At 40.1% G+C, this 119,880-nt stretch overlaps 4 protein-coding genes and 2 pseudogenes across 6 annotated transcripts; 3 read left to right on the forward strand and 3 right to left on the reverse strand.

Moving 5' to 3' along the window:
• Positions 1-9,832: 9,832 nt before the first annotated feature.
• LOC148121616 (vomeronasal type-2 receptor 116-like) lies at positions 9,833-32,646 on the reverse strand. 3 transcript variants are annotated; one of them, XM_087906901.1, is made up of 6 exons: positions 32,453-32,646; positions 29,241-29,532; positions 28,161-28,958; positions 26,641-26,868; positions 15,483-15,606; positions 9,833-10,737 (listed from the first exon to the last, which is right to left on the reverse strand). In XM_087906901.1, the coding sequence occupies exons 1-6, from the start codon at positions 32,644-32,646 to the stop codon at positions 9,833-9,835; spliced, it is 2,541 nt and encodes an 846-aa protein (XP_087763027.1). The 3 variants fall into 3 exon arrangements, with proteins under 3 accessions (XP_087763027.1, XP_087763029.1, XP_087763028.1); XM_087906903.1 differs by lacking the exons at positions 29,241-29,532; positions 32,453-32,646 and having other exon boundaries at positions 26,641-26,898; positions 28,185-28,949; XM_087906902.1 differs by lacking the exons at positions 29,241-29,532; positions 32,453-32,646 and having other exon boundaries at positions 26,641-26,907; positions 28,161-28,949.
• A 9,709-nt stretch (positions 32,647-42,355) lies between these two features.
• Positions 42,356-44,788, forward strand: LOC148121617 (PRAME family member 12-like; annotated as a pseudogene).
• Positions 44,789-47,776: 2,988 nt separating this feature from the next.
• On the forward strand, positions 47,777-49,280 carry LOC148121618 (zinc finger and BTB domain-containing protein 14-like). The gene is given in 4 exon segments (XM_087906671.1): positions 47,777-48,378; positions 48,567-49,172; positions 49,174-49,240; positions 49,242-49,280. Coding segments are annotated over 4 exon segments (1,302 nt in total). The 5' UTR covers positions 47,777-47,788.
• Positions 49,281-55,767: 6,487 nt separating this feature from the next.
• Positions 55,768-69,171, reverse strand: LOC148121619 (oogenesin-3-like). Its single transcript, XM_087906672.1, has 4 exons — positions 69,084-69,171; positions 58,069-58,376; positions 57,123-57,674; positions 55,768-56,436 (listed from the first exon to the last, which is right to left on the reverse strand). The coding sequence occupies exons 2-4, from the start codon at positions 58,347-58,349 to the stop codon at positions 55,914-55,916; spliced, it is 1,356 nt and encodes a 451-aa protein (XP_087762798.1). The 5' UTR covers positions 58,350-58,376; positions 69,084-69,171; the 3' UTR covers positions 55,768-55,913.
• A 7,353-nt stretch (positions 69,172-76,524) lies between these two features.
• LOC148121620 (vomeronasal type-2 receptor 116-like) lies at positions 76,525-108,019 on the forward strand. Its single transcript, XM_087906751.1, has 6 exons — positions 76,525-76,721; positions 78,447-78,684; positions 79,021-79,818; positions 81,108-81,335; positions 90,372-90,495; positions 107,115-108,019. The coding sequence occupies exons 1-6, from the start codon at positions 76,525-76,527 to the stop codon at positions 108,017-108,019; spliced, it is 2,490 nt and encodes an 829-aa protein (XP_087762877.1).
• A 1,934-nt stretch (positions 108,020-109,953) lies between these two features.
• Positions 109,954-111,787, reverse strand: LOC148121621 (PDZ domain-containing protein 4 pseudogene; annotated as a pseudogene).
• Between the last annotated feature and the right edge of the window lie 8,093 nt (positions 111,788-119,880).

The raw sequence follows: 119,880 nt of genomic DNA on the forward strand, positions 1-119,880 counted from the left end.
ATACAGCAAATATAAAATTACAAACAACAGTATTAAGCAAGAAACATATAAAAAAAGTTTTACTAAGGAGTCTAAATAATGTAGAGGGTAACTACGACTATCTAATCTTCAACTCCATCAAAGATCTTAGAAGGGAAATAATTTTACTTAAGCAGCCAGGAAGTACAAATGAGAAACTTCCAAATCATGAAACAAATGACTGAGACAACTAGCTACCTGGGAAATCACCCAAAATCTCATTTGCAATGTTGAGGCAACCAACTTTGGCTAAGGCCTAACATAACTGACATGCCATTTTCAAAGGCAAGAAACTTTTTAGAACTATCTTACAGAGAGACATTTCATTGTGTAGGCTGCTAAAATGATCCAACATACATATTCTAAAGATATCTTGACTTCAAGATTTGGGTCTGAGAATATGATGCTTTGGAAAGGAGGTCCTTCTTTTGTTTTCACAGAGGATGAGACCCTGTGTATTGCTTTTATCCCAATATGGTGTGATAGACCACGTCCTCCTGAATGGTTGCTGTGAACACCCTCAAAAAATTACTTCACTCAACTGCTGACTGAGATGAATCTCGCACACTGGTTATACCATGAAAGACTTGAAAAACAGCGCCCTCAGACAGCAGGAAGAACTTTGGAGAGAAATAACTACGTTCATATTCCCAAATATTGTTTATAAATGTTCTTTTACATTTAAAGGGGGATATGATATAGATATGAATAACTTGCATTGGTATGGACTTTAAAGTCAATTTTGTTATATGTATAAGCATTTCTGATCTTGATTAAGGTATTGTGATTATGTAGTTATTTAAAAATGTAATGTATAATTAGGAAATATAGGTTGTTAATGTATAATCATCAATAATAGTCAAGCTTGTAGTCATGTTAGTTAGATTTTCTAGATATATAGAGATGTATTTCAGTTAGATAGGCATTCTTTATATCTTTCAAAGACTACAGAATATGGCATTTAATGTTAACTTAGGGTTTTTCATGACAATAAGACACGTCTGCTCCTGGCAGCACCATCTACTTCAAGAGGATGGGCATCAAAGAGGTTCCTTATGGAGTTTGATAGCCATTTGGGCAAGAAACTGCTCTTGCCTGGACTGTTGTATATACTGGACACAAAGAACCTGCAGAGAGAGGACAGCTGAACTTGCCTAAAGGTAAAATTGCCTTTCAGGATTCCTGATTCATGAAAGAATCTGTGAGACATTCTGCAGGACACAGCAGATAGTGACTGAACTGCCTTTGAAATTTCCTGCTTCATGGAAATGTCTGCTGGATACTATGGGCCTGTATACTGAAGATGGATGCCCCAATGGTACAAAAGAACTTTGGGTGACTGTCCAGGCAGCGAGATGTCTCTGTCATTTTTAGAGTTTGGAAGTTGCTTATTTCTTGTTCACTTAGGTAATAGTATATCCTTCTGAAGTCTTTGATGGAGTGGAAGAATGGTTAGTTATAGTTATAGCTTTCCTTAGTTATGATAAAAGATAAAGTAGATATAAATATTGTAACTATAATTCTTGCTTTATAACTATTTTGCTATATGTAATTTTACTATGTTAAAATGAAAGCCTTTCTTTTTTGTTTAAACAGAAAAAGGGAAAATACTGTAGGTGGGTCTTCTGTATTTTTGTTGCTTTCATTGATTACTTAATAAAAAAAACTGCTTGTCTCCGGTGAGCAGACTGCATGCAGCTGTGATAGAAATCAGATGTGGGGACCCACTGTGTTTAATCAGCAGGGAACCCTCTGTAGAGGTCTCCAAAGGGCCTCGCGACTTTGGGTTGGGCGCCAATTGAAGGGGTGAGGTCGATTGGTAGTTAAAAATTGACCAGACTAGCTTAGTATAAAAGATACAGCTTTAATAAACAGAATGAAGGAAAACTTCCACCACAGTCCCAACAGTCCAAATGCAGGGGCAAAGAGAGGAAGTGGCAAGCACACTTTGATCTTTTATTTGTTTTGTGTGGCCCCAGGGGGACACACCCTAAGCAGAATGTGATTGGCTGACGTTCCCATCACAGCAGTTACAGAGCCTGCATGTATCCAACCAAGGCTCTTTGCATGTGTGTGACAATCGTGTAGCTTGGACGTGTCCAAGCACAGTGAGATCAAGCCTATTCATGGTGCTTAGCTGGCTTTTGGTAACCTGTCCCACACACTGGATTACTTCACCCTCCCTGGACATAAGGGCAGGAGTTTGAACATGCCTGAACTTCATATGCCATGTTTTGTGCAAGCCCATGAGAGGCCAGCCCCCTTCTGCATGGAGATAGAGGAGAAGCAGATGGGGAGTGGGGTCAGGAGAAAGAGACAGGAGGAGAGGAAAAAAGACAAAGTTTTGGTGTGTAAAATAAATGAAAAAATGCTATTTAAATAAAATAAAAATAAATTTCTGACGAATGCAAATGGAGACTTCTCTTTTGTTCTTGGCTGCCCAGCCTGAATAATCACACAGAAAGTATATCAATTACATTACTGTTTGACTGATATCTCAGGTGCATTTCCATTTTTTACTCTTTTTTTGTTTTTTGAGACAGGGTTTTTGTGGCTTTGGAGCCTGACCTAGAACTAACTGTTGTAGATCAGGCTTGCCTTGAGCTGACAAAGATCCATAGTTCTTATATATTAAATTAAGACATTTCTATCAATCTATATAACACCACAAGGCTGTGGACTAATGGTAGGTGTCTTTCTCCTTTAGCAGCTACGTGGTTTCTTCTTGACTCTGCCTGCTCTCTCTCTATATCTCTTTCAGCCTGTCTTTATTTTGCCCTTCCATAGGTCAAAGCAGCTTTATTCATTAACCAATAAAGGCAACAGATATACAGAAAGACATCCCACATCATCACCCTTTTTCTGCCTAATTAAAAAGAATGGTTTTAACTTTAACATAGTAAAATTATATATACAAAACAGTTATGAAACAAGAATTATAGTTACAATATTTAGTTCATTTACATTTGGCAAATTAAGGAAAACACTCTATCATCTATTCTATTTTGTGAGTCTAAAGTTTTATAACTAATTTATCTTTTATCATAACTAAGGAAAACTATAACTATCTGTCTTCAAGTCTTCAAAGACTTTAGAAAGGCATTATATTACCTCAGTGAACAGGAGTTGCTTCATCAACAACTTCTAAAACTCTAGAATTAACAGAGGCATCTCACTGTCTGGACAGTCACCAAAGTTCTTCTGCAACGTTGGGGCATTCATCTTTGGCATACAGGTCCATAATATCTGGCAGACTTTTCAGTGAAGTAGGAAATTTGAAGCTCTGTTCTGCCTAGTGTTGTTAAAGTACATCAGCTGTCTTTTTCTGTGTCCTGAACAAAGCCTGATCGTTTCTTATGTGAATCAGGAACCCTAAAGGACCATCTTTCCTCTGGAAAGTTCAGTAGTCACTTACCTGTATGCTCTGCATGTCCAATTCAAAGCATACAATCAATCAGTTCATGCAAGAACAGATTTTTGCCCAAATAGTTAGCTTTGTCACACTAAAGTCAAATTCCATAATGAGTTTCTTCAAATTCCATCAACCTCTCTGAAGTAATTAGTGTTGCCAGAGACAGGCCTGTCTCACTGTCAAGAAAAGTCTAAGTTCTTAAAACATTTTTAATGTCATTTCTGTAGGTCTTTGAAGTGTGGAAGATTATCTACCTAACAGAAATATATCTCTATATATCTAGAAAACTTAAGTAACATGACTACAAGCTTGACTATTATAAATTACTCTCTATTAATCTGCTTTTCTTAATTATACATTACATTTTTAAATGATCTGTACAAACACATATACCTTAAACACGACAGAAATACATATACACAGTGTACCAAAATTGACCTTAAATCTGTATCAATAGACAAAGATCCATACCAATACAAAGTATTCATGTCTGTATCATATGCTCCTGTATCTTTCATTTCTTTTGGAAAATGACTGTGACCATTTTAGCATTTATGCTCAATCCTTTTAAATGAAAACAAACATTTATAAAAATAGCCTTTTTAGGAATTTGAGCATTGCTTTCTCCAAACTGCTTCCTGTTGTCTGTTGGTTGAAGATGAATGTTAAAAAGAAATACCACACAAGCTCAGAAATGAGCATAATAAAGGATTATTTATTTAGGGTTAGACTCACAGATCACAGTCCTCTGCACAAAATGGGGAAACAGGAACCAAATTCAGCAGCTGGAAGAGAGAGAGCAGTGCAAGCTTTACATTAGCATTTAGAGTATAAAAGGCCACACCCAAGTAGGCTGGTAACTTAAAGGCTAATGGCTGAATAATTTCCTACTGCACCTCCCCTTTTTGTTTAAATAAGAGAGTTCTAAGCCTAATACAAAATTATATAAGTAATGTTGGAGGCAGGTGCTGAAATTTTCCTGGTAGGCCAAAACCTCATGGTGATACACAGATTAATAGAAATGGTTGAATTAAGATGTAAGAGTTCACCAATAAGACGGTAGAGCTAATGGTGGACCAAGCAGTGATTTAATGAATACAGTTTCTGTGTGATCATTCTGGTTCTGTCTGACTGGGACGAATAAGTTACTCCCTGCAAATATTGTCACCCCATGTGGCCAACAAAAATCCATGTAAAAACCTGAGAAATTTTAAAAATTAATTCTCCACACAAAAGAACAGAGTTAAGTATGGTTTGCTAGCAGCGTTTTCTTGGATGGGCTCTGTTTGCTAGAAGCAAGCAGAGGTATGGCTCCTTTAAGAGATGATTTTCTGATTCAGCCATAGCAGGAAAAAAGCTATGTGGTTTTAAAATGTGGCTTCTTTGACTGTGCTGCCAGCGCGAGCTCTGGCTATGAAGCATTTCAATGGCAATTATGGGACTGGGTGTTTGTGTGCCACTTGGGGTTGGAAGGAAAGTAGCTGAAACCATGCCCATGGCTTTGGGTTCCCTGCCTGGACAGGTGGTGTGATTGGGTCTACTACACATGAACATACAGGAGGGCAGGGCAGATTCCTGCCACCATACACAGATATATTTCCAGGCCACACAGTGTGCTGCATGGCAGACTTAGCTACTACTCAGATAAAAAAGGTTTATGTACTGCACGCTCCTTCTTGGAGTTGGAGTGTTGGGCACGGCTCCTGCCTGGTGGCCCCAGAGCTAACTGTGGCCATGCTCCCACCATTTTAAAATTGGAGAAGGGTGGAGCCAGTATTCAGAGCAGCTGCAACCACGCTGCTTACCATTTTAAAAGCTCTTCAACACAAGAGAGAATTACAGATAATGCAATAAGGACAAATTCAGACATAAAAGTACTCTAAATGGGTCACAGTGTTGGATAAATGTATATAATCTTGGAAGAGAGGAAAAAAAACATAGAGAGTTGAAAAAGAAGTAAAAAGAAGTCTTTATAGAGGCAGAGTACGGACAGTCATAGATCACAAGGAGTAAGGAAAAATAAGCCACATAAAGATGGAAAATTCACAAAGAGTCTGGATTATGTATATTATTGTGTTATCTTTGAATTTTTTTTGACTGTGTATGAACCAAGTACAGAGAGACATTTCATTGTATGGACTGCTAAGTTAAATCAACATAAAGGTGTCCTGATTCCAAAATTTGAGTCTGAGGTGTGTCACCTCAGCCCACTGGCACCCTTTTATCCAAGGAGTCTGGGATGTTTGGTTGGAAGGCCCCCTCACCTAGGAGTTGCTCCAGTTCAGACTCCACCTCCAAGACAGTCTGCCAAAAGGTGACACCTCCCCAGAGAGGGTCAAGACCACTCCCACAAGATATTGAAACTGCCCCCTCCCAGAGAATGAACATGTGGTCTTTCCAGTTCTCCTTCCCCCGTCTCCATGTGTTTCCTGAGGGCCATCAGGGAGCACTGGGATCCATTAAATCTGGACTTTTTAAAAAAAATTTGGTTTGATTTGGGTTATTGTATTAGTGGAGAGGCTTATTGAACTGGAAAACATAGAGATTAAAGGTGTGTTCCATCAACAAACTTTCTGATTTTCTGATTCTTCCAATATTTTTACCCCTCTTTTCTGCAGAGCTCCCTGAGTTGTCTCTTGGGAGTAGTTTTGTTGTTGTTATTGTTGATGTTGTTAAGATTTATTTACTCATTATGTTTACAATGTTCTGTTTGCATGTATGTCTGCACACCAGAAGAGGACACCAGATCTCCTTATGGATGGTTGTAAGCCACCGTGTGGTTCCTGGGAATTGAACTCAGGACCTCAGGAAGAGCAGTCAGTGCTCTTTTTATTTTTATTTATTTATTTTTATTGATTTATTGAGCTCTACATTTTTCTCTACTCCCCTTCCTGCATCTTCCCTCCCATTTAACCCTCTCTCAAGGTCCCCTTGCTCCCAATTAACTCAGGAGATCTTGTCTTCTTCTACTTCCCAAGTTGACTAGCTCCATGTATGTCTCTCTTAGGGTCCTCATTGTTATCTAGGTTCTCTAGGATTGCAATTTGTAGGCTGGTTTTCTTTGCTTTATATTTAAAAACCACTTATGAGTGATAATTGTTTTCCTGGGTCTGGGTTACCTCATTCAAAATGATGTTTTCTAGCTACATCCATTTTCCTGCAAAATTCAAGATGCTGTTATTTTTTCTGCTGTGTAGTACTTCATTGTGTAAATATACTACATTTCCCTTATCGATTCTTCCGTCAAAGGGAATTTAGGTTGTTTCCAGATTCTGGGTGTGACAAATAATGCTGCTATGAACATAGTTGAGCACAAGTCGTTGTGGCATCATTGAGAATCTTTTGGATATATACCCCAAAGTGGTATAACTGGGTTTTTAGGAAGGTTGTTTCCTAATTTTCTGAATAATTGCTTCACTGATATCTAAAAGGGATGTACCAGCTTGCACTCCCACCATTAGTGCAAGAGTGTTCCCTTTTCCCCACAACCTCTCTAGCATAAGTTGTCATCACTGTTTTTGATCTTGGCCATTCTTACAGTTGTAAGGTGGAATCTCAGAGTTGTTTTGATTTGTATTTCTCTGATGACTAAGGATGTTGAGTATTTCCTTAAGTGTCTTTCAGACATTTTAGATTTCTCTGTTGAGAGTTCTTTGTTTAGCTCTGTATTCCACTATTTTACTGGATAATTTGTTCCCAATTTCTTGAGTTTTTTCTATATTTTGGAGATCAGTCTACTGTCTGATGAGAGGTTGGTGAAAATCTCTTCCCATTCTGTAGGCTGTCATTTTTGTCTTGTTGACCATGTCCTTTGCTTTACAGAAGCTTTTCAGTTTTAGGAGGTCCCATTCATTAATTGCTTCTCTCAGTGTCTGTGGTACTGGAGTTATATTTAGGAAGTGGTCTCCTGTGCCAATGTGTTCAAGTGTACTTCCCACTTTCTCTTCTATGAGGTTCTGTGTGGCAGCCAGTGTTCGTAACCTCTGAATCATCTCTCCAATCCTGAATGGACTGTTTTGTAGAAGCATTAACTGGGACAGAGTGCCATGACTCTGCATTTTGATTTGTGTATTTTTGTTGTGGTCTTTGTATATTACAAAGTAGTTTCCTTGATGAAGTGTAAGAATACACTTATAAAGACAAATAGATAAAAGACCAATGTTTATAGGGTATTGTTAGAAATTGTACTCAGCAAATTAGTGGCTGTTGATTCTCCTAAACAGTCAGTCGTGACAGTATCAACACAGGTAACATTATATTGATTAAACAGGTTTTATTTAGGAATATATGTGCAAATGCATATATGCATGCATTAACAATTAGTGAGAGAAAAGGACATGAACTTGATGGGAGGGCTTGATGGGATGAAAGGAAAGGGTCAAGTGATATAATTAAATTATAATCTTACAAAAACAGAAGAAAATTACTGACCTAGACAAGCATATTTGACCATTAACAATAGAGTAGGCTAGAGGGTGAATGCTTCCATACCCTCATCAGTGTCAGATGCAGGGAGACAAGCAGTTTTTTCATAAAAGCCCAGGTTATATCCTGGGTTCTAAATTATACAGTATTCATAGCACTATTCCTATTTCCCCTCTTCCTACAAAATTGAAATCTCTTAAAGAAATTTCTTAAAGAAATCTCTTAAAGAAATCTTAAATCTTTATCTTAAATCTTAAAGAAATCTCTTAAAGAAAGCCAAGAAAACCATGAAAAAACTATCAAATAACCAGATAAACAATTTAAATAGACCTAAAACCCCTAAAGAAATGTGTAAATGTTTAGGTTTGTGATTCCTTTAAGACTGCTTATCAGATTACCTTTGAAGGTAAGTAATAAAGTGATTGGTTCTTTCTTGTAACCACAATACACAGCCTGCCAGTGAGGAATAATTTACTTAGATGCTGTTACTCTCTAACCCCATAACTGTGGGTCCAGCATCCTGGAACTTCCGTGAGCTCAGGTCAACTGTCCCTGTGGGTTCCCCATCATGACTCCCCTGGCTCATAGAGTCTTTCCTCCTTCCTTCTACAAAACTCTCCAGCTCAGCACAGGGCTTGTCTATGAATCTCTGCATCTGCTTCCCTGTTACTGGATAGTGTGACTCTGATAGCAACTAGGGTAGTCACCAGTCAGATCAGAGTAGATAGCCAGTTCAGGCACACTCTCTACTATTGCTAGGAGTTCTGCTTGGGGCCATTTTTGTAGGTTCCTGAGAATTACCCTGACCTCAGGGTTCTTCCCCACCTCAGGGTTCTTCTCAACCCCATAATGGCCCCTGCTATCAATATGTCACTTTTCTTACTCTTACCCCCTATACTGCCCCTAACCTACCTAACACAACCAGCCTACCCATCCACTCTCTCCACTTCTAATCCCTCTCCCCACCCCAAAGGCCTCAGTTTACCCAAGAGATCTTGTCTACTTCCTCTTCCCAGTAACATTTATGAGTCTCTCTTTCGACCTACCTTGTTATCTACATTTTCTGGGTCTGTGGATTGTAGTTTGGTTGTCCCATACCTTACTCCTAATAACCACCAATGAGTGAGAACATACTATATTTCTCTTTCTGAGTATGGGTTATCTCACTCAGGATGATTTTTTTTTTTAGTTTTATCCATTTGCCTGAAAATTTAATAATTTCCTTGCCCCTCTGCTGGTTGGAGTGCAAACTTGTGCAGCCATTTTGTAAATCAGTATGACAGTTTCTTAGAAAACTGATAAACAGTCTACCACAAGACACAGTAATACCAGTTTTGGGCATATTCCCAAAGGCTGCAAAATCATACCACAAAGACATTTGCTTACCTATGTTCATAGTAATATTATGCACAATAGCTAGAATCTAGAAACAATCTAGATGCCTCCCAATAGAAGAATGGATGAGGAAAATGTGGTCCATCTATACAAAATGGTACTACTCAGTGGTTAAAAAAAAAATTATGGAGGTTCTTAAAGATGAAGCTTATATATCCTTTAAAGAAATCCAGGAAAAGGATTATCAGAAACAAGAAGCTGAATTACTCAGTTTACTAGGGTAGAAAAAAGCACAAATGATTAAAACAGAAGCAAAAATCAGTGAAATTATTCCTAATTCTTTTGCTATACTCATAGTTCAGTGCCTAGTCCAATCAATACCACAGAGAGTTCCTCTTGTTGCTGATAGAAGCAGACACAGAGATGCACAGTTAAATGTTAAGTGGAGTACTGGGAACCATGGGGGGAAAAGGAAGGATTGAAAGATGCAACAGAATTAAGGCAGCAGAAAAACATGACTCCCAAGTTCATGCAAGTAGGGCTCTTGGGGGCTCACTAGCTAATGTATACATCTTATGTTGTATTCTAATAGGTGGTTTTGTCCCAAAACTGAGAGCTGTCACTTTCAATTTATGAAATAGTTCAGGAGGATATTTTCTCCTTTAACTTTTGAAGTGAATTTCTCTCTGGTCTCAACAAAATTATGTAGCACTTGGGGATAAAGATACACCCCAGCAAGCCTGCACCAGAGGCCAAGATGGAGAAGACCTCCACAGCCACCATGACCTTGCCCTTGGTGCTATGGTAGACAGGAAGAAAGGTGACCCAGACACTGCAGAACACCAGCATGCTGAATGTCAGTAACTTGGCTTCATTGAATGTTTCAGGGAGATTCCTGGCCAAGAAAGCCACAATGAAGCTTCCTAATGCAAGGGAGCCATGGTATCCCAAGACACAGTAGAATGCAATAATTGAGCCCTTGTTACATACAATGATGATGTGGCCATGCTCATTCTTGGCATCAATGTCAATAGATGGAGGAGAAACTCCAAGCCAAACTACACAGATAATAATTTGGATGAGGATACAAATGACAATGATGAAGTTGGGGGCCCCTGAAATCAAGTAGTACCTCATCCTTTTTCCGGGAGTTGTGACTTTGAAAGCCAGAAGCACAGTAGCTGTTTTGGCCAACACAGTGGAAATGGCCACAGTGAATACCACTCCAAAAGTGATTTGCTGCAGGATGCACATAGCTGTGTTGGGATAACCAATAAAGAGCAAGGGACATAGGAAACAAAAGATGAGTGAGATGAGCAAGGTGTAGCTGAGATTCCGGTTATTGGCCTTCACTAGTGGAGTGTCATGGTGCTTTACGAAGACCCCAAGAACCACAGATGTGAGTGCAGAGAAGCACAAAGCCATTAAGGTTATAGCCATCCCCAAGGGGTCTTTATAGCTCAAAAAGCTCACAGCTTTGTCAATGCAATGGACGTGTTCTGTACTGGCATACTGGTCCTCTGGACACTTTACACACTGATCCACATCTGATGGAGAAAGGAATGTATGATTAGTGCAGCTTGAGCACTTTTATTCACAGGACATTTCATTTATGTGTGTTGATAAAGCATTGCAATATCTGCACTCATGCTGAGGATGTAGTTGGAAGATATTGCTGCAAAGCAATGCTTCCATTTCATAATACTCATTCACTATCTTTTAGTGAAATGAAAAGCAAACAATCATTACACTGTCTACTAAATGCATGCTAATGATGCCATTTGTCATGGTATAAAGAAAGTACTGATATTTGTAGTAGAAAGACATGAGATAGAGGATGAGGGATAAGGAAAAGAAACAAAGGCGAGGAGGAAGGGGTATTTGGGTCAGGAGGGCAAAGAACTTCCTATGGATAGAGTAGAAACGGGCGTACCCTGTAGGAAAATTGCTTTTTATAAATGTAAAAAGGTTACCACATTCTAGGAAGAAGTGCTTAATTTGGTTATCAGGTTAATTAGGGCACCAGTCATGAGAGATTTTCCCTAGCTTGACTTCACACTTTGATAGCTGGACTTGATAGTCAGCCTCAGGAGGAGGAAGTGGCTAAGAAGGCAATAGACCTTGGTGGCTAACTTTAGGAATGTAATTGTCTTAGTTTTATGTTTGTTTGTTTGTTTTTGTTTTTGAATTGGATTCATGTTTTAGTTTTTTTATTGGGCTACACATTTGTCTCTGCTCTCCTCCCTTTCTCTTTCCTCTCCTTCTACCCTTTTCCATGGTTCCCATGTTCCCAATTTACTGAGAAGAAATGATGACCATGACAACTCTTTAAAGAAAAACATTTAATTGGTGTCTTATAGTTCAGAAGTTCAATCCATTATTATCATGGTAGGATATGGTGATTTGCAGATCGACCTGCTGCTAAAGAAGCAGATTTAAATTCTACATGTTTGATCCATAGGCAACAGGAAGCAAACAGACTCACTGCATGTGACTTGAGCATATAAGAGACTTCAAACTCTGCCTTTAATGTGACACATTTTATTCAACAAAGCCACATATTCTCTAACAAGGTCAAACCTCCTAATAGGACCACTCCCCATGGTCTTATGGGGGCAAATTATATTCAAACTAACAATGTAATCTAACTATTTATAGCAAGGCAAAGAGAATGCAGGAGAAGGGCAGAGATTGCTAGAGACATGTCTGCAATGCTTGGAAGGAGTAAAGCACCTTCAGAATCATTAAGTTTTATATGTGTATATGTAAAGCAAATAATGAGTTCATGAACATGAGGTTGATCATGTTTATATGGGGTAAGTTGGAGGGAAAATGAGAAAGGAAGATTATATAAAAATATAATTTTGATCTTTGAAAATGCAAAGTAATTAAATAAATATGCCCTTAGTTGTATCCTCATCTGATAATAAAAATGCTGCACTCATGAGTATTGTTCATAAGAAGCAACAACCAGGCAATTCTCAAGAGCTGGCAAGCAGGTCAGAGACCTGCCTCCAGGCTTCACCACTACCCCTGCCTCCCACTGAACTCTGTCCCTCTAAGACATCCTCCACCTCCAAATCCCATGCACCTGAACACCCTCCCTATGGCCAGCCCTTCCTCATAATGCCAGCTGTCTACATAGGCACAGGTGCAAACCACTGCAGTTGGGAAAACTAGTGAGTGATCAGCATTCGAGCTGGACAATCCCAATGTTCAGACCCTAATTAAACCTTAAGGCAAATCCCATGACCCTCCCAATCTCATTCCAGCACGAGCAAGGCAGTTGGGCCCTGCCCACCTGTTGTATTACAACCAGGCAATTCTCAAGAGCTGGCAAGTAGGTCAGAGAACTTCCTTCAGGCTGCACTACTACCCCTGTGACCCTCTGGACTCTGTCCCTCCAAAACATACTCCACCAACAAACCACACATATCTGAACATCCTCCCCATGGCCAGTCCCACCCAGTAGATTACATAGGCACAGTCACAAGTCACATCGGTTGGAAAAAGCAGCACCAGAAAGGCAGCTGGATCCTGTCCTCAATTCTGATGGAACTTCCCTGCTGTGGTGTAGTCCTATAAGACAGAAAACAGGCACCTGAACATCCTCTCCATGGCCAGCAGTCCCCTTAACCATAGAAGATTACATAGGTACAAGTGCAAACCACACCATTTGGAAAACAGGCACAGACAGAAGCTATACCAGTTGGAAGAACAGACTATTAAGGCACAGGCATGACCCACACCTGTTGGAAGAACAGATGAACAAATGCCAGAATAAGAATATATTCAACAACTGAAAGAGTAATATGGAATCACCAGCGATCCTACAACAGTAAGACCTGAATATTCCAATATAGCAGAAACACAAGAAAACAGCCTTAATAATAACATTATAAAAATGATGAAGCTTCTTAAAGAGGAAATAAAAAATTCTCTTAAGAAATCAAGGAAAAGACAAACAAAAATTAGAAGAAACCAATAAATCCCTTAGAGAAACAAAGAAAGCCAAGCCAAAACAGTCAAACAGGGGAAGGAAATGGGTCAAGACTTGAAAATTGAAATAGAAACAATAAAGGAAACACAAACAGGGGAAATTCAGGAATTGAAAAATCTAGGTAAGTAAACAGGAACTACTTACTGATTCAAGCAACACAGACAGAATACAAAAAATAGAAGCAAGAATTACAAGCTTTGAAGATACAATGGAGGAAATAGATTCTTAAGTCAAAGAAAATATTAAGTCCAATAAATTCCTAACATAAAACTTTCAGAAAATCTGGGACACCATGAAAAGACCAACCCTCAGAAAAATAGGAATAGAAGAAGGAGAAGAAGCCCAACTCAAAAATATAGAAAATATTTTCAACAAAATCATAGAAGAAAACTTTCTCAACCTAAAGAAGAACATGCCTACAAAACTACAAGAAGCTTACTGACCACCAAATGGGCTAGACCTGAAAAATGTCCCCTTATCACGTAATAACCAAGCACTAAGCATACAAAATAAATAAAGTATTTAAGAGGTGCAAATGAAAAAGGCCAAGTAACATATAAAAGCAGATATATCAAAATAACACCTGACTTCTCAATGGAGACCCTAAAAGCCAGAAGGTCCTGCACAGAGTCTTTACAAACATTAAGGAACCAATGTTTTTAAGATGCTTTCCCAGACTGCTATACTCAGAAAAACTTTCAATCACCATAGACTAAGAAAACAGGGTATTTCATGACAGAATCAGAGCTATGCAATACCTATCCACAAATGCAGCACTACAGAAAGTGCTAGAATAAAAACTACAACTCACAGAATGTAGCTACATCCATGAAAACACAGGCAAATGGTATCTCACAACAGCCAAACCCAAAGTAGGAAATCACACACTCTACCACCACCACCACTAGAGCCAAAATGTAACAGGAATTAATAATCACTGGTCATTAACATCTTTTAATGTTAATGGACTTTATTAGACAATGAAAATAGACATGTGAACAGAATGGATATGAAAACAGAATCCATCCTTTTGTTACATACAAGAAACATATCTCAACTTCAAAGACTGCCATTACTTCAGAGTAATGGATTGGGAAAAGGTTTTCCAACTAAATGGATCTAAGAAGCAAACTGATATAACTATCCTAATATCTAACAAAATAGACTTCAAACTAAGTTTAATCAATAGAGATTAAAAAGAACACTTCATATTCATCACAGGAAAAATCCATCAAGATGAAGTATCAATTTTGAAATACTATCCACTAAATACAAGGGCACCAACATTTGTAAAAGAAACATTACTAAAGCATAAATCACACATGTGACCTCACACATTAATAGTGGAAGATTTCAACACCCTACTCACACAAATGAACAGGTCTGTCAGATAGAGACTTAATGGAGAAACAATGGAACTAACAGATTTATAACACAAATGGACATAATAGACTACTACGGAACCTCTCACCAAATCATAAAAGAATATACCTTCTTCTCAGTATCTTATGCAACCTTCTAAAAAATTGAAATGTACTTGAACATAAAAAACATTCTGAATAGATACAAAGAAATTGAAATAACCCCTTGTATTATACCACTATGGGTTAAACTTAGAGTTCAACAGCAACACAAAGCAAAAAATCTTAAAAACTTATGGAAATTGAACTACTCTCAACTAAACTACCACTGGATCAACAGAGAAATAAAGAATGGAATTAAAGATGCCCTAGAATTCAATGAAAATGAATCCACAACATATCCAAACTTATGAAATACTCTGAACGCAGTGCTAAGAGTCCCCATAAAGAATTTGGAAAAATCTCGCATACCAACTTAACAGCACACCTGAAAGCTCCCAAGCAAAAAGAAGCAAACTCAAACAGAAGGAGTAGTTGACAGGAAATAATCAAAGTTTCCCTATTCTGGTTCTCACTGATTATTACATATCCATGATGTCTACAAATGTCTGTAGAGACACATACACACATGGAAATAGATTAAACAATCACTAGGAAAGACTTTGTTTAGAATTTCCTTGCACTACAGTTTGATTATCAAAACTGTTTCTTTGAGAAACTGACACATACTATGAGTTTTCTGAGTCAAAGATGTGTGTGATACTATATGGTGTAATTTGAGGGACATTGATGTTGATTACATTCCAATAAATCAAATGTAGGAAAGTGATAGATTTGATTTTACAGTGGACTTTTAGACCCTTTGGTCAGCCCTGTGTATGTTAGAGAGGATGATCCACGTGAAGGGTTTATTTCAACAGCAAATACTCACTTGTCTCATTAGAAACTTCATTTTCTGGGCAGGGAGTGCAATCAAAACAGCAGGCTGCCATTCCCTGCTGCCTGAACTTTCTGAATCCAGGACCACAGTCAGCACTGCACACAGAGGGCGACATCTGAGGAAAATTAGAAAACATGCTGCTATTAGGAGTTTTGCCTACTCCTTCCATAACTATTTTAAATTACTGTGTTAAAATATCAATAAGTTTTCCACTTATCATATTATAGAATGCCAAATTATATGAATGCGTAGAATCAATTTAGTATAAAGTTCAGTGCTTCACAATGCTGGAAATTTAAGAAGAAGAATGACGTGTTTCCTCTGGATAAACACTACAGAGCATGCAAACTGGTTTTTCTATTTAATTTTTCGCAACTTGACACAAAGTACATTTGAAAGTTAGAGGGAACTTTAAAAAGTTCTTTCCATTGGAGTAGCCTGTCACAATATCTGTAAAACATTTTATTGATTGGTATTTACTGTAGGAGTGCCCAGTGGGCAGTGCTGTCCCTAGACAGAGTTGTACGAGAAATCAGGTAGAAGAAGCCAGTAAGCAGTGTTCCTTTAGGATCTGTACTTTAGTTGCAGTCTTCAGATTCCTGCCTTGTCTTCCCTCTACTATAACCCATGAGTCAAACCAACCCACCCTTCTCACTTTGCTTATGGTCTGTTTAATCACAGCAATAGCATAGCAAGCTAGGACTAATGGAGAAATCTAAAACAGGGAAATACTCCTCAAATCTGAGATAGCACACATGAACTCCACTAAAATCACCCTGCAAAGCATGACAGAGTGTAAAGAAACAGAAGACTAGGTAAAGCCTGGTGTATTTCTAGTGAAGTGCTGAGTTGATGTGCACTGAGCTGGAAGGTTGAGTATTTCCTGAGAATAAAGTGATTTACAGAGTCTGCAGATACTGCAGAACCTGGATAAAAGTTAAATAACTTAAAGTTAATTGAAAGATTTCTTAAAAATTATAATAAAAATATCTCCATATCATCAAAAACCTGGTGACAGGGATCTATATGTTGCTTTGGAAATCTGTTAATATCACATTTTCACTTTCCATCCATTGCACAGTGCCGAGTTCTGTATTGAAACTGCAGTGTCTCCTATACATAGATTTTTTTCATATTCTTCACAACCTAGTTATGCACAAATCTTCCCCCTTTTTTCTTTCTCCTTGAAACAGGGTTTCACTGTGTAATGGTGGTAGATCTCAACTACTGGTATAGATTAGGCTAACTTAGAGTTCACAGGGATCTCCCTCTGCTGCATCCTGAATGCAGTGGTTAAACATGTGTGTTACCACTGGACACATTTATTCCCTTCTTTTCTGTTTTTCATGGTTGCAGCTTACTTTTTTTCAAAGTTTATTAAATTATAAAAGTTTCTAATTTGGCCCCTCCTCCCAAAACCCTCCCACTCCCCCCACTCCCTCTCCTCCTCCCTTTCCATTCCTAAGAGCAGTCAGGGTTTCCTGCCTTGTGGGAAGTTCAAGTTCCTCCCCCCTCCCTCCAGGTCAAGGAAGGTGAGCATCCAGACTGGATCCCAAAAATCCAGTATATGCAGAGGAAACAAATCCCAGTGTCATTGTCAATGGCTTTTCAGAAAGACTCCGGGCCAGCTACATTCAGAGAATCCGGCCACATTCAGAGAATCTGGTTGGATCACGTGCTCGTTCAGTCCCAGTCCAACTGGCCTTTGTGAACTCTCATTAGTTCAGTCCCCTTGTATCAGTGGGTGATCGCACCCCTCGCGGTACTGATTTCCTTTTTCATGTTCTTCTTTCTACTGCTCCTCATTTGGACCTTGGGGGGCTCAGTCCGGTGCTCCAATGTGGGTCTCCATCTGTATTGCCATCCATCATCGGATGAAGGTTCCCTCTGGTCTTGCCTTTTTTTGCTCACGTTCTCTTTCCATCTGATTTCATTTGGACCTAGGGAGTTAAGTCCAGTGTTGCAATGTGGGTCTCTGTCGCTATCTCCATTCCTTGGCCAGATGAAGATTCTATGGTGATAAGCAAAATATTCATCAGTATGGTTATGGGCCAAGGCCGGTTCAGGTACCCTCTCCTCTGTCCAGAGAACAATCTGAGGATCTCTCCTTGAACCTGGGATCCCATTTATAATCTAGTCTCTTGTAAACCCTAAAATGACTCCCTTAGTTGAAATTTATTCTTCCCTGATCCCATATCCATTCTTCCTCCCTCCCCCCATCCCAGTGCCCCAAGCTTCCCCTTTCCTCCCCTACTCCCTTCTCTCTAACCTTCTCCCCTTCCAACAACCCTCCCACCACCCCCATGCACCCGAGGTTATCTGGCACTCTTGTCTATTTCCAATCTCCAGGAGGATAACTACATGATTTTCTTCAGGTTCACCTTCTTATTTAGCTTCTCTAGGATTACGAATAATAGGCTCAAAGACCTTTAATTATTCCTAAAATCCACTTATGAGTGAATACATACCATATTCTTCTTTTTGGGTCTGGCTTACCTCACTCAGTAAAGCGCGTTCTATTTCCATCCATTTGCATGCAAAATTCAAGATGTCATTTTTTTTTTACCGCTGAGTAAAACTCTAATGTGTATATGTTCCATACCTTCTTTAATCATTCTTCTATTGAGGGGCACCAAGGTTGTTTCCAGGTTCTGGCTATTACAAAAGTGCAGCTATGAACATAGTTGAACAAATGTTTTGTGGTATGATAGGGCATCTCTTGGGTATATTCCCAAGAGTGGAATTGCTGGGTCTTGAGGGAGGTTGATTCCCAGATTACTGAGAAACCGCCACACTGATTTCCACAGTAGCTGCACAAGTTTGCATTCCCACCAACACTGGATGAGTGTTCCCCTCATTCCACATCCTCTCCAGCATAGGCTATCATTGGTGTTTTTGAGTTTAGCTATTCTGACAGGAGTAAGATGATATCTCAAAGTTGATTTGATTTGCATTTCCCTGATCACTAAGGAGGTTGAGCATGACCTTAAGTGCCTTTTGGCCATTCGAAGTTCATCTGTTGTGAATTCTCTGTTCAGGTCATTACCCCATTTTTTAATTGGGTTAATTAGAGTTTTAGTGTCTAGTTTCTTGAGTTCTTTGTATATTTTGGAGATCAGGCCTTTATCTGATGAGGGGTTGGTGAAGATCTTCTCCCAGTCAGAAGGTAGCCTTTTTGTCTTACTGATGGTGTCCTTTGCTTTACAGAAGCTTCTCAGTTTCAGGAGTTCCCATTTATCCATTGATTCTCTTATTGTCTGTGCTACTGGGGTTCTACCTAGGAAGTGGTCTCCTGTGCCTATGTCTTGTAGACTACTTCCCACTTTCTCTTCTATCAGGTTCAAAGTGGTCAGATTAATGTTGAGGTCTTTAATCCATTTGGACTTGATTTTTGTGCATGGTGATAGATATGGATCTACTTTCATTCTTCTACAGGTTGACATCCAGTTATGCCAGCACCATTTGTTAAAGATGCTTTCCTTCTTCCATTGCATACCTTTAGCCCCTTGTTGAAAATCAAGTGTTCATAGATTTGTGGGTTAATATCTGGGTCTTCTATTTGATTCCATAGGTCGACTTCTCTGTTCTTACGCCAGTACCAAGCTGTTTTCAATACTGTAGCTGTGTAATAGAGTTTGAAGTCAGGGATGGTTATACCTCCAGAAGTTCCTTTATTATATAAGATTGTTTTGGCTATCCTGGGTTTTTTGTTTTTCCATATAAAATTGATTTTTATTCTCTCAAGGTCTGTGAAGAAGTTTGATGGGATTTTGATGGGGATTGCATTGAATCTATAGATTGCTCTTGGTAGAATTGCCATTTTTACTATGTTGATCCTCCCAATCCAAGAGCAAGGGAGATCTTTCCATTTTCTGGTATTCTCCTCAATTTCTTTCTTCAATGACTTAAAGTTCTTTCACTTCCTTGGTCAGAGTTATCCCAAGATATTTTATGCTATTTGTGGCTATCATGAAAGGTGAAGTTTCTCTCATTTCCCTCTCTGCTTCTTTATCCTTTGTGTATAGGAGGACAACTGATATTTTGGAGTTGATCTTGTATCCTGCCACATTACTAAAGTTGTTTATCAGCTGTAGGAGTTCTTTGGTAGAGTTTTTGCGGTCGTTCATGTATACTATCATATCGTCTGCAAATAGCGAGAGTTTAACTTCTTTCTTTCCAATTTGAATCCCCTTGATCCCCTTATGTTGTCGTATTGCTATTGCTAGAACGTCAAGCACTATATTGAAGAGGTATGGGGAGAGTGGACAGCCTTGTCTTGTTCCTGATTTCAATGGAATGGCTTTGAGTTTCTCTCCGTTCAGTTTGATGTTAGCTGTCGGCTTGCTGTAAATAACTTTTATTATATTTAGGTATGATCCTTGTATCCCCAATCTCTTCAACACCTTTATCATAAAGGGATGTTGGATTTTGTCAAATGCTTTTTCAGCATCTAACGAGATGATGATATGGTTTTTTTTCTTTCAGTTTATTTATATGATGAATTACATTGATAGATTTGCGTATGTTGAACCAGCCCGGCATCTCTGGAATGAAGCCTACTTGATCATAATGGATAATTTTTCTAATGTGTTCTTGGATTCGGTTTGCCAGGATTTTGTTGAGTATTTTTGCGTCAATGTTCATGAGTGAGGTTGGCCTGTAATTCACTTTCTTGGTTGTGTCTTTGTGTGGTTTTGGTATCAAGGTAACTGTAGCTTCATAAAAAGAGTTTGGCAATGACTCTTCTGTTTCTATATTGTGAAATACCTTAAGGAGTATAGGTATCAGCTCTTCTTGGAAGTTCTGGTAGAATTCTGCATTGAAACCATCTGGCCCTGGGCTTTTTTTGATCGGAAGGTTTTTGATAACAGCTTCTAATTCTTCGCGACTAACAGGTCTATTTAAATTGTTCACCTGGTCTTGATTTAACTTTGGCAAATGGTATTTATCTAAAAACCAATCCATTTCTTGTATATTTTCCAACTTTGTGGCATATAAACTTTTGTAGTAAGATCTAATGATTCTCTGAATTTCCTCTGTGTCTGTTGTTATGTCTCCCTTTTCATTTCTGATCTTATTAATTTGAGTGTTTTCTCTGCTGTTTGATTAGTTTGGCTAGGGGTTTGTCAATCTTGTTGATTTTCTCTAAGAACCAACTTTTTGTTTCGTTGAATTTTTGGATTGTTTTTTGTGTTTCTATTTTGTTGATTTCAGCCCTCAGTTTGATTATTTCCAGTCTTCTCCTCCTCCTGGGAGAGTCTGCTTCTTTTTTTTCCAGAGCTTTCAGGTGTGCTGTTAAGTCTCCAATATATGCTTTCTCGGTTTTCTTTAATTGGGCACTTAGTGCTATGAACTTTCCTCTTAGCACTGCTTTCATTGTGTCCCATATGTTTGAGTATGTTGTGTCTTTATTTTCATTAAATTCAAGGAAGACTTTAATTTCTTTCTGTATTTCTTCCTTGACCCAGGAATGATTCAGTAGTTGACTGTTCAACTTCCAATCATTTGTAGGATTTCTGGTGTTCGAATTGTTATTGAATTCTAACTTTATTCCATGGTGATTCGACAAGACACAGGTGGTTAATAATATTTTTTTTGTATCTGTGAAAGTTTGCTTTGTTACCGAATATGTGGTCAATTTTCGAGAAGGTTCCATGAGCTGCAGAGAAGAAGGTATATTCTTTCCTATTTGGGTGGAATGTTCTATAGATATCTGTTAAGTCCATTTGATTCATTACCTCTAGTAATTCTCTTATTTCTCTGTTGAGTTTCTGTTTGATTGACCAATCCATTGGTGAGAGAGGTGTGTTGAAGTCTCCTACTATTAGTGTGTGTGGTTTGATGACTGCCTTGAGTTCTAGAAGTTTTTCTTTTACATAAGTGGGTGCTTTTATATTAGGGGCATAGATATTCAGGATTGAGACTTCCTCCTGATGCATTGTTCCTGTTATGAGTATGAAATGTCCATTTGCATCTCTTCTGATTGATTTTAGTTTGAAGTCAATTTTGTTAGATATTAGAATGGCCACACCCGCTTGTTTCTTAGGTCTGTTTGCTTTGAAAACCTTTTCCCAACCCTTTACTCTGAGTAGATGTCTATCTTTGTGGTTGAGGTGTGTTTCTTGTAAACAGCAGAATGTTGGATCCTGTTTTCGTATCCAATTTCTTGGTCTGTGCCTTTTTATCGGTGAGTTGAGTCCATTAATATTAAGTGATATTAATGACCAGTGGTTGTTGATTCCGGTTATTATTTGTGTGTGTGTGTGTGTGTGTGTGTGTGTGTGTGTAGTAGAGTTTGTGTGTTTCTCTTCTTTGAGTTGTGGTTGTGAAGGGTCGCTAGATGTCTGGGTTATTGTAGGCAGTGATGGCAATGTTGGATTCCTTGGGTTGCGATTTTCCTTCTATTACTTTCTATAAGGCTGGATTTGTGGCTACAAATAGTTTATTTTTTTTATCCTGGAATATTTTGTTTTTTCCATTGATAGTGAACGATAGCTTGGCTGGGTATAGCAGTCTGGGTTTGCATCCATGGTCTCTTTGTTTCTGCAGTACCTCTATCCAGGATCTTCTGTCTTTCATGGTTTCCATAGAGAAGTCCGGTGTAAGTCTGATAGGTTTACCTTTATAAGTTACTTGACCTTTTTCCTTTGCAGTTCTTAATATTCTTTCTTTAATCTGTATGTTTTGTGTTTTGATTATTATATGGCGAGGGGATGTTTTTTTTTTGATCCAGTCTATTCGGTGTTCTGTATGCTTCTTGAACCTTCATAGGAATATCATTCTTTAGATTGGGAAAGTTTTCTTCTATAATTTTGTTGAATATATTTTCTGGGCCTTTGATCTGCAGTTCTTCTCCTTCTCCCATCCCTATTATTCTTAGATTTGGTTTTTTTATTGTATCCCAGATTTCTTGAATGTTTTGTGAAGAGAATTTGTTGGATTTGCCGTTTTCTTTGACCAGAGCATTTATTTTCTCTGTGGTATCTTCAAAATCTGAGATTCATTCTCAGATTCTATCTCTTGTATTCTATTGGTTATGCTTGATTCTGTAGTCTCCGTTCATTTACCTAGGTTTTCCATATCCAGCCGGTTCTCGGTTTGTGTTTTCTTCATTGCCTCCATTTCAGTTTTCAATTCTTGAACTGTTTCTTTTACCTGTTTGATTGTTTTTTCTTGGTTTCTCAGGGTATCATTCACGGATTTACTTATTTCTTCAAACTTTTTGTTATACTTCTCATCCATTTCTATACTCATTTCTTCAAAATTTTTGTTATACTTCTCATCCAATTCTTTAAGGGAGTTATTCATATCCTGTTTCAGGGACTCTAATGTTTTCATAATGGCACTTTTTTCCACTTCTTCTGCTTTAAGGTGTTCAAGTCCTTCTATTGTAGGGTCGTTGGGATATGGTGTTTTCATGTTGATTTTGAGATTGTTGGACAAGGTCTTGCCTTGGTGTCTGCCCATCTCTTCCTTCAAATGCTCTCTATTGGATCTTCTGGTACCAGTCAGGTTACCTTGTTGGGCATGAACTTCACTGACAGAATGCCCACCTTTCCTCAGGCAGGTTATTGAAGCACAGGCACTCCTCCTTCCAGGATGCGCCTACAACCCAGGCCCATCGTGAAGGCACCTGAGCTGGGGAAATTTTATGGCTACAGGGGGAAGGGAGAAATATAGGAATTTGTACCTGGATGGAAGCTGGGATGGCAGGCGGGAGAGCTTAGCAAGGTGGAGCCAGCACTGCAAGGTGACCTGGGAGTCTATGGGGTCGGGGAAAGTCCGAGCTCCTCCTCACCAGGCCCCTGCAGGAGGCCAGAAGCAAACTCACCTTTCCGATGGCCCTCTGCTAGAAGTCTGGGCCCCTTGCCGGTCAGGAATGTCACTGAGCTGACTCTGGCCCCACCTGTTCTCAGGCAGGCTTTTAAGACACAAGAACTGCCGCCTGCCGGGAAGCGCCTACAGCCCAGGCCCAGCGCGAAGGCACCTGAGCCCTCCGATGGCCCTCTGCTAGAAGTCAGGGCCCCTTGCTGATCAGGAATGTTGCTGAGCTGACTCAGCACAGCTTACTTTTATACTTGCTAAGATATTAAGGACTATTTTGAAGAAGAGTGGAGAAAATGTTAAAACCTTGTCCAATTTTGTCCATGATTTTCAGGTGGGGTCTCTACTATATGCAACCATAGGTGACCTAGACTTGCTATGTAATCCAGACTTGCCATAAAGAGACAGGAAATTCTCTTTCTCTGACTTCCAAGAATTTGGATTAAGATGTGCACCACCACATACACCTGACCTCACTTAGGATTTTAGTGACAATTCTTTGAGTTTCTCTTCATATAGTAGATTGTCATAGAAAACATTTTTCTTTTAGAGGAAATGAATTCATTCTTACTGCAGAAGGATGGCAGCCTTAGAGCCAAATAGCATGCAGGTGCAGAAGGGAGATAAAGATGGGGTTTTAAGCTAGAAATCAGAAAAGTGTGTGTTACAGCTACCTGTGAAATCCATAGCTGGGCAGGAAAACTGTTTTATTTCCTCAGTTGTTTCTTACTTTCCTACTATATAGTAATAAAAAAATAGTTTATCCCTTTCCCATAGCAGAAAGTTGGTTTTGCAGAAGCAAAGGCAGCTATCAGTACCTCCCAGCCATTTTCCTATTCTTACCTCACCTGCAGGCCACTAGGATCTCCCTTACATTCCAGAGTAGAAGGTGAACAGCCCTTAAGGGATGCCTAGCTCCATATTAAGTTTCTTATTTATTGATTTTTATTTTATTTCATATGATTAGGCTGGGAAAATATTAATTAATATAAAGAAAACCTTACTAAGTCAAGATGTGCTCCTTCTTTTGTGTCAGGTTTTATTTTTTTAATTTTAACTCTGAATGAATGCTGAAATTGTTTCTTACGAGCACTTTCTGCACATACTCGGATGCTCCTCTAGTTCTATTCATGAGTCTATTTCTGTGCCACATTTATATAACTGATATGCATTTGTTGAACCAAGCTTGTATCCCTGGAATTCAGTCATTTTTGTCACAGGAGCAGATCTTTCTGTCGTGTTGTTGAGTTTTATTACTCAGGTTTAGTTGAGAATTTTACGTCCATGTCTATCAAAATGAATGGTCTCTAATTTTCTTTATTATGCTACATTTCCTCAAAATTATTTCCCCCATATTTACAAAAGGGGTCTCTCTTCATGTTTGTAACTAAGGTGTGTTTTTGGAAACAAAATGACTGCTGCCTTTACAGACAACCTTGATATTTGTGTATTTTGATTAGAGAATATAAAGTTTAGCAATAAATTGTCATTGAGAATTATTTACTAATTATATTGTTCATTGTCGTTATCACAATATTGATACTTTTCTAACGGTTTTCTGTCTGGTGTTCTAGTGCTGTCTTTACATACCTTTACCACTTGTATTTTTCTTTCTTTTCAGTTTGTAGGAGTTCTTCAAGTGTCTTCTATAGCAGTGTTAGAGTGGTTCTTAATTCCTGTAATTTATGTTCATCATTGAACTTTGTTCTGTCTCTGTATTAGTTTATATAGGCAGAAACTTCTTGTTTGTCTCCCTGTTGCCCAAACCCGAAAAGTTACACAGAAACTATATTAATTACAACACTGTTTGAGTAGTAGCTTAGGCATCATTTAGCTAACTCTTACATGTTAAATTAATTCATTTCTATTAATCTGTGTATCACCATGAGGTTGTGGTCTACTGGTAAGATTCAGCATCTTCCTCCTTTGGCAGTTACATGGCATCTCTTTGACTCCACCTACTCTCTCTATCTCTGTACAGATTTCCTGCCTAGCCCTGCTTTGCTAATCTATTGGCCAAAACAGCTTTATTCGTCAGCCAATTAAACCATTGAATTTGTTCTCATGTAAATATATGACTCTGACATGAATAATTGTCTTGCTTGCATGCTTCATATTTTATTCATTTGTTTCTGCATTGAAATATGCACATTTGGAAGTATAGAAATGGTTGCAACTTTCTTAATATTCTATATTCCTCCAGTGGATGTTTTTGTAATGCTCAACTGAGGCTTGCTTAGAGCACATGTGAAATTTCATTGGTGGTCTTTAAATGGATAGTAGTTAAGCCTTCAGATCAAATTCAGTAGTGAAACCCTCAAATCAAAAGTCACTTTGTAGTTGGGAAGTTTGAATTGGATACCTAAATTCCACCCACATGAGAATTATTATCTATATCATGCCTAAAACCCATAATGGAACATATCATTTTTAAACTTTCAGAAGCCAAATTACTTTACTACCAATACCTCCCACCCACAGAGATAAGGAAACTAGACACACACTTGTTCACTTGTTTGTTTGAGTGAACTACGAAAGAAGTAATGAAATCGAGCAATGTTCCTCTAGTGAACAATTTCATTTACAGGATAAACATCAGGGCTAGAAAAATGGCTCAAATGTCAATTACAATTGCTCCTCATACACAGTTTCAAGTTTGACTTCTAGTTCCCCTTGTGTGGCATCACACTGTCTCCAGTTTCCCAGAAATCCAAATCATTGTTCTGACATGAATATATACCACACATTCTAGCACTGCACAGAAATACATGCAGACAAATCAATCACATCCACAACAACGTTATAATCTACAGGGTTTCTAAATGGGTTAGGAAACTGTTATATTAACACATGGTTAGGACCTGTTGGTAAAAAGGCTTAAAGCAAATTTTATAATAAAATGAATAATTTGCATGTGCTTACTTTACTCCTCCCTTACAATTAGTCACATTCTTTCAGCATCTGTCTGAGGTGCAGCAGAAAAGAAAAAAAATCACTGTGTAGTAATCAGAATGGTACCAAGAGAACATTTCTCAATTATAGGAAATAAGATTAAACAGTGGTTAAAAAAACAGTTTTATATTTATATTAGAAACCAGAAACATGTTCTGGTATGATAAAAATCACAGTATGCATGTATGAAATCCTGAAACAATTCATTCAATATCACATCAAAAAAGTGAAAAGAAGAAACATTTTGTAGGAGGCTAGAAAATGGCTCCTAAAGTGACAATCTACTTTTACTAAGTTACATGGAAGCACAGGTGGACCCACGTGACAGTGTTACTGCTGTGTAATGTAAATCAGTTCATCAGGTCAGACCTACCTGTCTACTTCCTGTGGCCCACTCTAGAATGTCTTCATATAAATGGAGCTGTTGACCGTGTGGAAAATATGGGCTAAACATTCCTATCTTCACCTTAATTCCAAGACCACTTGGGAAATTCCAAATCTGGAAAATGTCATACTCTGGCTGCAGTTTTTCTTTCTGGTTCATATTCACTCTGTCCCCAACTGGATTAGTGAAGTGGGTCTTCCTAAGTATGGAGTTTAGCTGAAAGACAGGCAGCATTCCTTAGTGAATCTGCCCCTCCTTGAAGTCAGAAAATATATTATGACTTCATCTTAAATACAACTTTATAGAAGATGTCCAGTGAGAAGTCTCAGTGAAAGCAAGTAAATAAATAAAATTATCATAATGTTCCTAGAATTTTATTTTGTATCAGAGGAATTACCAATCATAAGCACAGGCATACATGCAGACACTAATTATAATTATAAGTATTAAATGTGCACAAACACATACACACAGACTCATATGCATACATAATACAGGCACATAGTATTCACACACATATACACATGTAGCCAAGACAGGATATGAACACACAGGCACACACAAACAGACTTATGCACTCAGACACAAAGAAACGGAAACCCACAAAACATACACGGGCCAATGAAAATTTTCACCAATTTATAGATAAACATGCACAAGGAGACACAGCAGACACAAACTCCCACAAAGGAGACATTGACACAGGCAAATTTATCCTCAAATACAAAGACGGACACACATACACAGGAACAGAAACACAGCTATATACATGTACAAACACAATCACTAAAACACACACATGTACACAGAAACACAGATATACATATGTACAAGCACATCCACAAAAACACACAAATTACACACACACATAGGCATATGCAGACATATGCACTGACAAATACACATAGGGAGAGATACAAAGAAACACACTCATAGAGAAAGATATTGATAAAAGACAAATTTATTATCACTTATTACAGACAGGAAGATATTCAGATAGATAGAAGCACACACATAACTTCAACACAGATAAACCCGCAGATACATAGAAACACACAAATATCCACTCATAAACAATAAGAATTATCCCTTCAAACACATGTGAGCTTTCCAGAGCCTAGAGTTAGCACAGAATCAGTTTAAAACACTTGTGACAACCATCCCCTACACTGACTACCACATATTTGACAATTAAGGAACAAAAGCTCTATTTTATGATAGAGAGGATTGATGAGGAAGACTCCTATGTTTCCAGTATTAGAGCAGGGGTCATGGTATTCAGTGCTCTGTAACAAAATCACGGATTTTGATTGATAAATTGTGTCTCCCACTCCACAGTCTTTGCATTTGAGACTTTTACAAACCACTAGATTTTCTTCCTCATGAGAAAAATGTTCAGAAATCTTTGTATTTGGGGAAATATATCCTAACCTACTAAAATGGGGCATCTGAGACTCTATTAAAGGCTGATATAGATGACAATGAATATCATCAAATAGAAATATCACCTTCAAGCAGTCAGTATGGGGTACTTCCTCATTGCCCACTGGCTGAAGAAGAGTCTTATGTAAGGCATGGGCCATAGTATAAACAGCATTGTATATATCATAGCTGTCATCACTAAAAGCCATGTCAAATGTCTGTGCAATCACCCATTCCAGTGAGCTGTTGGATGAGCCGTTCCTCAGTGTCTTACACATAGAATCCGAGATTTCACAGTTAAAGTTCATCCACTCCAGCCTTGCCAGGTATTCATCTGAGTATTTAAGAGGGTTCACTGTTTGAATAAAATTTTTAAAACCAGAAATCTCAGCATGGTGGTGTGCAAATGCCAGAGTACCAAGGAACAATTCAGACAAGAAGTCACTCTTACTTGTAGTGACATCGAACTGTGAGGTGGTGACCCAGATTCTCTGTATACCTCGAGATGTCCACGTTCTAAAGCTGACACCTAGAGTACTGTCTGGGTCACCATAAATGATAACAACATTTGAGGATGACGACAAGATTTGGTTATAATACACTTCAGCTCTTGACATGTACAAATGTAGGTTGAGGGGAATCATATTCACAAAGGCAAAGCAGAGTATATTTTTTTCCATCTCTGTTCTTAAATACGAGAGAAACTGGGTACCCTGATCATTGTCTGAGATGGCAAGCCCAATCCAGTTCCAGCTGAAGTAAAGTATGAGGGAGACCATGGCCATGGGTAGAGATGTGTCCTCAGGGGCCATTTGATACAGAAAAGGAAATTGTTCATGGTCACTCAGGGTAGGATGGAAGGGTCCATAGGTGAGCTGAAGGATCTAGGAAACAAGGAACAGCGTGAAGTAGCGTGCACTGCTAAGGACTTGTTAAACACACTTTTCTGCAAAGAATTCTAAAACACCCCCTTCCTGTTACTTCTTCCCTCATCTCTATTTCAATAACGTAAATATAGAAGGTCCATGAAGTCTCTGAATTGTTTCCATGGACTATGCAGTTTGAAATAAGTATAAGGCCAGTCTGCTCCTCATACTAATCTTAGCATCTGAGGATGGCACCAATGGAGAAAGGATTTCTTGCAAAACCATCACAAAAATCCTCACCTGCTGAGAATAGTAGAAGTCCAAGGTTTTCCCAACTATTGAAGATTCTACCCAGTTTGGTCCTGAGAGCACAACTACACACGTGTTCCATATTATACAGATATAATTAGGAAGATTATCATGAAAATTGAGAGAAGATTGAATGCAATTGCGTAATTGTGACACAGTCTTACAACCACTTGCTAGAAAGTCAAATACTAAAGACATATTTGGTAAAAGAAGAGGATCCCTGTTGACTTCATCCAAGGAAAATGTTAAGGCCAATACAAACTGATAGTTTTCCGTTGGTGTTCTGTAAAATGATACACTTTTTTAATAAGGACAGAGATCTACAGAAAATCATGTGCAATCAGTACAAGAACTATCTGTACTTCATGGTATTCCCAACCCCCCCCCCAATGATTGAAATGAATATTCTATGTTGTGATACTCAGAACACATAAAACGCTGGAAGCCTGAAAAGAAATTAAAATTTCATGATAGTGCTAATCCAATAAAGAAGATGAACCAATGTCATCTTCCACAGAGAGGTTTGTTCATCTCTGGTGTTTGAGCTTTGAGCGCTTGCTCAGAAGGTAAAGATAAGGCCACAGGCTTTAACCAAACATTAAACCCAGTCATGATTTCAATTTTAAATTATTGTGCATTATAAATTCATGGAATGTGTGAGCCATTGACTTTTCTGTATTTTCTTTTGAAATTAACTGTATTGTCTGATGAGTGCACAATAGTCTGGGCAATATTTGGCTCTTGTACTTACAATTCTTTATAGTCAGTGGGCGATATACTTAACATATCCAATCCTATCAATCTTCATCTTGTTCTTTTTTAGTTTCTGGTTTATCTATTTCAGGCATAAAATCCTTTTAAAGATATATTTTTTAAAAAAATATTCAAATACCAGAGATGCATGATGTTAAGATGTATGTCTGTATACATCTGTGCATATGGACAGTATTAGTGCACATTTAGGCAATTTACAGTGAATTAATACTATGTTTTTTTAATTTTTCTTTTCTTAAGACAGGGTTTCTCTGTAGCTTTGGAGCCTGTCTTGGAGCTAGCTCTTATAGACCAGGCTGGTCTTGATCTCATAGAGATTCACCTGCCTCTGCCTCCCAAGTGCTGTGATTAAAGACATGTGCCACCCCTGTCCAGCTGAATTCCAGGGTTTTGAATGGCCTTTGCTGTAGACTAGATGTGATTCAAATGCACAGGGTATAACTGCTCTAGGCCCTGAGTACAGAGATTAAGGGCCTGCACTACCTCCTCAATATTGTTTACCTAGTTTATGCTTACACCAGCATGTCATATATTTACACTGGGTGAATCTGATCAACACAATTTTTCTTCTGGAAAATATCTTTTAACTACTTTCCAGTTACACTAACACATGTTGATATCCTCCTGAGATTTGTATGTGCCAGTATTACATTTTTGAAAAATAGAAGATGCTTTTGTAAAAGGTATAAAAAATATTTATGGAGTTTTATGTAATAAAAATGTGTAACTGCTGTGGGACTATGGACTCTACCCTGTTAATTGTATTTTAATAAAAAAACCAGTCAACAGTTAAGAAGTCAGTTGGAAGAGAATAATTCCAACTTGTGTTTATGTTTATGGAATGAATAGTAACTGCTGTTTCCTTCTAACTCATAGCATATCATCTGATCACTAAACATTAAACATACATATTTAATTTGAATAATTCATTCAGAGTTAAATACAATCTGTTTACCACTTAGAAATTGTACCATTGCAAAGTTTTATATATGAACATAATTATTTATCTATACATTTTCCAAATAAAAATAATTTATGATATTCTTTATTACCACACAGGAAAAGTCTCACTGAAAATTTCAGCAACATTAGTTGGGCGGTGGTGGTGCACATCTTTAATCCCAGAACTCCAGAGGCAGAGGCAGGCAGATCTCTGTGAGTTCAAGGCCAGCTTGGTCTACAAGAGCTTGTTCCAGAACTGGCTCCAAAGCTACAGAGAAAGCTTGTCTCAAAACAACAAAAACAAAAAAGAAAAGAAAGAAAATTTCAGTAACATATAACAGGAATTTCACAAGATTAGAACTTGTAAAAATCAAAGTCTAACTACTGTACATTAAATATTAAGAGACATCTATGACTTGAGCTTTTAGAGTAGCTTGGTTGATTAAAGTTTTGTGATTGAAACCAGCTATCAGCAATTCACAAAATCAAAATATATATAAGGCCTAAATTAATAAAATAGACAGATATAATTAATAAAATGACTTACAGAAAAAATGTAAGAGTTAAAGGTGATATAAGTATCAGAGAATAAACAACTTAGATATAGAGAAGATACATGCCTCTTAAATAATGGCAAAGGTGAGCTAGTAGGTAACCCCTCTATCCCTATTATCAGGTGTTGCCAACAATCAAATGCCACAGCTGCTACTAAGGCAAGTGAAAAGGGAAGTGAGCAGTCACCACTATTCGTGACAAGTTCACTTTTCAAAGAATGCAAACTTGCTATTTATATTCCATACATTCCTTCTTCACTCTAAACAATAAGTAAAGAAATAGACTTTGAAATTAAAGGCCAGTGGTTCTACATGTATATATGTGAAGTATGGAGAAACAAGAACTCATAGAAACTCAGAGTGGGCCGGTCTTCTACTTCCACTCTTGATACATCTTTAGCAGGCTTAGTGTGACCACATGCAGAGCATCTGAGAGAGTAACTGAAACTCTATGTGAGAACTCCCCACAGCTAGCTGTGCCACAAATGTTAGTTGCTCTAGCAATGCATATAGGACCGACGCGCTGACAGAATGTCCATCAGCTGACTCTACTTATGGCCGTTTACTCATACCCACTTAAGATGGCATTCATGGAAATTAAATGGGTTCTTTTGATGAGGTAGAACCTACTACTGTGCTATGGAAACTATGAAGGACCAGACTATATGTGATAGAACAAGGTATAGAGTCCTTCTTCACATAGCTTCCTGTCTGGTAATTTGGAGGGTAACTGGGAGAAAAACAGAATACTAAAAGGAAAATTTTCAAAGCAGAAAAATAGCATTTAGTTTTAAAATAATTTGGTGTTGCTTATTGGTGTGGAAGTTGGGAGAAGAGGGCAGAAGATTCAAGACGTTGTTCTCATCCTCGTCCTCTTGACACATCATGAGATAGTTATGATGACACTTACATAGAAAATACAAAGGCACTTACTGTTTATACAAGTAGTTTCTCAAATACTCTGCCGTGCCTGGATTATATGCTGGGTCAAGAAAGAAGGTGTAATGTGCCGAGTCTCCATCCTTCTCTTTACTCTGCTTCAGTCTCCAGAAGCACCTGGGATGAACGAAACTGGGCTCCTGAGATAAAATGTTCTGGAGCAAGGAGAGAACAATCAAAGTGAGCATGTTTTTCTGCTTTAAGCCTGGGCAATTGGATTGTGACATGCCATGCTGATCACCACATCTAATGGGAACCCAGGTATCACCAACTGCTTTTATTTCTGTGGAAAATGAGAGGCTCCTTAAATTTTCATTATTCCTTTCTTTGTGTGTGTGTGCAGTTGTTTCCTCACCCACTGAGAAAATTTTGTACTTTCTTCCCTGGGGCTCTGCATCTGATGTCCACAGCCCATGTGATGAAATTTAATTGATAGATACAAGTATAGCTGCACTAGTTTCACAACACCATAAATTTTTGTGGAAATTAAGCTTCCGGGAAGGTGCCAATTTAGGAAGATTTGGTCCCATGACTGCCTTAACAATCTGTTTATGTTAAGACCTTTAGAAATGATGTCAGTGGATTTCATTAAATTATCCAGAGCGAGACATGCATTTGTGAGTTCACGAATTCTGGTTTTGTGAGTTCAGGAGGACTCATAAAGTCAGAATTCATGGCTCCACACTGGAAATTGTAACACAAAGTCCATGTCAGGGAAAAGCAGATTTGTGCTTAGAGTAACTGAATTCCACACAGCACACACAGTGGGGCCTATTCTACAACAGTGACAGGTACAAATATCTAACAAAAGCCTGTGCTTCCATTGACTTGAAAATCAATAATCAGTCCAAATTCAAAAATTTTCTGAATTCTGCTGCTCCAAAACCATCTAGCACATCACAGAACCAAAGTGCGCTTACATGCTAAATGTTTATTTTCTAATATTCAGAAAGATCCAGAGAGAAAAGCAGACCTGTGTGCTTCATTTTTAATACTACAAAAGACTTATCACTCTTCCTCCCAGCCAATTATTATTAATGAGAAATGAGCATTAGATTTCTAAACGTGATCTCCTTCCCTGATCCTCAGTTCTCACAGATCAAATCTTGTGTTGACCCATTTCTTCTGGTTTATCTCTAATTTCCTACATTGTTTTGCTCATTTTGTAATTCAGTAGTGCCTTCAAAGAAGTACTGCTGAGTATCTTTGAAGTAAAGAGAAACTGGGAAGTGATGCTGTGTTTATCTGTAAATTTTTCTTATACATTTTTCCTAGTCATCTACTTTGTTTGCATTCTAGAACCTGCACTGCCAGTGTGAAAGTGTTCCGCCGAGTGCAGGCTGGAGTGTTTCTTTTTAGTGGAAATGGACTACAGAGAAACTAGGGCAAAACTTGGGACACGTCTTTTGCTGGGGGTGGTGACATATCTTATTTAGTATTTGAGATGAGAGAAACAGGACTACTGTTCTCAAATCTTATTGTACATTTAAAAATAAACATTTTAAAAAGCTATTATCTGGGCTGTTGTTTACAGAAGTTTCTGTTCTGCCTGGTCCCACAGCCATTCAGTTGCAAAGAAACACACAGATGTCTACATTAACTAAAAACTGGTTGGCCTAGTAGCCCAGGATTTCTTATTAACAAACTCTTACACCTTATATTAACCTATAATTCTTATCTGTGTTAGCCACATAGCTTGGTATCTTTTATCAGTGAGGCATTCTAATCTTGCATCCTGTGCATCTGGTTGTCAACTGTAGACTGAGCCTTTCCTCTTCCCAGAATTCACCTGTTCTGGTCACCCTGCCTATAATTCCTGCCTGGCTACTGGCCAATGAGCATTTTATTAAACCAATACAAGTGACAAATCTTCAGGGTACAAGACCCTTGTTCTACAGTTCTCCCCATTTTTTATTCCCAAAACAAGAACTCTGAATCTAATCTCCTTTGTTTAGCTTTTTGATAGACCATTATTCATAACAACTTGTATGAATACAAGAAGTCAACCCTCTAAACAATAATAAGCATTCATAATTCATTTTTGGGAATGGGGACATAGTTTTCTAGGCCACTTCTTGATGACTGGGGAAACTTATAATCTTATAGGGACTTAAAGAAAATTTAGGATTATGATCCAGTCCTGACTGGAATATTCTATGAGGTTTGATCATCTCAGTCAGCAATCTTGAGGCTGTTCTGAATATAAAACTCAGAAGAAGCTCCAACAGAGTTTCTTTGAAAAGTTGGATCATCTGAGCCATCCACTCCTATCAGAGATTTCTCAGGATTTCTTCCTTGATCAAATCTGGGAGAGACTGTGGAGGGAAAAGGAGGGGAATGGGAGGGAAGGAGGGAATGGGAATTTGGATTGGCATTTTTTTATTAAAAATTTCCACCTCATCCCATTTGTCTCCCCCCCTTCCCCTCCCTCTCCAGACCAAAAAGCAGTCAGGGTTCCCTGCCCTGTGGGAAGTTCAAGGTCCTCCTTCCTCCATCCAGGTCTAAAAATTTTGCACGCAAATGGATGGAAATAGAAAACACTATCCTGAGTGAGGTAACCCAGACCCAAAAAGATGAATATGATATGTACTGATGAATATCTTGGATTGGTATTTTTTTAAGTTAAAAAAGTAGCCAGTCTTAAATAGATAGATAGATAGATAGATAGACAGAGATGATATAGATGATTAGATATAGATGTAGATATAGATATAGATATATCCAGTGTAGAAGGTGTTAAAGATGCTACGGAGATGGCAGAAGCAAAGATACAAGCTGTCCACTGGAACCTTGCCAGTAGGCCTTGAGCCTCATGGTACAATATAAAAGAAATTGGTTAATATAAAAGAAATGGGTTAACCAAAGAGCTAGCTAGCAATATGTTTAAGTGTTTGGCCAAGCAGGGATTTAAATAATATTGTTTGTGTGTGGTTATTTTGGGGCTGGGCAGCCAGAAACAAACAAGCAGCCTCCAACTACAGTGCAGATCTAAACAAAGAATTTTCAGCAGAAGAATCTCAAATGGCTGAATGCCATTTAAGGAATTGGTCAACTTCCTTAATCACCATGGAAATGTAAATAAAAATAACTCAGAGATACTGTCTTACACCTTTCAAAATGGCTAAGATCAAAAGTACTGAGGAGAGCTTTTGTTGGAGAGGATGAGGAATCAGGGGAGCACTCCTCTACCGCTGGCAGGAGTGCCAATATTTAATGTCACTGTCTGTGTGGCTACCCTTTTATGTTCCCTCTTGCCTGTACACTCAGGTAACAGTAAAGTCTTAGGCATCTTACTGTTGCTCTTTCTGAAATTTCACCCCTAGAATATATATAAATTTATGCTTCTTTGTTGCAGAGATGACTCGGTGGTTAATAACAGTGGCTGCTCTTCCACAGGTCGTGAGTTAAATTACCAGCATCCTCACGGTTCTTATAACCACCTATTGTGAGATCTGGTGCCCTCTTCTGCCTGGTAGGGATACAGGCATACAGAATACTCTATACATAATAAAGAAATACATTCTTAAAAAACATTTGTGTTTCTTATTTCTTATTCAAATTTTTTTATGTTCATTTTCTAGAAACTGTTGGAATTGGATGGGACAGTGATGATCCTTCCCAGAAGAATCCTGGCAATAGGCTTCCCAAGCTACAGTGACCAGAATGGAGGCTTTGAGAACAACAACTCAAGATTAATGCACTCACACAATCCTCCTGCTTTATATTTCAGGTTTACCAAAAGATACTGTCATGTACAACTTTGTACTGACTCACTCCCAGATCTATGTTCACATAAGAAGAAAACACAATCAAATTTGCCAGCTCACACTCAAGTATATGGCCAGCTGACACAGAAAGATTACTGACAGAACCAGTTATAGGAAAAAAATGCATCCCAGTTAACCTTAGCTACACTGTGAAAACCCACTCTAATATATTAGCATACTAATTACATAGACTCAGAACTGATAGCTTGGTGGTTGGATTAATTAATGTATCAATAATTATTACCCTATTCTGAGTTCTTTTACAGGGTGGACATCTGATGCAAATTACACAGATACCATCCAAATCCCCAAAGGAGGAAGAGGGTGGAGATTCAGTTAGTGAATCAGACTGCAGATTTTGGCTGGGATGTGTGTGGCTACAAAGGAGAAGGATCAGTGGAAGGTGAAGAAAGAGTCAGAGCAGCCAGAGAAACACTCAAAGTTTTGGGGCCTGGAGTCACTGCATGTCCCATCTGGGATTTGGAGACCTTTCACCAATGTCCAGATCACATAAGTCCCTCAGCTCTACCAGGACATTTCATCTCATGCAGCCTCATTTCTCCTTGTCTTCATCTCGGTGTTGTTAAATATTTCTTTTTTTTTCTTTTTTCTTTATTTATTTGTTTATAAAAATTTCCACTTCCTTCCCTCCTCCCCATACCCTCCCATTCTCCCCACTCCCTCTCCTCCCCCCCCACTCCCTCTCCTCCTCCCTCTCCAGTCCTATGAGCAGTCAGGGTTTCATGCCCTGTGGGAAGTTCAAGTTCCTCCCCTCTCCCTCCAGGTCTAGGAAGGTGAGCATCCAAACAGACAAGGATCCCAAGCAGACAGTACATGCAGTCGAAACAAGACCCAGTGCCATTGTAAATGGCTTCTCAGTCGACCCCCATGCCAGACACATTCAGAGACTCCGGTTTGTTTCTTTACCATGCTGATTTTTTTTTTTTAGAGCAGAGGTCACTCTTCATTTCATATCCCTTTCTTGCTTGAAAGTTCCAAATATACTCTGTTAATTCCACCAATATAGAACAAAATATGCCATCATTTAAAGTCAAATCTGAAGCAAGCTATTATTAAATACTGGTCAGGTAGAAGGGCTTTGGCATGGTTCAGATCCATGCTCTTGGGAAATGGCCCAGAATGACAACATTGTTATTGTTTATAAAAGACTCATGTTTAGTTCCCAGCACCCACACCAGTTCCAGGAGATCTTATGTTCCTTTCTGTTCTCAGAAAGTGTCCAAAACCACCACACAAATAAGTACATGAATTTTTAAAACATGCCATTTGGTCAGAGGACCATTTGCTGAACCAGGAACTACCCCTGCCTATGAGCTCTGTAACTATGGGTCATTGACCATCAGTACAGTACCCAGCAAAAATTTCCTCTGACTCAGCCTCAGATCCAGTCACAAAGGGGAAGACTCCCCATAATGACCATGTCACTATTGCATCAGTGTGTACATCTTCCCAGGCAGAACTGCAGAAGTCAGGATGTACAGATGGGTAACAAAATTGTTGTCTTTTAGCAGCCTGCATATTATTGTCTTCTGGAGCTGTGGAAGCTATGCAACAGGAAGTTCCCCAGACCCAGACTGATTGCTTTCTGTCCTGTAACCAATATTGTGTTGTATTCTGCAATAAATGTCAGATGATCTCAGGATATGTAGTTTTGATGGGGACTTGACTTCCTGTAGCTCTTTTACTCTGGTGCCGTGGAGATCAGTCTGGGCTCTATTCTGTTACTTAATGTCTAGTTATGATGGACACCCAGGGGCACTGGGTCGCCTTCCTTAACAATACATTGGGAAGCTATCCAATGTCTGGCACTGAGATTTTTCAGTCATTTGTGTCTTCTGCTGCTGGCATCATTCACCCAAACAAGACACATTCACTTTTTGGTTTTTGTTTGTTTACTCTAGAAATGATGTGATGGCTTTTCTTGGATGTTAACTTGACAACATATACCTGGAATTAATGAAATCCCATATGGTTTGGCCCAAGTATGAGGGATAATTTTTCTTTCTTCCATTTTTTTCAACATAGGGTTTATTTAGATAATACTATCTGTCCTGGAACTAATTCTGTAGACCAGGCTGGCCTTGAACTCATAGAGACTCACCAACTCCGCCTCTGTCTCCTGAGTGGTGGAAGTAAAGCCTTGTGCTACCACTGCCAGACTGAGGGTTTTTTTCTTACATCATTTGAAATAGAAAGAACAACATGTTTCTTCTTCTTTTTTGTTTATTCTTCTCTCATACAATGTATCCAGACCACAACCTCTCCTCCCTCCATCCCTCCTAGTTCCCCTAAAATACATTGCTCCTCCATTTCCCTTCAGACAAGAGCAGGCCTCTCAGTGATATCACTGAACATGGCATAACAGATGTAATAAGACTAGGCATGAATTCCCATATCAAGACGTGATGTGGGATGACCCTCTGTATACTGCGAATACCATCGGTTAATACAGAAGCTGTCTTGGGCCTGTGATAAGGTAGAGCAGAACTAGACAGGGAAAGCTAGACTGAATGCTGGGAGAAAGAGGGCAGAGTTTGAGAGAAGACATGGAGCCTCCACTAGAGCAGACATGCTGCATCTTTGCCTGTAAAACACAGCCACATAGTGATATACAGATTAATGAAGATGGGTTAGTTTAGGATATAAAGTGAGCCAGAAATGCTCATAAACTTTTGGCCAAACAATATTGAAAATAATATAGTTTCTGTGTGGTTATTTAGGAAGTCTGGGCGGTCAGGAAATGAATTAGCAGCCTCATATAACAAAGACTGGATGAGGCAAGCTAGTACTAGGAAAAGGGTCCTGAGTAAAGGCAAAAAAGTCAGAGAAACCCCCATTCACACTGTTAGGAGGAATGAGGCAGGGATTGATGAGAATGGAATGAAGGGAAGTGAAACTGGGCTATAGATGCCTCACTGGCAAAGACCCATTTTCACTGAGTCTGAGACCCTGGACTTGATCCTAGGCAAAGGGAGAAAGCAAAGACTTGGAAGGGAAAGCAGATATGAGATGTGGATAAGAAGCAGACTCTAAGATGTATTTTGTCTTAGCTCCTGGGATTTCGACCTGTTTTACCAAGTGGAAGTTGAAATTCACAGTGTTTGATTTGATGAGTGTGCACCATGGTTTCTGGAACTTTAGGGCTAGAACTCACAAAGTGACTGCTCACCACATATCATGCAAAAGCAGTCAGTGGAGATCTGTCCTAATCCGGGGTGAAGAAGCCTTTTGTGGAAGTAACTGATCTTGAAGTCATGGAGGCAGATTTTTGTGAAAGGGACATATACTTGTTGCAGTGGGCCCAGCAGCAAAACAATTCCTTTCATTTATGTTGTAGAAAGCTGAAGAGTTGGGATTCACCTGTCTTCACTGCTGAACAGTTCTTCAAAATGGTAGGTGTAGACTACATCCTGGAGCTCAATCTGAGTCAGTGGTGGCTTAAATTCACAGCACAACTTTTTCTTTACCTGGGGTTGATGAGAAATAATCACATTTGTGCTAAAGGGAATTTGGAAGCCCTTCAGGTTTGCTGCTTATTCAAGGCAAGAAGGAATAAGCATGTTGTTTTCTCAGTTCCCCAAACTCCCCTGTCTCCAGAATCTCTCCATAAGTGATAGCTTCTTCTTAGAAGTCCGCCTTGAGGAGTAGCTGAGGTTAGGAAGGATGGGAAGGTTCCTGGAGAACATAGAAAACAAAGCCTTTCCTTTACAAGTTAGTGGGTCCTTGATGGTCTGACCAGGGGTAACCTAACAATGACAGAGACACAGCAGATGAGCTCTATGCTCAGACGTGTGTGAACAGGCACCAGAACACCCACCTGCAATTACTCAGTGTGAAAGGTTGTTTGGAGCCCAAAACGTTATTTAGTAGGTGGGAAATATGTGACACTGGGTTTGAAGTTGGGGGAACTGGACATGACTGGTGGGGAAGAAACATGTCAGGGGACCCATAGGGACACTACTGGGAGGAGCTGAACCTGTCATATGGACAGACTACATCTGGGGAAAGCATCATCTGCCTTGCTTTCAATCCCACCAATCCTCTTTAATACCATTTGGCAAAACTAATTCCTTGATCTCTCCCTAGGAGCCTGAACATCTGTGAGCTCAAACATCAGAATCTGAGTAGTGTAGTGCTGTCTGCTTTATGCCCTAAGCCCCTTGGGGTTCTCTTTTAAAGAATCACAAGTATCCTGCAAAGCCTGGAGTTGGAGGGGTTTTACTTGAGAGACTTCTGTTTCCATGTGATTGTGCCTGCCCTGAGCCAATGCTCCCAGCTTACCAAGGCCAATTTCTATCAGAATAATATCTCTCTTCTCATCCTAAAGAACCTTCTATGTCACACAGCCAAGCTGAGCAAAGTTGCCATGAGCTGTATCCCACCCCTATGGAATGCTATGACTCCAGGACAACAATTAGAGATAGATTTATGCAAGTTTGTTTTGAGTTGCTGAATATACCATGTCTCAGAAAATGCCCCCCCAAAAAAAGAAAGAAAAGAATTGGTACTTTAGAGATGTTTCAGACATCAGAGAGGGGAAAATTTGAATTTGAAACCAAAAGACTGTGGTTAAAAATGTGTGACATGTGACATAAGACTGGAGAGATGGCTCAGAGCCTAAGAGGCTAAAAATACTGATTGCTCTTCCAGAGGTCCCAAGTTCAATCCCCAGCAACCACATGATGGCCCAAACTTCCTTGTGCTAGAGGGGATCTGGAAGCCTAGTTCTATCACTGCTTCTTCAGAGCTGGAGCAGGAGTAGATAAGTACTTTGCATTCTCAGCTCCCCAAAATAATTGCCTTCAGCATCTCTATGTAAATGATGTCTACTATCTAGAAGACTGCTTGACAGAGTAGCTCAAGTAAAAAAAAAAAACTGGAGAAAGTCCAACAGACCATAGAGAAGCCCTCTTTTTACATTGCAAGAAATGAGGAGCAAGTCACCTTGTAGCAGTCCTCTCTGGCTTCAGCCTAAGGTTCTCTCCCTGCTTGAGTTCCAGCCCTCACTACTTTTGATGATGAAGTGTTACATGGAATTTTGAGTAAAATAAAACCTTTCCTCCCCAAGTTTCTTTGGTCATAATGATTCATAAGAGCAGTAGAAACTCTAGCTCAGACAGATGCTTAAGAAAATATACTATTTGTTACTGAACAACCAATTGATGTGGTCTGCCCTGGGAAAAACCAACTCTCATGTTCTCAGCTGTTCCACATGTACATTTCTTTGTATACAATTGAGATCTCTTGTGGTTTTGTCCTTCCAGTGTGATAAATTAATTGATGTCATCCTTGTTCAGGTCAACTTTGATCCATCATTTTAGTGAGACTTAAGAATGTTGCTTCTGATATTAGTATGAAATACAGTCTCACAACAAACTTTCTGATCCTCTGACCCTTCCAGTCTTTCTACAACCCCTTTTCTGTCCAATGCTCCCTGAGTCTTCAATTGGGAGTAGACTTTTTTGTTCCTAAGATTTATTTATTCATTATGTATACAATCTTCTGTCTGCATGTATGCCTGCAGGCCAGAAGAGGACACCAGAGTTCATTATAGATAGCTGTGATCCTCCATGTGTTTGCTGGAAATTGAACTCAGGACCTCAGGAAGAGCAGCCAGTGCTCTTAACCTCTGAATCATGTCTCCAATCCTGATGTGGGAGTGTTTTGTACCTCATGGCGGAGGTACCAACTGTAGCCATGTTTATTGCCACAACTCTATGGCATTTCAAAATCCCTGCCAGCAAGCAAGCTGCAACAGTCTGTTCACAAACCACACTCAAATGCTCCATAGTTGGACCACCTGCCTAAAAGAGTCAGAGTTTGCCCTGGCAGGATGGCCCAGCAAGCCAGCATTTTACAGCAGCATGGCTTTTTTTCCTGCTATGGCTGAAAACCAAAAAGCATGCGGTCAGCTTTTCAGCAAATTCATTTAAGTGTTTCATGGCAAGACCTCGTAAAGAGCTACAGGGATTTGCAGTTAAAGCTGAGTCAGGAAGTCTCTCTTAAATGAGAGCACTTGCCTCTAGCAAGCAGAGCATTTTATGTGGATGCAGTTGTCCTCATATTGGCGCCATTCTGTAACATGAGGGCTTGTTTGTCTCTATCCTCCATGTTACAGATCTTGACCATCTCTGCTCTGAAGGACCTGCCCATGGCATTCTTCCCACCAGTATTCAAAGACGCCTTCACTGGCAAACAGACAAATATTCTGAGGGCAATGGTGGTAGCTTGGCCCTTCCCATGTCATCCTATCAATGCCTTGATGAAAACTCCCAACCTGAAGGCCTTGAAGGCTGTGCTGGGGGGCCTGGATTTGCTGATTAACCAGAAGTATCAACTTAGGTAAGTGAGATCAAGGTAGCATGGAGGGGAAGACTGTGGATGGAGAGAAGTGACCACAGACTTCAGAATGTGGTCCAAGTGGAATCAGAGTTTAGAGAAGTGAATAAGTACAAAAGGGCAGTGGTGTGCGGAACACACTGAGAAGAGATGTGGTCAATATAAAATGACGCTCCCCCTCCCTGTTCTGTCAGCCAATAGAAATGAAAACACTCTGAGTTCAAGGAATGGATTTCAGGGAAATGAAGGTGTGAGATCAAAGCAAAGTATAAACTGATACTCAAATTGTCATTTGAATCTCCTTCTTGTTTGACTAACAGCAGTTGGATACTACAAGAGCTAGATTTGCAGGGTGCCCATCATAACTTCTGGAACTTTTGGACTGGAACAGAGGATGGTGTCTGCTCTCCAGATGTCAATACTGAGACCCAATCAGTAGCACATGATCCCATACAAGGTGAAAAATAGGTTGTGAGTGTGTGGATCAACCTTTCCCTTGAGACCAGGCATCTCTATAAATACATAAAATGCTTCTATTGGTGGATCAAGCAGAGAAAAGATGTGATGCTGGTGATGTGTCCAAAGCTGGAGTTTGGAGCCACCCCTCTCTACAAGCCTGTAATGCTGCTGGAGGTATTTGAGCCAAGCTCTATGAAGGAATTCACAGTGAATGCACGCTGGAACCTGAGAACCCTTGTGACCCTTCAGAAAATCCTTCTCAATGGAATCTTCGTACCTTTGGAGTGGTTTGGAAACCGCAAGATGGTCAAAAAGTGTATTACAGAGATTATTTACTGGGTACCAGATCTCAAAAAGATCCAGCATCTCAAACTGAATGATGTCTGTTTCCTGAATGAACAACTGTACCAAGTACTCAGGTGAGGAAGAATAGAGTTCTTGCTCCACAGGCCAGGGAAAGTCTTGCAGAGTTCCATGAAACAACAGTGCTCACCTGTGGCATCCCAACCACTCCTGAATATAGAAGTGCTATTACCTTAGGATAACTGACCTCGTAGCCTTTCTGCTGCTCTAGCAATCATGATCTAGGAACCGTCTTTGCTAGGGAACCAGATGAAGGAAAAACAGATCCACAAAGTGGATGAGGTCTTAAGCCACATGCTACCCCATGTCACCTCTCTCCTCAGGACTGTTAACAGTTTAAATCCCTCTCTCTCTCTCTCTTTCTCTCTCTCTCTCTCTCTCTTCCCCTCTCTCTCTCATTTCCAAAGTGTCAAGTGTTCTTTGAGCATGAGTAGGGCCTTGTAAATGAATGAGGGTGAATAAGACAACAGGCAACAGGGAAACCCTGTGAGCAGGACAGAGGCTGTGCTAGGAAGGTGGGGCTCATTCGGATCATTATTGGCAGAGCCAGGGTTGGTTCTAAGTGTCCCCTTTGTTGGCCCTTCTTGATCTCCTGCTGAAACCAACTGTCAGCTTGGGTGACTTTGTGCTTGACTGTGCAGAGGGAACAGATTTGGGAACAGAAAATGTCACAGTCTCAGTGATTTTGCATGTGTTGTTAACTCTGCATCAGGGAATACCCTGATCTTGATCTTCATGATGCTCTCAAAATGAACTTAGGCCTAACTGGCCTCTGCTACATTGAAGTATCATCCTTTCTTTACCATTATTAGACTTTACTGAGATAAACTCCTCTGTCTCTCTGTAGGTGCATGGAGAGTCCCTTGGAGACCCTTGCAATCACTCGATGCTCACTATCAAATGCAGACATGAGTTATCTGTCCCAGTGTCCACATGTCCACAAGCTCAAACATCTGTACATGAGTGGTGTCACCTTTCTAAATTTAAGTCATCCACTTCTAGGAAACCTGATAGAGACACTGACAGCTACTCTGCAGACATTACAATTGAAGGGTTGTATGATCATGGATTTCCAAATTAGTGTTCTCCTGCCAGCCCTGAGCCAGTGCACCCAGCTCATTGAGGTCAATTTTCTGAAGAGTTTCCTGTCTGTGGCCAGTCTGAAGAAGCTGATGCATCACACTGCAAAACTGACTCAGCTGACCCGGGAGCTGTATCCAGCCCCTGACAAGGTCTATGATGACACTTCAGTGAGCTCATGGAAACACTCAGTGTTATAAGACAGCCGAAAGAGGTCTACTTTGTGAGTAAGAAATGTCTAGATTTTCGGGAATTCTGTGTCTATAATGTGGGGACTGCACTATGTTCATGTTGGCAATAAATGAGGAGGTGTAACATGAGGGGGCCGGCTTGTTGGGGTTTCCGTCCTGCCCGGTACCCCACAACTGGCAACTCCCAATGAAAATCACACACATGACTCCATAAGATTATAAACTGATTGGCCCATTAGGTCAGGCTACTTATTAGTTCTTATGACACATATTACCCCACTATCCTTATCTAGGTTAGCCATATAGCTTGGTACCTTTTTCAGCTGGGCAAGTTACATGCTGCCTCTTCGGTGGTCTGCGCAGGAGTGGCTGAGGAAGCTCTCTGCTTCCCAGAATTCTCCTGTTCTCATTGCATCACCTCTACTTCCTGTCTGGTTTTCCCGCCTATACTGCCTGCCTGGCCAATCAGCGTTTTATTAAAATATAATTGACAGAATACAGATAATTCTCCCGCATCATTTCCCTCTTTTTTTTTTTTAAACAAAGAAAAATACCCATAGTCCATTTGTTGGGAATGTGGGCGTAGTATTTCAGGCTACTTCCTGCTGGTTGGGGGCGCTGATGATCTTATGGGGACCTAAAGAAAATTTCGAGTTATAATCAAGTCCTGACTGGAGTATCCTGTGAGTCTTGATCATCTCAGGCAGCAGTCTTGAATATGTTCTGGATGTAGAATTCAGACATCCAGGCCATCTGTTCCTGTTGGAGATTTTTCAGGTGGCCTCCCTTGGTCAAAGGTGATTTTTCTTAACTCTGAATAAATCCAGAGCCTCTCGTTTTCTGTGGAAACAAAAGCAAAATCTCTTCTCCAAAGTAACATACCTTTTGATTTCAATTTTGAAGCCAAGGTATTTTCAAAATACCTATCTTGGATTAATTCTGCAGCATTTATAAGCAAATGTATTTTGGTGAGTGTTGCTCCTTCCTCAGCATTCAAACAATTAAAAGAGAGCATAATAGCATACAGTATCAAGATTCTCTGTATATTTTCCATCTTTATGCAGCTTTATTTTAACTTTTATTTCTTTTATTTTTATTTTTACTTTGTGAGACAGGTTCTCTGTATATCTTTGTCCTGGAATAACTCTGTAGACCAGGCTGTCCTTGAACTCACAGAGATCCTCCTGTCTCTACCTCCCCAGTGCTAGGATTAAAGGTGTATGCTACCACACCTTGAACTCACAGAGATCTGTCTCTGTCTCCCAAGCATTGGGATTAAAGGCGTGTACTACCACACCTTGAGGTCACAGAGATCAATCTACCTCTGCCCCTTGAAGTCAGAGGTCAATATGCCTCTGCCTCCCAGGCATTGGGATTAAAGGTGTGTACCACCACACCCTATTCCTCCTTTTTATTCTTTTTTCTTTTTAATGACTTTAACCTTTAGCCTGCATATATTTTTAACACACTGTAAACCATTTAGAGGTTTTCTTTCTCTTTGAATCTCTCTTTACTGTATATCTCTCTTTTTCTGACCACATGAGTCTAAAACTGTGGCTTTGACGGCTAGATCCAGTCCATTCCTTAGCTTTTCAGACTCATGGTAGAGGTACCACTGAAGCCTTTTACTGCCACAACTCTATGGCGTTTCAAGGTCCTTGCTAGCAAGCAAGCTGCAGCATTCTTCTCACAGACCACACTCAGTTGGACTGCCTGCCTGAAAGAGTCAGAGATTGCCCTGGCAGGATGGCCCAGAAAGCCGACATTTTAAAACAGCACAGCTTTTTTCCTGCTACAGCTTAAAACCGAAAATCATGCGTTCAGCTTTTCATCAACACCGTTTAAGTGTTTCGTGGCAGGACCTCTTAATGAGCTGCAAGGTTTTGCAGCTAAAGCTGAGTCAGGAAGCCTCTCTTAGATGAAACTACTTGCTTGCCTCTAGCAAGCAGAGCAGACCCGAGAAATTGCTGCTACCAAGAAAATATGCTTTACTCTATTCTTTCCCAAGCTTTCTCAAGCTTTCTGTGGATTCAGTTATCCACGTGGGCGCCATATGTAACATGAGGGGCCGGCTTGTTGGGGTTTCCGTCCCGCCCGGTACCCCAGAGCCGGCATACCCCAAGGAAAATCAACCACACAGAAATCTATATAAGTTATAAAGCTGATTGGCCCATTAGGTCAGGCTTCTTGTTAACTCTTATAAGTTATGTTACCCCATTATCCTTATCTATGTTAGCACATGGCTCCGTAACTTTCTCAATGTGACAGCTTACATGTTGCCTCTTCAGTGGTCTGCGCAGGAATGGCGGAGGGACCTCCCTGCTTCCCAGAATTCTCCTGTTCTCATTGCATCACCTCTACTTCCTGTCTGGTTTTCCCGCCTACACTGCCTGCCTGGCCAATCAGCATTTTATTAAAATATGATTGACAGAATACAGACAATTCTCCCGCATCAAGGAGGGATCACTGCTGGTCTCTGAGAAATGAGAGCCAAGACTCAAAGGACTCATTAGAGGCACAAAACTTTGATTCAAGTCTCATTGACACCATACTCTTCAATAGTTCAATGATTAAGAACTCTTGGCATGCTCCATGTGTGCTCTGAGCCCTCTGCCAGAGGCCCCATGGAGCCAAGGAAAGCTTTTACCCCCTAAGGTTCCAGATTAACCCTTTCCCTGCTTGCTCACTTAAGAGGCCCAATAGGGTTCCTTGCCTTTTGCAAGCAGAGGCACTCTTTCTTCCTCCTCCCCCAAAGCTTACACCATGTATGCACATGGAGGGGGCAGTGGGTGTGTTCACAGCAGGCTAGATGTTCTGTGTTCCTGCAGGAAGAGGGCTGCTACCACCAGGGACTTGCATGATTCCCCCCACACACACTGCTCCCTCCCCAAACTACAAAAAAAAACTCCAAACCACTACCACCCACCATGCCCTGCATCCATCCTGTCCTGGCCTGCATGCTGACAAATGCAGGAGCCCATGGCGAGCTTCTCCAGCTGTGCCAGGCTGCAGATCCAGCTTGCCCCCATCAGACTTACTCTGATCTGAAGATTTGGGAGTTTAAAGCATTAAGAAAATAGCCTGAATTGTTCATAGAGTTTTTCATCAGTATGTCTGAAACCATAAAATATAATGACAATGATCTTAAAATGCTGTCTCTTAAAATGCTGAATGAACAGCGCCTGGAAGGAAAATTTTGTGATATCACTATCTTGGTTGAAGATGTCAAGGTCAGAGCCCATTGCTGTGTTCTCGCTGCCTGCAGCACCTACTTTAAGATGCTTTTCAAAAAACTAAAAGTGGATAGTTGTTCAGTGAGAGAGATAGATTTCCTCCATTCTGATATATTTGAAGAGGTCCTGAACTACATGTATACAGCAAAGATTTCCATGGAAAAGGAGAATGTTAACATGACGATGTCATCAGGTCAGATTCTTGGTATCCGGTTTTTGGATAAACTCTGCTCTCAGAAGCATGATATATCTAGTCCTGATGGCCAGTCCAATGGCCAGTCAAGGAGTAAGTACTGCCTCAAGTTAAATGGCCCCAAGGGAGATGTTGCTGACACTCAGGATGATGATGTTGAAGAAATCGGGGATCAGGATGACAGTCCCTCCAATGACACAGTGGAAGGCACTCTCCCAAGGCAAGTGGATTACAAGTCTCCTTTTACAACTCTCTGGGTTCAGGAAGTGAATTTGTTTAATTTATCTTTTATGTACAAGTGCAGTGCATGTACACCTGCAGGCCAGAAGAGGGCACCAGATCTCATTACAGATGGTTATGCGCCACCATGTGGGTGCTTGGGAATCGAACTCAGATCCTTTGGAAGAGCAGTCAGAGCTCTTAACTGCTAAGTCACCTCTCCAGCCCCCTCCCCCCAGGAAGTGATTTTTTAAAAAAACTAGGAAGTAAGGAAGTTCAAAAACTGAACTGCTATAACCAGGAACAAGAATCCATGGAGACTCCTGAGTCCAAAGATTTGGGGACAGGTGAAGTAAAAGATGAACAGACTCCAGGCTGGACAACAGCTACCAGTGACACGAGGTTTGAGTATTTGCTCTATGGTCACCATCGGGAGCAGATTGGCTGCCAAGCGTGTGGTAAGACGTTTTCTGATGAAGGCAGATTGAGGAAGCATGATAAGTTCCACACAGCAGACAGGTTATTTGTTTGTGAAATGTGTACAAAAGGTTTCACGACCCAGGCCCACCTGAAAGAACATCTGAAACTTTACACAGGGTACAAGTCCTACAGCTGTGAGGTGTTTGGGAAGTCATTTATCTGTGCTCCAGACCTTGGGAAGCATGAGACAGTTCACAGCAATGAAAGACCATTTGCATGTCCTATATGTGACACACCCTTCAAACACAAGTCTCACCTCAAAGACCACGAAAGGAGAAACCGAGGGGAGAAGCCTTTCCAATGTGGCTCCTGCACCAAGGCATTTGCCAAGGCCTCAGATCTGAAGAGGCATGAGAACAATATGCACAGTGAAACAGGTCAACCCCAGTGCCATCCAGAGTGAGACAGAACAGTTGCAGGCAGCAACAATGGTTGCCCCAGGCAGAGCAGCAGATGGAGACCACTGCCTGCAGCTAGAGGTGATGGGCCAGGAACATGTGGCCTGGGAAGTCAATACCCAGGTTGCATTGATCACAGTCAGTGAACACCTTTGACTGCTTTTGTGGCAACATAAAGTGTTGTACTGACTGGACCTAAGACAGTGCTCATTCCAGTTAGGTAATTCTCAGATTCCTCAAGGCAGTTATGTTTCTACCTTCTGACCAGTTTTTTATTTTGCTTTTTGTGCTGTCTAGTGTTCATGTTCCCAGTAAGCTCCCCTGCCCCTGTTTATGGTTTTAATTTGAAAACTCCTTTGTCTGGTTTAAAGTGAGCAACTTCTGTTCCGTTCTTAATTCCTTTACGCTTGCCAAGCTGGTGAGTGCAATTGAATAAATTGATCTCCTAACCATTTCAATATATGTAACTTACGGTCAAAACAGCAGTTTTACTACCTGGACACAAGAACTTCATATTGGTGCAGAAAACATTGGCACATGCTGACCCAGGACACTGTATAAATACAAAACCAAGTTTGGAAATACTGAATGGCATTAGTTTTATATTTGGTTTGTTGATTTTTAAATCTCTCTACATATCATTGCTTTTACTGTTTCTGTGGACAGTAAAATGGTTGCTGTGCTGAGGTATTTCTTCATCCATTGTGACGGCCCCTGTCCCCACCCCAAATGCTGCAGGGAATGTGGTACCTCAGGGTGAGTGAGTCTACCAGGGTAACTGAGTCCACCATGATGCTGGTGGTGCTGGAGCTGAGTTCCTCTTCTGTCCAGTGTGGCCACTCTACCTGTGGGTGTCCAGGGTGGATGCTCTACCTGTGGGTGTCCAGGGTGGATGTTCTACCTGTGGGTGTTCATGGTGGCCTCTTTAACTGTGGGTGTCCAGTGTGCTCACTCTACCTGTGGGTGTCCAGTGTGGCCACTCTACCTGTGGGTGTCCAATGTAGCCACTATACCTGTGGGTGTCCAGGGTGGCCACTCTACTTGTGGGTGTCCAGGGTGGCCACTCTACCTGTGGGTGTCAAGGGTGGCCACTCTACCTGTGGGTGTCCAGGGTGGCCGCTCTACCTGTGGGTGTCCAGGGTGGCCACTCTACCTGTGGGTGTCCAGGGTGGCCGCTCTACCTGTGGGTGTCCAGGGTGGCCACTCTACCTGTGGGTGTCCAGGGTGGTCGCTCTACCTGTGGGTGGCCAGGGTGGCCACTCTACCTGTGGGTGTCCAGGGTGGCCACTCTACCTGTGGGTGTCCAGGGTCGCCTCTTTACCTGTGGGTGTCCAGGGTGGCCACTCTACCTGTGGGTGTCCAGTATGGCTGCTCTACCTGTGGTTGTCCAGTGTGGACAAAAGGAATAGGCAGGAACCTGGAACCTCTGTGGGTCTGAGCATGAACCTGGGACCTCTGAGGGAGTAAGCAGGTTCTCTACAGGTCCAGGCGCATGTGAGCCTGGGACCTCCTAGGCATTAGACCAGAGCCAGAGACCTTTCCAGGTCCAACTCCAACCCAAGGACTTCTGCAGGAGGGAATCCAGAACAGGATTTACAGATACAGGTCAAAGCTAGTAACCTAGGCCACATTTGCTTCAAGGCAAGGAACTACACCTTGGGCAACAAATTCTACAGGAGTGGCTCTGAATGAGCTACCTAGGACAGAGAGGGCCTGAGGAAACAAGCTCCACCAGGAGCAGAAGCCAGGAGAAAATCCAGTCCCGGAAGCCAACCCAGTCTAGGGACACTGTGGACCAAGATTGAGCCAGCTATCTTGCTCAGAGTCAGCGATCTCCACCAGAACCAGAGTGGGACAGAACCAGCTACCTAGGACAGAGAGTGAACAAGCTGCACTGGGAGCAGAAGCAAGGAGCAAATTCAGTTCCTCAAGCCAACACAGTCCCTGGAAATTGGCTGATCAGGATTGAGGCAGTGACCAAATCCAGAGTCAGTGATCTCCACCAGAACAGGTTCAACTCCAAGCCAGGGACTTCTGCAGGAGGGGATCCAGACCAGGGTTTACAGAAACAGGGCAAAGCCGGCAACCTAGAACAAAGTAGACCTGAGACAGTAAACTGCAAGGGAGCAGAGCAAGGCACAGGAGTGCTGAGCTATCTGTGGTAACACCAAATGACCAGCGGGGTAATTAGAACTGTGACACTGACTGTACCACGAGGAACAACCATCTGAGCTTTGGATTCACTGGCACCTAGAAGATTATTCAACAGAATCTCAGACAGCCCCAACCACATCTATTGGAGGCAAAGATGAATAGAAAAGGTAAGGTCACACACTATACCACAAAGGGCAACACAAAACCAGTAAAACTTAAAGACTCTACAACAGCAAGACCTGAAAAAGCAAATATAGGTGAAGCAGAAGAAAATGACCTACAAAACAACTTCAAGAGAATGTTTGAAATTCCTAAAGATGAAATGAGAAATTCCCTTAAAGAAACTGAGGAAAACACAAACAAAAAATTGGAAGAGATCAGCAAATCATTTAAAGAGAACTAAGAAAAAGAAATCAAACATATAAAAGAAACCATTCAGGACTTGAAAACTGAAATAGAAACAATAAAGAAAACACAAGCCGAAGGAATTATAGAAACAGAAATAATGAGAAAAAGATCAGAAACCACAAACGCAAGCATGAACAACAGAATACAAGAAGTGGAAGAGAGAATCTCAAGCGCTGAAGAAAGAATAGAGGAAATAGACTCAGCAGTTAAAGAAAACATTAAATCTAACAAAAGCTTAACCCAAAATATCCAAGAAATATGGGACACCATTAAAAGGCCAAATCTTAGACTAATACATATAGAAGAAGGAGAAGTTCAATTCAAAGGCACAGAAAATTTATTTAACAAAATCATAGAAGAAAACTTTCCCTACCTAAAGAAAGATATGCCTATAAAGATACAAGAAGCTTACAGAACACCAAATAGACTGGATCCAAAAAAAAGTCCTCTCATCGCATAATAATCAAAACACTAAATATACAGAGTAAGGAAAGAATATTAAGAGCTGCAAAGAAAAAAGGCCAGTGACATATAAAGGTAGACCTATCAGAATTACACCTGACTTGTCAGTGGAGATAATGAAATCCAGAAGGTCATGGTCAAGCATTATGCAGACATTAAGAGACCATGGATGCCAGCCCAGATTACTATACCCAGCAAAACAGTTGATCATCATAGACAAAACAAGAAATGCCATGACAAATCTAGATTTCACCAATACCTAGCCACAAACCCAGCCCTACACAAAATACTAGAAGGAAAACTCCAACACAAGGAAGATGGTTATACCAACTAAAACACAGACAATTGATGATCTCATTACAGCAAATCGCGAAGAAGAAAAATATGCAAAAACTAACATCACCAACAATGAATACTAAATTAACAGGAAATAGCAACAACTGATCATTAATATTCCTTAATGTAAATGGACTCAGCTCACCTATAAAAAGGTACAGGCTAACAGAATGGATTAAAAAAAACAGAATCCATCCCTGTTCTGCATGCAAGAAAACTCATACATCTCAACCTCAAAGACAGACATTGTCTCAGAGTAAAAGATTGGAAAAAACTATACCAATCAAATGGACCTAAGAAACAAATGGGTGTAGCTATCCTAACATCTAACAAAATAGACTTCAAGCTAAAGTCAGTCAAAAGAGACAAAGAAGGTCATTTCATATTAGTCACAGGAAAAATCCATCAAGAGGAAATTTCAATACTGAACATCTATGCCCCAAATACAAGGGCACTTTCATATGTCAAAGAAACACTTTGAAAACTTAAAACTTACATTAAATCACACACTAATAGTTGGAGTCTTCAACACTCTCCTCTCACCACTGGACAGGTCAATCAGAAAGAAAATGAACAGAGAAACAAGAGAACTAACAGCTAAGCATATTTAGCTACCAACTGCCAGAGAATTAGCAGTTGTGTGAAAAGCTGAAGTGGTTGAAGTCCAGTCCACTGATGGAAGCAGAATTGAAGCATCCTTCTGAGTGTCTGAGCACCAGTCAACTCAAGCACCTGTTTCACATCCACATCCTCAGGGAGGGATTCAGTCCCAACCTTCCCAGAGCTCTCCCAGATAATGTGCTGGGCAGTCTACAGACCCTGGTCATAGAGAGCTGTAGCACCATTAAGTCCCAGTTCTAAGCCATTCTACCTGCCCTGGACATCTGCTTCCAGCTTATAGTTCACAGTTAGAATAGAAACTAGTTAGCTTTGTGCTTTATGGAGTAGCTGCTGTACCACCACACTGCCAGACTAAGAAATCTCGGATAAGGATGGTACCACAAGCCACAGTAGAGAATTAATGATGGTTGCCACTATTTACTAGACCCTGAGTGATTTCTCCAGGTGTGTTCTAAGTTGAGACAGGAATTGAGGGACCTAAAGTCATGAGGTTGATTTCTCAAGTAATTTCACTGAGACTGTATTCTTGGAGTAGTTCACTCTGGGGCACGGTGGCCTTTGTAAAGGAGCTCTGTAGGTAATGTTGGCTGGGGCATTCACATAAACATTTGCAGGGTAGGTAAAAGAAATGTTTTGAATTCTTGTTTTAAACAAGTTTTATGACATTTGATAAAGGAGTCATGTAATATGTCTTGCATAGTGAAAACTGTCCTTTACTGTGACTCCCTCGTTATTAGGTCATTAAGATGATTATGCGAGTAAAGTCACTTACTCTGCATACATGGAGACTTTGGTTCAAGTCCCAGGAATCATGTTAAGTTACAAGCTGAGAACCAAATCCACAAATTTGTACACCGCAATGAGTGCCTATCCCCATCACACACACTAATAAATAAAATTTTTAAAATAAAGAATTTTCTGGGTCATACGGGGACTAATTTTCCCAGTCTCATCTGCTGAACGGAGTCAGATGGGACATCCTGAAGGAGACGAGTGATTTACCAGATCTGGGCCAGATGGCAACCTGCAACCTAGCTTCCATGGAGCAGAACATCTCATCTGAGTGCACATGTGATCTGTTGGAAGCCTCTGACCTGGGTTTGTAGGGAGCTATGAGGTCAGACACTAGTTAAATCTGCTTTGAAAACCACATTTACTCAGCTTGTGGTAAATTGTCACGTAAGCGTACTTTAATTAACACACTATTTTGACTATTTAGATTAGTAGTAATTTATCAGATACAAAAGAAGTCTGTTAACCTCAGAAAATGAACAAAGTAATGATTCTTCCATGTATACCTCGTTGAATCACTGTGTATATTGGGCATCTTTATAGACAGACCATCATGTAGAATTCCCTACTGTGACAAAGACAGGGTCCTCCATAGATCCATCACCCACATTCTCTAACACCTTCTGAGCGCAGGTATACCTGGGGGAGAATTACATACAGCAAGAAGAAGGTACGAGCTGCATCTTAACTGAGTGTCTAATGACGACCCTCTGCCTTTGATTTTGGAAGTAATCCACTGTCCATAGCAACACAGGGAGACACTGTCTTAAAAAGACAAATAAAACAACAGAATGGGATCCCAAAGTTGTGTGAACATCCAGGACAAACTTGCTTCTTGAGCTCCTGCCAACAATAGAATGATTCATTCTCATACACATCTTTGGTTTGAGCACTAAATACACCAAAAATAATTGAAAATGGTGTTGGCCTCTATTTGAAATGTAAATAGAAAAACAGATTTGAAGAGCTTCCCCATGAGTAGTGGATTTAAAATTATAATTACTCTAAAAGCATGTCCTCAGTGTTGTAAGGAAAAACCACTTAAAGCTTATTTTGATCCCAGCACATCTGCATCCACAGATAGCAAAAACTCACCAGGTCCTTAAGAAACTTCACTCTGAGTTTTCTAGATGGAATGTAGGCATTGATTTTTATCTCCAATGAGGAGACACCTCTGCATGATTAAGATTCTTGGCATTCCTTTGGTTTTTGAGACAGGGTTTCTCAGTGTAACTGTCCCAACAGTCCTGGAACTCTGTAGACCAGGCTGGCCCTGAACTCAGAGACCTTCCTGCTTCTGCCAAGGCCTGGGCCACAACTGACCGTCTAAATTCCTGACATTACTAATGCTCTGTGAACACAAAACATCTTTTCTGCATCCCCAACACTCAATTATGAAACAAACCAGACAGTATTCCTCCAGGATCCCACTGCACTTTAGGAGTCACCAGAGCAACATTTAGAATTGTATAATTGTCTCTCTGATGTCAAATCATTTAGAAATGCACAGTTGTCTCTTATTCTACCAGTCTCCTGTTCCCTCATCCAATTGTTCTCCATGTCAGCCACAGTCCCTTCATCTGAACCATGAACCATTTGCACACCATTGCCAGTCCAATATATTGACCATTATGAGCAACATGCTTGAGATCCTCTAGATGAGATACCTGTGCAGAAGGTTCCATGACATGTACTGTTTTAACACTGACCTTATTAGGGTGATGGGGAAAGAAATGGGTATTGAAATACTGGGGAAAAGCGGGCTATGTGCTGATGGAAACACACTAGCAACCCCACAAACTCAGCACATTTATTCTATGCAATCAAGGATGTACACAGTAAACATACCCTCCCTACACTAGGGCTTCCATTCCCATTACCAGAAGCCACTTTATCCTGCTCATAGAAAAAAGTAATGTCTGGCCTCCAGGTCATAGGATCAGGGTTGAAAACAGACACAGTGGGTTCTTGTAGCAAAGAAAACATTTGTTGGTGGCCTTTTGGCCCTGAGTATATCTAGCACCTCAGGACAAAGTTGCTTGAATCTATCTCTAAGGTTTGTCACGAAGCCACGGCATTCCAGGGGGGCAGGATACATCTCATGGGTCAGCTTGCTCAACTTGGCTGTGTGATGTAGAAGGTTCTTCAAGGCCAGCAGAGAGATATAATTGTGATAAAAATTGACCCTGGTGAGCTGGGAGCATTGGCTTAGGGCAGGCCCAATGGCATCGAAATGGCGGTCCCTCATGCCACACTCCTCCAATTCCAGGATTTGCAGGGTACTTGTGGTTCTCTCAAAGAGAACCGCAAGGGGCTTAAGGCATAAATGAGACAGCTCTACACCACTCAATTTCAGATGTCTGAGCTCACAGATGTACAGGCTCTGGCTCAGGTAACCCAAGTCTGACTGTGAGAACCAGCAGCCAGTGATGGACAGGGTCTCCAAGGGGGTCTTCAGTCTCCTAGGGAAAGATCAAGGCATTAGTTATGCCAAATAGTATTGAAGAGGATTGATAGGACTGAAAGCAAGGTAGATGAGGCTTTCCCCAATGATAGGGGAGTTCAGACAATCACATTCTGTTTTGGGGGTGTGCCGCCCTCAGGCTAAAGCCTGCCATAAACCTAGCAAGCATGCTCCACTAGCTCTCTTTTTTCCACCTGGCTCCTGCTTCCCGACAGATTGTTTGGATTCTGGTGTAAGCTGTTGTAAGTCTTACTTCTGTTTATTAAAGCTGTATATTTTGTATCAAGATAGTCTGGGGATTTTCATTACCAGTTGCCCTGCGGCTACACCCCAAATTTAGTCTGTCTATGACAGATTAAGCTTCAGACCAGCAGTGTCCCTAAGGGTCCCCTGACATGTTATCTTTCCCACCACAGCCAGGTCCCATTCCTCTAACTTCAAACCTAGTATCATATATTTAGCATGTAGTCAATCATTTTGGACTTAACAACCTTTCACACATGAGCAATTGTAGGTGTGCTGGGGCCTGTTCACAGCTGTCTGAGCAGAGAGCTCATTTGTTGGGTTATTCTACATCTCTCCCACTGCTATATTCACAGTGGTCAGGCCATCAAGAACATACTAACCTGTAAAGAAAAGGATTTGTTTCCTATTCTTTAGAGAACCCTCTCCATCCTTCCTTACCTGGGCCACTCTTCAAGGCAGCCTTCTAAGAAGTAGCAATAACTTATGGAGAGATTCTGGAGACAGGGGAGTTTGGTGAACTGAGAAAGCAACAGGTTTATCAATTTCTGCTCTGCAGAAGCAGCCAACCTGAAGGGCTTCTGAATTCTTTCCAACACAAGTGTGTGGAGATTTCTCATCTGCCGCAGGTAAGGAAAAAGGTGTGCCATGAATTCAAGCTGCCACGAATTCAGTTGCAGCTCCTGGATACAGTCTGCATCTACCATTTTGAAGATCCGTTCGGCAGTGAAGACAGGTGAATTCAAACTCTTCAGCTTTTGGCAGCATAGATGAATGGAATCGCTTTGCTGCTGGGCCCACTGCAACAAGTATGTATGCCATTCACTGAAACTGGCCTTCTCGACCTCAAGATCAGTTACTACCACAAATCGCTTCTTCACCCCAGATTGAGGGCAGATCTTCACTGACCGCATTACAGCTCTAAAGCTCTGGAAGTCTTGGCACACATTCGTCAAATCTAGCACTCTGAGTTTCCGTGTCCTCTTTGTAAAACTGGAAAAAAAAAATCCCAGAAGATAAGACAAGATACATGGTATAGTCTACTTCTGATCCACATCTCATTTTTGCCTTTCCTTCCAAATCTTTGCTTTTTCCCTTTGCCTAGGATCAAGCCCAGGGTCTCAGACTCAGGGAAAATGGGTCTTTGCCAGTGAGGCATCTATAGCCCAGTTTCACTTCCCTCCATTCCATTCCCATCAACCCCTGTCTCATTCCACTTGTGTCTATGGGCCTGACAGGGAGAGGCCTATACCTCAGTGGCAATGTCTACTCTTGGGTCCTCCACATTTGCCATTGTATAACTAGATGGAGTACTCCCTGTAGCCAGTTGTTCCTTCTCTGCACCTGCAGAGCCTTCCTCATCCAATCTGAGTCCTGCTTTGCTTACCTGGGATGAACATTCTCTGTAATCAATGCATCTAGTCCATTAAGCAGAACTTTCAAAGTCTCCAGGTCCCTTATCAGGGCTCCGGCAGGAAGGCATGGGAAAGGCCAGACAGGCATCAAGGCTTTCATGATGTTTGTACGTTTGTCAGTTACAGCATCCTCAAACATTGTTGGAAGCAGCCCCACAGGAATGTCCTCCAGATTAGAAATGAGCAAGGCCTCCTCCATCCACAGCTTCTGTGCTGCCAGCTGTAGGAGTGTGGGTGGGGCCTGGTCACCCATCCCGACTGGTTTTCAGGGATAGTGATCCTGAGGAAGCATGAAAGCAAAGACACCATTTAGAAAACTTAGGAAGTCTTTCTTCTTTCCATGAGAGGAACTCTCTGGGCAAGATCACTGCTATGGTGATTACTGAAAACATTCAAGGGTCTGCCTTGAAGATTTTCAGTCAGGATTCAAAAGGAGAAACCACAATAGCATAGGAAGTAAAGTCTGATGCCTGTAGAAAAAGAATCTTCTCTCACAAGGTCTTTTCATTCATGTGATCTTTATCTTTTTTTTTCCTAAACATTTACAATTTCTTTCCTCTAATTCTGTCTCATTTCTAATTCCAGTTCTCTATTACAATACTCAGTTCCAATTCATTCTTGTTCTAATTACTGTACATTCTTTCTTCTTCTACATCTTATCATCTCAATCTATGTCTTCTGCCGTTAGAAATTCCCAAGCATGCATATATATATATATATATATATATATATATATATATATGAATATATATAGTGAATGGACATATATATCCATTCACTAGCAACTTGTTAGTAATAAAAAAATACTACAAGGAAAATTCTCAGGGACACAGACATTCTTTGAAGATATGTAGCAAAACTTATCACCTCATTTGTAGTTAACCATAGCTGTTAACTGTGATGAGGTTCTGGCTGTCTTTTAAAGGGAGAAAACTAAACCATTGAGAGATCTAAGAAAAAAGGCAAAGGTTATGTGCGTTATTTTACAGTTCTTAAGTGTGATTAATAATATCTGGACATGTTTAGTCATTTGGGTGCTACTGGCCTCTTTAAAGACTACAAGAGAACAAGGACAGACACTTGCAATACTCTCTAACTCATCATAAATCCTCTGAAGGAAGCCAGGTGATGGTAGCACACACCTTTAATCCCAGAACTCAAGAGCTACAGGCAGGCAGATCTCTGTGAGTTTAAGGCCAACCTGGTCTACAAGAGCTAGTTAATGACAGGCTCCTATAGTCAGAGAAACCCTGTCTTGAAAAACCAAAAAGAAAGGAAGGAAGGAAGGAAGGAAGGAAGGAAGGAAGGAAGGAAGGAAAGAAGGAACGAAGGAAGGGAGGGAGGAAGAAAGGAGGAAAGGAAGAAAGCAAGGAAAAAAATAAATCCTTTGAAGGTCTGAGATCCTACAAAGCCATAGACCTGCAATTTCATAAGTAAAACCTGTGAACTTCCTTTGAGATCTTTCCAGAAGGATGCATGTCTGACCAACTTGTTCTGTAAGGCTAATGATAGAAAACAGACTTCCAAGATTTTCACCATAATGTAGAGGATATAGTATGCAGATGTAAGTCACAAAACAATCTCACGCCAGTTTGGAATTATGATTAATAAAAGGGTTATTTATTTAAGGGGAAAACTTACAGATCACTGTCTTAGATAACAGTTCTCTGCATGGCCAGGAACAGAGTCTAGTAACCGGAAGCAAGAGAGATATAGTGCAGGACTACCTGCTTTTTAAAATAAAAGAGACCATGCCCAAGTGGGCTGGTATCTTAAAGGCTATCGGCTGAAGGAGTGGAAGGAGATCCTGCAGCATCTTCCCCTTTTGTTTAAGTAAAAGAGTTCCATACCCAATACAAAACAATATACACTAGGAACAGATATCAAGTATAAGATTAGAATTAAAATCAGCATAAACAGTATTAAGCAAGGAACATATGCTAAATGTTTTAATAAACATTCTATTCTAAGGAGTCTAAGTCTTGTATTGGAAATGGCTTGGCTAGATCATAAGAAGGCAGTAACTATGACTATCTAATCTTCAATCCCATCAAAGACCTGAGAAGGAAGATAATATTACTTGAGCAGGTAGGAAGTACATTCAAGTAGCTTCCAAAGTGAGCAATATATGACAGAGACAATTAGCTACCTGAGCAATCATCCAACAAACTTTAGCTATGGCCTAGCGTAATTGACAGACCATTTTCAGAGGCAGGAAATTTTTTCAAAACTGTCTTATCCTGAGAAGGAAGATGTGACCTGCCCCACCGAAAAAGGTACCGAGCCATGTGGCTAACATAGATAAGAATAATGGGTTAATATAATTCATAAGAGTTAATAAGAAGCCTGAGCTAATGGGCCAATAAGTTTATAACTAATGTAGACTTTCTGTGTGATTTTTTTTGTGACTTAATGACTGTGGGAACCAGGCAGAACAAGGACTGGGCAGGACAGAAAACCTCAGTCAACAATAGCAGATAGAAGTCATACTTTTGATCATCTAGAAATGTATGTGTAGCCATAATTTTGAGATATAATCATGAGATTACATGTACAAATTACATGAAAATGCATCCTAATGGGGAGATATCAGAGCTGTTATTACAAAGTGATATTACAGATGAAAGCAATTCAGAGTTTTAGAGTCAGTGGTGCTGCCAGCTTTGCCAGGCAGGATTCCACCATCTGAGAGTCATTTCTCAGGTGGGTTGACATCCAAATCATCAACTGCCATAAGCTGTAATTTCATCATGGCCACAATAGCTCATGATGGATGTTCCTGACAGGTGATGGTGGAGGCCTCAGTCTTTACATTTTGATCACTGTCTGTTGGTTTTAAAGCCATTCTTCTGTCTGAGGTGTGAAACCTGTCAAAGGCATGTTCTTTCCCAAATACCCTATCCAATTCCAACCATAGTACAGGTGAATCCGTTCACACTGAGAAGCAGTCTACAGGAAGCAAGGAATCAGCCCAGGTGGTTGGTTCTCCATGACCTCAAATAAAGCAAAGGAAACTCCCAATTTCTCATCTTCCAAGTCTCCACTCACCTAGCTGACCCTTCCTGAAACAATTGAGAGCATCTGTGAAAAGGATGTCATTAGTTATTGACTTTGATTGCCAGTTTCAGAGAAGGAGGCAGGAGGGCTGCAGCTTGTACTCTGTGTAATGGTCTGTCCTGTCTTTTTAAGAGACAGCCACTCCGACTCCCTCCCCATCCACTGAGTTCCTTTCCCTTTTCCATCTCTGTCTCTCCATCTTCTCTGTTCTTCTCCTTCTCCCCCTTCTTCCTTTCCATAAATAAATATCTAAGGTCACTCTTTATGGCATTCCAATCCATGTCTCTTGTCTCTCACATGCAGTGTGGCTCCCTGCCTGGGACCATTTGCCTTTGGAGACCTGCAGCATGGTCTCGTGGCATGCCCATCTGTATGTCTCTCCTTGTGGGCTGCTGCAGTCACTCGGGGAACTGCACCATACCTGCCTGGGACTGACTGCTCTTGGGGACACCTTCCACCACATGGCCCACTGCCACCGCTCAGGGACTTGCAGCATTTGTGCTGCTGTAGCCACTCAGGGATTCACAGCATTTTCCTTTTACCATTATACTCTGTGCTCCAGAGATGAACAGGATAGGAAAGAAACACTCAATAGAAGCAATAAAGTTTCAATATCCTTGGTGTGGTCTGCAAGTGTAAAGCATTGGGAAAAACAGGGCTATGGGATGGAGATGATAATTCTCATGCTACAGTCAAGAAACTCACTAGTTCAATGAAATGGTTGGTTACTTCTAGAGTTTTAGAACATCCTACCTGACATCTCCAGAAACTAATGGAAGACAACAACAACAAAAAATGCATAAAATCTCAAAGAGTAAAATCATGGTTCAAAATTCTTATTTGAACACTGAGACGTGGGGAGCAGGATGCTTCCTGCAATATTGAGGACACCCTAGTCTCCATAATGGGACCATGAATCAACCAGCAGAGAAAAAGAACTTGTTATCATTGTTTTATTACAGGATGTCAGCCTTGACAGTCCTGGAACTCACTCTGTAGACCAGATTGACTGTGAATTCACAGAGATTGCTTCTGCCTTCCAAGTGCTGGGATTAAAAAATGTACAGAACCAACCATGCCTGGTTTAAATTGACTTAAGATCAGCACAAGCTGGGTGTAGTAATTCCAGCGCTCAAAGAGAATTCCTGTGCGATCAAGACTGCCTAGTCTACAGAGACAGTTCCAGTACAGCCAGGGCTACAGAGAAACCTGTCTTGTGTTGAAAAAAAAAGGAGGAGGAGGAAGAAAAAGAGGCAGAGAATAGCACAGTCAAAGTCAAAGCATTTGAATGACTCACACCTACAATTTCCAGCCCCCAAATCTTCCCTGAGTTCAAAGTCACTATGAACAGAATATACAAAGAGACTCAAATAATGACTTTGATATAAACAAAAGAGACTCAAATAATGACTTTGATATAAACAAAACTCCTTGGCCATTTGTTATCCAGCAGAATCTCTTCCAGGTAAGGCAGGGTTAAGTAGGAAATTCTAATCTCAAAAAATCAGCAAACTAAAAGAAAAATAAATGATACCTGAAGGTGAACCCAACTCTAGACTCTTCTGGGTAAGATAGGGTCTCTTGATGGAGCTAAGGGACTTCCCTGATCGAAACACTGATAACAGATCTCCAGTTCCAAAGGGGTAGGCAGTGACTCCAAAGAACTCCAGCCTCCAAGCCTCAGGCCTTCTCTGCCAGCTCTGTCCCTCATACTCCTTCCACAGAACCCTCCCCTTTGTAGCCACACCTTCCCAGCCAAAATCTGCAGTCTGAACAACTGAGGCTCTGCCCACTTCTTTTGGGATTTAGATGATGTCTAGATGGATTGGATCAGATTGACCAATGAAAAGAACTAAAACTACTGCCATAGTTACCTGCTCATCTAATTTGGTTTTTTGTTATGTTTTGAGAAGGATGTCATTATGTAGCTCTGGCTGTCCTGGAGCTCACTATGTGCTGAAGAGTCCAAGAATAAGAAAATAAAAACATAGATCCAAAAATAAGACTATTAAAATAAAGAAATAGAAAGTTATAAGTCTAGGAGAATGAGAACAAACCATCAGTAGCTTCCTCAGCAACTTGAGGATTAACTATTAACAGCGGGTTATTTGGCTTTACAACCCATAACTATTTACAAGGCCAAATAATCTCTCTGCAAACTGAGAGCTAGGCTATGGATATGAACTGAGTCAACTTTTAGGTTATATGTTAGGTTATAGGTTAGGATATATGACCTCTGGGTTATACATTATCCCTGCTATGTGAAACTGACAGCATCAAAGGGGAGACCACGGGGCTTCAGTAAACACTGCTCATAAGTATCAAGAAAGACAATAGGTTACTATTGTAACCTATTGAAAAATGTTAACCTATAAAAAACTATTAATGGAGATTGTACAGAAACACAATCTGTATCTGAATTTTTCCTTGAGAATGTAAAAATTCTTTTGTTCAGACCTAATGATTGGTGCCCCTACGATAAGAAGATGGGTTCAGCCTCTGCCACAGCCATAAAATTCATCTTTGGCTGTGGTCTCAGCTAGTTGATAAGCTTTTTGTGCTCCATGGAGATTTTTATTTATTTTTTTCTGGATTTCAGTTTCTGGAATAAAATTTGTTTCTGGTTAATTAGACTTTGGTGTTCTGTCCTCATCTTTGCGTGACTGCCCTAGACCCAACATGTATGTACCAGGCAGACTTGAACTCTGTGAGACCCTCCAGTCTCTAGCTTTGGAGTACTGTAATTAAAGGTGTTTATCACCATGTCTGAACAATTGTAAGGCTTTAAAAGCATAAAACTAGCTGGGAATTGGTGGTTCATGCCATTAATCCCCCCAAACTCTTAAGTTCAAGGCCAGACTGGTCTACAGAATGAGTTCCAGAATGGTGAGAAAGTGTGTCTCAAAAACCCTAAACGTGTGTGTGTGTGTGTGTGTGTGTGTGTGTGTACGCACACGCATGTGTGTTGTATAATCAAAAGTGAAATCTGAAACATATCAAAGGTATTGTGTGCAGACAGGGAGGGGCTTGTGGTGGAAGGGCAGGAAGGGAAGGGGTTGTGGGGGATGGGTGAGCACAGAGCTACAGTCTTGGCTCCTCAATCAGTGGAAGGTGATTCAGATGGGATCAGCTCAGCACAGAGCCTGGAGGATGTAAAATAACTAATGGAGTCTGACAGTGGTGGGGCAGTCCTTTAATCCTAGCATTCTAGAGGTAGAGACAGGTGGAGCTCTGTGAGTTTGAGACCAGCCTGTCCTAAAAGAGCTAGTTCCAGGATAGACTCCAAAGCTGTAGAGAAACCCTGTATCAAAAAACCAAAAATAAAAGTAATAAAAAGTAAATCAATAAATAAAATGAATAATGGGAGCCAGGAAAAGGTGTTAGGGACCCATGGAGTACCAGAAGTTACCATGGAGTACCCATGGAGGCCAGAAGAAGGCATTGGATACTCTGGACTAGTGATAGAGAAGGTTGATGACTGGGAACTGAATCTGGATCCTCTGGAAAAAGTTCTCATAGCCACTGAGCCATATCTTCAGCTCCTAAATCCAGATTTTTAAAAAGTAAATATAAATTGGGTTTTGTTTATTACTCTTGTCTGTACTTACATTTAAAAATCTCGTGGCACTCCATAAGCATCAGGAGACAACTTGAGGTGAGGTCACGACAAAGATACACACATTGACTTCACCTGCGAAGCCATCTCAAAGATGATTCCAATGTTTTGTGTCTTTTGATGGTAAAATTCAGGTGTGGGGTGTCTAAGTGTGGTCCCAGGTAACTGGGAAGATGAGGGCAAGACTATGGTGGCAGCAGAGCCCACTAGGTACTGACCAGTCTGGCCAGCATCATGAGAACATACCTCAAGACAGGAAGCAAAGGCTGGCATGAGGCTGGGCTGGTACCATGGGTGTACAACATGTACCTGGCCTGAAAACTGATCCTAAACTCTCCTAAAAAGTCGATCACCTCTGTCTCCCGAATCCCTCACATATTTTTCTAGGCTGCTTCCTTCTGATTGGAGGTAATGTTAATCTTATTGGAACTCAAGGAAAATTTAGGATTATGTCAAGTCCTTACTGGAGTATTCTATGAGGCTGGATCTTCTCAACAGCACTCTTGAAACTCTTCTGGATATAGAACTAAAACTTTGGATCATCTGGGCCATCTGTCCCTATGAGATATTTCAGGGGGTCTCTCTTGAACAATTCTTATTTTTTTAACCCTCTTACTTCATGTGGAAACAAAAGCAAAACTTTTCCAAAGTAACATATCCTTTGAATTAAAAACTTTGAAGTCAAGGCTTTTTAAATGTACATATATATATATGTACATAATATATATATATATTGATCCAGCAGGCATCTACTCAAACATCTTTTAGCAGCTGTTCCCCCATTCTCAGCAGTGAAACAATTCAAAGACAAAACAGTAACAAACATTATCTAGATTCTCCGTATATTTTCCATCTCTACATGGTTTTTACTTTCTTTTATTTTTATTTTAAATTTTTGGATTGTTAAGATAGATTTTCTGTGTTTCTGTGGCTATCGTGGATCTCACTCTAGACTCGGCTGGCCTTGTACTTAGATCTGCCTGCCTCTGCCTCCCAAGTGCTGGGATTAAAGGTGTGTGCCATTATGCCCAACTACTCTCTTTTCATTTAAAGGACTTTATCCTTTTTCTTACATTTTAGAAAACATTGTAAACCATTTAAAGCCTTTCCCCCTGTCTCAATCTGCCTTCACTCTATTTCTGTCTTATTCTGACCGCATGAGCCTACAATCTGCTGAACAGCATGGCTAGGATTAAAGTTGCCACTTTGGCAGCTGGTTCTGCCCCATTCCGTGGCTTCCTAATAATACTTTAGCTTTTTGTGAATGCTCTAGTGATAGCCATGTTTTTGTTATAACTCTGTGGAGTTTCAAAGTCCATTCTACCACAAAGAATCATGATACCTATGGCTCATTAATGCCATTTAAGTGTTAGGTGACAGAGACTCTTAAAAGAGCTGGGAAGAAGCCAGTCTTGGTGGCATATGCCTTTAATCCCAGTACCTGTTATCTGCTTTTTGTAAATTTTAATTTCTATTTCTATTTTAAACTTATCTCAATAGGCTTCCACTTGGGAGCAGACACATCTAAGCATCAGTTTCTGACAACAACCTGCTCTGAATGGTGGCGAGTCCTGGACTTGCTGATGCAGACCAGTGCAGCTGATATAAACACTCCCTGTCTCTTCTTCAGAGTCTGGTGAGTGCCCCATTGTTTAAATCTCCCCCCACCTTTGGCTCGCCTTTCAACCTACTTGGGTCTGGTTAACAACACTGCAATGTCAGCCCATAATAGGTTAAAAGGGTAAGACAAGGGAGAACTCCCTGGCATGGGAGACAAGACCTCTAGTGCCTGTTGATATACTAAAAATAATTGGTCCAGAGTTGTCAATTAATGGATTTATTAATTTAAATAGTTCCACACCTCCTTAAAACCAGGGGCAAGCAGGACCCCAAATTGGGTCCTGTCATCGGTGCTTGTGAAAGGAGAAATGTAGGAGCCAGCCATGATATGCTAAAAATGAACAGATCTCCCAAAGGATGTTCTTTACTTCCAATCATTATCACCTGGAAGAGTAGGGCTGAGTCATCCATAAATTTAATAGAGTTCTGAGTCTCAGTATTTAACCCTGAAGCAGTACCTGGTTGCAGAAAGAACCACAAGCTGAGATTACCTGAGCACCACCCAAAAACAGACCATCCAAAGGAAATGCCTGACATTCCAATTGCTGTAGCTAGGACCACCTGCCAGCACACACTCACCAGAACAACCCTAGATAAACATCAGTCAATTAGAGGTCCTGAACCTCAGAAACCCCTCACCCACAACTTTACTACTATAAAACCCTGTTCTAACGGAGCTGGGGGCTTTCTGTTTATTCCAAATCATCGGTCATGTGGAGAGACCGATTTGAAAACTTGTATAAAATAAAGGCTCTTTTGCTTTTACGTATGGGACTTGGTCTTGTTGGCTTTTGGGGGACTTTGTGGATTTGGGCATAACAGTGGCATGTCTTTAATCAGCACACAGGAGGCAGAGTCAGGTAAATTTCTGTGAGTTCAAAGCAAGCCTGGTCTACAGAGTGAGTTTTAGGACAGCCAAAGACACAGAAAAACCCTGTCAAAAAAAAAAAAAAAAAAGGAGCTGGAGTTTTTTGCTGCTAGGAAGTGTCTCTAAAAAGCAGCAAACCCAGCCTACCTGAAAAAAAGACAGTTATCAAACATACCAAACAGCTGCACTTGACTCTGTTCTTCACTACAGAACAAGGTGGTCAAAGCTTCTAGCTTCTGCTGCTTCCTGGGGCTAGAAGATGCCCCCCTCACTCAATTATATCTTCTAGTTTACCAGCTTTTTGTTAATGGTGGTTTTCTCATGTGGATGCAGGACAGCGGCAGCAAGGATAGGCACAGCTGGAGAAGAAACTAAGCCAGGGAAGATGGGAGCTGGGAGCTCTCTGAACCCAGGTGGTGGCTAGGTTTGGGTTTCAATTCCTAGAGCTGGAATTCCAGTCCCAACTTTGGCAAGGGTTGGTGGCTAAAAAGCCACAGGCAAATGGCTTTTTTGTAAATTCATGTACCAAAAAATTGGGTGCCAAATGATACATGATTAGTAAAACCTCAGAGAAATTGGGGTTCAACCTGAAGATCCAAATAGAAAAGCAGTCAGCCACTGGTTCTTACCTGGACCTCAATCTGAAAACAATGATCCTGCCTCCAGGAATCTCAGAATGAGATTGGGAGAGCTGTCTCACTCCATTTTATAATCCTCTCTAGGGCTGGGATTAAATACCAGTACCACTGGTGTTAAAGGCATGCACCTCCTGCCTTTTATGGCAACTAGTGATGCTACTGTAATTAAAGGGCTGTGTTACCACGACTTGGCTGTAAGACTGACTGACCAATGTGGCTATTTAACTTTCACGATCCCCGGGCAAACTTTATTAAATAAAATTGAAATTCCACTACAGAGAAGACTAGAGATGAAAATGATTGTTCACATGCTGGAGGAAGGAAACTCACGAGAACAATGCCACAGCTGTTTACACATTTAGAGCACCAGAACAGCTTTCTGAGTTCTTCTGAAGCTAGTAAGACTGCAGGGGGGCAGAGTTTTTAATTAAATGTCAACTGGACACTGAGTAAATGAAAGCAGGCTGCTTTCCTCAAGTCTGAAGACAGTATAGGCTCCAGGGAAGGAGCCCCTGCAGCAATCAGCAGATGCAACTAACTTTGTTTCATTTTCTATTTAGATACAAGGTAGTAACCCTGGCATTGTGGAACTCACTGTGAATCCTGGCTTTCACAGAGATCCCTCTGGAGACCAGGTTAACCTCCAGGTCCACCTGGCTCTGGCGGCTACATGCTGGGCTCAAATAGCATGCCAACACCTCCTGGAAGGGAACTCACTGAGTCAACTCAAACTAAGAGATCAGCCTTCCTCTACCTTCCTCGTGATGGGATTTAAGGCATGTCTGGCTTAAATTGACAAAAAGGAACACAAGCAAGGCATGAGTGCCTTCCCTTTATCTTTCAGACTGAACAACCTTGAATTCAAGGTCACCCTGACAATCTTAGTAGTCTCTTTTTAAATTATTTTATTTTATTTTACCTTTTAGTAGTCTCTGAATCAACAGAGAAATCAAATCACCCAGTTAAATTATCATATATAAATAAGAACACACTGACATATTCAGGTTATCCAGTCCAAAGATCTCTGAGGTAAGAGAATCTATGTAAGAACTGACCTTAAAAACAGAACAAAAAACCCCAAAAGTAAAAGCATCAAAATTCCCTGCAAACTACAAGAACACACACAGTATTTGAAGCGCAGACAAGGCTAGATGAGGCTGCATGAGATTATAGAGTTGATGAATTTACCGGAGCTGGACACTGGTGAGAGGCCTCCATTTCAAGGCAGGGAAACATTGTAGCTCCAGGACCTGAGACTCTGTGGGCTACTCTGGAGGCTTTGACTCTTTAAACCCTTTCCACTGAACCCGCCCCTTTGTAGCCACGCCCTCCCAGACTAAGCCTGCAGTCTGATTCTACAACTGAGTCTAATCTTTTTACTCCATTAAGGATTTAGTTGCTGTACAATCAGATCTAAAACCAGGAAAAACTTAGATAATAACTGTGATTAATTTATTCATTGAAGCCAGTCAGAAGTCGTACAGGGCTTTAATCCCAACCCTTAGGTGGCAGAAGCAGGCAAATCTCTAAATTCAAGGCCAGCCTGGCTCACAGAGTGAGTTCTGGCATAGTCAGGGCTACAAAGAAATCCTTCCTTCCTTCCTTCCTTCTTTCCTTCCTTCCTTCCTTCCTTCCTTCCTTCCTTCCCTCCTTTCTTCTTTTCTGGAACAGTGTTTCTATGCAGCTTTGGAGCCTGTCCAGGAACGAGCTCTTGTAGACCATGCTGGCTTCAAACTCACAAAGATTTGCCTGCCTCTGCCTCCCAAATGCTGGGATTAAAGGTATGTGGGACCACCGCCCAGCTGAGAATTTGTTCACTGAACAACATTAACAAAGAAATAAATAAATAATTCATCCATTGATCTAGTACAGAAATACTGAATTGTTAACTTTGCATCTATAGATCTAGCATTTGAATTTGTTGAGATGGGATTTTACCATGAACCAAAGGTTAGTTGGCACTCATCATTTTGCCCAATGTGCCTTTCAACTCTCAACAATAGTCCTGCCTCATCCTCCCTTGTGTGAAGGTGTGAGAATGGCCACACCTGTCTGAGGTTTCTTTTTACTTGAACTGGTTCTGAGTTCTGAGGCAAGGCCAGCCTTGAACTGAGAGACACACCTGCCTCTACCTCCCCAGTGCAGAAACGAAATTCTTGTGCCACCTTGCCTGGCTGTAGGTCTTTATTTCTTTCTTTTATTCCCAATATTTTAATATTTTATCGAACATCTATTCTTCTCTTTTTAGGTTATTTTTTGTAAATATTTTTTTTCATTTTACATTTTTATCACAGGTCTCATTTCCACCACTGTTCTCATCCCCTCTCCCTTCCCCTCCTGCCCCTTTACCATCCACTTCCTATGGGTGAGGGCTTCCATGAGAATTCAATAAAGTTCAGCACAGCAAGTTGAGGCAGGACCAAGACCCTCCCAGCTGCATCAAGGTTAAGAGTGGCATCCCAACATACGGAAAGGGCTCCAGCAAGCTAGCTCAGGCTCCAGGGCTCAATCCTGGCCTCACTGTCAGGGGACCCTCAGATAGTTCAAGCTTCACTACTGTATCCCACAAAGGGAAGGCCTAGTTCAGTCCCATGGAGGCTCCACACCTGTTGGCCTAGAGTTCACGAGTTTCCACAAGTTTGGTTCAGCTGTCTCTGTAGATTACTGTGTTGAGTTTGTTTTGTTTTGTGTTTTGAACAGGGTTTATCTGTCTAGCCTATCCGGGAACTCACTCTATAGGCCAGGATAACCTTGAACTCACAGTGATCTTCCTGTCTCTGCCTCCTAAGTGCTGGAATTAAATGCAGAAGCCACCACTGACTGGCATCTCCATCATTATCTTGACTATACTTGCCCATATATTCCCTTCTCCATCTCTGATTGAATTTTGGAGCTTGGCCTGGTGCTTGGTTATAGATCTCTGCATCTGGTTCCATCAGTTACTGGATGAAGGCTCTATGATGCTAATTAGGGTGTTTACCAACCTCAATACTAGGGAAGACGAGTTCAGACACCCTGTCCACTGTTGCTAGGAGTCTAAGCAGAGTTCATGTTTATAAGCAGCCATCATCAAGCTTCTTAGTGGTAGCATGGACCCAGAAACTCCACAGGGTTGTGGTAATAAATATGGCTTCTGTCTGTACTTCTGCCATGAAGTCAGACTCCCAGGAAACTAAGGAATGGGGTGGAGCCAGCTGCTATAGCTTCAGCTTTAACCCCAGCCATACCTTTTAGCAGATTAAAAACTAACGTGGTCAGAAAAAGATGGATATGTATAGTAAAGGCAGATTTGGACAAAAAAAAACCCCTCCTAAATGGTGTACAGTCTGTTGTAAAATATATTTATGCTTGGGAGAGTAAAAAAGGATAAAGTCCTTTTTATTTAATTTTTCATTAAAAATTTCCACCTCTTCCCTGCCTCCCTTTTCCCTCCCCCTTCCCATGACCCCCTCCCCACCTCCCCCTCCCTCTCTAGTCTTAAGAGCAATCAGGGTTCCCTACCCCATGGGAAGTCCAGGTCCTCCCCCATCGATACAGGACTTTAAAGGTGAACATCCAAACAAACCAGGCTCCCACAAAGTTAGTCCATGCAGCAGAATTAAATCTCAATGCCATTGTTCTTGGCTTCTCAGTCATCCTTCATTGCCAGCCACGTTCAGAGTGTCCATTTTGATCACATGCTCCATCACTCCCAGTCCAGCTGGCCTTGGTGAGCTCCTATTAGATCAGTCCCACCGTCTCAGTGGGTGGACACACACCTTGTGATCCTGACTTCCTTGCTCACATTCTCCCTCCTTCTGCTCCTCATTTGGACCTAGGGAGCTAAGTCCAGTGCTCCAATGAGGGACTCTGTCTCTATCTCCATTCATCACCAGATGAAGGTTCTATGGTGATATATTCATCAGTATGGTTATGGGACCAGGCCAGTTCATGCACCCTCTCCTCTGCTGCCCAGGGAACAATCTGGGGATCTCTCCTTGGACCTGGGACCCCCTCTAGAATCAAGTCTCTTACAAACCCTAAAATGGCTCCCTTAGTTGAGATATTTATTTCCCTATTCCTACAAGACATGGGCACAAGAGACCACTTCCTAGGTAGAACCCCAGTAACACAGACAATAAGAGAAACAGTGAATAAATCGGACCTCCTGAAACTGAGAAGCTTCTGTAAAGCAAAGGACACTGTCACTAAGACAAAAAGGCTACCTTCTGACTGGGAGAGGATGTTCACCAACCCCTCAACAGACAAAGGTCTGATCTCCAAAATATACAAAGAACTCAAGAAACAAGACACTAAAACTCTAATTAACCCAACTAAAAAATGGGGTACTGAACTGAACAGAGAATTCACAACAGAAGAACTTCGAATGGCCAAAAGACACTTAAGGTCATGCTCAACCTCCTTAGCAATCAGGGAAATGCAAATCAAATAGATTTTTCACTTCCTTGGATAGAGTTACCCCAAGATTCTTTTATGCTGTTTGTGACCATTGTGAAAGGTGATGTTTCTCAGATTTCCCTCTCTGCTTCTTTGTTCTTTGTGTATAGGAGGGTTATGTTTATTTTTAACTTTTACTTTTATTTATTTATTTGTTTTTGGTGTTTCAAGGCAAGATTTCTCTATAGCTTGGGGACTGTCATAGAACTAGCTCTTGTAGACCAGGCTGGCCTCAAACCTACAGAGATCCACTGGCCTCTACCTCCCAAGAACTGAGATTAAAAGTGTGTACCACCACTCCTGGCCCATGTTTATTTTTAAATATACAAAAAGATCTGAGGAGAACACTAGTCCTGTTTGCCTCCTCTCAAATACTAAATAAGTCATATCACCACCCACAGCAAAACACTTGTCGTAAGTTTGTCCTCTTTCTCTGTAGTCCATTTCCACTAAAAGAGGCTCTCCAGCCCACACTCAGCAGAACACTCTCACATTGTTAAAATGAAAATTAAGTAGAATACTAGGAAAATGGTACAAGAAGAATTTACACATAAAGATAGCATCACTTCCCAGTTTCTCTTTGCTTCAAATACACTAAACAAGACTTCTTTATAGGCACTACTGGATTACATAATGAGTAAAATAATGCAGGAAATCAGAGAAAAATCAGAAGAAGTGGGTCAAAACACAGTATTGGTCTGCTTGAACTGGGGATCATGAAGGGAGATCATGTTTAGAAATCTAATACTCAGCTTCTTATTAATAATGATTGGCTAGGAAGAAGAGTGATAGGTCTTGTGTAGTATTAGTAAAGAGGCATACAGGTCTGGTTTTCTCTCTGATCTTTTGAATACACAAAACTCAACATTCAGTATGGAAATGAACTGTGGTTCTATGATGAGGTGGGTGTTTTGGAGCAGTAGAATTCAGAAAATTTCTGAGATTGGCTTTAATATTCGTTTTCAAGACAATGGAAGTACAAGCTTTGGCTAGATATTTTGGACCTGTCACTTGTGTAGAACAGGCCAAACTGTGAAGCTGCAGGGCAATTGGTAAAGAAAAGTCCCCAGACTATCTTGATACAAAATATACAGCTTTAATAAACAGAAGTAAGACTTACAACAGCTTACACCAGAATCCAACCAATCCGTCCGGACGCAGGAGCCAGGCAAAAAGAGAGCTAGCGGAGCGCTTTTGCTAGGTTTATAGGCAGGTTTTTGCCTGAGGGCTGCACACCCCAAAAACAGAGTATGATTAGCTGAACTCCCCTATCAAAACTGTGTGTGCTCTATGTTGCTCAATTTCTCTAAACATGAAACTGCTTTTCCCTGACATGGACTTTATGATACAGTGCCCAGTGTGGAACCATGAATTCTGACTTTCTGAATCCTCCTGAATCAATGATGCATGTTTCACTGTGAATCATCTAACGAATTAAACCAACATCATTTATTTGTTTATTTGTTTATTTGTTTTTATTGAGCTCTATATATTTTTCTGCTCCCCTCCCTGCCTCTTCCCTCTCCCCTTCAGTCCTCCCCCAAGGTTCCCATGCTCCCAATTTACTCAGGAGATATTGTCTTTTTCTACATTCCATGTATATTAGATCTATGTAAGTCTCTCTTGGTGTCCTTATTGTTGTCTGAGTTCTCTGGGATTGTGGTTTGTAGGCTGCTTTTCTTTGCTTTATGTTTAAAAACCACCTATGAGTGTATACATGTGATAATTGTCTTTCTGTGTCTGGGTTGTCTCACTCAAATAACGTTTTCTAGCTCAATCCACTTGCCAGCAAAATTCAAGATGTCGTTATTTTTATCTACTGTGTAGTACTACATCTACTGTGTAAATGTACCACATTTTCCTTATTGATTCTTCAGTCAAGGGGCATTTAGGTTGTTTCCAGATTCTAGCTATGACAAACAAAGCTGCTATGAACATAGTGGAGCACATGCCCTTGTGTTATGATTGAGCATCTTTTGGATAAATACCCAAAAGTGGTATTATTCAGTCTTGAGGAAGGTTGTTTTCTAATTTTCTGAGAAATTGCCACACTGACATCCAAAGGGTTTATAACAGCTTGCATTCCCACCAGCAATGCAGAAGTTTTCCCCTTTCCCCACAACCTCTCCAGCATAAGTTGTCATCAGTGTTTTTGATCTTGGCCATTTTTATAAGTGCAAGATGAAATCTCAGAGTTGTTTTGATTTGCATTTTTCTGATGACTAAGGATTTTAAGCATTTCCTTAAGTGACTTTCAGCCGTTTTAGATTCTTCAGTTGTGAGTTCTCTGTTTAGGTCTGTACTCCATTTTTTATTGGATTATGTGGTATTTTTTGGTGACCAATTTCTTGAGTTCTTTGTATATTTTGGAGATTAGACCTCTGTCTGTTGTGGGGTTAGTGAAGATCTTTTCCCATTCTGTAGGCTGTTGTTTTGTCTTGTTGACAGTGCCCTTTGCTATCCAGAAGCTTTTCAGTTTCATGAGGTCCCAGTTATTAATTGTTTTTCTCAGTGTCTAGGCTACTGGTTTGATATTTAGAAAGTGGTTTCCTGTGCCAATGTGTTCAAGTGTACTTCTCACTTTCTCTTTTATTAGGTTCAGTGTGGCTGGCTTTATGTTGAGGTCTTTGATCCATTTGGACATGAGTTTTGTGCATGGTGATAGATATGGGTCTATTTTCATTCTTCTACATGTTGAAATCCAGTTATGGCAGCACCACTGGTTAAATATGCTTTCTTTTTTCCTTTTGATATTTTTGTTTCATAGTAAAAAATCAGGTGTTCAAAGATGTGTGGATTCCTAATTGGGTCTTCTATTCAGTTCCATTGGTCCTCCTCTCTGCTCTTATGCCAGTACCAGGCTGTTTTCAGTACCGTAGTTCTGTTGTAGAATTTGAAGTCAGGGATTGTGGTGCTACAGAAGTTCTTCTATTGTACAGTATTGTTTTGGCTTACCTGTTTTTTTTTCCATATGAAATTGAGTAATGTTCTTTCAAGATCTGTTGAAGGAGAGAGGGCTCTTTGTTCTGTCCTATCAAGCTGGCTTAACCCTGAAATACCCACACAGAAATTGTATTAATTAAATCACTGCCTGGCCAGTTTCTCAAGCCTCTTATTGGTTAACTCTCACATATTAGTTTACCCATTCTTCATTAATGTGTATCACCACTTGACTGTGACTTACTGGCATGAGTCTAGCCAGCATTCGTCTCTGGCAGGAGAAACATGGCATCTGCCACTCTGCCCTTCTTCCCAGAATTCTGTTCTATCTCCCACACTACCTGAGTTCCATACCATCAACTAGGCCAAGGCAGTTTTTTTAATAACCAAAGAAAGCAACACAAATACAGAAGGACTTCCTACACCAGAGGACTGTGAAGAATTTTGCTAGATTTTGATGGGTATTGCATTGCATCTGCAGATTGTTATTGGTAAGATTGGAATTTTTCCTATGTTAATTCTGCCTACCGAAGAGCATGGGAGAACTTTCCACTTTCTGGTGTCTTCTAAAATTTCTTCTTCAAATATTAAAATTTCTTGTCATACAAGTCTTCCACTTGTTTGGTTAGTTACTCTGAGATATTTTATGTTATTTGCAGCTATTGTGAAGGGTGTTGATTTTCTGATTCATTCTCCAGCCTTTTTATCACATATTTACAAGAGGTCTACTGATTTTTTTAAGTAATCTTCTATTCTGCTACATTAATGAAAGTTTTTATAAGTTGTAGAAGTTCCTTAGTAAAATTTATGGGACTGCTTATGAAAACTATCATATCATCAGCAAGCAGTGAGCATTTGACTTCTTTTTTTTCCAATCACTGACATCATTTCTAAAGGTGTTGACTTAAACACATTGGTAAGGCAATCATGGGACCTAATTTTCAAACCTGGCACAAAAATGAGTGATGTCATAAATACTAGCTTAATTGTCCTTGTATATATTTAGAAACAAAATTTCATCCATGTTTTTTGGAAATCAGATGCAGAGCCCCAGGGAAGAAAGAGTCAATGTTTTCTCAATGGATAAGAAAATATCTGCCCACGTTTTAAAAAAAAAGGATTCGTGAATGCTTTAGTAGCTTCTCATTTGGCCACAGAAATAAAAGCAGGTGGCCATACCCAGGTGCTGATTTGATGTGCTGATCCACATGGCCTGTCATAACTCAACTTCCCAGGCTTAGAGCAGAAAAACATGCTGACTTTGGTTTTCTTCTTCTTTCTCCAGAACATTTTATCTCAGGAGGCCAGTTTCATCCATCCCAGGTGCTTTTGGAGAATGAAGCAGAAAGAAGAGTATGATAGAGAATCACGACCACATTATACCTTTTTAATTTTCCCAACCAATTCAACAGATACTTCTGAGTATTGCCGAGAGACTTTGCATAAAATGTAAGTGCCTTTGTATTTTCTATGTAAATGTCATCATGGATATTCCATGAGGGGTCAAGAGGGTGAACATCTGAACAATGCCTTGAATCATCTGCCCTGTTCTCCCAACCTACACACCAATAAACAACACTACAATCTTTTAGAGACTACATGATATTTTTCCAATTTTCATTTGAAAATGTTCTATTTTTCTCCCAGTTACCCTCCAAATTACCAGACTGGGTGCTGTGTGAAGAAGTACTCTATACCTATTCCATCACATATAACCTGTCTCTTTGCTGTTTCCACAGCACAGTAGCAGGTGATGCCTAATCTAAAGATAGTTAGTGTTTGAGATTCACAGGTTCTAATCTCAGATTCTTGTTGCATGTTACTGAAATTTTCAATGATATAATTTCTGTGTGGTAATAAAGAATATTCTAAAATATTTATTTTGAAAATATATAGATAAATGTCTATTTTCATACATAAAAACACCACAGTGGTACAGTTTCTAAGTGGTAAAGTGATAATATTTAATTTTGAATGAATTATTCAAAATAAAAACGTATGTTTGATGTTTAGTAGTCAGATGATAGGCAAAGAGTTAGGAGGAAACAGCCATTTTTATTCTTCCCATACACAGAAACACAAATTGGTATCATTCTCTTCCAAATGACTCGTTACCCCATTTTATCCCATAAAGCTCCAAAAATATTTTCCATACAGTTTACAACTAAGGTCTTCTATTTGACAAACATCTAATACTGGCACATACAAATCCCAGTAGGATACCAATGTTGTGTTAGGTTAACTGGAAAGATATCTGGAAGGATATTTTCCAGAAGATAATTTATGCTGGTGGGATACACTCAGTGTGAATATATGGTATACCGGTATAAACATAAAATAGGTAAGCAATATTAGGGAGGAATTACATGCCCTGAATTTCTTCACTCAGGACCTGGAGCAGGTATAGCCCCATGCCTTTGAGGTGAGTCTAGTCTACAACAAAAAAAATCATTCAAAACCATGGAATCCATTTATTATTTATGGCCTAAATGTGCATTAATACTCTCTATGTACACAGATGCATACAGACATACATATTTACAAAATACATCTCTGGTATTTGAATACATTTAAATATATATCTTAAAAATGATTCAATGCCTGAAAAAAGATAATCAAGAAACAAAAAATAAAAAGATGAAGATGTATAGGATGTGATATGTTAAGTATAATGCCCAATGATTATAAATAATTATAAGTAGAAGAGCCAAATATTGCCCATACTATTTTACACACATCAGACATTTTGACTGCCTTTGCCAATACAGTTAATTTCACAGAAAATTCAGGAAATTCAATGGTTCACACATCACATGCATTTTTTATTGTTCAATAATTTAAGAATGAAATCATGACCAGGTTTACTCTTTGGTCAAAGCCTGTGGCCTTATCTTTACCTTCTGAGCAAGCACTCAAAAACCAGAGATGCATAAGAGTCTTTGTAAAAGATGACTATGGCACAAGTTCTTTTTTGGAGATGCACTATCATAAAATTTTACAGTTTTTTCAAGCTTCCATCTTCTCTTGTCATCTGAACATCACAACGCAGAAGATACCTTTCAAACATTGGGGTGGCAGTGGTTGGGAATACCATTCAGTACAGATAGTCCTGTATTGATTGTACATGATTTTCTGTAGATCTCTGTCCTATTAAAAACTTTATCATTTTTGCAGACAACCAATGGGAAATTATCAGTTTGTATTGGCCTTATGTTTTTCCTTGGATGAAGTCAACAGGGACCTTAATCTTTTAACAAATAATTCATTAATATTCTTCACTGAGACAAATCATTGTATGTCACAATCAGAAAATTGCCTTCCAATTATTAGCGACACTCATGATATTTATCCTAATTATAACTGTGAAGAATTGAAGGGATGTGTATATGTGATTTCAGGACCAAGCTGGGTAGTATCGTCTAAACATTCAAAACAACTGGACTTCTTCGCTTATCAGCAGGTGAGGTTTTGTGTGGTTGTGGGTTTGCAAGAAATCCTGTCTCCATTCGTGCCATTCTCAGTGCTAAGAAAAGTGTGAGGATGAGACTGGACTTACACTTATGTCAAACTGTGTTGTCCAGGGGTATTATTCAGATACTTTAGGGGCCTTCTGTATTTATTTTTTTTTTGAAATAGAGATGAGGAAAGGAGTAACAGGAAGAGGGTGTTTCAGAACTCTTTGCAGAAAGAGGGTGTTTAAAAAGTCCTGAGGAGTGCATGCTACCTCACACTGCTCCCTGTTTCCTAGTTACTTCATTTTACATTTGGACCCTTCAATCCTACCCTGAGTGATCATGAACAATTTCCTTTTCTGTATCAAATGGCCCCTGAGGACACATCTCTACCCCTGGCCATGGTCTCCCTCATACTTCACTTCAGCTGGAACTGGATTGGGCTGACCATCTCAGACAATGATCAGGGTATCCAATTTCTCTCATATTTGAGAACAGAGATGGAAAAAAACGTATTCTGCTTTGCCTTTGTGAACATGATTCCGCTCAACATGCATTTGTATACGTCAAGAGCTGAACTGTATTATAATCAAATCTTGACATCATCCTCAAATGTTGTTATCATTTATGGTGATACAGATAGTACTCTATCTATCAGCTATAGAATGTGGGAATCTCGAGGCATACAGAGAATGTGGGTCACAACCTCACAGTGGGATGTCATTATAAGTAAGAGCGATGTCTCACCTGAATTGTTCCATGGGACTCTGGCATTTGCACACCACCATGCTGATATTTCTGGTTTTAAAAATCTTGTCCAGAGTGTGAACCCTCTCAAATACTCGGATGAACACCTGGCAGGGCTGGAATGGATGAACTTTAACTGTGGAGTCTTGGCTTCTATGTGTAAGTCACTGAGGAACTGCTCATTCAACCACTCATTGGAATGGCTAATTGCACAGACATTGGACATGGCTTTTAGTGATGACCTTTATGACTTATACAATGCTGTGTATATTACAGCCCATGTCTTCCATGAGACATTTTTTAAGCCATTGGGCAATCAGGAAGTACCCCATTCTAACTGCTTAAAGGTGATATTTTTATTTGATGATATTCATTGTTTCTATATCAGTCTTTACTAGAGTCTAAGTTGTCCCATTGTTGTGGGTTAAGATTCATTTCTCCAAATAGGAAGATTTTTGATCATTTTTCCTTTGAGGAAATAAATTTAGAAATTTGTAAAGATCTCATATGCAAAGGTTGTGGAGTGGGAGACACAACTTATCAATGAAAATCTGTGATTCTGTTACAGAGACCTGAATATCATCACCTCTGCTCTAATGCTGGAAATGTAAGTGTCTTCTTCATTAATCCTTTGCGTGATAAAAAGATGAACTTTTGTTCCTTAATTGTCAAATATGTGGTAATCAGTGTAAGGGATGGTTTGCACAGGTGTTATAAACTGATTCTGTTCCAACTCTTGGTTCCAGAAAACTTATATATGTTTGAATGAATGGTTCTTATTGTGTAAGGGTAAATATTTGTGTGTTTCTCTATATTTCTGGGTATATCTGTTTTGCTGCTAAATATGTGTTTCTATCTATCTGCATATCTTCCTGTCTGTATTAGTGAGAATAAATTGGTCTTGTGTCAATATCTTTCTCTATGGGTGTGCTTCTGTGCGTCTCTCCCTATGTGTATTTGTCAGTGCATATGTCTATGTTCCCACGTGTTTGATTTGTCTGTTTTGTGGTTGTGCTTGCTCTTATGCATATCTGTGCTCTGTGTATGTGAGTGTTTTAGTAAATGTGTTGTACATATGTATATATGTGTTTCTGTTCCTCTGTATGTGTATCTGTCTTTGCATTTGAGGATAAATTAGTCTGTGTCAATGTCTCCCTGCATGGCTGTTCATATCTGTATATGTCTCCTTGTGCATATTCATTCATGAGTTTGTTAGCATGTGCGTGTGCTTGTATACATTTCTGTGGGTTTCTCTTTCTCTGTGTCTGAGTACGTAAGCCTGTCTCTGTGAGTCTGTATGTTCATATTCCTTCTTGGCTTCAGGTGTATGCATGTGTAAATAGTATGTGCCTGTTTTATGTATGTATCTATGTATGCATATGAGTCTGTGTGTATGTGTTTGTGAATATTTAATAGTTACAATTGGTGTTTTCATGTATGTCTGTGCTTATGTTTGATAGTTCCTCTGATAGAAGTAAAATTCTAGGACCGTTATTATATTTTCATTTTTCTATTTGCTTTCATTGAGATTTCTCATCTGAGCACCTTCAAAGAAGTTGCATTTAAGATGAAATCAGATATATTTTCTGACTTCAAGGAAAGGCACATTCACTAAAGAATGCTGCCTGTCTTTCAGGTGAAGTCCTTACTTAGGAAGACCCACTTCACTAATCTAGTTGGGGACAGAGTGACTATGAACCAGAAAGAAAAACTGCAGCCAGAGTATGACATTTTCCAGATTTGGAATTTCCCAAATGGTCTTGGGCTTAAGGTGAAGATAGGAATGTTTAGCCCATATTTTCCACTTGGTCAACAGCTCCATTTATATGAAGACGTTCTAGAGTGGGCCACAGGAAGTAGACAGGTAGGTCTGACCTGATGAACTGATTTACATTACATAGCAGTAACCCTGTCACGTGGGTCCACCTGTGCTTCCATGTAATTTAGTAAAAGTAGATTGTCACTTTAGGAGCCATTTTCTAGACTCCTATAATGTTTCTTCTTTTCATTTTTTTGAAGTGACATTTATTAATTGTTTCAGGATTTTAGACATGAATACTGTGATTTTTATCATGATAGAACGTGTTTGTAGCTTTTAAAATAAATATACAACTGGTGGTTATCACTATTTAATCTTCTTTCCTGCAATTCAGAAATTTTCTGTTGGTCCATTTCTAATTACTACACAGAGGTTTTCCTCTTTTCTGCTGATCCATTGATACAGATGCTGAAAGACTGAGACTAATTGTAAGGCAGGAGTAAAGTAAACATATACAAATCATTCATTTTTACTATTTAATTTGCTTTAAGCATTTTTGCCAATGGGTTCTAAATTGCCAATGCATTGACATAACATTTTTGACCCATTTAAAAACCTTATGAACTGTAACCTTGTTTTTTCTTTCTTTCATTTTTCTTTTCTGTGGGTATGAGTGTTTGTCCTCATGTATTTCCATGTAGTACTGGAATGTGTGATGCATATGCATGTCAGAACAATGATTTGGAATACTGGACACAGCATAGTGCCACACAGGAGAACTAGAAGTCATGCTTGAGCCTATTCACGAAGAGAAATTTTTATGGACGACTGTGTCATTTCTTCTAGCCCTGATGTTTACCTTGTGTAAGAAATTGCTCACTAGAGGAACATTGCTTGGTCCCATTAATTGTTTCACAGTTCATTCATGCAAACAAGTGTGTATCTGGTTTCCTTATCTGTGTGGGTAGGGTGTCAGAGACCAGCTGCAACAATGATACCACTTCCAGGGTAGGGGTTTGAGGATCAAAAGAGTTAGCAAAAAATATGAAGACTTGAGTAAAAGTAATAGAGCAGAAAAAAGAGGATAGTATTGAAAGGGAGTTCTAGTGAGTACTGAAATTCTCCTGCATTTAATTTTCTATACAATTTTATACCTGAGTACAATAAAGGGAAGAAGCGGAAAGACTGCTTTAACATGATACAAAGGACAGGACAGGTAGGACAGTTACTGGCTTCAATATTTTGAACCATCAACCAATTGATCCATGAGAAAAATATTCTGCTGTTTAAGCAGTGAATCCATCCTAGATTCACCCAAATATACTGATGGCAGTCACTCCCAAGGTCCAAACCTCCTATTTCAAAAGAGGGAGAAGAAGTATGCTTGAATATCCTGATCACTGGTCAGAGTGGAATGGATCCAACTCTATCAGCCATTTTAATGACAAAGTACCAAGGAACCACAACCTAGGTCAGGCTGTGTTGCTCTGGTTGTTGTCAACCATTTTGACCTTCAAACTCTCTGACATTGACATTCAGACAAGGTGGAAATAAGCTCACATGTCTGGGCCTCTACAATTTCTCCCAATTTAATAATTTTAATAAAGCCAAAGCTTCTGGTATTGGACAAATGACTGTGTCTACCTTAGGTGAATGCTTTCCCTTTTTCCAAACTTACCCATCTTCGGTACATGGTTATAATCATGCATTCCCATGTCTTAGATGCCTGATGTAGGCAGAGGATCAGACCCATCTCTGTCTGATGTGGGGTTAGTGAAGAAGATCGTTTCCCATTCTGTAGGCTTTTATTTTGTCTTGTTTTGGTGTGGGAGAATTATCTGTATTCTGTCAATCATGTATTTTAATAAAACTCTGATTGGCCAGGCAGGAAGTATAGGTGGGAAAACCAGACAGGAAGTAGAGATGATGCAATGAGAACAGGAAAATTCTGGGAAGCAGGAAGCTCCCTCCACCATTCCTGCCCAGACCACTGGAGAAAGAACATGTGAGCTGCCATGCTGAGAAAGGTACTGAGCTGTGTGGCTAACATAGATAATAATAATGGGTTAATATAAGTTACAAGGGTTAACAAGAAGCCTGATCTAATGGGCCAATCAGTTTATAACCTAATGTAGACTCTGTGTTATTTTCTTTGGAAAATAATGGGCCAATCATTTTATAACCTTATGGAGTCCTATGTGTGATTTTCCTTGGGAGTTGCCGGCTGTGGGTACCGGGCAGGACAGAAACCCCCGAAAAGTCGACCCTACATGTTACATTGTTTGCCATATCCTTTGCATTACAAAAGCTTTTCAGTTTCAGGAGGTCCCATTTATTAATTGTTTCTCTCAGTGTCTGCACAAGCACATACCTTAATTTGCTAAATTATGCAATGTGAATAACATTCATTTGCCATAAATGATTAGGAAGTAGTACTCAGAGATTTACATCCTGGTGAGGGATACAGGGAAATTCTGCGAACATATATCACATTACTTAACAATTTGGCAAGCAGCTTTACTTGTTAATCTAAATTGTTTTCCTTAGCTTCAATTATTTTGAAAATGCAGAGCATATGATTGCTCAGCAAGATCAACCTGAGATAAATTGATTTTGTTTTTGGAAATTTATCATCTAAAGAATTACCTTCAAGGAGTGAACCAGGAAGATATAAATGCACTCTAATATACCTTATAAAACATGGCCATTTTCTTTGCTGTACGGAATTTTGAATTTGCTGGATTAATATTTTAACTTGCTTGTTGCTAGTACCAATGCATAGTATGGTTTCTAGGACTTGAAGACCATTAATATATATTGACTGTCAGTCTATAGACTAAATGCCTTATCTCCAAATAGCTAAAACACTATAAAAACAACTCCCAGCTCAAGTGTTTGAGTAAAGGTCAGTTCTTCTCATACTACATGTTCTTCTCCATAAGCAACATATGCTACTTTGCCATTGGAAGAACCATCTGTACAAATTAACATAGCATCCTTTAAGGGATCTTTTGCTACAATATTAGGGAAAAGAAAGGAATATAGTTGTGTGAATTGCAGCAATGGATCAGCTGGGAAAATATGATTAATCTGGCATTCAAATTGACCTTACAAAATTGTTCAAGCATCACTACTTTGGAATAACCAATCAATCTGTTTCTCAGTATAAGGAACTTGATCACAGCAGGTTCTCTGCTAAGATATCTCTTAGATCTTATCCTGCTCTTCTATGCTAACCAAGCAACTGCTTCAAAAAAAAGTGGCGGTTAATACCTTAACTGGTGAAATGAGAATGTTTATTCATAAAAGCAGATTGTCTTGCCATAATTCTTCTGTTGGGTAAGTTTGTAGGTAAAAAACAGTCTTGCCAAGGATTAGCATAATTAACACAACATACTTGCTGTTTCTGTATAGCACACTCTATCTGCTTGTGGACCTCTCTGGCAGGTTCTGTAAGCTATTTAGTAGAATTTGGATCACTGTTCCCTTTCATAATTTCACTAAGTGATTCAAGGTCTTCCATAGGATATTTTAACTAAGGTCTCAGACATCAGAAGTTTTCCTAAAATTTTGTAAACTGTCTTTCTTTTATTATGGAGGCACTTTACTTTTTATTGATATTATTGAGCGGTACACTTTTTCTCTGCTCCCCTCCCTGCTTCTCTACTCTCCTTCAACCCCCACCCAGGGTCCCCATGCTCCCTATTTACTAAGGAGATCTTGTCCTTTTCTACTTCCCTTGTAGATTATATCTATGCAATGTCTCTCTTAGAGTCCTCATTATTGTCTAGGTTCTCTGGGATTGTGATTTGTGAGCTGGTTTCCTTTGCTTTATGTTTTACAATGACTTATGAGTGAGTGCATGTGATAACTGCCTTTCTGGGTCTGGGTTACCTCACTCAATATGATGTTTTCTAGCTCCAGCCATTTTCCTGCAAATTTCAAAAATGTCATTCATTGTCTCTACTGTGTAGTACTCCATTGTGTAAATGTACCACATTTTCCTTATCCATTCTTTGGTCGAGGGGTAGTAAACTTTCTTTCTACTCCAAATTCCAAGTCTGCCTATCTGACAGGCTTAACTTTCCCATTTACATTTTCACAGACACTTGACTGACCTGAAGCTGCAGCTCCCAGAAGCTACTTTTGATGTAGCTATGCTATCAGGGTGGGCACCAGATTCTGAGTTCTGATGAAGCTGGGCTGCGTGGCAGAGTACAAGGCATGCTCTCCACTGCTTGGCTGTGTCCCACGTTGGACTTGTGACCAGCAGGTTCTGGGTTATGATTGTAACATGACAGCCGGCTTGTTGGGGTTTCTGTCCTGCCCAGTACCCCACAACTGGCAAGCCCAAAAAATCACGCACAAGACTCCATAAGAGTATGAACTGATTGGCCCATCAGGTCAGGCTCCTTATTAGTCCTTGTAACTTACATTAATCCATTATCATTATCTATGTTAGCACATGGCTCCGTACCTTTCTCAGCTGGGCAAGTTACATGTTGTCTCTTCAGTGATCTGTGCAGGAATGGCAGAGGAACCTTTCTCCTCCCTAGCCTTATCCTATTCTCATTACTCCGCCTCTACTTCCTGTCTGGTTGACCTGCCTATACTTCCTGCCTGGCCAATCAGCGTTTTATTAAAATACATGATTGACAGAATACAGATAATTCTCCCGCACCATTTCCCTCTTTTTTTTTTTTTTAAACAAAGGAAAATACCCATAGTCCATTTGTTGGAAATGTGGGCGTAGTATTTCAGGCTACTTCCTGCTGGTTGGGGGCGCTGATAATCTTATGGGGACCTAAAGAAAATTTAGAGTTATAATCAAGTCCTGACTGAAGTATCCTGTGAGTCTTGATCATCTCAGGCAGCGCCTTGAATCCGTTTTGGATGTAGAACTCAGACATCTGGGCCATCTATTCCTGTCGGAGATTTTTCAGGTGGCCTCCCTTGGTCAAAGGTGATTTTTCTTAACTCTGAATAAATCCAGAGCCTCTCATTTTCTGTGGAAATAAAAACAAAATCTCTTCTCCAAAGTAGCATACCTTTTGACTTCAATTTTGAAGCAAAGGTATTTTCAAAATATCTATCTTGAATTAATTCAGCAGCATTTATAAACAAAAGTATTTTAGCAACTGTTGCTCTTTCCTCAGCATTCAAACAATTCAAAGAGAGCATAATAACACATAGTATCAAGATTCTCTGTGTATTTTCCATCTTTATGTGGCTTTATTTTAACCTCTATTTCTTTTATTTTTACTTTTACTTTTTGAGACTGGTTCTCTGTATATCTTTGTCCTGGAATAACACTGTAGACCAGGCTGTCCTTGAACTCACAGAGATCCCATTGTCTCTGCCTCCGCAGAACTGGGCTCAAAGGTGTTTGCTACCACACCTTGAACTCACAGAGATCCACGTGTCTCTGCTTCCCCAGTGCTAGGATTAAAGGTGTTTACCACCACACCCTATTTCTCCCTTTCTTTCTTTTTTATTTTTAATGACTTTAACCTTTAGCCTGCATATATTTTTAATACGCTGTAAACTCTTTACAGGTTTTCTTCATCTTTGAACCTCTTTTTACTGTATCTGGTGTATAGGGGCGCAGTTAATCAGGTCTTTCATGGTATAACCTGTCTGCCAGGTTCATCTCAGTCGGCAGTTGAGTGAAGAAATTTTTTGAGGGTGTTCACAGAAACCTTTCAGGAGGGCGTGGTCTATCATACCATATTGGGATAGACGCAATCCACAGGGTCTCATCCTCTGTGAAAACAAAAGAAGAACCTCCTTTCTAAAGTATCATATTCTTAGATACAAATTCTGAAGTCAAGGTATATTTCAGATAGGCATTCTTCATATCTTTCAAAGACTATAGAACATGGCATTTAATGTTTTAATAACTTAGGACTTTTCATGACAATGAGACATGTCTGCTCCTGGCAGCACCAATCTACTTCAAGAGGCAGATGGGCATTGAAGAGGCTCCTTATGGAGTTTGATAGCCATTTTGGGCAAGAAACTGCTCTTGCCTGGACTGTTGTATAAACTGGACACAGAGAACCTGCAGAGAGAGGACTGCTGAACTTGCCTAAAGGTGAGATGATCTTTTGGGGTTCCTGATTCATGAAAGAGTCTGCGAGACATTCTGCAGGACACAGCAGATAGTGACTGAACTGCCTTTGAAATTTCCTGCTTCATAGAAATGTCTGCTGGATATTATGGGCCTAAAGGCCGAAAATGGATGCCCCAATGATACAGAGGAACTTTGGGTGACTGTCCAGGCAGCGAGATGTCTCTGTCATTTCTAAAGTTTTGGAAGTTGCTTACTTCTTGTTTACTTAGGTAATATATCCTTCTGGAATCTTTGATGGAGCTGAAGAATGGATAGTCATAGTTATAGTTCTCCATTATTATGATAAAGATATAGTTATAAATATTGTGACTGTAATTCTTGCTTGATAACTGTTTTGTTATGTGTAATTTTACTATGTTAAAATGAAAGCCTTACTTTTTTGCTTAAACAGAAAAAGGGGAAATGATGGAGGAGGGTTATCTGTCTATTGTGTTATTTTCATTGGTCAATAAAGAGACTGCCTTGGCCCTTTGATAGGACAGAAAATTAGGTAGGCGGAGTCAACAGAATAGATATGATAAGCTTTCGTGTCTGGGTGGGGCACAGTCCATGCTCAGTGGTCTTGCCACCGAATGTGGCCAGCTGGCAAATTTAGCTCTGGTTCTCCGATGCCTGCCATTGTAGCAGCTCTGAGACTGCCAAGGAAGATAACATTTTTAGGCTGATATATCCATGCAGATTTCTTAATTACCTCGGCCTTTTTATTTTAAAATTACGAGAATAGTCCTGAATCTTTTCCTCTTTTAAAAGACACAGATTTATGCATTTAGGCACCTTGGCTCATGGATCAATTATCCTTAGTCATTTCTGTTGACTGACCAGGTTCTGGCATTGACTGTGGGAGGTATATCCCCTCGAATTTTCTGTCTCATGCATATCCTGGCTCCATCACACAGAAGAGCGTGGGTCAGACTGAGCTGGTTATAGTGTGTTTGTGAATGGATTGCCCGAATCTCAGGGGTAACCCAGGTCTTTGTTGGGACACGCCATGTATTCCCTTCATGTTTTCCAACTGCTCAGCAGCTGCAGAGGTTGTGCCTCAATAAGCACAGTTTTGCAGCACTGCCTTGGTGGCAAAGGCATGCCTTGTGCCCTACACGCTTTGGATTCTTTCATCACAACAATACTGGGTGCTGGTGCTCCTGACCACAGCATTGTCATTTTCTGAGGGTAAGTGAGAGCCAACACTTTGGCCTCTTCATGTCCAAGAGCAAATCAGAGGTGGAGGAAGATATCCACCAGCTTAGTAGAGGAAGTGCATTGTTTAAACTATCTACAAACTCTGAACATCTCTGCATTTGTTTATGCATTAGCCCAGCTTTCCTGGCTTTCAAAATATAACCAAGTAAGTACAGATAGTTGAATACAATTTTCTTGTTCCATATATACAATTATTACTTACAAATTTTACTCCCAATATTTTCCCTACCTTCCCTTCCTTTATTATCTATTATTACTTATTTCTGAGTGCTCATCACTCACCTTTCCCCTTGTAGTGCAATTTTCTTCATGCAGTGTCCTTCATGTACTCCCATGTATGCTGGCCACATTTCTGTGCATTTCAGGGTTCACATGTTGCCCCAAATCTTGGCAAAATTTGTCAGAGACCAGCTTTGTCAAAAAATAAAACTTGAAAAGATAGGAACTTGGGGATCAGAAAAGTAAGTAATGAATATGAACACATGAGTAAAAATAATAAAACAGAAAACAGAGAGAAGTGTCAAGAGGGAGTCCCAGTGAATAGTGAAATCCCCCTGCATATAATTTTACTTACAGTTTTATACCCCAACACAACAAAGGAAAGAAAAAAAGGCTTCTTTAACATGATACAAATGACAATTAGAATAGTTGCTTGCTTTAATACTTTTAACCATTACACAATTAATCCATGAGAAATACATTCTATTGTTTAGGCAGTGGACCCACCCTAGTACAAGTATCCTGAAGGCAGCCAGCCACTCCTAAGATCAAACTTTCTATTTCAAAAGAAGGAGCAGAAGTATGCTTCAATATCCTTACCATAGGTCACACTGGAGTGAATCTGACTGTATGAGTTTTATTAAAGTCAAAAAACCCAAGTATCCATACCCTTGGTATGTTGTGTAGTCAAAACCAGCATCTGTAGCCCTGGTTGTTGCCAGCAATATTGACCAACCTCAAGCTTTCTGACCTTTAGACAATGGAAATAAACTCACATTTTTGGGCCTCCACAGGGGAGCTATTGTTAGTAAATAAAATGAGTTTTGATAATTTATGAATGATATGTTCTATTATGGGTTTTAGGAATGTAATAGATAAGAATTCTCCTGTGGGTGGTTTAAGGTGTCTAATTCAAACTTCCTAACTTCAAAGTGGCTTGAATTTTAAAGGAGTTAAGTGCAATGGAGACTTCAAGCTTGATCTGAAGTTACATTTCAGGTAGCCAAAGGAGTATGAAATTTACATTTAATATTCTTTCTCAGAGTGATGCAGAGAGTCATTCTCAGGAAAAGGGACATTTGTTCTGTAGGTTTAACTACTGAGATACATAGCCATTCAGAGAGAAGCAGTGAAATTTCACATGTGCTCGAAGCAAGCCTCACTTGAGCATCAAGAAAACATCCACTGGAGGAACATAGAAGGTTATGAACTATGCAACTAGTGCCATACTCCCAAATGTGCTAATTTCAATGCAGAAACAAATGAGAAAAAAAAATATGAAGACATCAAAGCAGCACAACTCCTAATGTTTAAACAAGAGTGTGTTCAATGACAAAAATTAAATAGAAAAACCAGCTTGCATGCTCTGTAGTTTTTGTCCAGAGTAAACAACTCATTCTTCCTCCTAAATTTTCAGCCTTGTGAAGTTACTCAACTTTATATTAAATTGTTTCTACACATTTATATATTTTGTCATTCTATTAAATGCCAAGTGAAAAGCTTATTGATATTTTTACATGGTAATTTTAAATAGTTATGGAAAAAATAGGTAACACTCCTGATATCAGCATGTTTCTAATTTTCCTCAGATGCCGCCCTCTGTGTGCAGTGCTGATTGTGGTCCTGGATTTAAAAAGTTCAGGCATCAGGGAATGGCAGAATGCTGTTTTGATTGCACTCCCTGCCCAGAAAATGAAGTTTCTAATGAGACAAGTGAGTATTTGCTGCCAAGATAAATCCTTCACCTTTATCATCCACTCTAACATACATGGAGATGATCTAAAAGTCTAAAAGTCTGCTGCTCAATCAAATATATCACTTTTGTAAGTTAGATTTATTAGAATGTGATCAATATCAATGTCCCTTTAAGTCACACCATATGCTATTACATATATCTTTGATTCATGGAAAACTCATGGCATACATCAGTTTTTCAAAGAAACAGTTCTGGTAATCAAACTGAACAGTGAGGAAATTCTAAACAAGGTCTTTTCTAATGATTGTTTAACCTATTTCCATGTATGTGTGTGACCCTACAGACATTTATAGGTATCATGCTCATGTAAGAATCAGGAAGGATCAGAGTAAGTCATCAGATTCACTGAACTCTGTTGTGGGTGTGCTAGGAACTAATTGCAAGTTTTCTGCAAAATTAATGAAAACAAGAATAATTGCTTACACAATGATCAGAAATAGTTGAATATAAGAAAGAAGACTTCAAGCAATATCCAGAGACCCCTTTATCAAAGTAGCAATGTGATTTGTAATCTAGGGAAATATTGATAAGTACTGACACATGATATAGAACATATGAGGAGTCCCACAACAATATTTTTATATAAAGCACCCATTTAATAATGTTATAATTATAGGCAGTTCAGACATCCTCTCCAGTATTTCTAGAAGTTTTAGTTGGCATCAATTTTTTGGGTTCCTGGGAGATTCACTCACACCAGGTTTCTCTCTAACCCCATAGTTGCCCCCTCTAACAAGATATCTCTTTCATGACAGCCTCTCTCCATTGTGTCCCTAAATATGAGTATCTTGATCCCCATATTCCTATCCCATCATCCTCTCCCTGCTACCCACTTCCCCAGTTTGCCCAGATTATCCCATTTACTTCTTCTTCCCATGGAGATCCCTGTGTTCCTACTAGTGTACTCCTTGTTGCCTAGCTTTTATGGGGCTGTGAATTGTTGTTTGATTATTGTTTGTTTTATTTTTACTATCCACTGATGAGTGAGAACATTCTGTACTTACATTTCTGCACCTAGGTTAACTTACTCAGGATGATTTTTTTTTCTAGTTCCCTCCATTTGCCTGCAAATTTCATGATGTCATTTCTTTTGACCACCAAATAATGTTCCACTGTGTAAATGTACCATATTTTCTTTACTTATTTCAGATATGAGGACCTTCTAGGTTGTTTTCAGGCTCTGGCTATTATTAATAATGCTACTATGAAAATAGTTCATCAAGTATCCTTATGGCATGATTCCTTGGAGAATATGCCCAAGGATGGTATCATTGTGCCAGGAAGTAGATTGATTCTCAATTTTCTGAGAAAGTAACAGACTAATATCCAAAGTGACTGTACATATTTGTACACACACAAGCAGTGGTGGAGTGTTCCCCTTACTCCACATTCTCTCCATCATAGATTGTCATTAGCATTTTTATCTTATTCATTCTGACAGATATAAGATGGCATCACATAGCTGTTTTGATTTTCATTTCCCTGATCCCTAAGTGTAGAGGGAGGGTGCTCATTGGTTTCTCAGCATCCAAGGTCCAAAATAATGACACAAACACTATATTAATTGCAACACTGTTTGAGCAATAACTTAAGCTTATTTCTAGCTAATCCTTACATCTTAAATTAATCCATTTCCATTACTTTATATTTTACCACAAGGCTAATGATTTTTCTGGTCAGGTACCAGGGTATATATCTCCTTTGGCAGCTACATGGCATTATTTTTACCTTGCCTTCTTTTCTCCACTATCTCTGCTCGGAATTGACATATTGTTCTATTCTGCCCTGTCATAGGCTAAAGAAGCCTCTTTATTAACCAATGGTAATAAAACATTTACAGTATACAGAGCAGAATTCTACATCACCTCCTCTTTTCTGTATAGTTAAAAAGAAAGGTTTTAACTTTAACATAGTAAAATTGCATATAACAAAACAGGTATCAAGTAAGAATTACAGTTGCCATAGTTATATCTACCTTATCTTTTATGATAACTAAGGAAAACTATAATTATAATTATCTATTGTACAACTTCATCCATCACCCCAAAAGGAAGTAATATTACCTAAATTAATAGGAAGTGCATTGTAAGCAACTTTCAAAACTGTAAAATTGACAGAGATAATTGACTGCCTGGACAGTCACCCAAGTTCTTCAGTAATTGTGCAAAATCGATTTTCAGCCTACAGGCTCATAGTATCTGGCAGACTTCCATGAAGCAGAAAATTTAAATGTCTCTTATGCCTTGTATTGATAAAGTTCATCAGTTTCTTTTTTCTGTTTCCTGTAAAATGTCTGGCAGTCTTTTCTATGAAGCAGGAACACTAAAGGACTGTCTCACCTTTTGTTGGTTCATCAGTCATTTTCCTGTGAGTTTGCAATGCCAGTTCATACAGCATATCATCAAGTATTCCAGGCAAGAGTAGTTTCTTGCCCAAGTGACAAACGAACTCCATTAGTAATCTCTTCAATGCACATAATCTTCTTGAAGTAGACTGGTGTGTCCAGAATCAGATGTGTCTCATGGTTGAAAGAAGTCCTAAGTTTGTTAAAACATTTAAATGCTATATTCTATAGGTCTTTGAAAATTGAGAAGAATACCTATTCACATGAAATATATCTTGATACATGTAGAAAACCTAACTAAGATGACTACAACTTGACTATTATAGATACTATCTATTAAGGTATATATTTTTTTAAAGTAATTTTATTAAATTATAAAAGTTTCCATTTCCGCCACTCTTCCCAACACCCTCCCACTCTCCCCACTCCCTCTCCTCCTCCCTCTTCGTCCCTTAGGTCAGTCAGGGTTTCCTGCCCTGTGGGAAGTTCAAGTTCCTCCCCCCTCCCTCCAGGTCCAGGAAGGTGAGTATCCAAACAGACTGGATCCCCAAAATCCAGTATATGCAGAGGAAACAAGTCCCAGTGTCATAGTCAATGGCTTTTCAGAAAGACTTCGGGTCAGCCACATTCAGAGAATCCGGCCAAATTCTGTGCTACTGGGGTTCTACCTAGGAAGTGGTCTCCTGTGCCTATGTCTTGTAGACTACTTCCCACTTTCTCTTCTATCAGGTTCAAAGTGGTCAGATTAATGTTGATGTCTTTAATCCATTTGGACTTAAGTTTTGTGCATGGTGATAGATATGGATCTACTTTCATTCTTCTACAGGTTGACATCCAGTTATGCCAGCACCATTTGTTAAAGATGCTTTCCTTCTTCCATTGTATACCTTTAGCTCCCTTGTCAAAAATTAGGTGTTCATAGGTTTGAGGGTTAGTATCTGGGTCTTCTATTCGATTCCATAGGTCGACTCCTCTGTTCTTATGCCAATACCAAGCTGTTTTCAATATTGTGGCTCTGTAATAGAGTTTGAAGTCAGGGATAGTAATGCCTCCAGAAGTTCCTTTATTGTATAAGATTGTTTTGGATATCCTGGGTTTTTTGTTTTTCCATATAAAATTGATTTTTGTTCTCTCAAGGTCTGTGAAGAAGTTTGATGGGATTTTGATGGGGATTGCATTGAATCTATAGATTGCTTTTGGTAGAATTGCCATTTTTACCATGTTGATTCTCCCAGTCCAAGAGCAGGGGAGGTCTTTCCATTTTCTGGTATCCTCCTCAATTTCTCTTTTCAAAGGTTTAAAGTTCTTGTCAAATAGGTCTTTCACTTCCTTTGTTAGAGTAACCCCAAGATATTTTATGCTATTTGTGGCTATCGTGAAAGGTGATGTTTCTCTGATTTCCCTCTCCGCTTCTATATCCTTTGTGTATAGGAGTGCCACTGATTTTTTGGAGTTGATCTTGTATCCTGACACGTTACTAAAGGTGTTTATCAGCTGTAGGAGTTCTTTGGTAGAGTTTTTGGGGTCGCTTATGTACACTATCATATTGTCAGCAAATAACGAAAGTTTAACTTCATCCTTTCCAATTCGAATCCCCTTGATCTCCTTGTGTTGTCTTATTGCTATTGCTAGAACTTCAAGCACTATATTGAAGAGGATTGGAGAGAGTGGACAGCCTTGTCGTGTTCCTGATTTTAGTGGAAAGGCTTTGAGTTTCTCTCCATTCAATTTGATTTTACCTGTCGGCTTGCTGTATATTGGTTGTATATTGCTTTTATTATATTTAGGTATGATCCTTGTATCCCCAGTCTCTCCAACACCTTTATCATAAATGGGTGTTGAATTTTGTCAAATGCTTTTTCAGCATCCAATGAAATAATCATATGGTTTTTTTCTTTCAGTTTATTTATATGATGGATTACATTGATAGATTTGCGTATGTTGAACCATCCCTGCATCTCTGGGATGAAGCCTACTTGATCATAATGGATAATTTTTCTAATGTGTTCTTGGATTTGGTTTGCTAGTATTTTATTGAGAATTTTCGCATCGATGTTCATGAGTGAGATTGGCCTGTAATTCTCTTTCTTGGTTGTGTCTTTGTGTGGTTTTGGTATTAGGGTGACGGTAGCTTCATAAAAGGAGTTTGGCAATGACTCTTCTGTTTCTATATTGTGAAATACATTAAGGAGTATAGGTATTAGCTCTTCCTGGAAGTTCTGGTAGAATTCTGCATTGAAACTATCTGGTCCTGGGCTTTTTTTGATCGGGAGATTTTTGATAACAGCTTCTAATTCTTCATGACTAAGAGGTCTATTTAGATTGTTCACCTGGTCTTGGTTCAACTTTGGTATATGGTGCTTATCTAAAAAAAAATGTCCATTTCTTTTACATTTTCCAACTTTGTGGCATATAAACTTTTGTAGTAAGATCTAATAATTCTCTGAATTTCCTCTGTGTCTGTGGTTATGTCCCCCTTTTCATATCTAATCCTATTAATTTGCAAGTTCTCTCTCTGCCGTTTGATTAGTTTGGATAGGGGTTTGTCAATCTTGTTAATTTTCTCCAAGAACCAGCTTTTTGCTTCATTGATTCTTTGGATTGCTTTCTGTGTTTCTATTTTGTTGATTTCAGCCCTCAGTTTGATTATTTCCAGTCTTCTACTCCTTCTGGGTAAATCAGCTTCTTTTTTAATACAGCTTTCATGTGTGTTGTTAAGTCTCCAATGTGTGCTTTCTCCGTTTTCTTTAGGTGGGCACTTAGTGCTATGAACTTTCCTCTTAGCACTGCTTTCATTGTGTCCCATAGGTTTGAATACATTGTGTTTTTGTTTTCATTATCTTCAAGGAAGACTTTAATTTCTTTCTTTATTTCTTCCTTGACCCAGGGGTGATTTAGTAGTTGACTGTTCAACTTCCATGAGTTTGTTGGCTTCCTGGGGGTACCATTGTTGTTGAATTCTAATTTTAATCCATGGTGATCTGACAAGACACAGGTGGTTACTAATATTTTTTTGTATCTTTGGAAGTTTGCTTTGTTACCAAGTATGTGGTCAATTTTCAAGAAGGTTCCATGAGCTGCAGAGAAGAAGGTATATTCTTTCCTATTTGGGTGGAGTGTTCTATAGATGTCTGTTAAGTCCATTTGATTCAGTACCTCCAATAAATCTCTTATTTCTCTGTTAGGTTTCTGTCTGATTGACCTGTCCATTCGTGAGAGAGGAGTGTTGAAGTCTCCTACTATTAGTGTGTGTGGTTTGATGACTGGCTTGAGTTCTAGAAGAGTTTCTTTTACATATGTGGGTGCCTTTATATTAGGGGCATAGATATTCAGGATTGAGACTTCTTCCTGATGAATTGTTCCTGTTATGAGTATGAAATGTCCATCTCCATCTCTTCTGATTGATTTTAGTTTGAAGTCGATTTTGTTAGATATTAGAATGGCCACACCCGCTTGTTTCTTAGGTCCATTTGCTTGGAAAACCTTTTCCCAACACTTTACTCTGAGTAGGTGTCTGTTTTTGTGGTTGAGGTGTGTTTCTTGTAAACAGCAGAATGTTGGATCCAGTTTTCGTATCCAATCTCTAAGTCTGTGCCTCTTTATAGGTGAGTTGAGTCCATTGATATTAAGTGATATTAATGACCAGTGATTGATGACTCCGGTCATTTTTTGTGGGGGGTAGTAGAGTGTATGTGTTTTCCTTCTTTGAGTTGTGGTTGTGAAGGGTCGCTAGATGTCTGAGTTAATGTAGGCAGTGTTGGGAATGTTGGATTCCTTGGGTTGTGATTTTTCTTCTAATATTTTCTGTAAGGCTGGATTAGTAGCTACGTATTGTTTACATTTGTTTTTATCCTGGAATATTTTGTTTTCTCCGTTGATAGTGAACAATAGCTTGGCTGGGTAAAGTAGTCTGGGCTTGCATCCATGGTCTCTTAGTTTCTGCAGTACCTCTATCCAGGACCTTCTGGCTTTCATGGTTTCCATCGAGAAGTCTGGTGTAAGTCTGATAGGTTTACCTTTATAAGTTACTTGACCTTTTTCCTTTGCAGCTCTCAATATCCTTTCTTTAGTCTGAATGCTTTGTGTTTTGATTATTATATGACGAGGGGATGTTTTTTTCTGATCCAGTCTATTCGGTGTTCTGTATGCTTCTTGAACCTTCATAGGAATATCGTTCTTTAGGATGGGAAAGTTTTCTTCTATAATTTTGTTGAGTATATTTCCTGGACCTTTGAAATGCAATTCTTCTCCTTCTTCTACTCCTATTATTCTTAGATTTGGTTTTTTTATTGTGTTCCAGATTTCCTGAATGTTTTGTGATGAGAATTTGTTGGATTTGCTGTTTTCTTTTGTCAGAGTGTTTAATTTCTCTATGGTGTCCTCAGAGTCTGAGATTCTCTCTTCTATCTCTTGTATTCTATTGGTTATGCTTGTTTCTGAAGTCTCTGTTCGTTTACCTAGATTTTCCATAGCCAGCCGGCCCTCGGTTTGTGATTTCTTCATTGACTCCATTTCAGTTTTCAAATCTTGAACTGTTTCTATTACCTGTTTGATTGTTTTTTCTTGGTTTCCCAGAATTTCATTTACGGATTTACTCATTTCTTCAAACTTTTTGGTATATTTCTCTTCCATTTCTTATTCATTCCTCAATTTTTTTGTTATACTTATCTTCCATTTCTTTACGGCAGATTTTCACCTCCTGTTTAAGTTCCTCTATTATTTTCATAAAGAAGCGCTTAGAGTCGATTTCTTCTATTTCTTCTGGAGTAGGGTGTTCAATTCTTCTAGTTTCGAGCTCCCTGGATTCTGGAGATGTCATGTTGCCTTTCAGCTTGTTGGAGGAATTCTTGCATTGGCGCCTGCCCATCTCGTCCACTCTGGATGAAAATCCTCAGCACTTTCTGGATATAACTCCTCAGCACTCCCTGGGTAGGACTTCACAGCACTCTCTGGATAGAGCTCCTCAGCCCTCTCTGGGAAGAGCTCCTCAGCTGTGCAACAGGGCTAGCTGGTCTTCCTAGGACCCAGGAGGCAAAGGGCCTGCAGCAGTTGGGGGAGGGAGAGGTCCCTTGGAACACCGAAGACCCTGTTGCAGAAGCTGGGGGGGGGGCTGTGCTCTCTTCCTGGACAGGCAGGCTGTCCAGGCGAGCACCCACTCACCTCTCTGGGAAGAACTCCTCAGCACTGCAACAGGGCTAGCTGGTCTTCCCAGGACCCAGGAGACAAAAAGTCTCATATTAAGGTATATTTTAAATTATATATTTCATTTTTAAATAAGCTGCACAAATATGATACTCTAAACAAGAGCAGAAATAAATATAATAAAATTTACCTTAAATTTGTATCAATAAAGCAAGATCCATACCAATGCAAAGTATTCATCTCGATATCATATCCCCTTTAAATGTAAACAAATATTTAGGGAATTAGGGTGTGGTTTTCTCCAAATTTCATCCTGCCTGCTTTTTGTTTGGCAAAGTAATTTTGATGGTTTATGGAGACCTATGAGAATGTCTGGGTCCATCAAACCACATTATTCTGGAAGGACTCCACAGGTTCTCATCCTCTGTGAAAACAAAAACAGAACCTCTTTTCCAAAGCAATATATCTTTAGACCAAAATTTTGAAGCCAAAATATCTTTAAAATATATATGTTAGCTTGGCATAGCAGCTCATACAATGAAATGTCTCTGTACTTAGCTCATTCACAATCAAAAATTCAAATAAAATACAATAATATGCATAATCTGTACTCTCTGTGTATATTCCATTTTTATGTGCCTTATTTTTCTTACATTATTACTTTTTTCCAGAAGTTTACTATTTATTTTATTATCCTTACTCCTTTGATCTATGACTGTACTCTTATATATTATAATCGTCTATACTCTTTCCTCTCTCTCTCTCTCTCTCTCTCTCTCTCTCTCTCTCTCGCTCTCCCTCTTTCTTGCCTACATACACTTATCCAATGATTTCACATATTTAGAGGTGTTTTGTTTTCTGGATTTGTCTTTATTGCATAACTGTAATAATATCCTGATGGATCACATTATAAAATGCTATGTAGCATGCCAATGAATAAGGATGTTTTGCCTTTAACTCTTCCCAGTCCACCATGGTGGAGGTCTGTTTAGCATGACTCATAGCCCTATTTTCAGGCATACAAAGGGTCGATGTTGCCATTAAGCAAGTAGCAGTCTGATCACAAACCTCATTTAAATGTTCCATAGCTGGAACTCCCAAAAGAGTCACAGCCGCTTGTACTGGTGAAAGAGGAAGCCTACTTCTAAAGAAGCCATGGAGGCTTCCCTGCAACTGCTGAGTCAGGGAGATCTCTCTTAGAGTAACCACGGTGCTACTGCCTGCTGGAAACAAACAGAGCTCATCTAAAAAAATGTGACTAGAAGAATCCGTTTTATATTTTGTGTCTAGAACTCCTTTCAAAAGCATGCTCATGTTTTATATGAATGTAGTCAGCCTAATGTTGGGCGTCAATCTGTAGAAGGAGACTGCTCATTCATTTCCTGGATGCTAAGAACAGAAATAGTCACACAGAAACTGTATTATTTGCAATACCATTTGGCCCATAGCTTAGGCATATTTCTAGCTAACACTTCCATCTTAAATTAACCCATTTCTACTATTTTATATTTTACCACGAGTTTCATGATTTTACTGGTAAAGTTCTTGGACATCTGCCTCCTTCAGCAGATACATGGTGTCTCTATGACTCTGTCTTCTTTTCTTCTCTATCTCTGCTTGGAATTTACTCCTTGATCTATTCTGCACTGTCACAGGCCCAAGCAGCCTTTTTATTAACCAATGGTAATAAAATGTATTCACAACAAATAGAGAAAAAAATCCCACATCACCATAGAAGGTTGAAAAATCCCTTAAATGTATCTCCTGCATTTAAGATTTTTCTGCTGAAAATCCTCTCTTTGTGTCTGCATTCTACTTTTAAAAGAGATTATTTGGTCTTTTGAAGTTTAGCTTCTTGACTATTTATATATTTTATAGGTTATCCTTCTGTTTCATGTGGGGTTGGTAAAGATCTTTCCTATTCTGTACACTGCAATTTTGTCTTATTGATAGTAAGTATCCTTAGCTTACAGAAGCTTTTCAGTTTCAAGAGGTCCCATTTGTTAATTGGTGATCTCAATGTCTGTGCTACTAGTGTTATAAAAAGAAATAGTGTCCTGTGCCACGTGTTCAAGGCTACATCCCACTTTCTCTTCTATCAGCTTCAGTGTAATTGAATTAATGCTGAGGTCTTTGATTGACCTGGACTTGAGTTTTCTACAGTGAAATAGATACATATCTATTTACATTTTTCTATGTGTCAAAATCTAGTTATAGCAGTGATACTTATTGATGATGCTTTCTATTATGCTGTATGATTTAGGCTTCTTTGTCAAAAATCAGGTATTTATGGGTGTGTAGATTCATGTCATGGTTTTTGATTCAATTCCATTTATCCACATTTCTGTTTTTATGCTAATATCAAATAGTTGATACTATATTTCTAAAGTAGATTTTGAAATCAGGGATGGTTTTTGATTCAATTCCATTTATCCACATTTCTGTTTTTATGCTAATATCAAATAGTTGATACTATATTTCTAAAGTAGATTTTGAAATCAGGGATGGTCACACCTCCAGAAGCTCCTTTAGCTTTCCTGGGTCTGTTGTTCCATATGAATTCTAGTATTGTTTTTCTAAAATCTGTGAAGAATTTTGTTGGGAATTTTGATGGAGATTGAATTGATTCTATAGATTCCTCTTTCTAAAATTTCCAATATAACTATGTTAATCCAACCAATCCATTAACATGGGAGATCTTTCAATTTTTTTCTCTTTCTGCCCCCAGATACTTTATATTCTTTGTGGCTATTGTAAAGGGTCTGTCTTCTCTGTTCATTTATCAGCCCACTTACCATTTGTATAAAGAGAGACTACTAATTTTTTTTTAGTTAGCCTTGCATTCAGTCATATTACTTAAGGCCTCATCAGATGGAGGAATTCCATGATAAGAATTTTTTGTGGTCACTTGTGTATACCAACATATCATCTTCAAATAGAAAAATTTGATTTCTTCCTTTCCAATTTTTATCCCTTTGATCTCCTTGTCTTGTCTTATTGCCATAGCTAGAACCTCAAGGATTATATTGAAGAGATGTAGAAAGAGTGGAGAGTATTGTCTTGTTCCTTATTTTGGTGATATCACTTTGAGATTCTCTTCTTTTAATTTGATGTTGGCTTTAGCTTCATTTTAATGCATTTTTAATATTTAGGTATGTTCCTTGTATCCCTGATTGTTGTGTGCTCATGTTCCTTGTAAAGATTTGCTATTTGCATTGGTTTAATAAAATACTGATTGACCAGTAGCCAGGCTGTATATATAGGCAGGCCTACTAGACAAGGAGAATTCTGGGAAGAGGAAAGGCTCAGTCTCTCGTTACCAGTCACAAGCGGAAGAAGCAAGATGAGAATGCCTCACTGAGTGAGGCACCAAGCCACATGGATAAACATAGACAAGAATTATGGATTAATTTAAGTTGTAAGAGCCACTTAATAATAAACATGAGTTACTACGCCAACCAATTTATATTCATATAAGCCTCTGTGTGTTTTAAATCCCTGTGGAACCAGGAAGGACAGAAACATATCTACACCTGATCTCTCCAGATCATGTATCATGACAGAGTATTGAATTTCATCACAGGGCTTTTTTAGTATCTAACGAGGTGATAATGTGGTTTTTTTCTTTACATCTGTTTGTATGGTAGATTACTTTGACAAATTTTCATATGGATTTTTTTTTGGGTTTTTTGAGACAGGGTTTCTCTGTGGCTTAGGAGCCTGTCCTGGAACTAGCTCTTGTAGACCAGGCTGGTCTCAAACTCACAAAGATCTGCCTGTCTCTGCTTCCCAAGTGCTGGGATTAAAGGCGTGCACCACCACTGCTCGACTCAGAGTTTCATATGTTGAACCACCTCTACATCTCTGGAATGAAGGCTACTTGATCACAGTGGATGAGTTTTTGCGTGTTCTTGGACTCATTTTGCCAGTAATTTTTTAAGTATTTTTGCATCAGTATTGACAAGGAAGCATGATCTCTAATTTAATATCTTTGTTGCCTCTTTCTTTGGTTGGTTATGAGGGTAACTATGGCAAAAAAAAAAGAATTTGCAAAAGTCCTTCTGTTTGTATTGTGCATAACAATTTAAAGAATATTTGTATTAGCTCTTTGGTGAGTTTCTTAAAGAATTGTGCATAGAAATCATCTGTCCTTGGGGTGTTTTGTTATGGGAGATTTATAATGTCTGTTGCTATTTTCTTACGGTCTTGATTTAATTTTGGTATGTGGTACCTATCAACTAAGGTTTTTTATTTCTTTTAGATTTTCCTTTATTTTGCAATAAAGGTTTTTGAAGTATAATCTAATGATTCTCCATTTTCATTTCTGACTTTGTTAATGTAGATATTCTATCTCTACCTTTTGGTTGGTATGGATTAGGGTTTGTCTATCTTGTGGATTTTCTCAAAGAAAATACTCTTTGTTTCATGGATTCTTTATATGGTTCTCTTTGTTTCAATTTTATTGATTTCAGCCCCACATTTGATTATTTTCTGTCATCTACTCCTTCTGCTTGAGTTTGCTTCATTTTGTTTTATAATTTTCAGGTGTACTATTAATTTAATAGTGTAGGATTATTTTAAGTTTTTATGTAGCCACTAAGTGCTCTGAGGTTTCCTCTTAGCACTGCATTCTTAGTGTTCCATAAGTTTGAGTATGTTGTGGATTCATTTTCATTGAATTCTAGAAAGTCTTTAACTTTTTTATTTCTTCCTTGACCCAGCAGTGGTTCAGTTGAGAGTAGTTCAATTTCCATGTGTCTACATATATTTTTCAGTTTGTGTGTCTGTTGAATTCTCACTTTACCCCACAGTGGTATGATATAATACAAGGTTTATTCCACTTTCTTTGTAGCTGTTGAGATTTTATCACAACCAACAATGTGTAAATTTTAGAAAAGATTTCATGGGGTTCTGAGAAGGATATTCTTTTGTGTTTTGGTGAAATATTTCATAGTAGTTTACTAAGTTATTTAGAGTCAAAACATCTGTTAGTTCCCTTCTTTCCCTGTTAAGATTCTGTGTGACAGTCCATTGGTGAGAATGGGGTGTTTAGGTCTTCTAATATTAACATGTGGGATGTGATGTGTGATTTAAGATTTAAGAATGTTTCTTTTTCAAATATCTGTGCCCTAGTATTTAGGGGATAGATGTTCAGATTTGACACTTCATCATGATAGATTTTTCCTGTGATTAAATATGAAATGTTCTTCTTCATATCTTTTGATTAATTTTAGTTTGAATTCTATTTTGTTAGATATTAGGATATTTATATCAGCTTGCTTCTCACATCCATTTAATTGGAAAAACTTTCCCTAACCCTTTACATCAAGGTAATGTCTATCTTTGGAGTTTAGGTGTGTTTCATGAATGGAGCAAAAGGATGGATCCTACTTTTAAATCCGTTCTCTTAGCCTGTTTCTTTTTATTGTCAATTTGAGTCCATTGATATTAAAAGATGTTGATGACCAGTGCTTATTAATTCTTGCTTTATTTTGGCTTTGGTGGTGGCAGTAGTGGAGGTAGAGTGTGTATTTCCCTTCTTTGAGCTTTATTAATTGTGAGATATATATTGCCTGTGTTTTCTTGTAGCTAACTTTCATGGGTTGGAGTTTCTCTTCTAGCACTTTCTGAAGTGTTGGAGTTGTAAATAGGTATTATTTAAATCTGGTTTTCTTAAGAAATATCTTGCTTTCTTCATCTTTGGAGATTGAAATTTTTCCTGGGTTTAACTGTTTGGGCTGGAATTTGTGGTCTATTAATTTCCATTAAACATCTGTTTAGGACCTCTGGCTTTTAGGGCTTCTATTGAGAAGTCAGGTGTAATTCTGATTGATCTGTATTCATATATTTCTTGGCCTTTTTTATTTCCATTGTTTAAAATTCCTTCTTTATTTTGTGTACTGTTTGGTTATTATGTGGTTAGGGGACTTTCTTGGTCTAGTTCATTTCATGTTCTGTAAGCTTCTTGTACTTTTATGGTCATGCCCATGTTTAGTTTGGGAATGTTTTCTCCTATAATTTTATTCTCCATATTTCTATGAATATGTTTCTCTGTCTTTGAGCTGTGATTCTTCTCCTTCTTCTTAGGGCTGATCTTTTCATGTTGTCTCTGATTTCCTGGATATTTTGTGTTAGGAATTTATTGGATTTTACATTTTCTTTGACTTCTGAATCCATTTCTTCTATTGGGTCTTTAAGTCTGTGATTCTCTTCTATTCCTTGTATGCTGTAGGTGATTATTAAATCAGTAGTTTCTGTTCACTTATCCAGATTTTCCATTTCCTGAATTCCCTTTCTCTGTATTTTCTTTATTGTTTCTATTTCAATTTTAAAGTCTTGAATGGTTTCCTTCACCTGTTTATTTGCTTTTTTCTTTATTTTTGTCTCTTTTAGAATTTATTGACTTCTCCTAATTTTTTGTTTGTCTTTTCTTCAAATTCTAAAGGGAATTTTCATTTTCTCTTTGAGAGCCTTTATCAACTTCATAGTGTTATATTAAGGCTGTTTTCTAGTGTTTCAGCTGTACTGACATTTTCAGGTCTTAATGTTGTAGGATCACCAGTGATCCAATATTGCTTTTTTAGTTGTTGAATGAATTCTTGTTCTGGCATTTGCTCATCTCTTCTTCCAACATGTGTGGGTTATGTCTGTGCCTAAATAGTCTGTGCTTCTAACTGGTATAGTTTGTGTCTCTGACTCTTCTTCCAGATGCTGTGGTTTGCATTTGATTCTCTATTGTCTTCTAGATATACAGGACACTACTGGCCATTGAGGAGATGTTCAAATACCTGCTTGTCAACTGATGGGGACTGCACCACAGCAGTGAAACTCCACCAGTGTTAGGGACAGGGTCCAGCTATCTTGCTGATGTTTTTTCCAAATGATATGGCTTTTAGCTGTGCCTATATAATGTTCTGGCCTTGCAGAGGAGGGCTGACCACAAGGAGGATGTTCAGGGATGTGGGGTTTTGTGGTGGAGTGGGTCTTGGAAGGACAGAATCTAATGTGTAGCAGTAGTTTTGGTGCAGCCTGGGGTCTGGTCTCTCATCTGCTTTTCAACTGGTAGGGAGGCACCAAAGCAGTGGAGTTCCACCAGTGGTTAGAGCATTGCCAAGGTGCCTTGCTGGTGCTGGAATGGGATTTGGAGAAGCATGATATATGCCTGGAGTTTTAATTAGGCTCTGAATTTTGAGATGGTCCAACTTGGAGACTGGTCACTTACCTGTTTATTTTTGATGGGTGTGGTTTGCAAATAGGTTGATGTAGACTGTTGTTGACATAGGTTTTGTGTCATGCCTGATCCCACAGCTGTTCGGTCCCAAAGAGGCACACAGAAATATACCTGAATTATAAACTGATTAGCCTAATAACTCAGAATGTCTTATTAGCTAATTCTTCCAAATTATATTAACCCATACTTCTTATTTGTGTTAGCCACATGGCTTCTTACCATTTATAAGTGAGATATTCTCCCTGTGCACCCTCTGCTGGGTGATGACTACAGACTGAGCATATCCTCCTGCCAGAATTCTCCTATTTTGGTCACCCTGCTTATACTTCCTGTCTGGCGATTGGCCAATCAACATTTTATTAAACCAATAGAAGACACGAGTCTTTACAGGGTACGACACTATTGTCCCACAGCAGACCACTGGCATTAAGAGAAATGCCTGCATATGGGGAGGATGGTCAGGTGCTTAGGGTTTGGTAATGAAGTGTGTCTTGGAGGGAAAGGACTCAGTGTGTGGCAGGAGTGGTGATGTAGCCTGGAGGCAGGTCTCTCACCTGCTTGTCAGGTCTTGAGGACTGCCAGGTTTCTGCTTCGTTGAATAATACTCAGGGGAGCAACAACAATACTGTCAATGATGACAAAACCAAGGCATATTTAATTAATTGCTTTACATTTTCAAACATCAAAATTATCTTTATCTAGCTTTCATTCCTAATTTTCCCCTCTAACTTACCCCATAAAAACTATATTACCCCCATATTCATGAGCTCTTTTAGTAGGTTACTTGTACACACATAAAACTTAAGGATTCTGAAGGGACTCTAGCCAGTCCAAGCGTGGCAAACATGTTCCTAGCAAACCCTGTCCTTCTCTTGCCTTGATATAAACCATTAGATTACTAAGGTGTCTTGACTATAATTTGCCACCATAAGTTCATGGGGAGTGGTCTTCTTAGGAGAATTGGCCTTGTTGGAAATGGTGTCATCTTGTTGCCTGAAGAAGGCCCATGTGGAGAGAGTTTGAGGTCTCATATATTCAAACCACATGCAGTATCTGTTTACTTCCTGTTGACTATGGTTCAAAAAATATGAATTCAAATCTCCTTCTAGAGCACCAGGTACAACTGCATTCAACCACATCCCACCATAATGATAATGAATTGAACATCTTAGTTATAAGATACTCAATTAGATGATTTGCATTGAAAAGTTGCCATGGCTATCATTTCTCTTCAAAGCAGTATAAGACCTAAGACCATGACATTGCTAAAGCTAGCCACTGAGTTCCATTGCCTTATTCAGTCACATCGCTCTCCTGAGATGGATTATCATTGTCCAGCTATCAATGAATGAAGTCAAACTAGCAAAAATTACCTTGTGACCATCCCAGTTTAACTAATAATAAAATTAAACACTTCATCATAAAATGGGGTAACCCTTTTACATTTATAAATTGCCATTTTAATACACTTTGTGTCTGTTTCTATTCTGTCAATAGGAAGATCTCAACCCTCCCTGCACAATTGCACAAATATCCCGTGCTCCTCTCCTTTGTTCCTTTCTCTTCTCCCACATCCTCTATCTCCTAAATTTCTTCTAGAAATGTCTGTGCTTTCCTTGAAACATAAAATATGACATCATTAACAAGCATTTATTAGACAATATAATGGTTGTCTGGTTTCATTCCACTAAGAGCAATGAATGCATACTATGGAATGGAAGCATTCCAACGCAGCAATATCTTTCAACTACCTCCTGGGGAAAGGTGCAGTCATTGCAATGTTTCTCAACAAGCATATTTAAAATTTCCAGTCAAGAAAATTCTCAAGCTGCACTAATCATACCCTTTTTCTCCATCAGATGTGGATCAGTGTGTAAAGTGTCCAGAGGACCAGTATGCCAATGCAGAACAGATCCATTGCATTGACAAAACTGTGAGCTTTTTGAGCTATGAAGACCCCTTGGGGATGGCTCTGACCTTGATAGCATTGGGCTTCTCTGCACTCACATCTGTGGTTCTTGGGGTCTTCATGAAGAACCATGACACACCACTTGTGAAGGCCAATAACCGGAATCTCAGCTACACCTTGCTCGTCTCACTCATTTTTTGTTTTCTTTGTCCCTTTCTTTTTATTGGCTATCCAAACACAGCTATGTGCATCCTGCAGCAAATCACATTTGGAGTGGTATTCACTGTGGCTGTTTCCACTGTGTTGGCCAAAACAGTTACTGTCCTTATGGCTTTCAAAGTCACAACACCTGGAAGAAGGATGAGATACTATCTGATTTCAGGGGCACCCAACTTCATCATTGCCATCTGCACCCTCATCCAAATTATCCTCTGTGCAATTTGGCTGGGAGTTGCTCCTCCATCAATTGACCTCGATGACAAGAATTACCATGGCCACATAATTGTTGTGTGTGACAAGGGCTCAATTACTGCATTCTACTGTGTCTTGGGATACCATGGCTCCCTTGCATTAGGGAGCTTCATTGTGGCTTTTTTGGCCAGGAATCTCCCTGACACATTCAATGAAGCCAAGTTTTTGACATTCAGCATGCTGGTGTTCTGCAGTGTCTGGGTCACCTTTCTTCCTGTCTACCATAGCACCAAGGGCAAGGTCATGGTGGCTGTGGAGGTCTTCTCCATCTTGGCCTCCAGTGCAGGCTTGCTGGGCTGTATCTTTATCCCCAAGTGCTACATAATTTTGTTAAGACCAGAGAGAAATTCTATTCAAAAGTTAAATAAGAAAACATCTTACTGAAGTACCGTTTCTGAAGTTAAAAGTGACAGCTGTAGTTTTGGTTCAAAACCACCTGTTATGATGCATTGAGAGATGTATTCATGAACTAGTGACTTTCACTGTTTCTTCTAATAAGGATGCCTAGAAGTGACATATACACTACTTTTATGTACCTTGTAAACTTCTCTTGTAAACTTCTACTCAACCAATTAAGTTCAACTCCTGGCTATTGGACATTACTGCCAAGTCAATACTTTTTCTTTCTCTAATATACAATAAGGTTTGAAATAAACTCATAATCCTTTAATTGATATCAGAGTGAATGTGTGACATTGTCAGCCATTGAGTGCTGAGATTAAAGACTCAAATGCTCCATCACTACACTTTCTCCCAAGTAATAGAGGTAATGCTCCTATTTCCCTTTAGAAAAGTGCAGGTCTCCAAGAGACAACCAGCACACAGAGAAAATTATAGAGTGAGACAAGGAAATAGGACATCTCATTAAGTGTTTCTCAGTCATTTGAAATTTTCCTTTAGAGGATTCTAAGTTTATTTCTTGGCCAAATTTTATAATTGTATTATTTGTTTCTTGATACATAGTCTCTTGGTTTCTTCATATTGTTTTGGATATTTTTCCTCTGTCACATTTGCAGTTGGGAAAAACAATTTCTCATTCTTTAGTCTGCCTTATTGCAGCTTTTCCATATTGTGAGTCTCTATTTATTAATTGTCAGTCTTAGTCTGTACACTTCCAATATTCTTTTCAGAAATTTTTCTCCCAGTCCAATGATTTTGAGAATCTTTTCCACTTTTATACTACTATGATAAGTGTATCTGGGTTTTTTTATTCAACGTAATAAACAGGCAGCTTGCTTTATTCTTGGAATGTAGGTGGGGAACAGGGATTTCCTGTAGCCTCCCTGTGTGAGCTTCTCCAAGACTGAGAAACCATACAAGTGGCACATTTTGAAAGTTGCATCACTGAAAGAGAGTCTAGGCATCTCTCACCAAGCCCATCTTCCTTTCTCACTGGGTCCAGGCCTCCCAACTCCTACCAGATCTCTAGGTGAGGTCTACCCTGCTGCCCATTGGGTTTGGCTTCACAAAACCCTGAACATCTAAGCTCCTTGCTCATGTCACTAAAAGTGTCTCTGCTCCAGGTGGCATAAGCCATGTGTCAACAAATTCTTTTTGGATGGATACTGTGCCCACAATTCCTGTGATTTCAATCTCACTCACTGGGAAAGAGGTGGGCCCATGGGTGCTCCCTGAAAGCCAACTCAGATCCTCCCTGCTATTCCTCAGAGTAGAGACCACCAGGACAGTTGTTTCCTATTATTCCCTATCCTCTTCCTTTCCCTCCCAACCAACCCTCCCTTTTTTCCTCCCCCCAACCTCCTTTCCAGCCAGCATTCAGTGGGCTCCACTTTTATCAGGTAGCCTGAAGGATCTGCCAACCCCCAGAGCAGGTCCACAAAAAAGAAAACAACTATTGGCCAGCACCGAAAATAAGAAAACCTCAAAATTCAGGGTTGCCTTTGTCTACAAGTAACTGCGGCTTCCAGGGGTGGGGAGAAGCCCTGCTCAGCCAGAAGCTGGACATTCTCTTGTGCTTAAGATACTCCACCTCATTTCTCTATGCATGAACTCACCTGTCTTCAAGAACATAACAAGAGCACTGCGTATGTACACAAACATGCAGGCACACACAGGTAGTCTTTATGGGTATGCCCTCTGTTGGCTGTTGACATAGCCTCTTGGGGAGAAGGAAATAGGTGGTGGAAGAGTAGTGTCTGTTCTAGGGCTCTTTCTATTTCCAAAGTCTTGTGCACACATACAAATACATGCATGTGCATGAGCACAGCGTGCAAGCACACACATAGACACACGGTAGATTCTAAGGGAGGATGAGGTTCAGGATCCCTAGGCCTGTACTAGGCTTTTGCTGGAGCAGCTCAGACATTGGTGACATAGAGAAGAAGCTTGTAGATACTTTTTCCATCAGCTGAGTGGGCACTGTCAGCCAGCATCTCTTGGAGGGTGATACTGTCGTCCAGGATCTTCTTGTTTTGCTTCTTCATGGTCTTATTATATTATATGCTCAGAGCAATAATGTTGAACTCAGGCTTGCTGTTGCCATTGTGATGCCCCCTCAGACACTTCAGGCTGCTCTGCATCATGAACTCACGCCTCTTCCATTGTTCCAGTTCTGAGATCAGGTGCTGCTTCCTCTCTTCCTTGGTCCAATAGTGGCCCATCTTCATCTCACTCACTGCATCATCATCAGTGCTCACTCTGCTGCTCTCTTCCCAGATGGTCAGGGCCCTAGCCTTCAGCAGCCAATCTTGCACAGGCCGCTTGGCCACATAACAGGCTCCCCCACTTCACACCTTCACTTTCCATTCCATATGGGGTACTTCAACAGCTGCTACCACCACCCCACCCATCTGAGGACCACTAGCAAAGCTCAAGGAGCCATGGCTCAGATCCTCCAGGGTATGTGGCGGGGTCAACTGCACACAGCTCTGGAAAGGTAAGGACTGCTTTCGGGGCCTACACGCTCCAGAGTAACACCTTTTGTGGTGCTGAGTCAGACATGCTCCTCTGTGTACTGTCTCCGGCCCACCTCCGGATCCGAGGGAGTGATCAGAACTTGGCAGGGCTTCCAGGTGAAGGAGTCCTTTGGGGTGGGTGGTGACAGGAGGACCAGAAAGGGTCAGGATCAAATTGGAATTGCCAGCAGCAGATCTCTTCAGGGGGATCTCGGGCAAAGGCTTCATAAGCAGCCAAGTGCTCCGGCAGCTCTCCCCAGTGTTGTGCTATCCTCGTCTGATCTCTCTGGCAGTTCAAAGATATCAGCTCATGCTTTTTGGGCTCACTGGCTGCCAGGACATAGAGACTCACTTCCTCTAGCAGCCAAGCCTTCATACAGCATTCCCACAACTGCTGCATCTTCTGGGCCCGCAAAACGTTATGGCATTTGAACTCTAGGTGCCGAAGCTTCTCCTCCAGCATGGACATCTCATGGCCTAGTTGCCACTGGAGGCCGGGGAGAAGAAGAAGCCTAGCTGGTTACCATTCTCCAGGTGGCACTTGATCTCCAGCAGCTCCCGTTAGTGTTCATATTCCTCATCAGTGAGTCCAGGCAGGTCAGCCCCTCCCAGTCCTGACCCCTCAACCAGCAGAGAATCCATGATGAAGTGGATGTCCCTGCTCTGCAGGGCTTCCCCTTGCAAGCCAAACTTGAGCTGGCATCCTGGGGTGCTGGTGGTGCTGGGGGGCTCATTCCCCAGCAGGTCCTGTTCTGAGCTTTCTTCATTCCAGATACTCTCATCAGAACGGCCAACCCCGCTGTCCAGCTCCTGGCTCTTGCTCAAGCCTGGGCCCCCATCAGGACCACCCTTGTCATCATTTCCAGTCTGCTGGGAAGGGGGTGACTTCAGCTTCCTGACACAAAGGTCCCCTTCATTCTCAGACCCAATGTCATCTAGAAGTCATCTCTGTCACTGTCTTTCCACGATTTTGCTAGCTGGCTCTCAGGCTGGGCCACAAGCAGGGAGATGTTGATGTTTTCTTCCTGGCTCAGGATGGCCACTGCCTCCTCTTGGTTCTGGACATCCATTCCATTAATCTCTCCAACGGAGATGCCCAGGTCCTCCTCATCATCTGTGCGGTAGCCACCATCAGGCCCAGCTTGTCTTGGTGACTGTTTTTACACCGCTCCACCTCCTGAAGCATCACTTTATACTGCTCCTCCGGTTCCTGGACCACACACATATTAAATCCCATGGTGCTGGTCAGAAGGGAAAAAAGAGGTCAGAAAGAGCAAAGCATCTTTCACTGACAGACGCTTGGGACCACGGGTCCTGGGCCAGAGCTCTGGGACATACCCTACCCTACCACAGGGTGCCAAGCCACCTAGCAGGTTAGGGGAGCATGCTGCCAAGAGGAAGGCAGCTCCACAGCCCTCGCCTGAGCTCTTAGCTGACGAAAGTAAACACAGGCATGCTCCCTTGCACCCAGCCAGGGAAAAATGGCATGTATCTGGTTTTATACTAAGGTCTTTGATAAATCTGGGCTTGAGTTTTGTGCAGGATGATCAGTATGCATCTATTTATTTTCTTCTATATGTAGATATCTGGTAAGGCCAGCACCATTTGTTGAAGATACCATATTTTTTTATTTTATTTTATTTTTTTGTTATTATTAATTTATAAAAATTTCCACTTTCTCCCCTCCTCCCAATACCCTCCCACTCCCCCCACTCCCTCTCCTCCTCCCTTTCCAGTCCTAAGAGCAGTCAGGGTTTACTGCCCTGTGGGAAATTCAAGTTCCTCCCCCTTCCCTCCAGGTCTAGGAAGGTGAGCATCCAAACAGACTAGGATCCCAAAAGGCCAGTACATGCAGATGAAACAAGTCCCAGTGCCATTATCAATGGCTTCTCAGTCAGCCCCCATGTCAACTACATTCAGAGAATCCGGTTTGATCAAATGCTCTTTCAGTTCCAGTCCAGCCAGCCTTGGTGAGCTCTCATTAGATCAGTCCCCTTGTATCAGTGGGTGAATGCCCCCCTCGCAGTCCTGACTTACTTCTTCATGTTCTCCCTCTTTCTGCTCCTCATTTGCACCTTGGGGGCTCAGTCCAGTGCTCCAGTGTGGGTCTCTGTCTCTATCTCCATCCTTCGTCAGATGAAGGTTCCCTCTGATCCTGACTTCCTTGCTCACGTTCTCTCTCCTTCTGCTTTTCATTTGGACCTAGGGAGTTAAGTCCAGTGTTCTAATGTGGGTCTCTGTCTCTATCTCCATCCATCATCGGATGAAGGTTTCCTCTGATTCTTACTTCATTACTCACGGGTTCTCTCTCCTTCTGCTTCTCATTTGGACCTAGGGAGTTAAGTCCTGTGTTCCAATGTGGGTCTCTGTCTCTATCCCCATTCATCGCCAGATGAAGGTTCTATGGTGATATGCAAAAATATTCATCAGTATGGTTATGGGCCAAGGCCAGTTTAGGCACCCACTCCTCTGCTTCCCAGGAAACTATCTGGGGAACTCTCCTTGAACATGGGAACCCCTCTAGAATCAAGTCTCTTGCAAACCCTAAAATGGCTCCCTTAGTTGAGATATATTCTTCCCTGCTCCCATATCCATCTTTCCTCCCTTCCTCCCATCCCATTCCCCCAAGCTATCCCCCATTCTCCCTTTCTCCCTTCCCTCTAACCATCTCCCCTTACTTCCAGCCCCTACCCCCCCCCCCATGCACCCAAGTTTGCCTGGCAATCTCGTCTACTTCCAATATCCAGGAGGATAACTATATGATTTTCTTCAGGTTCACCTTCTTATTTAACTTCTCTAAGATCACGAATTATAGGCTCAAAGACCTTTAACTATGGCTAGAGTCTACTTATGAGTGAGTACATAACATATTCTTCTTTTCGGGTCTGGGTTACCTCACTCAATAAAGCGTTTTCTATTTCCATCCATTTGCATGCAAAATTCAAGATGTCATTGTTTTTTACCGCTGAGTAAAACTCTAATGTGTATATGTTGCTGCACTTTTGTCTTCTTTTTCAAACCTATGTATCAAAGCTGTGTGAATTTATATCTAGGACTTCAATTCCATTTCATTCTATGACTTGTCTCTTTTTATACCAGTATCATGTTTTTAATACTATAAGATTTTAGGAAACATGATCTCAGGAATGTTGAAACTTCTAAAAATTCTTTTATTGTTCACAATTATTTAAGATATTCTGTTTTTGTCTTTCTTTAATAATATGTAGCTGAATATTCTCCATTAAAGAGTTGTGAAAAATTCAGCTGGAATGGAGCATTCTGATGGTGAAGCTTAGCTCTGTTGTTCCTGTACAAGTTCCTAAATTTTTGCCTTCCTGGTCTCTTTCACTTAGGGTCCTTTTTCTGATTATTTTCTTAATTTACATTTATAGGTCTTTAATTTTCTTCCCCTCTTTGTTTTTGCTTTCCTGGTTTCTTTTTAAGTTATTCATTTTGTCATATACAGAGCATCCTGAATTTAGCATCCTCTCTCCCTATACTCTCCCTGCCCCCCAATAAACATGCCTCCTTTCTCCTCTAGAACATTTGCTTCTCCTTTTCCATTCTTAAAAGAACAGGCCATCCAGAGATAAGAACCAAACACAGCTTAACACATAAAAATAAATCTAGTCACAGACACTCATGTAAAGGCTGGATGCCACAGCACATTAGGGCGAAAGGTATCAAGTTCAGGCGAAAGGGTTCGAGGCATCCATCTCCCACTGTTAGGAATCTCACAAGTACTCCAAGCTAAATAACTGTAGCCTATAAGCATAAAATCTGAAACACATTCATGTAGGCTCGGTTTTTCCCACTTTAGTCTCTGTGAGCACCTATGAACACTTCATACTTGGTACTGGTGTATCGTATTTTTCTGGAGTCCTCGACCTTCTGCCTCCTACAATCATTTTTCCGCTTCTTCTGTAGGGTTTCCAGTGCTCCATTTAATGTTTGGATCAGCTTCATTTTGTTGCCAGAAAAAGCTCCTCTGGTATTAATGGAGCTAGGCACAGAAGTATGAGTATAGCAGAATAATTAGGAATAATTTTATTGATTTCTGGTTCTGTTTTAATAAATTGTTTTATTCCCTAGGAGTCTGTGAAATTCTGCTTCAGGAGTATGTCAAAAATGTATAGCTGGGTCTTGAGGTAGACTGTTTTTGTATTTTTGTTTTGTATTTTGTATCCAAAGTGGCTGGACAAGTTTGCACTCTGACCAGAAGGGAAATAGTGAAATCATTAAGCTTGCAGGCAAATAAATGAAACTAGAAATACTGCTGCAATGATCCTGTGAGCCACAGCATTTTCTGCATCTATCTACAAGGACATTGGCACAAGCATCTTCTCAAGGACAAAGCTCTAGATCATTCTCCTGCTGGCAACAGGAGCACAGAGCTGAGGTGGCAGGAGCTTGGAGCTAGTGCAGTGACCATCCCTGCAGGAGAAAAGGAACAAATGTTTGTGGCTGAGCTGAGACTGTGATTGATGTTCATTGGCCTTGAGTTTGCACACACACTTCAGAGATAGTTGTCCCTAGCAGCTCCAGTGCCCTAGATGCTTGAATGCTATAATATCTAACTCAGATGTGGGAAAAGGGCATGAACTTCACTTCCTTGGTGGGAGGCTTGAGTCTGTTATTTCTGCATCTCAGCCCCCCACATGGTGTCACCTCATTTTTACTGGACATTATATATTCATTCATTTTTGAAAAAAAATATTTTATGTATATGTGTGTATGTTGGTGTGTATGTATGTACAGGTGTCCCCAGAAACCTGAAGGGGCCTTAAAGCGCTGGAGCCGGAGTTGCAGGTGGTTATGAGCTGCCTTATGTGAGTGCTGGGACCTGAACTGAAGTCTTCTGCAAGTGTAGCAAGAACCCTTAGATTATGAGTCATCTTCCAGTTCAAAGTTAAATTTTGTTGTTGTTTTGAAACAGTCTCACAATTTATCTCTTGCTTTCCTGGAACTCACTGTTTGGGTTAAAGCTTTACCTCAACCCCTGACATCCATATATCCAAAGAGTCTGGAATGTGTGGGTAGAAACTTCTACCCCAAACCCCATCCCCTGGAAGTTGCCTCAGTCCAGACTACATCTCCAAGAAAGCCTGCCAAACAATGACCTCCCCCCTAGATGCTCAAGACCACTCCCACAGGGTATTTAAATTGCAACGCAGAGAAAGAACATGTGGCTTCCTCTCTGTGGGCTGGAATGCCACCTGGAAGTGCTGGTATCCATTAAACCTGGGCTTTTTCTAATTCAATTTGATTTGGTCTGATTTGCATAAGTGAAGAGCTTTATCGGGCCAATTTTTCACTCACTGGGTAGCCCATGTTGGCCTTGAACTCAGAAAAATCTGCCTGCCTCTGCCTCCCAAGTAAGTGGTGGGGTTAAAGGCATGTGCCACCATGCTCAGCCCAAATTTATTTGGATACTTTGCTTAATATTTTCACTTTGTCTTAAATCAACCCTTTGAACACTGAATGACTCAAAGAAAAGCCTTAGGCTCACATAGGGACTGTAAAGATATCTACACTAGGGCCCAAAAAGAGCCCTCAGTGGTAGGAACACTTGCTGCTCTTACAGAGTTCCATGCCCAACACCCACATGGTGGCTCATAATCATCTCCAATGCTAGTTGTGGGGAAACCAATGCTTCTGCAGGTACTTGACCCACACATGGTTTATGTTATGCCCAGATCACAGAGTCCCCCAAAACTGACTAGGAGACTGAGTTCTGTGTCTCGAAGCAAAGAACCTTTATTCAAGCCTAAGCTTGGACTCTCGTCTGTCTGAAGCAGCATTTGGGAGCTGAGAGTGCCAAGCCCAGTCAGGGTAGGGATTTTATCATAGTAGAGGTTGAGGTGCCGGGTTTTCCAGGATTCAGGATTCTGATTGGCTGACATTTATCTAGGGGATCTTGGTAAAAGGAGAATAAGTGAGTCCTGGGCTTGAGCACATCTGGTGGTCTTTTCTCATCTAATGGTTGGACTGTCAGGTACTTTCCTTTAGTTGTTGACCCTCCCTGGGTGGTGCTAGCTTATGGCTTTTACTTATTCCTGTGTTGGCTGTCATGGCCGTTGTGTGGCCTGCACCTCATGTGGGGCCACATTGGGCCCCACATTTTTTACATATCCATGCAGGTAAAACACTCATACACATAAAATCAATCAATCAAGGTCATGTGTGTGTACTCTCGCTAATCTTAATAAACTCCTTGACTTTGTTTCATTCTGACTTTTCTTTTTCCTTTTTTTTTTCAAGACAGGGTTTCCTGTGTCCTAGTGCCAGCTGTTCTGGAACTTGCTTTGTAGATAGGGCTGGCCTCATACTCAGAAATATCCATCTGCCTCTGCCTCTCAAGTGCTAGAATTAAAGGCCTGTCCTACTGTGGATCTCCTATTTTGACTTTTCTTAAACTCCCTTTAAGAGTACACATCAATAAACCAGTTTACTAGAGTGCAGGTCACTATTTGGGGCTTCTCAAACTGCTGTAATTTTCTGGCCAGGCTCCCCCAACTGGTGCCCCTTGTGTCCTGTTTGATTTAATTCCTCTGTAATTTCCTTTCACAACATCAAGTAACCCAGACTGCTAAAGAACCTGAGCATTAAGTATAGGAATGAATTGGGCGTTAAGGGTCTTCAGCACAGCATCCTAATATGGTCCTACAGCTTGCATTCTGGGACTGGGCTGGAAGTGCAACACGACAGGAGAGAGTTCCTGTTTCAATAGCCTGCTGGCAGAGAGGAAGGCCCTGTGTCAGCTCAGCAAGATTCCTGGCCAACAAGGGGCACTGATTCTCTAGCAGAAGATTCATCACTGGGGTGAGTTTGCTCTGAACCGTGGCAGAAGCCCGGCAAGGAGGAGCTCAGGCATTCCCCATCCCTCTTGACTCCCTGGTCACTCTGCAGGGGCTAAGCCCTCTCACCTCCTAGCCCATACCACTTTTCACCCAGAAACTCCTTCCTTTATTCCTTCCTTTCTCCTCGGGGCCATAAAATCACTCAGCTCAACTGGTTTGCAGGCTGGGACTGGGCTGGAAGTGCAACCAAGCAGGAGAGAGTTCCTGTGTTTCAATAGCCTGCAGGTGGAAGGTAGGCTTTGTGTCAGCTCAGCAAGATTCCTGGCCAGAAAGGGGCGCTGATCCTCTAGCAGAAGATTCATCAGAGGGGGGAACCTGACCCAGTACCAGAAGATCCATTAGAGAACATTTGAAGGAAGAGGTGGGCAGACGCCAAGGCAGGAGTTCCTCCAACAATCTGAAAAACAACATGAAAACACCAGATCCCAGCGACCCTACAACTAGGGACTTGAACACCCTAATACAGAAGAAGTGAAAAAAAGTGCCAGTATGAAAGCAATAGAGTCCCTTAAACAGGATATGAACAACTCCCTTAAAGAAATGGATGAGAAGTATAGCAAAAAGTTTGAAGAAATGAGTAAATAAATGGAAGAGAATTATAACAAAAAGTCTGAAGAAATGAGTAAATCCGTAAATGACACCCTGGGAAACCAAGAGAAAACAATCAAACAGGTAATGGAAACAGTTCAAGAAATGAAAACTGAAATGGAGGCAATGAAGAAAACACAAACCGAGGGCCAGCTGGAAATGGAAAATCAAGGTAAATGAACAGAGACTACAGAATCAAGCATAATCAATAGAATAGAAGAGATAGAAGAAAGAATCTCAGATTCTGAAGACACCATAGAGAAAATAAACGCTCTGATCAAAAAAAAAAAACCAGCAAATCCAACAAATTCTCATCACACAACATTCAAGATATCAGGGAGATAATAAAAAGACCAAACCTAAGAAGAAGAGGAGTAGAAGAAGGAGAAGAATTGCCGATCAAAGGCCCAGAAAATTTATTCAACAAAACTATAGAAGAAAACTTTCCCAACCTAAAGAACGATATTCCTATGAAGGTTCAAGAAGCATACAGAACACTGAATAGACTGGATCAAAAAAAAATCATCCCCTCACCATATAATAATCAAAACACAAAATGTACAGAATAAAAACAGAATACTAAGAACTGTAAGGGAAAAGGTCAAGTAACTTATAAAGGTAAACCTACCAGACTTACACCAGACTTCTCTATGGAAATCATGAAAGCCAGAAGGTCATGGATAGAGGTACTGCAGAAACTAAGAGACCATGGATGCAAGACAAGACTACTATACCCAGCCAAGCTATCATTCACTATCAATGAAGAAAACAAAATATTCCAGGATAAAAACAAATTTAAACAATATGTAACCACAAATCCAGCCTTACAGAAAGGAATAGAAGGAAAATCACAACCCAGGGAATCCAACATTGTCAATGCTTCCTACAATAACTCAGACAGATAGCAAGCCTTCACAAGCAGAATGCAAAGAATGGAAACACACAAACTCTACTACACAAAAAATAAAAATAAAAAAATAACCGGAGTTAACAACCACTGGTCATTAATATCACTTAATATGAACGGACTTAACTCACCTATAAAAAGGCATAGACTAAGAGATTTGATACGATAACAGGATCCAACATTCTGCTGTTTACAAGAAACACACCTCAACCACAAAGACAGACATCTACTCAGAGTAAAGGGTTGAGAAAAGGTTTTTCAAGCAAATGGACCTAAGAAACAAGCGGGTGTGGCCATTCTAATTTCCAACAAAATTGACTTCAAACTAAAATCAATCAGAAGAGATGGAGATGGACATTTTATACTCATAACAGAAACAATTCATCAGGAAGAAGTCTCAATCCTGAATATCTATGCCCCTAATATAAAGCCACCCACTGATGTAAAAGAAACACTTCTAGAACTCAAGGCAGTCATCAAACCACAGACACTAATAGTAGGAGACTTCAACAAACCTCCCTCACCAATGGACAGGTCAGTCAGACAGAAACATAACAGAGAAATAAGAGAATTATTGGAGGTATTGAATCAAATGGACTTAACAGACATCTATAGAACATTCCACCCAAATAGGAAAGAATATACCTTCTCCTCGGCAGCTCATGGAACATTATCAAAAATTGACCACATACTTGGTAACAAAGCAAATTTCCACAAATACAAAAAAAAATATTAGTAACCACTTGTGTCTTGACAGATCACCATGGATTAAAGTTAGAATTCAACAACAATGTTACCCCCAGGAAGCCAACAAACTCATGGAAGTTGAACAGTCAACTACTAAATCACCCCTGGGTCAAGGAAGAAATAAAGAAAGTAAAGTCTTCCTTGAATTTAATGAAAATAAAGACACAACATACTCAAACCTATGGCACACTATGAAAGCAGTGCTAAGAGGAAAGTTCATAGCACTAA

The sequence above is a fragment of the Myodes glareolus genome, chromosome 6, assembly GCF_982192425.1.
Source record: "Myodes glareolus chromosome 6, mMyoGla1.1, whole genome shotgun sequence".
In the NCBI taxonomy this organism is placed as follows: domain Eukaryota; kingdom Metazoa; phylum Chordata; class Mammalia; order Rodentia; family Cricetidae; genus Myodes; species Myodes glareolus.

Bases quoted from the DNA above. Each gene is read 5' to 3' on its own strand.
- LOC148121616 (XM_087906901.1), bottom strand. From the start codon at position 32,646: ATGCTCACTTTGATTGTTCTCTCCTTGCTCCAGAACATTTTATCTCAG. The intron at 28,959-29,240 runs GTGAGGATTTTT...CTTGTTTCCTAG, and splicing joins ACTTCTACTATTCTCAGCAG to ATCCTTCAGCTCACCTATGG. The intron at 26,869-28,160 runs GTGATATTTCTA...CCTGTCTTTCAG, and splicing joins CCCATACTGACTGCTTGAAG to CTAAACTCCATACTTAGGAA.
- LOC148121619 (XM_087906672.1), bottom strand. From the start codon at position 58,349: ATGGGTGACCAGGCCCCACCCACACTCCTACAGCTGGCAGCACAGAAG. The intron at 57,675-58,068 runs GTAAGCAAAGCA...TTTTTTTTCCAG, and splicing joins ACAGAGAATGTTCATCCCAG to TTTTACAAAGAGGACACGGA. The intron at 56,437-57,122 runs GTAAGGAAGGAT...ATCTTTCCCTAG, and splicing joins TGCCTTGAAGAGTGGCCCAG to GAGACTGAAGACCCCCTTGG.
- LOC148121620 (XM_087906751.1), top strand. From the start codon at position 76,525: ATGCTGACTTTGGTTTTCTTCTTCTTTCTCCAGAACATTTTATCTCAG. The intron at 78,685-79,020 runs GTATCGTCTAAA...CCTGTTTCCTAG, and splicing joins TTTCAGGACCAAGCTGGGTA to TTACTTCATTTTACATTTGG. The intron at 81,336-90,371 runs GTAGGTCTGACC...AATTTTCCTCAG, and splicing joins GGGCCACAGGAAGTAGACAG to ATGCCGCCCTCTGTGTGCAG.